The sequence below is a fragment of the Ursus americanus genome, chromosome 9, assembly GCF_024610735.1.
Source record: "Ursus americanus isolate L20-20 chromosome 9, mUrsAme1.1.p, whole genome shotgun sequence".
In the NCBI taxonomy this organism is placed as follows: domain Eukaryota; kingdom Metazoa; phylum Chordata; class Mammalia; order Carnivora; family Ursidae; genus Ursus; species Ursus americanus.
In genome coordinates, this window is record NC_142135.1 from 68,226,604 (window position 1) to 68,370,782 (window position 144,179).

The 144,179-nt window shown below is 39.9% G+C and overlaps 1 protein-coding gene and 1 pseudogene across 1 annotated transcript; one reads left to right on the forward strand and one right to left on the reverse strand.

Moving 5' to 3' along the window:
• Positions 1-1,842: 1,842 nt before the first annotated feature.
• Positions 1,843-89,611, reverse strand: RAB2A (RAB2A, member RAS oncogene family). The gene is made up of 8 exons (XM_045789043.2): positions 89,326-89,611; positions 57,353-57,424; positions 48,639-48,706; positions 39,131-39,213; positions 38,628-38,720; positions 29,335-29,446; positions 4,272-4,340; positions 1,843-2,238 (listed from the first exon to the last, which is right to left on the reverse strand). Exons 1-8 carry the CDS (start codon positions 89,369-89,371, stop codon positions 2,143-2,145), a joined length of 639 nt encoding a protein of 212 aa, XP_045644999.1. The 5' UTR covers positions 89,372-89,611; the 3' UTR covers positions 1,843-2,142.
• A 43,444-nt stretch (positions 89,612-133,055) lies between these two features.
• LOC123786794 (small ribosomal subunit protein uS15m pseudogene) lies at positions 133,056-133,836 on the forward strand (annotated as a pseudogene).
• Positions 133,837-144,179: the final 10,343 nt, after the last annotated feature.

The window sequence follows — 144,179 nt, forward strand, 5'->3', positions numbered from 1 at the left end:
ACTGACGTAAAGGATTCATCACACATATTTCTAAATCGTAGATGAGATCTGTGGAGAAAGTGGTAATGAATTATCGAGAAGTCTACTACTCACCCCTGCTGCCCAAGACGGAAGCAAATGAAGGTTGCTGTGGTAGGGGCTGTAGGAGCGCTCCATTTTTTCTTAGGGTATTAAAATACATGTGCTAGTCTGCTGTTGTTTGTTTTTACCATTTGTTTCTCCTCCTATACGTGATTTATAAGAGAATCAGGGGAGATGGCATGGAAGAGAGACACATTAAACTTCTGGAAAAGTTCGCAGTGGCTTATAACTACCAATTTCCAAAGACGCATCGCATCCCCTTCCCGGTAGAGAGCAGAACAAGTCGTAGCTGTCCAAGGCTTTCCTACTCATCATTAATGACAGCGAATGGTGAGATTCGTGAATTTTATATGACCACTTTAAGGAAAGACAAGTTTAGAATAACAATACTCAAGAAACTTGAATTCCTCTCACCTTTCCCTCTGGCCTCCAGGAGCGCGTTAAAACGAACCTAAGGTAACAACAGGTGTTTTCCCACAAGAGTAATGGCAGAGCTCTGACGGAGTATTGCTGACTCTTCGGGGAAGACCCGCAGAAGGCCGAAGTCAGTGAGTGAACTGAAAGTAGTTTCACACTTAGAACTTCTTTATAAACCCTGCTTATAGTTCGAATGCGCTTCTGTGCTGGTTTGAGAGGTAGGAAATACTTGCTTACATTGTCAGTAACGAAAAGAATTTCAATATTGTGAAGAGTTTGATCACATTTAAGCAAAATTTTTAAAAAGGGTGTTAAACATGCTGACCCTTTAAAAAATATGCTCAAATAAATACATGTGGACAGACTAAAAAAATACATTAAAAAAATGATCTGGTCATAATAAAAAAAAAGGAACACTTTTATACATAGGATTTTATTTTGCACTGCTGTAACAATTTCATTATAGACCAAGGGAGAGGAAAAAAAAAAAAAAGGGATAAAACCACCACACTGAGTAAATTACTAAAGCTTTTCTACTTTTGACAGGATTTTCCATCTGGTAGATTTATTGTCATATCCCCTTCAAAACAGACAAGATGCTTACCATATTTTAAAGATTATAGGTTGCCACTGAAAGAAAAATTTTACACAGTCACTGTACATCAAGGTTGAAAAACTGTCCTGCATGAAAAATATACTTAGAAATCATGTGAATAAAAGCAAAAGAAAACATTATTGTGTTTAAGGAAAGATTAAAGTCCTCATAATGTGCCATCTAAATGTGGACATTCATTCTTCTTGGAGTCGCTTAGGTGTAGGGAGTTCTTGCTTCTGCCCATTTCACTCATTATACTGTGTTTTTACCCAACAGTATTCATTAAGGCAAACAAATCCTTTTCTGAAGAGGTCTTAAAGAAACTGTGGACATATAGCAAACTTTTGGCATTAAAACAGGTTAACACATACAGAGCTTTTAGTAATGTACATTAAGCATATTTTCTTGGACTAGTGACAAGAAAAGATGAACATGCTCGTTAACAATGTCAAAAAGTTTAAAATTCAGTGTCCAAGCAATTCCTAACAATGCTTCTGTAGCTTTAAGCTCTAAACGGTATAGAATTTATGCAAATGCATTAAAGAATTCAAGCTTGGCAAATTACACCCAAGCAGGTTAAACTGTATATACAGAAAGTAAGTGATAAATACAGAATTAAAAGAGTCCTTCTGGTTTTCCTTATAGCCTTGAAAATTGACAAACTTTTTGAGGACAGTTCTAGAATATTAAACATTAGGTCACCACAGGTGTGAAACCTAACCACACAAACTGATTTAAAATACTCGAGATGACTTTGTAGTGTTTAATACAGTTCAGTTCGTAGGTAAGGGCACAAGACAACATTTAACAAAAATAATCACATCAATTGACCTAGAAATCAAATGCAAATAGATATGAATACAATCTGCAAAATCTGTCTTTTTAAGTGAACATTAACCATTTATTCAAAGTTATACAAGAATTTGAAGGATTAAAGTCTCCTGTGACATAAAGCCATGTCAAATAGTTTCATGTCTCAGCTGAGCAGGAGGAGAGAGTGAAAGAGGAAGTGAGTCGCCGCATTTGGGCAGCGAACAGTAAAAACGGACTCAACAGCAGCCTCCCCCGGCCTGCTGCCCTCCCTGATTGCCTGCGTGTGTGGCGTTAGTAGCAGCGTGCTGAGGGCCGATTTTAATGCCGTTTGCCTGGAAGGAAAGGGGGAAAGGACAAAAAAATGTTAATGGGCCCCAACCAGAGAGTACAGTTTAACTCAATTTCAAGAACTCCGGTGAATTCTTAATGACATGATTTTACCAAACAACTCGGAAAAAAATTCATTAAGCAGATTTTGGCAACAACTACAACAGTATCTCTGAGGGTATGTTCCTTCCTTTTAAAAATAATACTGTGGAATTCTTTCTGAAAATAACTCTTTATCCTACCAGGTACTTGTGAGTAAACAGAACCCGGGGAGTGCCACTTTCTAGGGCGTTCTCATGACGGAGAAACTGTTTCAAAACCATGACTGCAAGTACTCTTTTTGAAAGACAAAAACATGCACGGCCCTATGCTGCCCGAATACAACGTCAACTCTTTTCTCTAGACAGCACTTCTGCTCCATGTTGAATCAGCTGTGCGGGCTAAGGCCATATGAGTGTTCTGTGTCATCAATAATTTCTATGATCCCCAAAGACATGGCAGCTTGCCAAGAACCCACACACAGAGTAGTTCTTTCATTCATCAAACTCACACTTCTGTCTTAGCCCTCACTCCCTCAAGTGGATTTTACCTACAAATACAACACTTTGAGAAAAGTAATACAGTAGCTTCAGAAATTAAGCTCTTAAGGAAACTTTACGTCACAGTAAATCTCAGATTTATAGCGCTTGGCAGTTGCTCCGCAACAGTAGTAGCCCGGGGCTTTCTGGCACTAGCTCAGTATTGACAGCAGCTGATGTGGTTTCTTTTCGCTCTTTTGACTCCTCTTTAATAAAAAGCATGCCCTATGGCTCATTGGTTTTGCCCCCTCTGGGCTGGTAGCAACTTCTTGAGGAATCAAGGAGTCAGACTTGGCATCAGGCCAAATAAATCGCACGGCCTGTTGGCTCCTGACAGCACATTACAGTCAACGCCGCACCAGGCCAGTAAAGCAGTCAGCTACTATATGAAACCAGACAGAAACAATGAACGTGCCCTTTTAAACAGAGGCCCAATTACTGTTCAATCTACCTGGCATTAGTCTCTGAATGGTGTTGTCTTTAAAGGAACTCAAAATCTACTGCCATATAAGCCTACAAGATAGGATTTAGAAAATATATTACTCCAAATTAAAAGAAATGAGAAAATCAAGTACTTTTTGGAACCCTCAGGCAAACTGTTGTTTGTTTTAGCAAAGAATATTGAGGCAGATATGGAAGAGCCTTGTTTATGTACAGGCCAAGAGCCACACATGCAATAAAGGGTTCCTAACACCATCCTTCCCTAACTGTGACTCTGGGAAGCACAAAGTCTCAATACGGAATGGCAAAACTATTTATGTAAAAGTAATCTACCATACAGCCACATCAACATTCTGAAATAAGTAAGTGCATTGTGGGAGTCAGGTCAGAATGATAACCTTTGGTAAACACTCTGAATTACATGCTTCAAAGCTTTACGTTTTATCCTAATCATATTCATCAAGTTATTTTACAAAGAAGACAAAACCAAAAACAATGCCAATTGCCAATTATATATATTAGTCTCCTGAAAACATGCTATGCTATACTGGGAGTCATTTCCAAATTGGGTATTTCCCTCTTTCATACTAGACAAGAGAGCGAGCATCTTGCATTAGTAACATAGTATGTGCATTTACACACTAGAAAATTATTCCCCAAAGCAGATGACACCATATGGACGCGTGGATGAAAGTGGATTTTCTTCTCTCTTTGGAGGGTTATCTTTTTTTGCATTGCTTGCAATAAATGGTCACTTATTTTAATCCATTTTCACGGACAAAGCGATGCCCTACTAGAACATAAACATTTACCTATTATAGAACATAGAACAAAATCTTCCGTTAGAGGATTATAAACTAATAATGTGTTAACTGACATCATAGACCCATTTAAGGAATTTAAAAGAAATATAAACTCATGAATCCATGTAGTAATTAAAATTCAATTCTACATTAGTATGAGCCAATAGTATTTATTTATACATACACATATATAGATAGATAGAGACATAGATATACCTCGTTATTAATGTCAAAGACTCCTTCTTGGATTTTCTCATAAATTTCTTTTGCTGTATTAATAAATGCCTGAAATATAGAGAAATTGATTTGAATTATTTAAAATCACAAAGATAAAAGAACATTATGTAAAAACTCTGTAGAATGTCATAAAGTTCCACATAAGAAAACCAACCAATGTAATGCAGCATGTTAATTAATAAGGGACAAAAACCATATGATCACTTCAATAGAGGCAGGCAGAAGCAGCATTTAACAAAATCCAACAACCTTTCATGATAAAGGGACTTCCTCAACAGCATCTATGAAAAACTCACAGCTAACACCACACCAAGTGGTGAAGACTTAAAGCTTTCCTAAAGATCAAGAACGAGGCAAGGGTGTATACGAATGTTCGTCATCAGCAGCAATAGCCAAGAAGTGCAAACAACACGAATGTTAATCTACTGACGAATAAAAAACCCAAAAGGTGGTATAGCCTTTAATAACACAATATTACTCAGCCATAACAAAAAATGAAGTACTCCTTCCTACTACAATGTCCATAAACCTTGAAAACATTGTGCTAAGTAAAAGAAACTAGATGTAGAAGACCACACATAGCATGACTCCATTTACTGAAATGTCCAGAAGAGTTCAACCCATAGAGAGAAAAAGTAGATGAGTGGTTGCCAAGGACTAGGGAAACGGAGAGTGACTGCTAAGCGTATGCGGTTTCTTTTGGGGTGATAAAAATGTTCTGGAATCAGATAGTGGTGATGGTTGCACAACTTTGTGAGTACACTAAAACCTACTGACCTGTACTCTTTAAAAGGGTACCCTATGATCCAGCAATTGCACTACTGGGTATTTACCCCAAAGATACAGACATAGTGAAGAGAAGGGCCATATGCACCCCAATGTTCATAGCAGCATTGTCCACAATAGCTAAATTGTGGAAGGAGCCAAGATGCCCTTCAACAGACGAATGGATTAAGAAGATGTGGTCCATATATATACAACGGAATATTAGCCATCAGAAAGAACGATTACCCAACATTTGCAGCAACATGGACAGGACTGGAGGAGATTATGGTAAGTGAAATAAGTCAAGCAGAGAAAGACAATTATCATATGGTTTCACTCATTTATGGAACATAAGAAATAGCAGGAAGATCAGTAGGAGAAGGACGGGAAGAATGAAGGGGGGTAAACAGAAGGGGGAATGAACCATGAGGGACTGTGGACACTGGGAAACAAACTGAGGGCTTCAGAGGGGAGGGGGGTGGGGGTTTGGGATAGGCCGGTGATGGGTATTAAGGAGGGCACATATTGCATGGAGCACTGGGTGTTATACGCAAATAATGAATCATGGAACATTACAGCAAAAACTAAGGATGTACTGTATGGTGACTAACATAATAAAAAATTATAAAAAATAAATAGATAGCTAGAGAGGTGGGTAAATTTTATGGTATATAAACTATATCCCAAAAGAAAACTTCATCACTGGAGGGGGAAGGCAGGGATACCATCATGTGAGACTAGCACACAGAAGAAAAAGCTGTCAGTTCGGTAAACTGCATAAACTTTCTGTTGAAACCAGCTTACTTTCAGAGGCCACTGTTCCACACAGGATCCTCTTCACCAGGGCAATGTGTTACTTAATACACAGTTTAAGAGGGAAAGAATCAAAGGACGCTTATGATAAAGCAGCTCAGCTTCCATGCCATGCTGAATGAAGTTTCACCCTTTTCCCACATAGCACACTACTAAATTGACCAAAAAACCACAAAACACAAAAAAACAAAAATACCCCAAAAAACAAAACAGTGTTAAAACACTGACCAAATTACGCCTCTTATTTCCAAATGAATCCACAAGCACTCTACATGCATGTAAAATATCAAGCTACCAGGGGGCCCCTGGCTCAGTCAGTAGAGCATATGACTCTTGATCTTGGGTTTGTGAGTTCTGGCCCCATGCTGAGAGTAGAGATTACTAAACACACAAATAAAAAAAAATATTAGGATGTTTTATACGAATAGTGCCAATGCTACCAAAAGTGTTCAGAACCTCAAGTCTGAACTCTCCCATCTGAGAGCTCACAGATAGCAGGGCTCACATCCTAAGTCAGGGCCTCTTCGGTGAGCAGTCTATGAAAATTCATACAAGGCTATTCTCCACTAGCACTGCCACAGATTTAATTCCGAATTTACAAAGCAAACAGGTTCATGGAGAGGAACCAGTCCTACCTTTCGTCTTCTCCGCACTGGAAACATCTGACTGCTGAACTTGCCACCGGAGCTTTTGTTTCCTAATTAACAGGACTGATATGTTTTCACCTTTAAAGGCCTTACAGCTCCCCAGAGTCATCAATCTACGGCAGCTCAATTACTGCACCAAGAACACACCAGTCAGCGACGGAGACGCCAGTGACTGCGGCAGGAGCGCAGAGATATGAATATGCATAAACTCTAAGTGGCTGATCGAATCATCAGAGAGGGTCATGAGAATTTGCAGCAAAATAATGAGAAGAATTAATCACTGCAGATTCACGAGGCACTTAGGAAGCAAGTGCGCTTTTCCTGTGCGCTGGAGTTATAGGGAAGGAGAAATTGGCTTCCAGCCAACTCTGAATTGATTCACATTCCTCAAAATTGAAGTTACCCTTATAAATAAGGAAAAACTTAACTTTATTTCCAATAACATGTCAATTACGGTGATGGCCTTAGAAACCAGGCTAACTAAATATTGAAGTCAACAGATTCATAAATTCACAGGGCTCTAAATCCTTAAAGGGGCAGGCACCCGCATGTGTACATCTCCCTAGAACAGACAGAACTACAAGATCCCATAAATGAGTTATACCTTCATATAAACAAGCATTTGTATTATAAAAGATATATAAATGTGCCAATTTATGTAAAGAAATGCACATTTTTGCTAATCTGTTGATGAATCATTTTAAAAACTGGCCAAGAAAGCTATGCTATATGAAATTTTCTAAGTCACTACTAATTTTATGACCTGAATAGTATTTAATATTATTAAGCACCTTTAAGAACCACTGTACCCAATGGACTTAAGATGCATTTTATATCTGAAGAACATGCAATTAATTTCATTACAATTGAGATACATACAAATGGATATATTTCCTTTCGTAATTCTCATCATCAATGAAATAGTCTTTGGACAATGCTTCATTTACTTGCCATCCAACTCATGATTATATACTGAAAACACTGAAATAAAATATCTTTCCACTCCTCTGGGTGTATGATAAAGAGAATATTATATAAATGGGTTGCTTTGTTCACATGATGGCAAAATTAATTATATTTAATATGTATTATTAAATGATTAATTAATGATCAATTTTAATGAATCCTTAGTTTAAAACCCGATGTGACAAATGCAGACATTAGTTCACATGTTTTAAAAGCCGGTGGCTATCGATTGAAACTGTTGAATCCCCAAATATAATGAACATTAATCAAATACTGTTAAGGCTTATCAGAGATGAAATGAAACTTCTAAAAGCAGAGCCTTGGGTGTTACAGACAGTATCTGTCCCCTAGAGCTGCAAGCATTTCAAGAACTCGGAAAGACAAGAGACACCTCTTAAAGTAACTGGCTAGAATTTTAATTGCTCATTTTACTCTAGTCACTAAAAAGCAATGCCCACATATATCTTTCAATGTAGCAATGTGAAATACCTCTAGAACAGACAACAAAGAGGAAATGAGCAACAATTTAACTAGATACCACAAAGCCTTTACACTAAAGCTCTCATGTTTTCATGGGATAGTCTTAACTTGAAATTCCTTTCGGTTCTAAACATACCTTTAATCAGTTTCACTTCTTCTATTTCCCATGCTATAGAAACAAATTCTAAGGAGGGAGCAGGATAAAGAAAAGGGGAAGGGCGCCTGGATGGCTTAGTCAGTTAAGTGCCTGCCTTTGGCTCAGGTCATGATCCCATGGTCCTGGGATCGAGTCCCTCCTCGGGCTCCTTGCTCAGCGGGGAGCCTACTTCTCCCCCTCCCTGCTGCTCCCCCTGCTTGTGCTCACTCGCTCTCTGACAAATAAATAAATAAATAAAATCTTAAAAAAAAAAAAAAAGACAGAAAAGGGGAGCATGCATGAGGGCGTGTCTGTGAGTGGTAGGCCCGGTCCTATGTAGTATTAGGGGCAGAGGCAACAGGGGAGCCTGCATATGGCGGCAGCTGTGGGGACAGCAAACTGTGGACATCTCACAGCTCCTGACAGCGGAGTACACGCACTAATGATGATGCCATGGCATTAAGGAGAGAGGCTATAACCTGGTAAACTAATCTACCTGGAATACTTATTTCTTTATTATCAGAAAAATGAAGTTAATGACACAGCTACAGAAATTTTTAGCATTAGTTAGTGCAACACTTTCAAAGCATGACAACCTAAAGATCACTGTTTTGTAACATGTAAGTTAGAACTGTAAGCAAGAACATTATACACTTCTATACTCCACAAATACAATCAAATCTGAATATTAATAAATAGGTTACGGAACAGGAAAAAACATCTGCTAAGAAACCGATGTCAAAAGATTTCATTATTAGCACTGTGAAACAAACAATATCTAGGCAGAGCCACAATTATGTAGTAGAAACAGATTTCTGTGTAGCTAACTTAATTTGGTGAGCCTCTTGCTTTCCCATGCAAAATCAAAGGCCTGACCCTCTTCATTTTGCCATTAGCTCTCCCCCTTTGCCCTATTTGATTAATTGCCATGGTCAGTTCTTTACCTTCATTAGCCATTAATTGCCTTCCACCTCAGACACTAATCTTTCAGCCCCTGGCACTAGTTATCTGAATGGTTCTAATACCTACAGTTAAGTCAATTTTCACTGACTTCCCTAGCAAAAATTAAAATGAACATAACCACAAAGAACTATAAATGCATTATAATTCAAATAAATATTCAACATACAAGCTGATGCGTATCCTATCATTCATCATTCACCCAGGGATACCTACTGCTACCTGAGACCCAGCACTTCCCTAGGCACTATGGAAGATATAGGGAAGAGGATATAGTTCTTACTATTGTGAACGAACACAATTTAGTTGGGAGAACTGAAGCACAGGGACTTAAATCTCTGTTGAAGATGCAGGAAAAAGAAACTTTCTGCACGGACAGAGGGAGAATGCGTGCAGGGCAGGACTGAGGGAGGTCTACATGTGGGCCAAGGACAATGTGGTCAGGGCCTTTCTTTACAGCCGATGAGAGAGGACAGAGACAAAGGGGAACACAGAACAACGTTTCATTTTTATTATGGTTTAACAGTTTTTAACGCAAAATACTGAAAATAGATTGTCTACAACAGAGTAAAAGATTTAAATTCTTTCTTTATGTCACATGCTGCCACCTGGTGGCAAAAGGAAAAGTATACCATCTGATAGGTAAGAATTCAAAATAAATCAAAGTATCTTGGTTTCATTTAAACATCTTGAACAGGGGTGCACCTGGCTGGCTCAGTTGGTGGAGCATGTGACTCTTGATCAGAGGGTTGTGAGTTCAAGCCCCACGTTGGCTGTAGAGATTACATAAAAGTAAGTCTTTAAATAAATAAACATCTTGAACAGATACACGCTAGACAGCAAAGTACCCTGTGAAATCAGTGATTCTGTAGTTTTTTTCTTAGAACTGGGAAACGTGAGGTAACTAAAATGTTAATTTTCTCCTCAATTCCGAATCAATGCTATGAACACTACAGGTGTCCATGTGATGAAGCTAATAATAACCAATATTTACTAAGTACTCACTAATGGGCCGGTCACTATGCTAAGTAATTTGCACAGGTTTTCATTATTTCTGAAAGAAATTCAAAATACGTATAAAAATGAGGAAATTAATTTTAATTTTCTTTCATTTGCTCCCAAGAAGATCTGTGGGATGAAGTTATCCTTATGAGATTAGGAGGATGCTAAGGGGGGAGCTCTAGAACCAGACTGTCTAGGTTCTGACTCTAGCACCACGTCTTACTAGACGTGTTGCTTTGGACCCGCTGCTTACCCGCCCTGTAGCATGAGGATAATAATGGTGCCTACTTCACAGACTATCTGGGAGGATGAATGTGTAAAGCGCTGAGAACAGAGCTTGGCAAGCAGTAAGCACTCATGCCTTGTTAGCCTTCAGCATCATAAATGTGTGAGTGCAATGACGTGTGGGGAACAACAGGAGAGGGTAGAATGTGTCCTGAAACACGGCAGACAGAGTAAAGGAGAGAGACGGTGATCAAGGGGTGCCTGGGTGGCTCAGTCGGTTAAGCGTCTGCCTTCGGCTCAGGTCATGATCCCAGAGACCCGGGACAGAGCCCTGCACTGGGCTCCCTGCTCAGTGGGGAGTCTGCTTCTCCCTCTATCTCTCATCCTGCTAGTGCTGTCTCTCTCTCACTCTTTCTGTCTCTCTCTCAAATAAATAAAATCTTAAAAAAAAAAAGGTTAAAAAAAACAGTAATCAATACTCTTCAGTGAATTAAAGCATCTTGATTAAATAAAAACTAAACATTAAAAAAGTAAATTAGGAACATGCACCATGTACAGTGAGCTCTGAAAATAAAATATATTGAGGTAAGGCTTAAATATTATGCAAAGACAGGGAAGTCTTGTGGGAAGACCATCAGATCATAATTCAAGACTAGGCAGTTTAAATACAAACTCCTTCAAATCCTGTGGCTTTAAAATGTTCTGAGTCTATCTGATCTAGTTTCGGGAAGAGAGAATTCATACACATATCGTCCAATACAATGGCTTTCAAATTGTATTTCACAGACATCTTGCAGGGGCCACCTCTTGGGATGAGGTAGGAAGTAGGGAGGGCCCAGTGAAAGGAGAATGAAAACTCCTCTTTCCTCCTTTCCCGTGGCATCCCACTCTGCTTTTCTTTCATAGTTTCCTGCATTTCATTAGAAGGAAGAGGGCCACTGCTGAATCTACTGATCTATAGTAACTCTCACTTTATAGACAGGACTGAGCTACAAAAGGAGAAATGACTTGTCTAAGACCATGCACAACTGCAGCAGAAGCAAGATTAGCAGGACTGACATTCTGCCCACATTTACCTTCCCTTTATCAGGATGACTTAATCTTTTTTTTTTTTAAGATTTTTATTTTTATTTATTTATTTGACAGACAGAGAGAGAGAGAAAGCACAAGCAGGGGGAGCAGCAGGCAGAGGGAGAGGGAGAAGCAGGCTCACTGAGCAGGGAGCCCAACTCGGGGCTCGATCCCAGCATCCTGGGATCATGACCTGAGCTGAAGGCAGGCGCTTAACGACTGAAATACCCAGATGCCCCAGGATCACTTAATCTTTAACACAACTCAAAGGAATTTTCATTTATTTCATGTTTTCATTTTATTTTATGATGAATTTATAAAGAGGCAAGGTTGGCAACAGGGAGACCAGTACAGAGTCTAAAACAATAATCCAGATAAGAAACGACAGCCTGACAAATTAACTGTGGCAACCAGAATGGAAAGCAAAGATCAAACTTAGTATCTACTTTGGGGAAATTAACAGGACTTGGTAAATAACAGGGCAAGAATGGTAAGGTATTTAAGGGTGACTCCACTTTTGGCTGAAGTGAGTGACAGGGAAGGCTGTGCCATGAATTGAGATAAATAAAATAGGAGGGGCACCTGGGTGGCTCACTCAGTTAAGCGTTCAACTCTTTGATTTCGGCTCAGGTCATGATCTCAGGGTTGTAAGATTTAGCCCCGTGCTGGGCTCCGCGCTCAGCAGGGAGTCTGCCTCTTTCGCTCTCTTCCTCTGCCCCTCCTTCTGCTAGTGTTCTCTGTCTAAAACAAACAAATCTTTAAAAAAAATAAAATAAAAAGGAAAAATCGGGTTTCAAGGAGAGGATGAAGAGTTTATTTTAGACACATGGAATTCTAATGCTTATGTCAGATACAAGTGGAAAAGTCTTGGTAGCTGTGATCTAGATAATTGTGGGCTTATACATGAATATGCACTGTAAATGTGTGAGTACGTAAGTGTGTGATATGCACATATCAGCAGGACTTTCCCCAGTCACGTTTAGTTACCGTAGTTTCGTAGAGAAAGCAGATGTAACTTTCAAAGTTCGTTTGGCTTGGATGATCCAAGTTCTGTTGGGTGATGCCCAAGTAAGGGGTGGAGAAACTGAGGCTAGGCAGCAAAAATCTTCCCATTAGGGGAAGAGAATAAGTATTTATTAAACACTCCTCCACGGATGCTGGAAACCTGATAAGGTCAGGTCAAATTTCCAGTGAAGAAGTCGTGTGGTACCCTTGACACTGAGAACAGGGTTAAGGGGACAAGAAAGCCTTCAGTTTACGCCACATTCCAGCCTTATAGAAATACCTGTGCCAACACTTACAATACAGCCCAAGGCAGGTAAGATGTCCTCTCAATGCAAATTAGGTCTGGAGGTACTGGGACAGGAAACACGCATTAGCAAGGGGTCTTGAAATTGGTGTTCTTAGTTACACAAGTCATGTGTTTTCTCTAGACACAAAAATCCACCTATCCTGTCAGATGGCTTGGCAAGCTACTGCAATCTGTCTCAGGGCCAGTTAGCTGACTGTTTTCAGCTATTATCTTGGCTGTATCTTTTATTTATTTATCTTTGCTTAGATTTTATTTACTTGAGAGCATGAACACAAGAGAGAGAGACAGAGAGAGAGGGTGTGTAAGTGCACAAGCAAGGGAGAGGGGTAGAGGGAGAAACAGACTCCCCACCAAACAGGGAGCCTGATGCAGGACTTGATCCCATGACCCTGGAATCATGACCTGAGCTGAAGGCAGACACTTAACTGACTGAGCCACCCAGGCGCCCTTGGTTGTATCTTTTAGTACTTTAGCAGCTAAGCCAAGAATTGCCAGCCTTGATTTTTCAATAGCTCTATTTAAAGATTTTATTTTTTTAAGTTTATTTATTTAAGTCATCTCTACACCCAACACGGGGCTCAAACACATGACTCCAAGATGAAGAGTCAGTCAGTCGCATGCTCTTCCAATTGAGCCAGCCAGGTGTCCCTCAAGATTTTACGTACTCTCTACACTCAACGCGGAGCTCAAACTTACAAACCTGAGTTCAAGAGTCAAGTGCTCCACTGACTGAGCTAGCCAGGAATTCAAAGAGTTTAAGATTTTTAAAAAGATATTTCAAATTACTAGACTTCTGCCTCAACGTTGTTTGATGTTTATGTATTTTTCTGGCTTCCCATAAATAAAATGATGAACATAAGTAAAAATAACCCATCAAATGGCTAAGAGAGTGAGAATATCTGATACGGAGACAACTGTTAAGCAAACGGCAAGTTTAACCACAATACACACCACAATCATCTTTAGTTTCTATAGGGAATATAATACTATGAGTTTTGGTAGTGTACAACTCTTGAGAAAATGGAATTTTACTCTACAGAGAAAATACACAGAGAAAGACAGGGAAGGAGATATATATATACACACACACACACACACATATATGTATATATATATATATATATATATATATATATATATATATATATAAAACTACACACATACACAAACAGTTACATATATAACTATAATAATATATCACTTCTGGGGCATTTTAATCTTCATGAAGTCAGCATGAGGCATTTGGGAAGGGGTATTTTTCCTAGCCTCCTGTAATCTTTGTGACATTTATTCCTGGGTCTAAAAAAATCTTTTCAAACTACCAAGACCTTAGGTAGCTAGTGAAGGAAGCTCCTATCAAAGGAGGAGCCAATCTGTTCTTCTGGGTTTCAAAAATCTCATGGGTTTTAGAATGCTTAGAGCAAAGGTTTAGGACAGAATTCAGCCTACGTATTAACAAGTGGGACCAAAGCATAAAAGACTGAAGACTGAAGGAAAAAAGACAAGACTGAAGTAATTAAATAAATACTTAACCATCCAAACATTTATTATCTACTGTGCCGAGGAGAAATTGTGCCAGGTGCTGGGAATGCAGAGATGAAAAGAAAATCTGTGTTTTCAAGGAATGCTGCCCTTATGCTGAATCAACATGAAAAACAAGCATCACGACAGAGTGCTAAGATAAATTTACGCTCAGGAAGATATGGGCATGAACACAGAGAGAAGAGCATGTAACTGCTGACTATGTGTGCATGTGGATGGTGGCTGGTGGTGGAGGGGGCAGGGAGGGTGTGTTGTGTCACGGCATTCCAAGAGGAGGCCTGAGACTTCGTTATATCCTTGAAGGATCAGGTAGGCAGAAAGGGCATCTCAAGAGTACAGAATACTTTCTGTGGAGGCGGGCTGAAAGAGCACCACCCAGCCGATGGGCTCTAAGTATAATAGAGAGAGCACATTGTATGCAGTTGGCCAATAAGGGACTTGTCTTCCAAGCTAATGAGTTGATTCTGAAACTGTAGGGAGCCCACCACACATGGTTTTAATAAAACTGGGGAGTGACATTCAGTTTCCATTTTTAGGAAGATCTTAGAAGCAACATCGTAGAGGATTGAAAAATTAAGACAGGGAATCCAAAAGCAATGGTAGAAGAGAACAACTTGGGGAGATATTTAACAGGTAGAAATAACAAGACACAAGTGGAAAGCAACATATATTCACTGAATAAATGACTATAAAGGGGTAGAGAAAAAGAAACACTTTAGGACATATTTGAGGATTGAAGATATTTGAAGATTCAAATATCCTGAAGGAACTGTTTAAGGTAAAAACAGTCAAGTATTTGTTAGGACTGGCAATTAGGAAGCCCAGGGTAACCCTGGCCATGGTGGAGGAAGTTGACCTGTGAACTGAGGTGTGAAAAAGAATGAGGAAATGGAGATGGATCTTACTAGAAGATAGAAGAAGAGAATATATTCAGAACTGGGAATGACAGGTTTCTGTTTTTAAAATGGTTGAAACTTGATTATGTAATTATAAGCTGAGAGCCAAGAATCACTAGAGTAAGGGAGGATGAAATCGTTTGAAGGAATGTTTCTGAGGAACAGAAAAAGATAGTAGTCCTCCGGGTTCTTCTGTTAGGTGACAGAGCTGAAGGAACTTCACAGTCTCTACACTTCTCAGAGCCTGCCCAGGAGCAACAGCCATGACAACACTAGACAGCTGCTTCCAAATGAAGGCTTTCAGGCCATACCCCCAACCTACGGAATCAGAATCTGCATTTTAACAGGATTCCTAGGTGATCTAAGCATACATTAACGTTTGAGAAGCACAGCTCTAAATATAACTGATTTGGGGGGAGAATTGTTTATTTTTATTTATTCTTTTTAAAGTAAGCTCTATATCCAATGTCGGGCTTGAACTCACAACCCCAAGATCAAGAGTCATACTCTCCACTGACTAAGCCAGCCAGGCCCCCCTGGAAAAGAATGTTTTTACAAAATATTCTGAGCTAAGGAAAAAGCAGTCTCCACACCCCCAACTGCAACCCATATGTTACCATAAAGTAAGAGAATGAGCAAAATAAAAAAGACATTCATCTTTCAGATATCACATATCCCCTACCCCAATTCCATTTTTTGGGAGAATGGTTAAATCACATTGGGAAAACCCTGGGTTAAATAAAAGTGAACTAGTTTCTTAACAGGGGGTTCTCAGAAACTAATAAACTATCGTGAATTCTGGTTTTCTACAAGGGAGATATACAACAGCTCCTCCTAAGCACATCTGACCATGGAACCCTATGCAGAGGTGGCCATTTTATTATTAAAAAAGATTTTATTTATTTGAGAGAGAGAGAGAGAGAGAGTGCGAGAGCGCACAAGGAGGGGGAGCCACAAAGGGAGAGGAAGAAGCAGATTCCCCGCTGAGCAGGGAGTGGACCCTGTTATCATGACCTGAGCTGTAACCGACTGAGCCACCTAGCGGCCCCTAGAGGTGATCATTTTAATTAATACTCCTCAAAGGAGGACAGAATAGTCTTCAATACTGCTATTCTCTACTGTGTGGCACAGCAGAAAGGGGCTAACATATGAAAGAACTTTGACAACGTTCCACACAAATATACAACAGCATTATTTAAGGTACTTGGCATGTTTTAATCACCCGAGAATTTTTCTGAAATAGATTTTCCACTTATGAAACACTCTTCTGAATACCGATACCACATGTGTGCAACCAACACCACTGGGTTCCAGTGACAGAAGGAGCTTCTTGTAACCTTCATACAACTCCTCAGTTTGTCACAGGGCAGACCACAGAGGCCAGATTTTCCTGGGACACTGCAGAGTAGGACACTAAACAAAACTGTGGTTCTAGAATGAACCTCCAGAGAGCCACAGTTGAGGAGGTGAGGTGTTTCCATGAGGAGCCAGGACAGTTACCAGGTACACATGGTATCTTGGTGTCCTCAATGACCTTCAGGTCTTGGATGAAAACAGAAGTCAAAACCAATATTCAAAAATATTTACTGCTGGTCACATAGCTGATCCTTATTTTCCTATCAGCAAAACCGTTAGTAAAATGGAGGTCAAAGTAATTTTTTTCTTTTTTGTCAGAGATAGAAGAGCCTAAATCTCATTTTCCTAAAATGTAATGACACTATAAATGCTCTGTATATTCAGCATAAATATTAGTTGAATAAATGATAGGCAACTAAATGGGTTTTTCCCTCCATATGCTATGAACTCAAATACATGTATATAGCATCCAAATATCATGTTTAAAAAATCAGTACCAACAACTGAAAATGTAGAGTTAAGTTCTGGTCTCCTATTACTGTAGGAATACCATATAGACAAGCCTATTTTGGTTGAAATTGGCTTTTTGATTTCATTGACATTTAGGAGATGAACTCTGGGGTGTATTTCCTCAAAGTATAGCACATTTAGAGCTACCCCAAGTTGTACAAAAGTGACTAAAATCCACTTCATAGGAAGGATGAATTCCCTTATTATAACTTGTAACTCAAAAATTGTAACTTACAGTTTGGAGACCAATATACTTAACATAGTATTTGTATACTATAGTAGTTGGCTAATACACTGAGGTTTTACATGGAGAAAGCTTTCTATGTGTGTACATAATGTTTATATGTGTGTGGCATTAATGTTATATATGATTTTATAAATAGTAGATCTTGAGGAATTCTTATCTTTGTAAGTAATATCTAGTTTAGGTAGACTAAGGTATTTTATTTTTATGCTCTCTAGAAAATAATTTGAAAAATAATTTTTTTTGAGGGGCGGAGGGGGCAGAGGGAAAGGGAGAGACAGGATCCCAAGCAGGCTCATGCCCAGTATGGAGCCTGATGTGGGACTCAATCTCACGACCCCGAGATTATGACCAGAGCCAAAATCAAGAGTTGGACGCTTAACTGTCTGAGCCACCCAGGCGCCCCCCAAAAATAATATTTGGAAGTACAGTCTTGGCGTCATTTTAAATTTAAGATCCCAGCTGAAGATCAGAGCATAAATTTGGGTAAGAGCAAAACAATTGGTATATGAGAGGGTAGAGTTAAGGAAAATATAAAGTTCGAGGTATTGTAAGTAGAGCAGTGCTGAATAATGGTGTTAGTGGTGGTTGACATGGAAGGAGGTCAGCAGGGATCAGGGACAGAATGAACTTGGATCCAGGTGTCAACATCATCAGGAAGATGCTGAGAACAGCTGAGGATACTCACTGCAGAACTCACAGGTCAGAGAGAGCCCATCAAACAGAAGTAGAAGTGGTGTCACTTCCTAATAGCACTTTCCAGTCCTCACTCTCCCCCCCAGATTGTCATTGAAATAAAACACTTTTTAAAAAAAGATTTTATTTTAGAGTGAGGGGGAGAGAGAGAGAGAGCGAGAGTGAGCAAGCGTGCGTGTGCACAAGGCGGGGGAGCAGAGGGAAAGGGAGAGAGAGAATCTCAAGCAGACCCTGCAGTGAGCTTGGAGCCTGACCCAGGGGTGGCGGCGGCAGGGTGGGGGTGGATGGACACTTGATCTCACTACCCTGACATCACATCTGAGTTGAAATCAAAGAGTTGTATGCTTAATCAACTGAGCCACCCAAGCACCTCTGAAATAAAGCATTTTTAAAAAAGATTTTATTTGAGAGAGAGACTGCAAGCAAGGAAAGCATGAGTGTGGGGGAGAGGCAGAAGGACAAGCAGACTCCCCCAGGGAGCAGAGAGCCTGATGCGGGGCTCAATCCTAGGACCCTGGGATCATGTCCTGAGCCAAAGGCAGATGATTAACCAACTGGGCCACCCAGGCGCCCCTAGGTTTAAGTGTCTAAAAAGAACTTTCAGTGAAATGGCCCATGATCAGACACTGGCTCTGTGTAAATCATTCTATCTTTTAACATACAGTAGTCCCCCTTATCCGTGGTTCTGCTTTCCATGGTTTCTGTTACCCCCGGTCAACCATGCTCCAGAAGCAGATGATCCTCCTTCCGATGTAGTCAGGTCACTAGCAGCCTAACGCTACACCGCAATGCCTACGCCATGCACCTCACGTCATCTTATCACACAGGCACTGAACCATCTCACATCACAAAGGTGAGTACAGTGTAGGACAATGTCCTGAGAAACCACATTCACAGAACTTTTATTACGGTATATTGTTATAATTGTTCTATTTAATTAAGTTGTTGTCAATCTCTTACTGTGCCTAATTTATAAATTAGACTTTCACTGGTATGTATGTGCAGAAAAAAACAGTGCTATATAGGGTTTGGTGCTACCTGCAGTTTCAGGCAACCACTGGGGGTCTTGGAACATATCCCCCCTACCCCATCCTGCAGATAAGAAGGGGAAAAACTACTGTAATTCTCTTTTATATAAAAAAATGGCCTTTAAGAGAGTTGTCTTTCAATGCAGGGGTTCCCCAACTTCCTCTCTACATATTACAGTCCAAGACTGGCTAGGAATTAACTCTCAACAGATTACAAAAAGGGGATAACGGGGGTGCCTGGGTGGCTCAGTTCGTTGAGTGTCCAACTTTTGATTTCAGCTCAGGTCATGATCTCAGGGTTGTGGGATCGAGCCCTGTGCCAGGTGCTGTGCTCCACGTGGAGTCTGCTTGAGATTCCCTCTCCTCCTCCTTCTGCCCCTCCTACGTGCATGCATGAGGGTACACTCTCTCTCTCTCAAATAAATTAAAAATGCGGGTGGGGGATGAGCTGCCCAAACAGCAACTACCACTCTCACTGGGTGAGAAGGATGTGTCATTAGGATAGCTGTCTTAACTCTTTTAACTCCTAACATGATCCACTCTCCCCGAAATGGGTCCTCCAAGGTAAAGCAGTAAGCTGACCATAAATTCCTGTCTGAGCTCAGAGCCTGAGGTTCTACCCACTGTGCTAACTGCCTCTCCCACAGAGGATGGCATGATAAGACACAGTATTTAGAACTAACTTCCCTGAAATTCATTCCTATGTGCTCCAACGCCAAGTTTAAGCCACTACGAACCTACAGACCCTGTTAAACTAGCATACTTATCTCTTGGGTTTCATCATGATTCCTCTTTGGATTTAATTCTAGCAGGCTAATTCTTGCTTAAATCCTGGAGGTCGTACACTGCAATTTTATATGCTGTACACTTTCCCCCTGAGGTATTGGCTCTCCTGCCACAGGCACTGGTGCCGAGTGCCTATTACAAGGCAGATGCCTGATAAATGCTTAGCTCTCCTTCTTCCCTCTCCTCAAAGCAGAAACAACACCCGTTAGACTTCTCTGATCTCAAAGAAAGAAACTGGCACTTGTTTTCCAACATTAATTGCTGACTGAAATAAAAAGGATGCCATTCATACTTGATATCAGATATTATGAAGGAATTACTAAGTTTGCTATGTATAATAATGGTATCATGGTTATATGTTTTTAAAATTATTGCCATTGAAATATTTATAGGTAAAATATTTCTGGAATTTCCTTTAAAAAAAACCAGAGGACATAATAAAAAAAAAATCATCAAAATGTCAAAATGGTGATAACTTCTGAAGACAGATGATGGATATATGGGTTTACTTTTTTTTAAGTGGTGACAGCTATTTAAACTGATTTAAAATAGCAGCGCCACCAACCTTACTGAGTCAACCAAAATGCTTTAATATGGGTGATGTAGAAAAATAAACTAATGGATAAACATATACTGTCATATAAATGCTCTTTACTTAATGATGTACTTAATTGGGTTTTAAAGTCTGACATCCACAAAGGTCGTGAATGAACTCAGTTGTTTTAAAAAAAATACTAGATTATATACGAAAGTGCAAAACATCTAATGTTTAGCCCAATTTTGGAGTTCTTCCCTTAGTTACTTTGCTCTACATAAACCTCATTAGTATCTTCCAATCAGGTCTTTCTAAGCGGTCTCTTTTATGAATATTAGTATAATTTCTTCCTTAGTTACTTCTGAGCAATCTTACTAAGAGAGTCTATGCATGCATAATAAAAATCTCAATAGTAACTTTATTATTTGTTAGGCATAAGCTAAAACACATAATATTCAGCATGGAAGAACTTAGTTGTTGTAAAAAAAAAAAAAATTGCTCTGTGCAAAAATGTGACAGAGACTCACCAAAGAGCCATACTTTAAAAAAATGAGTAACTCAGGGGCGCCTGGGTGGCACAGCGGTTAAGCGCCTGCCTTCGGCTCAGGGCGTGATCCCGGCGTTATGGGCTCGAGCCCCACATCAGGCTCCTCCACTATGAGCCTGCTTCTTCCTCTCCCACTCCCCCTGCTTGTGTTCCCTCTCTCGCTGGCTGTCTCTATCTCTGTCGAATAAATAAATAAAATCTTAAAAAAACCACACACACAATTAAAAAAAATAATAAAAAATTAAAAAACGAGTAACTTAATAATTTGAAAAAGAAACTGTGTTCTTTGTAAATCTAAAAAATATCACTTATATAACTATGCTCCATATTCTCACATTGGTATTTTATTATAATACAACTGTGAGGCTTCTTAATCTTTAATTTCTTTAAAAAAATTGCCACTGTGATCTTTAAGAACAGGTTACTTTAATTAAAGTTGTTTGTATGTGGCTATTATTATGTTTTTATCAGACTTTCTGAGGTAATTGTAGATTCACATGAAGGTTTAAGAGACAATACAAAGAGATCTTATGTAACCTTTACCTGGTTTCCTCTTATGGTAGTATCTCCGGAACAAATAGTACATTGTTACAATCAAAATGTTGAAGAGATACAGAACACTTCCATTATTATAAGGATCCCCCCTGTTGGTCTCTTTATAAACATACCCACTTTCCTTCCACCCTGACACCCTCTCTTAAACCTGACCATAACTAATCTGTTCTCCGTTTCTCTAATTTTGTCATTTCAAGGAGGTCATATAAATAGAACCACATGGTGTGCAATCTTTTGGGATTGACTTTATTCACTAAGTAGAGTTCACGTAATAAAAAAAAAAAAATGTTAAAAGAAAGAAAGAAACTAGACATTCAACTACCATGCTACCTAGCCGTTACACCTCTGAGCATTTATCCCAGAGAAACAAAGATTTTCTGGAGACTCATCTAGGTTGCTGCATATATCAATAGTTCATCCCTTTTTGCTGTTGAGTAGTATTCTGTGGTGTGGATGTACTATATTCCTTTGTCTAACCATTCATCCGCTGAAGGATGTCTAGGTTGTTTCCAGTGTTTGGCCATATTGTGAATAAAGATACTATGAACATCTGTGTACTGGTTCTCTGGGTAAACAGAAATCTTTATTTTTTTATTATGTGAACTCTACCTCCAACATGGGGCTCAAACTCATGACCCTGAGGTCAAGAGTTGCATGCTCTACCGACTGAGCCATCCGGGTGTCTCTGAATGTATAATATTTAAAGAAACTGTCAAACTGTTTCTAGAGTGGCCTTATCATTTTACATTCCCACCAGCAATGTATGAGTGATCTAGTTTCTCCATATCCTTGCCAGCATTTGGTGGTGTCACTTTTTTCACTTTAGCCATTCGGATGGATGTATAGTGATATCTCATGGAGGTCTTAAGTTGCACTTCCTCAACATTTGGTTGATGCTGAGTATCTTTTCAAGTGCTTATTTGCCACTTATATATATTTTTTGATGAAATCTCTGGTCATGTCTTTTGCCCATTTTTTAATTGGACTGATTTTTTTTTAACTATTGAGTTTTGAGAGTTTTTAAATTCTAGATACTAGTCCTTTGTTGGTATTTGGCTTACAAGTATTTTCTTCCAGTCTGTAGCCTGCATTTTCATCTTTTTATCAGGATCATTCATAGAGCAAAAGTTTTAAAAGGCAAACTTATCAATTTTTCCTTTTACAGATCATACTTTTAGTGACAAGCATGTCTACCACTATGTCCTCAAGATTTTCTCCTTTTTCTCCCCCTAAAAGATAAATAGCTAAATGTTTCACATTTAACTCCATGATCTGTTTTGAGTCAGTTCTTGTGTAAGGTATGAGACTCAGGTTCATTTATTCTGTCTACGAATGTCCAATTGTTAGAGCACCATTTATTGAAATGGCTATCCTCTTCTGTGAATTGTTTTTGCACCTTTGTTAAATCATTTGGGTGTATTTGTGTGGGTCTATTTATTGTTTCTCTATTCTGTCCCACTGCTGTATGTATCTATTCCTTTATTAATATCACACAGTCTACGTTAAGGCTTGAAATCAAAGAGTGACTCCTCTACTTTATTCTTTTTCAAAACTGTTTTAGCTATTCCAGGTTCTTTGCCCCTCTATATTTTATAATAATACTGTCAAATCTACCAAAAAATCTTACTGGAACTTTGATAGGAATTGGGTTAAACCTCTGTATCAATCTGTGAAGAAGTGACATCTTTATTAGGTTGAGTACTCCAAACAATGAACATAGTATGTCTCTTCATTTATTTACATCTTTCTATCATCAGCATTTTGCAGTTTTTAGCATATATGTCCTGTCCTGTACATATTATTTTTAGATTTATACCTAGGTATTTCATTTTCTTTTTGTGTGATTATAAATGCTATTGTATTTTAAATTATGGTGTTCATTGCTATCTATTTATCTATATCTATCTATCTATATATATACACAATAAATTTTTTAAAAAGTAAACTCTATGCCCAACATGGGTCTTGAACTCACAACCCTGAGATCAAGAGTTGCATGCTCTACCGACTGAGCCAGCCAGGTGCCCCATAAATACAACAGATTTTTATTTATTTGTCTTTTATCCTGTAATTTTCTTCAACTCACTTATTAACTAGTTTGTGTTTGTGTGTGTGTGTGTGTGTGTGTGTGTGTGTGTAAATTCCTTGGGATTCCCTACAGAGACAATTGTCAGCCACAAATAAAAAGTTTTATTTCTTCCTTTCTGAGTTGTCTGCCTTTATGTCCCTTTCCTGCTTTATTGTACTAACTAGAACTTCCACCAATATCTTAAATAACGGTGAGAGCAAACATCTTGCTTTATTCCCGATCCAAGGGCTAAAGCATTTAGCCTTTTATCACAAGTATAATGTTAAATGTGGGTGTTTTTTGTAGATGCTTTTTAACAAGCTGAGGAAGTATTCTTCAATTCCTTTTTTTGTTTTTTTTTGAGTTTTAAAACATTTACGGGTGTTGAATTTTGTCAAATGCTTTTTCTGCACTGACTACTACAATGTGGTTTTATTTCTTCTCCTAATTAGAATGGTAGATTATATCGACTGGTTTTCAAATACTGAACCAGCCTTGCATCCCTGGAATAAATTCCTTTTGGCCGTGATACATACACTTTACATATGTACATGGTTATGATTTCATATATTACTGAAATTCTGTTTGTTGATACTTTGTTGAGGAATTCTGCTTATACATTAATAAGAGGTGTCAGTCTGCACTTTTCTTTTTTGATACTTTCTTCGGTTTCGGTTATCAGTGTAATAGGAGCTTTATAAAATAAATAGGGAAATGTTCCATTTCTTTTTTTGGGAAAGATGCTGTAGAATTGGTGTTCATTCTATGATGTTTAGAAAAAAAATGAATGAGTGATTGTATCTTTGGTAGAATTCTCCAGTGAAACCATCTGGACAGAGATTTCCTTTTAAGGAGTATCAGTTTCCTTAATAATTATACAGGACTATTCAAATAATCTATCTCAGGGAGACCTGGGTGGCTCAGTTGGTTAAGTGTCTGCCTTTGGCTCAGGTCATGAGCCCAAGGTCCTGGGATCAAGCCTGGCATCGGGCTCCTTGCTTGGAAGGGAGTCTGCTTCTCCCTCTGCCAGCGCTACCCCTACTTGTGCTCAGTCTCTCTCTCTCTGATAAATAAATAAATAAAAATTTTTTAAAAAGGTCAAATAAAAAAAAAATCTACCTCACATTAGGTGAGTTGTAGTTTGTGTTGTTTTTTTGTCCATTTTATATATGTCTGCAGGATCTGTAGTTTTATGTTCAGTTTTGTTCCTGATATTGGTAATCTCTGCCTTCTCTCTTCACTTCTTTGTCAATCTTGATAGAGGTTTGTCAGTTTTATTGACCTTGAAAAAACACAGTTTTCCATTCATTTTCTCTATCATTTTCCTGTTTTCAATTTCACTGATTTCTGCTCTTACCTTTATTATTTCCTTTCTTCTTTTTGCTATGGGTTCCTGAGGTGGGAGCTAAGATTCTTGATTTGAGACTTCTACTGAATTGTATGCATTTAACGTTATACATTTCCCTCTCAGTACTGAATTACCTGTTACCTACAAATTGGTATGTTATAGTTTCATTTTCATTCAATTCACTGTATTTTTAAGTTTCAAGTCCCCTAGACACAGATTATTTAGAAGTGTGTTGTTTACTTTCCAAGTCTTTAGAGATTTTTTTCCCCAGTTATCGCTTACTGATAACCAGACTAATAGAACTGAAAGGAGAAACAGACAAATCCATAATCATAACTGGAAACTATTTTTGATAGTTTAATTCCACTGTTTAGTTTATTTCCAGTTTCCTATTGGTTTTTGCTTCACATGTCCTGCAGCTCTATTGTTTGATATACACACATTTAGGATTGCTATGTCTTCGTGGCAGACTCTTGTTTTAGTCTATTTATATTATATTTTAGACTATATTTAGACTATATTTAGTCTATTTATATTATATATAGAGATATATGTATCTATATATATTATACACTATTATATAATGTCCCACTCTGTCTCTGGCAAATTTCTTTGCTCTTAAGTCTACTTTATTTGATATAAATAGAGCCACTCTTGCTTTCTTCTGATTAATGTTTATATCTTTTCCAATAATTTTATTTTCAACTTGCCTGTACCATTATATTTGAAGTGAGTTTCTTACAGACACCCGTATAGTTGGGTCATGTTCTTTAATCCCCTCTGCCAATTTCTTTTGATTTGTGTATTTAGATCATATACATTTCATGTCATTATTGCAATGTGAGGGCTTAAGTCTGCCATTTTGTTTTTTTGTGGGTGGTTTTGGCTTTCTTTTTCCTGCCTTTCTGAGGGTTAACTGAACCTTTTCAAAAATTCCATACTGATTTACCTATTGTTTATTAGTTTATCTCTTTGTATATTTTTTTAGTAGTTATTCCATAACTACTACTTCCATATTCCATTAATAAATATAAAACTTATAAAAAACTTTATATATATGTATATATATAAAACTTATCACAGTCTACTAGTGTTGTCATTTTACCAAGTCAGGTGAAATATAGTACCCTTACCTCCCCATGTCCCTTTCTCTACCATGGTTTATGGTATTTCCTGTACATACATCAAGAACACATTAGACATTATTGTTCTGCTTCATTTGTCAAACATAATTCGTAAGACTTGAAAGTTGTAAGAAAAGTCTATTGTAATTATCTGTACTTTTGGTTACCGGTGTTCCCTAAAAGATTCTTTCATCATTTCATTTCTGTTAGATAACTTCCATTAGCCACTGTTTTCTAGATCTGCTACTAATAAGTTCTTAGCTTTCTTTCATCCTGATTATGTCTTCATTTTTCTTCATTCTTAAAAGGTATTTTTGCTAGTTCTAGAATCCTGAAAATTACTCTTTCAGCTCTTGAAATTGCTGTGTATTTCTTTCTGACCACCACTGTTTCTGATGAGCAATCTGCTGTCATTTGAATGGGTAAGCTATTTCTTACTGCTCTTGTAATTTTTGTCTTTAGCTTTCAGAGATTTGACTGTAAACACAAGTTTGGCGTGGTGTGGATTTGGCTGGATTTATCCTGTGTGGAGTTAGTTCAGCCTCTTAAATCTAAGTTCACGTCTTCCGCCACACTTGGCAAGTTTTTGGTCATTATTTAAGTACTTTTAGAGCCATTTTCTTTCTTTTTCTTTCTTTTTTTTTTTTTTTAAGATTTTATTTATTTATTGACAGAGAGCAAGAGAGGGAACACAAGCGGGGGAGTGGGAGAGGGAGAAGCAGGCTTCCTGCAGAGCAGGGAGCCTGATGCGGGGCTTGATCCCAGGACCCTGGGATCATGACCTGAGCTGAAGGCAGATGCTGAACGACTGAACCATCCAGGAGCCCCAGAGCCATTTTCTTTCTGCTTTCTTCTAGGAATCTGATAACACAATGTTAGAGTTTGTGTTATAGTTCCACAGGTCCCTGAGGCACTGCTTGTTTTTTTTTCCAGTCTATTTTCTGTCTGTAGTATAGACTGAGTAATTGCCATTGTTCTACCATCCAGTTCACTATTTCTTTCCTTTGTTCCCTTCATTCTGCTGTGACCCCATCCACTGAGCCTTTTTTATGTTAATTATTATATTTTTCATTCTAAAATTTCTATCTGGCTCTTCTTTTAACTTTTGGCTTTTACTTATAACTTTTGCTGAGACTATTTTTCACTTGTTCCAAGCATGCTAATTGTTTATTGAGGCATTTTTATGATGGCTGCCTAAAAAATCTTTGTCAGTTCTAACATCTCTGTCATCTTGCTATTAGCATCTACGGAATTTTTTTTTTTTCATTCAGTTTGAGATCTTCCTGGTTCTGGGTATGAAGAGTGATTTTCTAATGATATCTGGACAATTTGGGTACTGTGCTATGATAGTCTGGATCTTATTTAAACCTATACTTTTGCTGGCTTCCTCTGGCACCAATACCACAGGAAAATGGTGAGTATGGGAAAACCTCATTAAAGCAAGCTAATGGTAGAAGGAGCACTGTAATTTTTTTCTGCCACGTTTGGCTATAGAAGAATGATTATTTTCTAAAAGTTTTCTGGCTAGGCTTTCTTGGTCCTTTGGCTAGAAAGTAGGCTTCTTTTTTTCCCCCTCCTCCTGCTGGCCTTTCTGGATTGTCAGTTTCTCTTGAACCCAATCTGACAAAAACCAAGGGAAATCATTGCTATGTCACCTTCCTCAGGTCTGTACATACAATATTCAGAGTTTTAGCTGTACTTGGCAGGTAGAAGAGGTGAAAGGAAGTCTACTCCATTTTTCTAGATGCTGAAGCCCTTTGGTTATTGCTTTCATGTTCAATCGGTTCCTAAGTCATATAGATATTCAGATTTGATTTTGCCCTTTATGGATCACAGAATGGTCCTCCCTCTCTCTACCTTCTCAAAATACTTGATCATGAAATATTTTTAGCTTTTAGGTAAAATCTCATGGATGATGATATTATGTAATGCTTGTCTTTGAATCTTTTAAAAATGGAATTAAAAAAAGATTATTTCTTAGTATCCTTAGTTTCTGAAAAGCAAATTAATTTACATAATTAAGTAAAGTTCTCTCATTGAGTATAGAAATTCCTGCCCAGATCAAATTTAAACAATTATTTTTATTACTAACACAGAATTTCTGTAATAAGTGCTGCCAAAACATTAACGGAATTTATTTAAGCGTTCAGCCAAATGACAATAGTAATTTGCTGCTTACAAATAAATACCTACTGTTACTAGTTAAGAATAAAGAAAATGAACACAAAGGCATCAGAAACAGAACTAGAAATCTAGGATTACTTTCTAGTATTTGATGCTTTGTCATCTGACTTCATAGTATGGTCTTTATTCTTTCCAAGTTTTATTTACTTAAGTAATCTCTACACCCAACATAGGGCTTGAACTCACAACCTGGAGATCAAGAGTTGTATGCTCTTCTGACTGAGCTGGCCAGGTGCCCCACAGTATGGGTTTTTTAAATAAAAATGTACTCAATTTTGGCCTTAGGGTTCTCAAAATCAGTAAGAAAATCAATTATAATCCATAAGGATATGTTTCAGAGGTCTTGAAACCCTCACAACTCATTAGCTATTATGGTTTCCAAATACAACACCTCTAATAAAGGACTGCCTCTCTGAAACAGGCAGCTTTACCTCTCTATTTTAAGTTGAACAAAGAGGCAGAACAAATTTCTCTCTTGGTTCACTGTGCAAAGTACAATATTACTCTTATATGTTATCAAGTTGTAATTATGGGCAACAAGTAAAGCATTAATTGGTGGCTGTAGGAAATGCATTAAAGGACAGTCACAGAACACCTCATCAAGTGTAGATAAGTAGAATATCATGCCTTAGAAAGAATTTTCCAGTGAAAATACCAATGCTCTTGAATTACTATAGTCAATTTCTGGTTTCAAAGTTAATTAAAAGAGCCCCAAGTACATTCTTAATAAAAATTTACTCACTGTTTACTATACTAAAGGCATAGTGTTAGCTGCTGCCTAGCATCTTACTCTCTGCTATCCTTAGAAAAATGACATTTTAAAATCATTTATTTTCTAGAATCCCTTTTTGTAGCTGCTGCTAAGATTCTTACCCAGAAGGTGCGAAGAACAGCATTACTCTAAGCAAACTACTTATTTTTTTAGCCTCTTTCCTGCCTTTTGTAAAATAGAGTGTAGCAATACTTTTACTTAGAATTAACTACTACTCATCTCTGTATGGTATATAAATACCATATCCAAATACAGAAAGCATAAAAAGAACATGATGTGTTCAGAAAACTTGTAGCAGTTCAGGCTGATCAATGGAAATAACTGAGATACAGCATTTCAAACAGAAGAATTTTCCTACTCTACGATATTCAAAGACTAAAAAGCTTATGGAAGATATACCAATAAATGAATATTAAAGTATACATTTCAATTAAATGAAAAGATGATGAACATTTAAAAGGGCCTCTTATTTACCTCTTCTACATTGGAAGCAGTCTTAGCAGAAGTTTCCATGAAGATAAGTCCATGTTCTCGCGCAAAAGCTTCGCCTTCTTCTTTTTTTACTTCTCTTCTAGATTCTAAATCACTAAATATAGGAAATAAAAAGGCCATATTATTAACCAATACAGTATAAATAGAGGTATCTGTGGAAAGTGTACCAAAAGATTAAAAATTGTGCTGACTATTCTTTCAATTAATTTTTAACACATAATAATCGACTGCATTATTCCAGGTATTATGAAGGTCAAATGGCTAGAACACAGTACCTAGTTTCAAGGAACAAATGATCCAACAGGAGAAGATTCTGAGTTAGAGTCCTGCAGCACTAGAAGTAAGAGAAACCTAAATGGAACATCTACCCAACACCCTGCTCTTGAGTACAGTGTGTTCCCAAAGAAGGGAACCGTTTTACTCAAAATAATTCAAGAGAGTAGAGCTACACCAGTCTAATCTTTCAGTCAGACTGAGTTTCTATGAATGTGATTTAAAATAAATCACATAATTTCTGGAAACTCTAGGAAATTGCTTAATAAAATCCAAAGTACTAAAGACACATTAATTAGATTATTGTTACTTGGTTTAACTCCTAGTAAAACTGTTCATAGAAAAAGGGAGAGAGAAACAAAAGTCTAAATTAGGGGCTCCTGGGTGGCACAGCGGTTAAGCGTCTGCCTTCGGCTCAGGGCGTGATCCCGGCGTTCTGGGATCGAGCCCCAGATCAGGCTCCTCCGCTATGAGCCTGCTTCTTCCTCTCCCACTCCCTCTGCTTGTGTCCCCTCTCTTGCTGGCTGTCTCTATCTCTGTCAAATAAATAAATAAAAATCTTAAAAAAAAAAAAAAGTCTAAATTAGAAGTTTTGGGGTAAAGCACAGTATTCATTTTTATTATACAGGAACTGTATTAATAAGATGGGGGAAAGAGTAGTGGTCTCTTTCAAGGGTATTTTACTGTAAAAATTTTAAAACTTTATTATAAAGTGTTTTTTTATTATAAAATATTTTAAGCATATAGAAAAGGATGGAGAATAGAATACCCACGTACTTTCATCAAGCCCTGACATTATTTTGACACATTTATATCAGATTTCTTCACTGTTGAGAAATAAAATCAAGTTACAGTTGATTCACTTCTTGTGTACCTTTCTGTTCCTGATCTCCTTTTTTCCTTTCACCTCCAAAAGTAACCACTTCTCTGTATTTGGTGTTTTCACTCTCATGCATGTTTTTTATATGTATACACGTTTATAGCCATACAGTAAAGGGTTTTTTGCACATTAAAAAAATTCAGATGTAGTGATCATTCTACAACTTGTTAATTTTGGTCAACATGATGTTTTTTGGATTCATTGACATAATATATGTAGATCTAGTTTCTTAATGTTTTATTGTTATACAGTCTACTGAATGAACACAATTTATTTTTAATTTTTCATTTGAAAAAGTTATTTATAATTTTTATTATAAACGACATTACCATAAAAATGTATACATTTTTTGGTGTACATGTGCCAAAACTTTTCCAACGTAGTGAAATGTTACAAAGTACTGTATTTTCCAAGTACAGTATTTGGTGTATATGCGCCATGACTCAGTAAACTTTTCTTCACTTAATATTAGAATCTGTATCATTGTATCTTTTCCACAAACACAATTTTTAGTGACTAATTAATAATATCCCATCACAATTCACTTTATCATTTCCTTGGATGATGAGTAACACAGTATAAACCCAGTACTGTGAGGTGTTTTACATGGATTATCTCATTTAATGCACTTGACAGATGAGGAAATGGAGGAACAAAGAGGGCAGGTAAAGCAACCAAGTTCACAGTCTAGGAAGAGTTGATGGAGGAGGTAGCATCACCACCCAGATCACCATGCTATATAAGGATTACTTTTTCTGATAATAATTGAGGACGTTTTTGTCAAATACGGAAAAATACAAAGAAAAAAATTACCCATAATTTCAATTTCCACAGGTAATTAACATCTTGAATACAATTCTATATTACTCCTTTATTACTGTCTATTTCTTCCTACTGGACGATGCTCATACCCACTACTGTATTTTGCCTTTTTTTTCACTTACTGTATTTTGTGGATCATTTTCCCATTTTGCAGTCTTTTACAATATTACTTTTACTGATTGTAAAGAATAGTGGTATTTTATGCAAACTTACATCATACATATTAGAGTAAACAAAACAAAGATGTTAAAGTCTCATCCACCTAATGTTAAGTCATATCACTGTTTTAACTTTACAAAATTCACCAGGAATTGGATAGCTTTTAAGCTGGCTGACCAGATAAGTTGTTAATTATGTTTACAAAGTTGTCACTTAGCTCAATCAGTAACCGCTGTTTACATAATTGAAACTTCTGAGTGATTTTAAAACTTTCACAGTTGTTGTACTTTAAAAATAATTCACAATTTATAAAATGTCTAAGCATTTAGTGGTGCAAGCACTCAAAAAACACTACTAAAAATCTGAAATGTTAGAAAGTTTGATATAAACTACTACAAAGGGAACTGCAAATATGTGACATGCTCTTTCGATGCCCATGCTATGAAATATTAGTGGTAAGATGAGAACAAAAAGGAAGGCAAACTAAGCTTACAAATATTATAGCATAGGCAGGGATAACACACCCAACTATAATCTGAGGGCCTCCTGTGTGCCAAGCCCTTTCCTACATCTGGGGACAGACCACTCAGCAAAACAGACAAAAATCCCAAACCCCCACAGGCCTCAAGGAGCTTATATTCTAGTAGGAATACAAAATGGGGGGGAAAACGCTAGCAACAGCGAGCGGTAACATGCTCCTGGAATTCAGCCCCCTTATCTGATAGTCATTCTTAAGGGAAAATTAGCTTTCAATTACACAAAATCTTCAAGGAAACACCTCTCCCTTTAAGTACCCTTTATCCTATTTTAAGCATATGCCATATCTTATTTAAACAATACCTTATTTGGGGATAAAATTACTCTGTTTTCCATACCATTATTTCTGATTACATTTGCATTTGCAAATGTTATCTTAGCAAAGAGGGTTAAAGACCTGTACCTTTGAGGGAGTGTTCAAAAACAAACAAAAAAAGGAAGTGGCAATTTAGGATGCATAATCTTTTTTTTTTTTTTTTATCATATCCTTCATTACTTTGGTTGTTTCCTCAGTTTTCCAGGCATAAAAATCATAAAACATTTGAACTGTTTTCATTACTTAATTATCCTTCTTTCCTAAACCTTCTCTTAATTCACACCCCCTTTTTGTTTAGGGTTTGTATAATAATCCTTGACTATTAAGAATTTTTCATCTTTGTAGACTCTGCATCTTCTTTCTTGTACAACCAATTTAAAATGCCATAGTAAGAAAAATCTGTGTCATCTGTCACTCTGACTAGGTCACTGCCCTTCTCAAATCCCTTCACTGGCTCCCTACTGCTTAATGCATCTAATTCAAAAATTGCCTATTCCCTGTTTCCATGTCTACCCCAATTCACCTCATCTAATAATAATCACACCTCATTTATCTCTGTTCATTCCCATTCACTCTTTGCATGTCATACATTCTTTGTTCCCTTATCCTAGTTTCTTCCTTAAAATGTCTTTCCATAGCTACTATACTCTTAATTATAAGGACCACCCACCTATAATCATTAGAAACACCTCTTGTATATCATATGCTTTTTCTTTTTACATGTAGACTATAAGCTCCTCATGGGCAGGAACAGAATTTAAGCCATCAGTAAGTTGCCACCCACCATGTTTGAGACACAAGGAAAACACTGGTAAGATTAAAAGTATGAAAATTCTCTTTATTCTCCAAATATTCTCTTATGATTTCACACATCACCACTGAATGGTAGCATGAATACTTCTATATCACAAAGGCTAAAGTTTCCCTACAATAGCCTTAATCTTAAAAGGTTTAGAGAGAGAATTTAAATGAGGAAAGAACAACCATGAAAGGCCTTGAGCAAAGGCCAAGACGATAGATATTTCCACTTACAAAGAAGTAATGAATAATTGGCCTTTTACAATTGAAACATCACTTAAGTAAATATTTTCTCTTAACAGCAAACTTAGATTTCTATTAAAACAACTTTCTAAAACTAAATCTATACAGTAAAACGCTATTTGCTATCTTACTATTTTTACAGCTTTATTGTAGTATAATTGACATAAAAGAAACTGCACATTTAATATAAAATGTTGAGTCTGACATGTTTACCTGTGAAGCCATTCTCCTCCCGTAGGTCTCCTCATACCCCGCTGTAATCCATCCTCTTTCCTCTCACTTTACCCCAGGCAACTAATGGTCTGCTTTCTGCATTTTCCAGGATTTTACATAAATGGAATCAAATGATATGTCTTCATTTCTGTCTGGGTTTTTTCACTCACCATAATTATTTTGAGATTCATCCACTTTGTTATACATATCAGTAGCTCATTCTAATTCTTTATTGCTGAGTGGTATTCCATTGTATGACTATATCACAATTCACCCATTCACTTATTATTTGAAATGTGTGTTGTTTCCCACTTTTGGGCTATTACAGATAAAGCTGGTAGAATATTTGTGTATAATTCTTTGGCCCTATGAGAACATGTTTATGTTGGATAAATACCTAGGAATGGAATGTAGTATGTTAGATGTATGTTTACTTTCTAAAGACACCACCAAATTGTTCTGCGATGTGGTTCTATCATTTTACATTCCCAAAAGCAGTATAAGGGTTTCAGTTCTACATCCTTGCCAACACTCAGTATGTTAATCTTTTTAATTTTACCTATTTTAGTGAGTATGTAATGGTATATATATCATTGAGGTTTTATTTTTTTTTAAAGATTTTATTTATTTATTTGAGTGAGAGAGAGAACACGAGTGGGGGGAGGGGCAGGAGAGGGAGAAGCAGGGAGCCCGATACAGGTGCTTGACCTGGGGACTCCAGGATCATGACCTGAGCCAATGTCAGATGCTTAACCAAGTGAGCCACCCAGGCACCCCATCACTGAGGTTTTAATGTGCGTCTCCCTCATGTTTGTGGTGTTAAATATTTTTTATGTGCTTACTTGCCAACAGTACACATCTTCTTTAGTAAAGTGCTGGTTCAGATCTTTTGCTCATTTAAAAAAACTGGGCTGTCTTTTTATTAATGAATTGTAACAATTCTTCATATATTCTAGATACAAACGTTTTGTTGGATACAGGTTTTATGTTATGATATTTTCTCCTAGTCTGTAGCTTCCCTTTCATCCTTGAAACTTTTTTTTTTGAAGAGCAAAAGTTTTCAATTTTGTTGAATTTGAACCTTCAACAACATGGGTTTGAACTGCAAGGGTCCATTTACGTGTGAATTTTTTTCAATAAATACAGTATGGTACAGGGGAGTGCCTGTGTGGCTCAGTTGGTTAAGTGTCTGACTCTTGACTTCGCCTCAAGTCATGATCTCTGGTTTGTAAGATTGAGCCCTGCATAAGGCTCCATGCTGGGTGTGGAACCTGCTTAAGATTCTCTCTCCTTCTGCCCCTCCTCCCCCCGCAATTTACAGTATAGTACTGCAAATGTATTTTTTCTCCCTTATGATGTTCTTAATAACATTTTCTTTTTCTCTAGCTTATTTTATTGTAAGAACACAATATATAAGACATATACAAATATGTGTTAATCGACTATTTGCTTCAAGTCAACTTAGGCTATTAGCATATACAAAAGTTAACTTGAAGTGGATTATGGACCTAAAGGTAAGAGATAAAAATATTTTTAAATTTTAGAAGAAAACAATTTTAGTGACTCTTGTTTTGCCAAACATTTTTTTTCTTTCAAGATTTTGTTTAAATTCAAGTTAGTTAACATACAGTGTAGTATTACTTTCAGTGGTAGAATTTAGGCTTAGGCTTCAAGTCAACAGTAGCCTATTAGCAGTTAAGTTTTTGGGGAATCAAAGTTACATGCAAATTTTCGACTGTGTGTTGTTCAAGGACCAAGTATACAGTTGTTGTTGTTGTTGTTTTCCCCTTTTACGCCTTTTTTCTGTCCCATTTAAAAAATGTTTGACGAATCAACAAGACTAAAAGGCAACCAATGGAATGGAAGAAGATATTTGCAAATGACATATCAGATAAAGGGTTAGTACCTAAAATCTATAAAGAACTTACCAAACTCAATACCCAAAAAATAAACAATCCGGTTACAAAATGGGCAGAAGACATGAACAGACATTTCTCAAAAGAAGACATACAAATGGTTAACAGACACATGAAAAAATGCTCAACATCACTCATCGTCAGGGCAATACAAATTAATACCACAATAAGGGGGTGCCTGGGTGGCTCAGTTGGTTAAGCATCTGCCTTCAGCTCAGGTCATGGTCTCAGGGTCCTGGGATCAAGCCCCATGTTGGGTTCCCTGCTCAGCAGGCGGTCTGCTTCTCCCTCTCTTTCTGCCCCTCCCCCTGCTCTCTCTCAAATAAATAAAGAAAATCTAGACAAAGAAAAACAAAAACCCCACAATGAAACACTACCTCACACCAGTCAGAATGGCTAAAATTAACAACTCAGGAAATAATGGATGTTGGCGAGGATGCAGAGAAAGCAGAAACCTCTCATACTGTTGGTGGGAATGCAAACTGGTACAGTCACTCTGGAAAAGAGTATAGAGGTTCCTCAAAAAGTTAAAAATAGAACTACCCTATGACCCAGCAATTATAGTACTAGGTACTTATCCAAAGGATACAGTGATTCGAAGGGGCATATGCACCCCAATGTTTACAGCGGCAATGTCCATAAGAGCCAAAATATGGAAAGAGCCCAGATGTCCACTGATGGACAAATGAATAAAGAAGATGTGGTACATATATATACAATGGAATATCACTCAGCCATCAAAAAGAACAAAATCTTGCCATTTGCAACGACATGAATGGAACTAGAAGGCATTATGCTAAGTGAAATAAGTCATTCAAAGACAAATACCATATGATTTCACTCATATGTGGAATTAAAGAAACCAAATAGATGAACATAGGGGAAGGAAAGGAAAAAAAAAGTAAGATAAAAACAGAGAGGAAGGCAAGCCATAAGGGACTCTTAACTACAGGGAACAAACTGAGGGTAGCTGGACCAGAGGCAGGTGGGGGGATGGGGTAAATGCGTGATGGGCAGTATGGAGGGCACTTGTAATGAGCACTGGGTGTTACATGCAAATGATGAATCACCAAATTCTACCACTGAAAGTAATACTACACTGTATGTTAACTAACTTGAATTTAAACAAAATCTTGAAAGAAAAAAAATGTTTGGCAAAACAAGAGTCACTAAAACTGTTTTCTTCTAAAATTTAAAAATATTTTTATCTCTTACCTTTAGGTCCATAATCCACTTCAAGTTAACTTTTGTATATGGTGTGAGGTAAGGGTCAAGGTTCATGTTTTGATACATGGCTATTCAATTGTTCCAGCATCATTTGATGAAAAGATCATCCTTTTCCCACTGAACTGCCCTGGCACCTTTGTCAAAAAATTAACTATGTATATAAATGTATGAATCTACTTCTGGACTTCTTACTCTGTTCCACTGATCTATGTCTATCTATGCTAAAACCAGACTAAACTGATTACAGTACCTTGTAATAAATCTTGAAATCAGTATAGTGAAACCAGTAAATCCCCCAACTTTGCTATGACCTTTGCATTTTCATACAAATTTTAAAAAACAGCTTGTTAATTTTTACCTCCTTAAAAAAAACCTAAAGAATTTTGATTGGGATTTTAATGAATCTTTAGGTCAATCTGGGAATACCTGCCATCTTAAAAATATTTAGTTTTCCAGTCAATGAATACAGTATATCCCTCCATTAATTTAGGGTATTGTTTTGTTTTATTTTTTTTGACTGAAGGACTCTACAGTTAAGAAAGCAGTCATCTCACACAGGAAGTTTAGGAAGACCATGGTAACTATAACTTAGAGCTGGGGGATCAAATAGCTGTGAAAAAAATAGCTTCTTAAAAATTATTTAGGGATTATTGATTTATTTTTAAAGATTTTATTTATTTGTTTGAGAGAGATTGGGGGGGGGCACAAGCTGGGGGGAGGGGCAGAAGGAGAGGGAGAAGCACTGAGTAGGGAGCCCGATGCGGGACCTGATCCCACAACCCTGGGATCACAACCTGAACCGAAGGCAGACACTTAACTGACTGAGTCATCCAAGCATCCCAGGGATTGTTTTTTTTTTTTTATTGAGATACAACTGACATATAACACTGTGTTAAATTTAAGGTATACAATGTGTTGATTTGATACATTTATATAACACAATATGATTACTGCCACAGGCCTTAGCTAGCACCTCGATCACATCACGTAATTATCATTTCATTTTGTAGTAAGAAAAACCTTTGTACATATTATGCCTTTCTTTTTCATACTGGGACTATAAGGTCCTCATGGGCAACAACCAATTTTGAGTCATCACTAAGATGCTACCCACCATGTTTCAGACACAAGGAAAACACCGGTAAGATAAAAGTATGAACACTTAAAAGTGTGAATTTTATTTGCTGCCACTGTAATTTTACACTAAAATTAGCGAAAACTTTCCTACACTCTTTAAAATCTGGAGAAACGATGGCCAAAAAACTGTTTTCTCGTGTACTATTATTTTAAATGCAGAGCACAAGGACATTCATTGCAAATAATTTTCCCTAGAGTTATAAAATGAAGATAAAAAAACCAACATTAGGATGACATGAAAATAAAGCCTTAGACAAAAGCTTAAAAGTACTACTAAACAATATTAAAAATGTGTAAGTGGAAATAAACCTGATTAAGAGATGTATTGCACGAACTCGTAATGCACATTAAGTCATAAAAAAAGTGAAAAAATATTTGAGTTCTGCACACATATTTCTACTGTGAAGTATTTAAAATAATTTGGATAATATTTAACAGTAACCTATCCCCCTAATAAATCAGTGGGTTTTCTTTCAATTACTAATCAGATGAACTTCCTTCAGATTATTCTTTCAAGTTTGCCTTCCAAGAAAAACTATTTCTTACAATAATCATGATGATGATGATAACGATTTCCAACCATGCTTATTATCTGTATTTTAAAAACTAAAAGAAACATCTTAGAATTTTCAAAATCTTGTAATTTAAGAAATCAATAACTCACATTTGGACAAACACATAAGATAAGCAGTTATTGCATAAACAGCTATCCACAGCCTTCATCATTAATGCAAAAAAGCTTTAGTCTTTTTACCTTTTATTTCCAATAAGCATAATGACCATGTTGGAATTGGAATGCTGGCGGGCATCCTCTAACCAGGTTGTCAAGTGGTTGAATGTATCTCTCCTAAATATAAAAGAAAATTTGATTACTATTTTCAAAGTGTTTCCCCTAGTAGTGTACAATGAACAATATACGTTCCATTAAAGATAACTATTTTTAGCCATATCCACTTACGTAATGAGAAACAGATCTCAAGTAGAGTATCTGGAAATTAAATGTAACCTTACTTTGGAAAATTCCAATGTATAAATAGTATTACCAAATTGATTAACTTGGGGGTACTTATTTATATAAGAAAATAATTTCGGTGCAGGTCTCTGTAGTAAATTTAAATTTAATTAAAGACACACAAGTTTTAAAGTCAAATAGCCAGGGAATAAAGGCAAAACCATACTTTCATAACTGGCAATCATGTTTACTTAGGGAAAGTCTCTGCATTGACCAAAAGAATGGATACATTTCCAAGTTCTCACCTTGTAATATCATACACTAGTAAAGCCCCTGCTGCACCTCTGTAATATGACCTTGTGATGGAACGAAAGGACTCTTGCCCTGCCTGTGAGGAAAGAAAAGGTTGAGAGTTTTCTTTAATAAATTGTCATCTACATTTTCTTTTTATTCATATATAGAATACGGGCAAATAGGGAATGAGCACGTAAAGAGAAAGAAAACTTCACCAGTCTTAGGAAAAAGTCACAAAATACCACTATCGCTCAAGTCAACCAGACGCACATGCACCCCCCCACCCCAAACAAGACCTCTAAACCTTTTTTGGCAATCCCTGACAACCCAATTTACTGAATGGCTTCACAATACATGAATCATTATTAGAACACAGAATGGACTCCTAGCAACTAAGCTCTGAAGACAAATTTGAAAGGAAGCAAATAACCCAGAGCCTCACATTTGAATTCAATAACCCACTCCCTGGGGCAGCTGTTGACACTAGAATAAATAAAGTCCATTGTAAATAAATGATGAATGACATCTTTACGCCCACCATCTGCTGGTGTAAAGGTTGTTGGAAGGCCAAGGATGCAGATTTTATCAGTTATATCATAAACTGCAGTGAGCTTTCAACAGTCATCAGATGGAATTCTTTGAGCAATCATTTTATTATGAAAAACAGAAAATGGTTCTGAATTTAATTTATATAATTTTTTCTCCACACTTAATCAATTTCCTCTGTATGTGATATATAATGCTTGTCAAATGGCAACAGGATGTAGAAGTCATCTTTATATCCACTTGTGAAAACAGACTTCAGAGATTATGCAAAATTAGTTAATTTCTCTCTTTTACTGGTGGCACTAATGTTCTGGTTTTTAAGAAGGCTAGTGAGGATGAGAGACTGTGGACTCTGGGAAACAAACTGAGGGCTTCAGAGGGGATGGGAGTGAGGGATTGGGATAGGCCGGTGATGGGTATTAAGGAGGGCACGTATTGCATGGAGCACTGGGTGTTACACGCAAATAATGAACCAAAAACTGGGGATGTACTGTACGGTGACTAATATAACAAAATAAAAATTATTTAAAAAAAGGCTGGTGAGGGATATACGTATTGCCTCTGAGTTTAAAATTGAGACGGTTCTTATTAAAAATACTTTTGCATTTTTAATCACTTCTCTACTTTTGAGAAAAAGTAAGGATGTAAATTAAGTAAACGCTACGTCAGTTTTCACAATCTTTGTATTCAATATCTACTAACCTGGAAAATATTCATGTTTGTATGCTGAGTTTTAATCTTTCAGTGTAACTACAAAGCCCTTCCAGCCCTCAGAATTCACACAGACAGCTCAAGTTCTGCCTTGTTCTAACACCCCACACTGTAATTCCTTGTTCTTCTCAGCCCTCGCAATATACTCCCTCCCTCCCATGGCCCCCACCCCCAGTGCCTAGCACTGGGTCTGGCACACAGCAGGCATGCAGACAAAGCCTTACCAATGAAAGAATGAACGTAATATCTTAATCAAGTGCACGAAATAGTCATTTTGTTTTTTAGGACATCAGTAAATCTTAACATGCTAAGATTCAGTAAAAATAACTTCTCTTATGTGGAAACTAAAGATTAGGCTCTCTCTTGGTAACTTGCAAGCAATTCTGGCACTTCGAATAATGTCTTATGCTAAACTGAATACTGAGAAAGCCACCACACAAAAGAACTGTACAAATAACCAACTCATTTCACATAGTTTGAGGTTAAAACATTAGACGATACTAGCTGGAAGCATGAAGTTTCATTAAAATTATTTTTATATAATTCATTGAGATGTATCTTTCCAAAAAAGTTTTTTTAATAAGTCCAAGTTCAAAATGTAAGCATTATGGGAATTTCTTTTTTAACTGCTTAGCACGGTTGAAAACTAAGGACTACATTTTTAGATTTATTTCACTGTGAATTATATATACCAATGAAGGAGTCTTCGTAATAATACAAAAAAGATAATGTTTTCTTTAGTTAGTAATTAGGTTTAGAGCTCTAAATATTGAGAAAAGGCAAAAGTCCTTTAAAACAATCTTGCAAGGACATTCTGTGGGATGAGTTAAATTAATATACTGTCGAGAGGAACATCACTGTACAATTTAAAAGCTCAGATTAAAAAAAAACAGTAAAAGGGAAAACAGATTATTATTTATTTTTAAGATTTTATTTATTTGTCAGAGAGAGTGAGAGCACAAGTGGTGGGGGGGCAGCAGACAGAGGGAGAAGCAGGCTCCCCACTGAGCAGGGAGCCCAATACGGGACTTGGTCCTGGGATCATGACCTGAGCCGAAGGCAGACGCTTAACCGACTGAGCCACCCAGGCGTCCCAGGAAAACAGATTTTTTTAAAAAAAGATTTTATTTATTTATTTGACAGAGAGAGAGACAGCCAGCGAGAGAGGGAACACAAGCAGGGGGAGTGGGAGAGGAAGAAGCAGGCTCCCAGCGGAGGAGCCTGACGTGGGGCTCGATCCCAGAACACCGGGATCATGCCCTGAGCCGAAGGCAGACGCTTAACGACTGAGCCACCCAGGCGCCCCCAGATTTTTAAAAAGGAGAACAGCACATGTCTATACACCATTCTCATTCCTCCTGTATTATTTTACCAAGAACATGTTATAATATGGATATACTGTATAATGGATCACTTTAAACTGAATCCATTCAATCTGGTTTTGCCTACCATTACAAATTAAACAAAAACTCGAGCAAACAAAAATCCAAACTTTCCAAGTGAAGTCTATGAACATAACCACACATCTTAAAATCTATGATTACTTTATAGTAAGCAAAGATCAGTATTCAAAATAGTTTCTGAGTTCTTGAGTTCTGCCTGGTGAGAATGACACCCCACACATTGGCTTAGTCTCTCTGTTAACGGTATTGATAGCCATGAAACAAATCTTGCCCAATTAAGTTTTTTACTATGGCTTCTTTAACCATACAGGAACTGTTAAGCAACAACTGCATAAAGCTAGTCCAATGTTAATTATCTTGAGCATGTTAAAGCAATCTAGTTTTTTTTAAAAAAAGGTTAATATAAGTATGTCCAAATGCTGGTTAACCTATAACGTTTTACATGAAAAAGAAAGTTAACTTAGGAAATACAGATGTTATTTTTGACTCTCTTCATTATAAGGTGTTGGCTTAAAGAGATTTTAGAAGCTTGAAACTGAACAGTATATAGAATTATTTGCAGTAAGGGATTTCAGATAGTAGCTAAGGGTATTAAAGAAAAACGCATTTAAAGAACCGAGAATAACTGGCTAAGGGAACAGCACCAGAAAAACCTCGTCAGGAGTGACCACAGTGGATCGTGAGCTTACCAGCTCACAAAATAACTCTTTGAGTCCTGTAAAAAATCAGCAAGATACCCAGATATCAGCCTTGCCAGATAACGGAACATGCTCATTTTCAGTAAATCAGAATCACAAAATCTCTGTGAAAAAGCTTTACAGACCTTCGTTTTCCATGTGAGGACTGCTAAATCAAATAAACTTGATTATTTAACCCATCATTTTCTTGCTTGCTTATTTATTTAGTACAATCTACCCCTAACTTGGGACTTGAACTCATGACCCCAAGATCAAGAGTACCATGCTTTACTGGCTGAGTCAGCCAGGCACCCCTAGCCTATACCTTTAAAAGTGATTTCCAACTGCCAGATAAAGATCCCCCAATTTCGATTCCCCATGTGCCTGAGTCTTTCCGTCGCCAACAATTTTTCTGGTAAACTGGCTGGGAATTTAACTCCTCTTCCTCTCCTGTTACTTTCATAACATACAACTTTTCGCACAGTAAGATACTGCTGAAATATTTCTAAATACCCTGGTTTTAAGTCTTAAGCTCTTGGGAATCTGATCTCTATTTGTTTCTCTAGAACTTTATCTTCTTATTCAATAAAGTCTTGTTCATACAGCCAATTTGTTTTCCTACCGATAGCCTGCCCGTACTCTGAATATTCCTGCTTTTGTATTCCTGTGTAACTCTGCCTGAAGAACTATTTTCCTCCATCTACCCCAGTTCCCTTTTCCTTGAGGACCTGTTCAAATGCCCTGATTCTCTCACAAAGCTAGGAAACTTGTCTACCACAGCCCATAGTTACCCATTTCTCCTCACATACCTAAGAGCACTTCCATGTGATCATTTGGTTCCAGTACTACTGATTATATAAAAGGTACACACTGCTCAAATGCTGGTCTTGTTCCCTCTTTTAGTTCTCTTTGAGGGATAGCCTAACTCAGAATACTGAAGTACATACAGCAGGCACTCACATTATGTTATCCTGACTGATTCCAAAGGGCCAATAAAGTTAGAAAATTAAGATTTGTGAGAATCAATATTATAGTAATACCTCTCTTTTCATTGTTAATGATTTATCTAACAATTCCAGCTATACAGAACCCAGCCAAGAACCAAAAAGAAGAAAAGGATTTCTAAGTAGCCAAATAAGTGGTCCAGTGCCCAAGAATGAAATCTCAGGTACTTTACTAAAGATTCAACTTAAACATCTAGCTCTGTGATCAAGGAACTGCTATCACTCAGGAAAAATGATTTTGAAATCTACACACATGAACAAGACTTGTTTTGGATGACAGTAACATTAGTAAAAATCAAAGTGACTTTTAGGCTGCCTGTGGTTCACAGTAAGGCCAGAGAAAAAGTCAACCTGGTACTATTTAAGTCTAGGCTTTCTAAGGGAGACTCCCGCAGAAACAAAAGTAGTTCACCCTGAGAAGAGAAACAGGATTGTAAATATCTAGAAAAGAAGAGGGAAGTTAAATTCTTTAAAAAATTAAGCATATTTACTTTGAAAAAGAGAGGATTTCAGATTCTTTTAACACTGCCATATAAAAGAAACTGGAGACCATAGGTGGGAAGTAAACATTAACGTAGAATGGAATGTCTAACAGAGTTCCCTGTCCCTGTAGTTGTTCAAGAGAAGGCTGGTGAACAGCAGCCACAGGAGACAAAAGCCTCTCCACTCCCGGGCTTGTGGGCATGGGGGCGGAGAGGAGTGCCAGAGGCAGAACTGTGTCCTGGTGCTTGGTTCCAGGCCCCTTCCCTGGTCCTACTGAATTCTGGTCATCTCCTTACCACTCCACTGATATATAAAAACGCCCATTGTTTGGTGTAAGAAGTTGGGTATAAATGGACACATTTTACAAAGGAGAAAAATGCCTGTGATTTGCTGAAAAAGGTACTTTCAGCATGTAGGCTGCTCATGAGTGTTTTTTTTACACAGTTTCAATGTCTTATTTGAGGGGAAAATATTAGTCAATCTAAAATATTTTGAGGGAAGTTGAACAGAAACATGGACTTTCAAAACATCCATACTATAAATCGGGGGGGAGAGAATAAAATTTATTTGGATATACTGGGAAGGCACCTGAAAATCTGACAAAAAACAAAAAGAGGAATAAGAATTAAAAAAAGGTGGGTAAAGGCTAGATGAGAGTCTAAGAGTGAGAATGGACTTCTTATGCCCTCCTTCCATCAGTCAAGGAATAAGAACTGGGAGCAACTTGTTTTCTTCTTTGACTCACCCCGACAGAGACTAAGAATATCACACATCTGACTTCTGACAAAAGAAAAAAAGTCACACAGGGCCAAAGGAAAGTGCTTTAGGGGAGGCACCGATAAACTGTTACCACTGCTTGCCGCAAGGCCTCCCGGGAGTTATCTGATGGCAACTATACTTACCATATTCAAAACAAAGAAAACATGCTGGATGTTGGATGTGGAAATTTTGCAAGGAAAACTCCTTATTTTTATTTTCTGTGAATGCAAATGGATATACAATGGATGATAAACATCCTAAGATACTGGGACTTAGTCACTGGGGAGAAAAATCATTTCTTTAAGGCTGATGAAACAAATAACTGTATTTGGCAAATTTTTGCCTGAAGGAGCCTAGGATGGTTTTGTAAATGTCCTGGGCCAGGAAAAGACATGATCCTTGCTACTAAAAATGTAGTTTCCTATCCAAATGTATAGACACACAGCAAAACATCAATGATATGGGAAACCATGTTCCACTCGGATATAAAACGAAGTGTGGAACCAACCTTAACGTGTGTCAGAGAATGTCTATTAGAGTTTTGCAAGTTAGGTGAAAGCAAGAAGAAAACCAATAACAGGCAAACCTCTAAGGCAGAGACTCAAGAAGTAGCTTTTAAAAGTAATAAGTTAACAGACTTGTTTTGAACATTCCTTAAAATCTGAAACAGGCTACTGTGTTCCCAGTACCGTCCATGTGGAAGCCTTAGAATTCTTTTTTGGGAGTCATGATGTCTTCAAAGGTACCAGTCTCTCTCTTTAAGATACAGAGGAGAGAAGACTATTCCTCTGCCTTTATAGAGGAAGTGTGAACAAGGTTTTTGTTTGTTTCTATTTCCCTTTCATACTGGTCCAAAATAAGTAATTACTACAGATTTCTTCTGAAAGATCACTGCAGTATAAAATAATCAACTCATAAGCTAAGGGGGAAAAAAGGCAGGACTAGTTAACCTACAAAAGAAACAACTGGGGAATGAATGATTTGTTCAAGTTTCAAAAACTGGAGGGCAGGGGACTATTTAAGAGAATACCTTAAGGACAGAAGAACAATTGAATACACCAGAATAAACTACAGTGAAGTGGTTTGTTCCTCTAATGTCACATAATTCTCATTACAATATCAGTCTCCCCTTTGGAACTATGTACTTCAGTAATGATATCTCTTGAACATATCCAGTGATCCTACAAGCTGCTTAGAATGAGAGGTTTACACTCATTTATTCAACAAAATTTACCAAATATTGCATCAGTCAATCATCTATGAATCTAAGACACAAAGTTGAGTATAGTACAGATGGTCCTTTCCCTCATAATTATTCTGAGGAGGGTAAACAAACAACTATAGTAACAACAGGATCAGAGCTCTAACAGAAACATGCATAAAATACTATGGGGAGAATCACCTATCCCATGGGTGTCAGAAAGGCTCCACAACAGTTGACATCTGAGCTGGTCTTAAATGGGAAAAGGGGGTAAAGTACTTTAAGCAAAGCAAGTATTCATGCACAGTACAAGGTATGAAAAACGTGTTTATTATAGAACAGCAAGTAGGCTGGTTCACACTTACACTGTGCTGCATGAGTTTATTAGCTAAGAAAGCAACGTAGCTAATGCAAAAAATTCAGTTCTGAAAAAGAAGAGTAAACTATTTTAATATAGAAGTAGAAAATACTTCCTTTTAGCTGGAGAGCGTTAATTTTAAATCTCTAGGAAGGAAGGGACTTTGCATGTTTCATTTTTCTCTTTTCCATGCAGTTTTGAAATAATATTGCCTGAGAGAATATAAATCAAAAAGGTTATGACACTACAGGCTCTGGGTGGGGGGGCCCCTAAGAAACAGTAAAAGCATAAACCTTCACTTAAAAAGAAGAGCTAAGAAACCACAAGAACCTAGAGTCCAATGTATAACTGGGACAGAGCAAGACAGAGATTTAGGGTTTTCCATTTCAGGACGATTATGTGATACGTAGGAAGTGTCAGGAAACCTAGGTCTCACAACAGCCTGCAGCAACTTGCTTCGTCTTCTTGGGAATCCAGTCTGTGAGACTGTCTAAGGTTGCTTCCTTCAATAATTGTTATAGGTGACAGGTAAGAAACCAAAACTGAGTGACAAGAGAAAAAAACAAAACAAAACTGGGGTATATAATGATAAAATTCCCCATATTTTATATTTCATTTACTAGTTCACAGAATATGCTGTCATAACAGGTGATCTTTTTTGATCTTTCTCAACTGGGGATCTGTGAAGAATTAAGACTTAATTGCCCTACAGCAGTGGTTCTCAAAGTGTGATCCCAGGACCCCTCGGAGTCCCCAGTTCTTTAATAGTCCATGAGGTCGTCTGTTTCCCAGCTACCTATTTGTGTGAGGTTGTGGCTTCTTTATACACTCCAACTAAACAACACACATAAGACTCAAGGCATAAGCAAATATGAGAATCCAAGCTGTTTTCTATTAAGCAGACAGTGAGGAGATTTTTCAAGATGTAACAAAACGACATTTCTCACTAGAAAAATAAAGTTTTGTTTTGGAAAAACAGTCAATTTTTTGTTTTGGAAAAACATAGTCAATTCTCATAAAAACTGCTTTGCTTATCCTAACATATACTGAGTTTCTTATGCTTATTTTTTTAAAAGATTTTATTTGAGAGAGAGAGAGAGAAAATGTGCATCAGTGCACGGCAGGGGGGAGGGGCAGAGTGGGAGGGGTAGCAGACTCCCCAAAGAGCAGGGAGCCCTACAAGGGACCTGATCCCAGAACCCCGGGGTCATGATCGGAGCTGAAGGCAGATGCTTAACTGACTGAGCCACCCAGGTGCACCATTATGGTTACTTTTTAAATGTCTGCACTGGGCAGGGAGCCTGCTTGAGATTCTCTCTCCCTCCTCCTCTGCCCCTCTCCCAGCCTTTCTCCCTCCCCCTCTCTAAAAAAAAGTTTTTTTCCCCTCAGTTTTGATTTCTAATATGGTAAATATTGATAGCTATAATAAGGCACATAAGCAAAGGCTCTCTGGGGTCCTCATTACTTTTTAGAAGTATAAAGAAAGGGATTCTGAGACTAAAAAGTTTGAGAAACAGTACCTTAAGGCATTCACTGTATGTAATAAAGTAACTTCTCTTTTATGCATTTAAGCTGGGAGAACCGAGAAAACAAGTCACTCAAGTACTATTCTGTGGTTCAGATGACAAACTGCTATTAAAAGCCATACAAGATGGCACGGAATAGCACTCAATGAATTTGAATGAGAGAAGCAAGGTGGCTTCAAGTGGTTGAGACTAAATCAAACATATTTTTATTTTTAATTTAAAAAAATTTTATTTGACAAAGAGAGAGAGAAGAGAGCTCGTGTGAGTGTGCACAGGCAGGGGGAGCGTGCACAGGCAGATTGAGAGGAAGAAAGAGGCTCCTGGCTGAGCTGAGAGTCCGACGTGGGGCTCGATCCCAGAATCCCAAGATCATGACCTGAGCGGAAGGCAGACACTAAACCAACTGAGCCACCCAGGCACCCCTCAAACTTTTATTTTTAAATCAAACTTTTAAAATTAACAAACTGTCTGATCAAGTGACTCCATGGTGTTTACATTCATATTTTATCTTGTACATGTACTTTAAATAAGCTGCTTTATTTTCTTAAAAACATAGTTTCTAAAGCATTTCCATTTAGACCACAAAGCCTGAGCATTTGTTCAGGTATGTTCGCTAACGCCCAACACCTGCGGTACACCTGCCGAAAAACACTGCAAAAGAAACCTAATCTTTTCTGGCACTACATTTCACCTCATGGCTGCAGGGGTGTTGGTATCCAACAAACCATAACAGGCATAAAATGACATTAAACCATAACAGGCATAAAATGACATTAAACCAAAACAAAACATATACTGTACTTTCATAAAACAACTTTATTGAGGGCATACAATGTATTTACTATACTTACCGTATCCCATATCTGAAGTTTTATCTGTTTCCCATCAATAGTTATCATTCGAGCACCAAACTCTACACCTGAACAGACAAAAAATGATTTGTTACACAAACTAGAGGGACTATATTTCATATTTAAGGATTTTTTAAAAAAGTATGTCTATTTCCAGGACATACTATGCCAGGTGATACACAGATGAACTTCAACAAGTATCGCTCCTACCCTTAGAAAAAACATAATCTAAGGCAAAGGTGCTAAAAGGCATAAGCTAAAGACACAATTAAAATACTAAGATATTCAAGTCTAGTACAGTTAGAAAACAAACTGTGGTCTTCCTGTTTCATAGACTCAATAACATAAAAACAACTAGAAGTGAGATTCAAGAACAATAATTATTAGTAACAAATACTAAAATTTCCTAAAAACTATTAATGTGGTATAAAAATCACTGAAAGGGATAAATGCACTTCAACGTCACAGTTTTGGTTCCCAGTGTGGGTTGTCAACTAGAAAAGAAATCTCCAAATCTACCCAGTAGAAATAACCACTGTTTAAACATACTTCTAGACACTGCTCCATGGGTAGCATATTCTGTATATACACACAGAAATATACAATTTATATAAATGGGAACATATAAATGCTGCTCTGCAATTTGCTTTTCAGTCAATAACAGAAACATTATTCCACATCACAAATCTCATTACAAATCAATAAATATATAAAACTATGCCATTATTTTTGATGGCTGCATATTAAGCCAGCTTTACTAAGTTGCTACAAATTCAGGTCATTCCCAAATTTTCACTAAGTAGTTAAAACTGAAATGAACTCTCTGCATACATTTTTCAGCCAATGATTACAATTTTAGGCAAATTACAGGAAAGAGAATTGCAGGTCAAAGGGAGTACATACTTTACACTTATAAGTTAACTGCTTTGGCTTTTTTCCTTCATTTATCATCTTTTTTGAAAGCACTCAGCAATCATCAAAACAGGAGGAGAAGAAAAAAAGGGGATAATTTCAGAACAGCACACAGCTGTGAAGGAGATTCTGAAAGAAGTCTATCACTTATATTACACCAAGTCATTACTGCTTGGAGTGTGCTCTATCAGTATTTAGATCAGACTCAGGGTGAAGGGAAGACACACATGGTCCTCAGAAACCAGATGTCACCCTGGCAGAAAAACTGCTTCTAGTTGCCCAGGGAAGGGCATACTGCCCAGTGTCAGAATTCCATTTCAGCATCTCCTATAATTCCCCCAACCATGATCAGGAGGATGGGATAGACAGGTAATTTGTCCTTTCATGATATGTAACTTGAAGATTTTAGTCTACATTTTAATACTGATTTCATCCTAGGGACGTAGTCAATACCAAAAAAGTAATGGTACGTTTCTCAGACTCAGAAATAAAGAAAAGGTAGAGAGGCCCAGGAGTCATGATGTACTAGAATGAAAAATGCAAAATTCCAAAATTATGCCATATAAAACCATTTTTTCTATCTACCTATGTATACATTCATTACAAATACATAAAAGTATATACATACATGTATTTACATGTATTCTGTGGCACAGGGTGGGAGACAAACCACCATTCACCAGCTTACCATTGATGATATGAAAATGAGACTAGCTGAGGGGAGAAACCAGTGGCTAAATATTATACAAATGTTCTTTGAGGTGTCAGTATTTAAAAGGAATGTACTAATGTACAAAATCCTACATAGGTAGGTATTTAACTCACTGGCTAGAGCCTTTTCATGACTCTATTGTTTCTAGCCACAAACTACAGAGAGAGAAATCCTGTTTTTCCTTTCATTGTCATAGGTGAGCTTTTAATCACAACCCAAAACTGCATTATTCACTGGGACTAAAGATTTCAACCCAATGCATAATGTCAAATCTGACAAACAACAACAACAAACAACAACGAAAAACTAGAAACAGACCCTTGGACTGATACCAAGCTTGGACAGGCAAGGCCAGCAAAGGCAAGCAGATGCTCCTTCTTGGGAACTGACATCTTGAGTGGAGGGACGCAGATACAACAAGTGACCGGCATGCATTCTGTCCCAGCAGATGAAAGGCCAAGAATAGCTCTGCTGCTGTAGGATGGCAGCTATGGCTCCCGCTTCCTGGCCCCTCAGATGCTTTATTCCTGCCCACTCCGAAGTCCAAGGTTTCCTCTTCTGCAGGTTCTATATAAGACTCCAGGCATTCTAATATATCCCCTTTTGCTTAACTTCAGCACAATTGCGTTTTGGTATGTTTATCTCTTTATTCAAAGTAATAAAGATTGTTTGAAACGTCTGATTTCAGCTTCAGAACCATAACACTTTCTCATTTACCTACTTGTAACTGGGCTCAATGCGGGTTTTACCTTCGTAGTCTATGTGGCAAAAGAAAATACTAAAACCTAAATGTCCTGTTAAGACTCGGTAACACACAAAAAACCGAAAACCTTATTTCTCTTCTGCATTATTAAAAATTTTTAATCTTTTTCCTTAAGTATATACATATGCTTGAGAATTCCATTTTCCCTATCTTTTTTTCATGGGATAAACCATCATCCCCTATGCCCTTGAGGCTCTCTTCCCAGATACATTTTCAATTAACAGCCAATTTGGCTGCCAGAGAAACTGTCTGTGGAGCCAAATGCAAAGAAGGCCTCATTTACCTGACATTGTTAGGGAGCGATTCTGATTTCTTCAGATATGTTATTCACTTGCAACCTTCCAGAACAAAATACTCCGAGTGTAAATACATATACTTTTTAACTCTCTCTAGATGATTATCATCCCTCATAGTAAGGACTTGAAACCTTGCAGAGTAACCATTTATTGAGTACTCAATGATCAATACCTACTAACTGTGGGACCTTGGGCAAATTGTTAAATCTCTTCTGTGTCATAGTTTTCTTATCTGTAAAATGGTATTAAAGATACCCATCTCCTAAGATTAACAGTTTTCTACTTTAAAGGGTTACTACACACAAGATACAACAGTGTTTGGCATACAGTAAGTACTCAGTATGTGTGAGCTATTATTATTATTATTTCATACTGTACACCAAAATTTCTAAACCACCACTCACATAAACTAATGATGACAGCCTGTTTGAGAAAGGGCCCCGTATCAGAGCCAGGTGATCGTGGGGGCTGCCAAAGCACAGAGCAGAGGTAGGCCAGCAGGAGAACATACAGACTTGTTCCGGGACCTAGCCATTACAGAGGTTCAAAACAGAGACTTGTGGGAAGAAGGCTTTATTCCCCTAATTCTAGAAACACGGGGAAAACTAAATATTAAAGAGTAATATCCTTAATTTTCTATGAAAAATGAACAGCACAGGCCATACTTAAAGGTAAACTACTAGAGGAATTCAAATTACAGAGAAAATGATTATAATGCCCTCAACTTGTAAATTATTCTAGAGATTTTGGTCACAAATTACAAAAATAAAACTAAAAGGTACAAATGTTAGCTAAAGAAAAAATTATGACTTACAGATAAGACCAGTCTTCCCAGAGTGCGCAAACTAAGTAAACAAAAATAATGAAAAAAAACCCCATTCACAATAGTAACAAAATCTATAAAATACGAAAATAAACTTAAAAAAAGCACAAGGCCTGTATGAAGAAATTTGTAAAACTTTACTGAAGGGCATTTAAAAAGTTGTAAAAAATGAAAACACATGTGTACATAAACAGGTGATCTTAATATACTAAAAACATAAATGGTCTCCCATAAATTCAATAACATTCTTCTCAAACTTTAAAAGCCTCACTAAAAATTTTGCCATTTGGCAAACTGGGACTAAATTTTAACTGGAAGAACAAATTCACAAGAATGATCAAGAAAACTCAGAAAAGGAAAAATGCCAATCACATATTAAGTATACTACAATTACTATAAATACCAGCGTGGTATTTTCTCATGAAATAGAAGGGGAAAAAACCCCAAGCAAAAAATCCCCCAAAACATAAATGGAATTAGATTAGAGAGTCCCCAAATAGGCTCGCTTATATACAGAGATTTAGCATATGATAAAGGTAATAGTTCAAACAGGAAAGAAAGATGGCTTATTTAATTAATGGTGTGGGGCCACATCTTATACACAGATTAAGGAAAATCATTTACATGGCTATATACTAGATAGGGTACAAATTTATAGTATTCGAAGAATAATTAAGAGAATATTATGTAAATTTTGTATTGGGGAGTCTTCCTTAGTAAGGCCTGAAAGCTATAAAGAAAACCATCAAAGGATCTGACTAACAAAACAAAAACCAAACTAGTACTAAGAAGGGGCAAAGATAAAAACAAGTAATTCAAAGAGAAAAGACACAGAAGTAGTTCTAAAACATATAAAAAATGCTCAGCCTCACTAAAAATTCAGGAACTGGAAAGTAAAAAAACCACTTTTCTCTCTCTATTTCACGAAGAGTTAAAAACCTATAAGCAGCAGTGAAGGGCAAGAATGAGCAGAAACAGGTATTCTGTTCAGCACTCTGGTGGAGGGAGTGCAAATCAGAACACCTCTGTGTGTTTACGAATATATTTGAAACTCTAGAAGGCGACATACACACCACTGGATGATGGAGGGCCAAAGGCAAGTCATACGGGGAATTTAACTTTCTCTGGATTTTTAACAATGTTTTCAAAATAACCACACCCTGTCAAGAAAATACATTTACATTTAATTATTCAGATAACATAGACTTTCTGAGATCTAAATTAGATGTTCACAGGTCCTCTAAGCTACCTTCCTAGTTCTTGGCAATGTTATTTTAGCTAACTCGAGTTAGCTCAGAAAACTGAATCCCAAATAAATGAGGTGTGTTTTTAACTGATTTGTGGGAAACCAGGTACAAGAAATAATGCTTTGACTCTACCACTTTTTCCCCCAATGACTCCTCGCAGTCACTTTTTATAGGATGGCTCGTTTAAGGACTAGGGGGAGATAGGTAGGAAGGTATTAACATATAAATGGCCTGGCCTCTAGATCAGTGTCTGTCAAATTGTCCATTAGTAGGTAGCCAAATAAATGTAGTGGGAATTAGTGGGCTGTAACTAGAGTGATTTCTACACAATGTAATTAAACAGCATTAAACAAATGCACACATCAAGCACTGTGATGTTAAATGTTATTTTCCGAAGCTTTCTCCCCAGATAGTATATTCTAAATTTAGAAAACATTTATAGGGCCTTTATATGTACCGGCCCTGGAGATACAGCAATGAACAGAACAGATAACGCTGCTATCTTGAACTTTACTTTTATACTGGTGGGAACCAATATTCACTTACAATCACTGGTATAAAAAGTTAAGGAGAAAAATAAGTCTAGGTGAGAGGATGGGTATGAGGGTGTGTGTGCGTATAGATACACTTGTGAAGATCTAGCAGGAAAATAATCAGGAGCTATTTGGATCACGTTAAGTTTGAGATGCCTAATAGGCATCTAAGAGAAAGGAGATGTTGAGGAAGCAGCTGGATATGCACACATGGGGAGGAGAGAGCTTACTAGAGTGAATTCAAAAATGAAGGGAGGAGAAAAACTAGAGAAAGAAAATACGAACAATTCTTTCTGAGGACTTTTGCTAAAAGAAAACAAAAGGATTGAAAGCTGGAAAAGATAACAGTCACAAAAAATAACAATCAAAAAGGGAAAAACGAATTGACACCTGGGAGAAAAAAGAACTGCTGAAGCAGTGTTCTTGAGCAGGCCTCGGCTAGCAACTCCTAGTTCATCCCCGTAGCAAGGAAAAGGCGGAGTTTATGGGTGCAACACAGGTTGGTGGGTCTATGTGGTGCTGGAAACCTGTGAAAATGGCTCTTCTGCTTGCCTCTATTTTCTGAAATAGAGACCGAGGTTATTATACGAGAGTGAAGATAGGAAAGGTGGTGCATGCTTAAAGAGCAAGAAGGTATAACACAGTTGTACAGGACAGCAGAAAATGAATGGACTGGAAATAAAGTGTAATTGTGAAGCAGTTAGAAGTCAGCGTCTAAGAAATTAATATGAGATTAGTTAGCATGGCTCTGTGTTTTTCTCCAAGCAGGACGGAGTGGGTAGTCAGATTTAACTTATGGGTTAGCCACAAGAATGTGATGGAGCAAAGGGGATTGAGGGTGCATGCAGCAGTGATTATAATGACATAATTACAGTGGCTAGAATTAAAGCTGGGTAAGGAGAGAAGCAGGACCACCAGAGGGGTGAGAGTAGAAAGACAGCAGGATCAATGGATTACAAATAAATGCTCCATCAATGGATGGAGCAAATAAATCATTAGTGTTAGCAACTAGAGGGTGTGAGTTGGAAGGATGGGAAAACAGTCAAAAGGCCAGATACATGAAACTAAGATTCTGGAATGCTTCCAGATACTGGTAATGACCAGGTCCTGGGTGTGACAATGGGAGTAAGTAGCTGAGGGAGAGGAGAAGCAAGATCAGAGGAGAGGTAGTAAAGCAAATGAGAGGCCAGGATGTGTGTGTGGGGGGTACGCTCACATGTATGCAAAAGTCAACAATACAAAACAAATTCCTAGCTGGGTAATCAATATTTAAAAGCCACTGCTCCAATGCTTCTCAAAACTTTTCATATGAATCACTGGGAGATCCTGTTTAAATGCAGAATCTGACTCCGTAGACTCTTTAACAAGCTCCCACAGAACACTCATGTTGCTGGGTCAGTGCAATAGGCTTGAACACACCTTCTGAGTAGGAAGGTTCTAGTCTAGACCTTCAGCGTAACTGGATCCAGGAAGCTATTCGTAAACTGCTTCTTTGATTCCTACATTAACAATTCTCACTGAGACAGTAGTCAAAGGGTAAGGTGTATTTCATAGACTCATCCTTGTCTTTTACTTCCTCTGTTCCCTGTTTAATACTTTTTAGTCGTGACCTGACCTTAGCTTTTTCACCTTCTTCTATTCATCAGGCAAAGGAAAGTATGCAGCAGAACAAGATAATGTCTTACACCCATTTCAGCAACCATTCCAATGTTCTTTTAAAACAAATACACGCTAATAACCTGAAAAATAAATTGCCGTGATGGCAGTCAGGGTCCAATCAGAAAGACAGAAACCACATTTAAATATCTAAAACAGAGGGAATTTAATGTAGGGAGTTAGTTACAGGAAAGAAATAGCTACGAAGCTCAAAGAAGGGACGGTGAAGAAGCCAAAAGATCAGCACCGGCAGGAAAGTGCTACCATCCCAAGGCTGGGGGAACAAAGAGAGAAACTGGTGTTGGCAGACCTTAAGAGCCAGACCATCAGTGGGCCTGTCATCACCAGAGGCTGGGGGTAGAGCTCGGAGGAAATAGTTAATTAAGCCAGGCAGACAGAGAAAAGAAGATGCTTGGCTTCCCTTTGCTTTTAGCCTCCAACCTCCCAGCGTTGCCCACCAGCAAACCCAGAGGGAAGCCAGCTGGTACAGCTGCATGAGTTACAGTTCCAAACAATCCCCTTTGGTCCATCTCCTTCTCTCTCTCCACAGGTATAGGCCTTGCTGATTTCTGACAGCAGGCTTGGGCCCGTCCTCTCCATCAGGTGTGCCATAACACATTAGAAATGTATATGAAAGCTTCACGAAAAGGGAGACACTTTTGTTTAGTTCCCTATACTAAAACCAACTGTGTGGCTAGTTGCATCAGGACTGAGTCAGGCCTACGAGAGAGCTACCCAGGTTTAGACCCTCTGGGCAAAGAGCAGATCCTACACAAAACTCAGCTCACCAAAGTCAAACTATGAAGTAAGGACCAGCATGAAACAGCAGTACCTGTTTTACCCTTCATTACTGTATATGCTTAAAACTAGCAAAATTAAAATGGAATCTGAATATTCCCATTGACAGTAGACACTTGGGAGAAGATTTCAATATATCCACAAAGTACATGTGGTTTGGCTGAAAACTATTAATTCATCTAAAATTTGATTGGCAAACTCTATGTTTGATTTGGTATTCTAAAAATATACAGGACACAAGAATCAACTTTCTTTTAAGGATGATTTAAAGATATCTGTAGAAAATAAGCAGTCACCGGCTGAGAAGATACACCAAGCTATCAGTTATAAGATCAATTCAGTCTTAACAGGTACTGGTAATGGTAACTGTCTCATTTATTCTTTGCAACTTAGGACACTAAAAATGCCCGCTGGCAGTTTCTCTCAATTAATAATTACAAGTAACCTAGAGCATCTACCATGTTGCCAGGCACTCTTCTAATGCTTCACATTTCTTAACACTCATTTATTGCTCACAGTAACTTTGTGAGACTGGTACCACTATTACTCTCATTTTACAGATAAAGGAAACTGAGGCATGGAGTGGTAACATAGCTTATCCAGCTAGTTAGTGGCAAAAGAGACTACTCTGATTTGCCTTGATTTGAACTCTGGCAAGCTGATCCAGTCTCTGATCATACCCCTATGCTATACTGTTTTGCAATCATTTGTTTCATCGTTAAATACAATCAAAATATTAAATATTTATGTCTTCTTGTTTTCCAACCACTTTTACAAAGTTGCATAATATTTTTACCATACTCATATACTTGTATTTTTAAAAAGTGATGAGCTTAAACTCTGTATAGCAACAAACAACTCTAGTTTCACAGATTCTTTTTGACTCATCACTAATAGAATGGACCCCTGTTAGCACATTCCATTTCAACTACCCAAAATTTCTGAATGTTTCTCATCTCTTGTATAAAACTTACCGATAGTCAGGTCATGCACTGGCTGAAACCTCTTGTCTGTAAACTGTAGCAATAAGCATGATTTACCAACACCTGAAAGTTAAAAAAAAAAATTATGAGACAAAACTCACAAAAATTAAGAAACACTTTACAAAAGCACATCGAAAAGAGGCAGCTAGGGTTTCTGGTGCTCCATGAACAATCTACCAGAAATTCTTGGTGCTCTGATTTCCTGGGAAATCATGGGATTGATGATTTAGGTGGAAGGTGTTAATCAATCCCAAACACCTTTTCATCCTTTGTTATTCACTGGACATTTTAATCTGAAAGATAAAACTGACAGGAACTCTTAGGAGACAACCAAGCAGGTCCCCCCAGTAGCCCCTACCACAGTACTCTAGCAAGAGTTCATGCACTTTGTATTTTGTGTAGTAGTGAAAAAAAAAATTTTTTTTTTTAAGATTTTATTTATTTATTTGACAGAGATAGAGACAGCCAGCGAGAGAGGGAACACAAGCAGGGGGAGTGGGAGAGGAAGAAGCAGGCTCATAGCGGAGGAGCCTGATGTGGGGCTCGATCCCAGAACGCCGGGATCACGCCCTGAGCCGAAGGTAGACGCTTTAACCGCTGTGCCACCCAGGCGCCCCAGTAGTGAAAATATTTTAAAAACAAAGTAACCTCTTTTTGTAGTTTATCTTACTTTCCTACAAACAAACTGACGGTTAAATGTATGGAATCTATTTTGCTCTATCTTCTGGCTAACACATTCAGGATCAACTCTAATTTTTTTTTTAAAGATTTATGTATTTATTTGAGAGAGAGAGAGAGAGAGAGCCTGAGCAGAAGGAGGGGAAAAGGGAGGGGCAGAGGGAGAAGCCGACTTCCCGCTGAGCAGAGAGGCAGATCCCAGGACTCTGGGATCATGACCTGAGCTGAAGGCGGACGCTTCCCCGCTTCCCCGACTGAGCCCCCCAGGCGCCCCCAGGATCAACTCTAATCTGAACTGCATCCCGTCCCTCTACCACCAAATTCACTTCATTAAGGTCATGAATAACTTCCACAGTCCTAATTCAAGACAAATTTTCTGTATTCATCCTACTCATCCTCTGAGAACCGGTTACTGACCACCACAGCAGCTTCCTACTCATTTTCAGGCCTGTATCTTCACAGTTGAGCAAGTCCGCTTCCTTGAGAGCACCCTGTGCTTCGTTTGTTCTTTCACTCAAAAGCCTTCACTGAAATGCTAACTGTGCTCTGCACTTGGGCCTTCAAGATACAATCATGTGGAATGCTTTCTTCCTTACAGTCGAATACAGGTAGAAATATTAAACACTACCAATGACAAATAATCTATATGAACTGTAATTTGAAGTAATTATAGTAACTGCCATTTGAATGGAGAGAGTACTATGGAGGAAGAGTAACAAGATTAATTTAGAATGAAGCGCTGGAGAAGGTCTTTCTGAAGAAGTGACACTTAAATTAAGCTGTTCAAGGTCTTCTAGATTAGAAACTCAACGGTGAGAAGGATGAATATCTTGCTGTCTTATGGCAGATATAAGGCAATTAATGATTTCGCTGAATGATTGGCCCTAGTGTCAAATGTTACAAAGACTCTCAAAATGCCCAGCAAACAAATGAAAGAAATGTGTGCATATATGGTTATGCTTTGGGAAATACTTTAGTTGTTCAAAGTTTTCTAAATGTTTTAACTAAAAACAAACTGGAATTTTAAAACATTTGACCTTAGTTTTCTTCTTTTTTCTTTTATCCAGGATTTGTTTTTTACATTGCAAAAGGTGTAAAGCCAAACTCATTTTATCAGATTTCTAGCTCTGAATAGCCTTTCAGATCTAGGAGAGAAAGGAAATTATTTTTTAAGTGTGATAGTACAAAATAAGTGAACATTTGAGATCTGAATCTTCAGGGTTTTTTTTTTTAAGGTTAAAAAAAATTTTTTTTACATATAATCCACCCCTCAACGTGGGGTTAGAACTCACAACCCCAAGACCAAGAGCCACAGGCTCTACCAACTGAGCCAGTCAGGTGCCAAGAATTTGTTGTTATTGTTGTTGTTGGGTTTTTTTCCCCAGATTTGCGGGGGGGGGGGGGGAGCAGAAGGAGAGGGAGGGACAGAATCTTCAGCAGGCTCCACAACCCTGAGATCATGACCTAAGCTGAAATCAAGATCTGGACACTTAACTGACTGAGCCACCTAGGCAGCCCCCCATTAAAATAGACTTTTAATTTTTATTTATTTTTCATTTTTATTTTTTTTAGGCTTTTTATTTTTAAGAGCAGTTTTAGGTTTACTAAAACTAAGAACTGGGCAGAAAGTACAAGTTCCCATATACTCCCTGAAGCACAGCCTCTTCCACCACCACAATCTACACCAGAGCCATTAACACTTGCTATAATCCGTGAACCTACACTGACACAGGATTATCAAAGTCCACCGTTTACATTAGGGTTCACTCTTGGTGTTGTCTATTCTACGGGTTTCGACAAATGTATAATGCATTTACCACTATGGTATCATACAGAATAGTTTCACTGACCTAAAAATCTCCTATGCTCTGCTTATTAGTCCCTCTCCCACCCACAATTCCTGGCAAATGGTCATCTTTTTACTGTCTCCATAGTTTTGCCTTTTCTAGAATGTCATATAGCTGGAATCAACAGTATGTAGCCTTTTCAGATTGGCTTCTTTCACTCAGTAGCATGCATTTGAGATTCCTCTGTGTCTTTTCATTTCTATTTTTAACATCCCAGATTTTCCATATATAGAAAAAAATTATAATTAATTATAAATCACGTATTTTATTACCGAGAAACCTCAAGAATCATCTAACAGACTGGCAATCATTTAACTGATACAAGAGCCTAAAACCCTTTCTTAACTCACAACAGAGTATGTATTGCTTTAGTGATACTTATACCACTTATTGTGACCAAGTGCTAGTTAAATATAGAAAAGGCTTGCTGTTTGGTTTTTCACTTTAAACACTCCATATGCTTTCTTCAGGTAATCAAAGGATCTTTCAAGTTAGAGGATTTGGGTAATTTGCATCCTTTGCAGGACATGTTTTATTTAATACTTGTTCTTTTTATAATATAAAATTGGCAAAAATCTCCAAAGTTTCTTTCACTAATTTTCCTACGATCCTCTCTTAATCCTTGATATTCAGAGAGTTCTTTAAAAGTGTCCTCCATATCTTTCCTCTTGTCAGCTATTTATTAGTCTAAATATCAGATCCCCATTCATCAATGGCATTATACGGAATTCAAGCAGTGCTCCAACATTTTTCTGTACTTGATGAAATCCTATATATTTTGCGGGACTTGTAACTGTTTCATCCTTCATATTCATAGAAAATGATAGTCAAATATGTTGATTTTCCTGAGGGGAGACACTTAGAAAAGATAACAGAATGAAGCATACTTTAAGTGGCCAATGAATATTTTCATGTTATTGTAACTGTATTGTCAAAAACTTTGAAATACTTAAAATTTATGATTATCAACAGATAAACTTATATAAAGCTTCTCTCATGCCAGATATTGTTTTTAAGCAATTTACGTATATCAGCTCATTTAATGCTTAAGAACAGCATAACATAGTGGTCATGATTTCTGACTCCAAAGCCACACCAATGCCTTGGGTTCCAACCCCAGCCTTGCCAATCACTATCAACAGAACCTCAAATTAGTTATCTTCTCAGGGCCTCACTTTCCTAAATCTGTAAAAAGTAGGCTAATAATAGCTATCTCAGATGTTTATTGGGATTATTAAATGAGCTCGTGCATTAAGTGCTTAAAACAGTTATCTGGCACATAATACAATTCAATAAAGAATTCAACAAATGTTTGTTACTACTATTAATGCTATCACTTATTACTATGTCTATGTATACCTCAAGCTCCCTAAAAGTTGGAAGCACATTTTATTCATTTTCAGTTTCACCACATGTACTTCTAATGCATGCCAAAATTCAAACTTTCTAGAAATATTTGAGAATGTACTATGTTCTAAGGCTAAGCAACTAGAATATCAGTAAAGAATAAGATAAAGGCTCTGCCCTTCTGGAGTGAGAAGAGACTATGAAAAAAAAATTTTTTTAAAATGTGTATATGTTTGTATGTATGTGTGGATGGATGGATGGATGGATGGATGGATGGATGGATGGATGAACAGGATGTGGTAGCACAGAGCATTATGTGTTAAGGTACAGAGAAAAAGCTGAGCAAATACATAGGAACTGGAATACTGGGGGGAAGGAAAAAGTGTGGTGTTTAAATGAGGTGTCTCTCACTGGGAAGGTGAGGTTTAAGTCAAGACTTGAGGAGGTGAGGAAACAGGCAGGTGGATTACTGAGAGAAGAGCATTTTAGGCTAAGGAAAGGGCTAAAGGGGGCACCTGGGTGGCTCAGTCGGTTAAGCGTCGGCCTTCGGCTCGGGTCATGATCCCAGGGTCCTGGGATCAAGTCCCACATTGGGCTCCTTGCTCAGGGAGGGAGCCTGTTTCTCCCTCTGCCTCTGCCCCTCCCTTTGTGTTCTCACTCTCTCTCTCTCACTCTCTCTCTCTCTCGGACATGTGCTCTCTCAAATAAATAAAACCTGAAGAAAAAAAGAAAAAAAGAAAAGGGCTAGAGGAAAAGCTGTAAGTGGGACGTGTCGGAGAAACTGCGATGAAGCCAAATATGGCTACATCTCAGAAGGCAAGGGAGAGCCCCGTCCCTAAGAGCTGAGGCTGCAGGCATCATAGGGCCTGATCACGCAGACTTCATAGGAATTTTAAAATTTACTTGCATTAAAACGGGCAATTCACTGGAGGGTTTTGCACAGAAGAGTAATATAATTTGACCTAAATTCTAAAACAATCATTGTGGCTGCTACATTGAGAATGACCTGTTAAGTATAAGCAGATGAGAGAAGCAGAGATTGGTTAAGGAGGCTTTCTCAATGAGGCAAAAAATGGTGTCTTGGACAAGGCTGGTAGCAATGGAGGGGTTTGAAGTGACTGAATTCGATATACATTCTGAAGCAGAGCCAAGAGAATATGTTGATAGTGTGGACATGGGCTTCGAGAGAAGGAGAACTGCATTAAGAATGGCTCCAATATTTTTGCCTGATCAAATGGAAGACTCAATGAAGATGGGGAAAACTGTTAAGTGAAGCAGGAAGGACTATCAATTCCAGTTTAGTTATTTTGAGTTGAGCTGTTTATTAGACATCCCAGTGGTAGAGCTGGGTAGGTAACAGAATATATCGGTTTAGACTTAAGATGCTGAGGTTGGAGATATAAATTAGAACTGTCAGCATAAGATGGTATTTAAAGCCACAGAAAGAGAGGAACCAGCAAAAAGACATGTTTGTTTTATAAAAACACACGTTTGTTTTCTATAATTGCAGAATTAAACAGAAAGAAAACAAATACTCCTTCTACCACTGGTTTTCACTCTATATCTGGAACCTGCAAGCCTTTCAAACATCCTCTTCTCTCTCTTTCCATGCAAACAGACTCCCATGGCTGGTTTCTCACCACCACAGATGCCTTCCTTCCCCAACCATTCTATGTAAAGTAGCTCCCACTCTCTACCCATTAGAAGTTTTAGATGAAAAAAATCACCAAATCCGTATCAGGTCTCAACCCCAGAGGTTCTGACTGAATTGTCAGCACTATGTAGTGGTTAAAAGCACTACCTGGGTGGCCCTGGATGAACCACTGACCTTTGTGGGGTTTTTGCTATGTAGAAGTTTTTGAGTTTGATGTAGTCCCACTTGTTTATTTTTGCTTTCATTGCTTTGCTTTTGGTGTCAGATCCAAAAATCATCACCAAGACCAATGTCCAGAAGCTTATTGCCCATGTTTCCTTCTATAAGTTTTATGGTTTCAGGTCTTACATTGAGGTCTTTAATCCGTTTTGAGTGAATTTTTGTGTATGATGTTAGTGGTCCAGTTTCATGCTTTTGTATGTGGCTGTCCAGTTTTCCTAACACCATTTACTAAAGAGACTGCCGTTTCCTCATTGTATATGCTTGGCTCCTTTGTCATAAGTGAGTTTACCGTATACGTGTGGTTTATCTGGGCTCTCTATTCTATTGATCCTTGTCTCTGTTTTTATGCCAATACTATACTGTTTTGATTACTACGGCTTTGTAATACAGTTTGAAATCAGGAAGCATGGTGAAGCTTCCAGCTTTGTTCTTTCTCAAGATTGCTTTGGCTATTCATTCTTTGATTAATACAATTTAGTATACTTAATAATGCCACTGTTAGAGTTCCTACCATGAAGTCACCTTAACTTTTTCTTTTACTTTGGGTCCACATTGCCATCCACTCAGTAGGACAGTACTGTGGTGAGAACTGAGTACCTAAGTACCACGTGAATGCCAAACAATTACAAGTGATACTCATTAAACTACATTCCTAAAGCCCCACCCCAGAGCTTCTGATTCAGGAACTCTTTGCTTGGACCCAAAAATCAAATTAATAAGCCCTCCAGTGATTTTTTTAGGCAATGTGTCCTTCCCCATAAGAAACAATGGTGTAAGTGCCAGGTATTCTACTAAGGTTCATTTGCTTAGTCCTAATTTGACTTCCACCAATTTCAAGGTCATTTTTAAAGAACTGATAATGGCTCTGTTTCTAAAAAATCATAACACAGAGAGATTTAATTTAAAATAAAAATTTTTAATAAAAAAAGCAAAGGTATGAAAAGTACCAGAGCTAATTTCTAACCCACTGAAAAAAAGTTTTGTCCAACTATCATTCTGAAATCATAGCTGCATATTTTCATCTACCACACTTGGCTCTCAAAAACAAAATGTAACAAAAGTTCTATGAATGAATGACCTATCTCATGACTAAAAGTAACCCACTGAAGAACTGTATATTTTATTTTCCTGATTTTATTTGAGGCCTTTCTTTTGATGAGTCTGGCTAAAGGTTTATTAATTTTGCTGATCTTTTCGAAGAACCAGCTTGAATTTCACTCATCTGTCCTACAGTTTTGTTGTTGTTGTTGTGGTTTTAGAACTGTATGTTTTAAAGTCATACCCAAAAAACTGATAGACCTCCAACACAGATCATTCAGAGATGTGGTGAGCTGGCTGAGATATTAGTAGCTTATTTTGCAAACATAAAAAATTTTCTTCTTCTTTGCACTAACATTCCAAATTGAGAAACATGTAATGAAAAAACAATAAAGTCTTCTCTTTTTAAAAAGAACATTAATAAACTCAGAAGGAACACAAGCTTTACAGTTGAAACACCAGTGTTCAAGGCCATATGTAACATTTCATAACCTGTGAACTCCAACAAATTAGATACAGAAACTATGTTCCATTTCCACATCTGTAAAGTGGGGGGGGGGAATATAGTATTCCTACTTCAAAGGAATATCATAAAGCTCAAATGTGATAATTTCAAACTTTGCAAATTCAAAAGTTTTAATAAAAATGTTAAGTTGAGGATTCTTCAAGATGAATACAGCCAAGGAGCAAATCTCCCACCAAACCCATCTGATCTTGAGTTCAAAGTTTTAAATACATATTTTCTAAAATTAACTGAAGAAAATATTCACAAATCTATAATTTTCTTTTAAATAAAATGATTTCAGAGTTGTTCTTATGCTATTGGTTCTCCATACACTGTCCTCCCTCACATCTAAGATAGCAATCCTCTCAACTAATTCAATTAGATACTGATCTGGTTCCTTACTGTAGGCTGAAGGGTGGCCCCTGAAGAGATATGTCCAAGTACTAACCCCGAGAACCCGTGAATGTGATCTTATTTAGGAAAAGGATCTTTGCAGATATAATTAAGGATTCTGAGATAATTTCAGTCTGGATTTTGGCTGGGGCCTAAATCCAAAGACAAATGTACTCGTAAGAGAAAGGCAGGGGGAGACAAAGATACCTATAAAGACAGGTAGAGACTGAGTTAGGCAGCCACAAGCCAAGGAACACCCGGAGCCACCAGAAGCTACAAGAGGCAAGGAAGGATTTTCCCTGGTGCCTTCAGGGGGACAGCAGCCCTGTAGATACCTGAATTCTGGACTTCTGGCCTCCAGAACTACAAGAGAAGAGGTTTTTGTTGTTTTAAGCCCTAAAACAAGTTTGTGATAATCTGCTACAGCAGCCCTATCAAGAGTCATCTTTTATTCCTCCTCCTCCTGGGACTGTTATGTTGTTAGTCTTCCAGGCTTGTTGACGTCAGCTGTAATAATTCCTACTGTCATCAGTAAAGTGCCTCAAACACCAGAAATACTAAGAGCAGTGAGGGAAGAGGAAATGGGGAATACAGAACATTTATTTGAGAAATCTGTCAGTGAAGGCTAGGAGGAAAGGTTAGAGATAGTCACTCAAAAAATATTTATGGAGTACTTACTATATTCCAGGCACGAGTAAAAATAAATTACTAATAAAAATAAAGAAATTAAAGAAAATTTCCAAGAGGATGTAGCTTTCAAAACACAAGACACCTTCTCCCTGAAAATGGAAGGTATGGAAACAAGTATGCTGACAAAGCTGAAAGAGTTGCTAAAGAATCAATAAAGTGAGGGGCACCTGGACGGCTCAGTCAGTTCAGTGTTGGATTCTTGATTTCAACTCAGGTCATGATTTCAGGGTGGAGGGATCAAGCCCTGCCTAGGGCTCCATGCTCAGCAGGGAGTCTGCTTCTCTCCTCCTCCCTCTGCCTCTGTCCCTCCCTCCACTAGCGTGCACACACAAATGCACACACGCTCTTGCTCTCTCTCTCAAATATAATAAAGCTTTAAAGAAAGAAAAGCATTATAAAGCAAAAAGGAAATAGGAAGTTGTCAGGATACAGCCCTCGTGCCTTGAAGCAAATCATCTACTTCCATTTCTCTATCTTTGGTTTTATAATATTAAAGTACCCTAGGTATACTAAGTACACTTCTGGGATGAGACCAAAACCATGAAAACGATTCAAGCAGACGATACCAGTATTTCTTAAACATCTGGCTGTTTGCACATATTTATTTAGCATACTTTAAGTGTTCTTTCCCCAAAACTCAGTGACTTTGTTCTACTTAGCTAATAGCTACTTACCTTTACAACTTAACTCAAGTGGCACAACCCCTGGGAACACATACCTACCTTCACAAAGTGAGCTAGGTAATTCTTCTTTTTTTTTTTTTTTAAAGATTTTATTTATTTATTCAACAGAGATAGAGACAGCCAGCGAGAGAGGGAACACAAGCAGGGGGAGTGGGAGAGGAAGAAGCAGGCTCATAGCAGAGGAGCCTGATGTGGGGCTCGATCCCAGAACGCTGGGATCACGCCCTGAGCCGAAGGCAGACGCTTAACCGCTGTGCCACCCAGGCGCCCCGAGCTAGGTAATTCTTAATACGGAGACTTCCTGTGTGTATAAAATAAACAATATAACTGTCTGTTTTCAGGGGAAAAAACAATATCCTCTGCTGTTGATGCTGGGGAGGAAGAACACTGATGGCCTTCTATGATGCTCTCACTTGCCCTGGGTGTGGCATGGACTCCAGGAAACCAAATCTAGACCTGAGCTCAAGACCAAAAGATGAACTCAGGCCTCACTGAGGAGCACAATTCATTTTAAAAAACAGGCTTAAGAAGAGCTCCAACCCAACTATTTATTCAGGCACTATTTGCTGAGGACCTATGACAGCTACATAACAGTGAGTGAAGAAGCCTTATCTTCATAGCTTATTCCGTACCCTGCATTATTTATGAGACCTCTTTGCTTTTACCTCTTCCCAAGTTTTGATTTTTTTTCCCTTGCTTTTCACCCACTGTCCTTTTTCAGTCCCAGGATCCCATAGAGGACACCATATTACATTTGGTGATGATGTTTCCTTAGGCTTCCCTTGGCTTTCTCAGACTTTGCTTGTTTTTGATGACCGTAACATTTTGAGAAGTACTGGTCAAGGCATTGTAGAGTGTCCCTCAATTGGGATCTGTCAGACTTCTCCCCCATGACTGACTGGACTTACTGATGTTTGGGAGGAAGACCATAGAGATAAGCAGATTTTCTCACCTCTGTAAAAGTACCCACTATCATAACAAGGGTACGTATCACTGACATGACTGATCACTGCTGACCTGAATCTTGGTCACCTGCCTGAGGTAGTTTGACAGGTTTCTCCATTGTAAAGTAACTGTTTCCTTCTCTTTCCAAGGGATATCACTATACTCTTCCAAAGGACATCACTACGCATAGCCCTCTCCTTTGGGGAGTGGACCTTACCAAAGTTTTAACCACTGACCTGTTCCTCTATGTTGTCATCTTTCACCACCATGTCCCGCTGCCCCTAGCCAATCTTCTACCCTTTCACAGTGCTTTAACATTATCATGTGGACTTATTACTTTATATTTAAAAATAAATGAAAAATAGCCTGTATTTGAAGTACTCTTCTGAAATGGAAAAATGGCTGAAAATTACCTTCATCTTTAATTTTCTCACTCCCTACAATGTCCTTCCCTAAACCCTGTTAATTCCAACTCTCACCAGTAACCACTTCTTCATTTTCACTACCACTGCCTTGGATAAGACCTTTATCACCTGCTACGGGGACCACTGTAATAACCACCTAACTATACATGCTCCTGCTTCCTCATATGTCCTACACTGACCGCCCCAGGGATGGATCAGAAAAGAAGACAGGAGGAAAGGATTGCATTTAACATCTAGAATGTCTCTGACACTGTACTATAATCTGAATATATACACATGTGTATTTAGTTTCTAATGTTCATAACTCCAGCCTAGTACTCTTTTCATTTAAAAAACACCTACCTTTTCTACTGTCTACAGAATAAAGTTCAAATTCAACCACACTCTAAGTTCAATATGTTTAATGAATTTATCTTTCCAGTCTTATTTCCAGTAATTGTCTGATATGAGACTATACCATAGTTAAACTGGATGGTTTTTACTGAGGAAGGTACAAGGTGTGGCACTTTACAGACGCATGATAAATGACAATTTTTTCCCCTATTTTTACATTTTGTTTATTTACCATTTCTACCTGTCTAAACTCGACGCATTTTTCAAGAACCAGCTCAAATGCCATCTTCTTTATTTTCTCTTTTCTTTCAATGCTCAATTTTTTTTCTTTCAAATGTCATCTTACCCTAAGGTTTCCAAGAAGGAGGACAGGCATTCTGAATTCTGGAATTTCTCATGAAATTCCAAGCTTTCTCCAGTACCTCCATCAGAGTCCTTATCACATTCAATCAGCACTGCTAAACTATACACCCCTTAAAGGCAGGGGCACATGTAATTCACTTTTAAAACCTTCACAGTAGTAGTCGTCCGGTGCTTTACATTTGGAAACTTTTACTGTAAAGCCTTCTGCATTTCAAAGTACACCACTAATTTAAGAGATAACAAAACTACTGGACTAGATTAGGATTCTGTGTGTGACACTGGAAGGAACCAGTTTCCTTCCTTTCCAGACCTTGTTTCCTTCTTTGTATAATGGTAATCATACCACCTACTGATTCATAAGGCTATTTTGAGGAATACAAGAGATAGCATGCAGATCACATGCTTCTTTTTCCTTCCCCAGTGCTGAAAGGCAGACTGACACTTTATCTCATGCTAAGGCCATAGTACTCTATACATACTTTATTAAGCACTTATCGCATTATAGTTTTATTATCAGTTTCCACATCTACCTTCCTCCTTCAGGAGCAGTAACATTCACTTTTTGTATTTTTGAAAACCACCTTGCACTGTGGCCCAGTTTAAAAGGTAGATGCTCAGTGAATACTGGATTAATGTAACGCATGCTCACTGAAAAGGTCACAAAGTGAGACTAGCCTTTTCTATGTAATGACAAACTCTAGTCTACATTAAAAAAAATCAATTTCTCAAAAAATAATAAATAAAATTTTTTTCTCAATAGTGAATTTTTCAGAGATGAAAATGACGCTAGAGAATGAAAACCTTACTGTGCTGAATTCAAATTCCATCTCTGATTATCATCGGCCTCTAACTTAAGTGTAATTTTCCTTTGAAAAGTTCAGCTTTTTAATGTGTACATGAGTTATCAATCAAGAGCCTCCTAGCTCCAAACCTTCATTGCCCTGCTGGAGAGACTAGAACATTTCTCCCTTGCCAGCTGGCGTGACAGCAAGTGTCATCAGCAGAAGGCAGCACTCCGCACCTCTCTGCAGCCAACTTCCCCCCAGCACTCCTTCAGGCTGCTTCCCACGAAGGTCCTCCCCATGGAAGGCTTCCCACAGCACACAGACGGCAGCTTTCCAATCCATTACATACAGCCCCTCAGTGAAATTCTCTGCCACCAGCGGGCCTCAGCCGTGCCCCTCCAAAAAGGTCTAGATGCCAGATTGGCTTTTTCCTTCTACGCTCTGCCTGGGTCTTGGGGTAATGACTGAGCCCTCTATCTGCTGTTACTGGACTCTTTGGAGTACTCTTCACCTCTGAGCCAATTCCCTGTTACTCTAATCCCATGGTATAGGTAATGATTCTTTACATTGGACTTTCCCTATGCAAATTCCTGTGTGGTTTCAGTCTTCTAGCTGGACTCTGACTGATCCAACCAGTATGGTTAATAGATCCTTCATTAAGACAAACCAAATTTAATTTGGTGAAGTGGAGGGTTTTTGAATATAAGCCAAGTTTAGATTTTCTTAGGGAAGGCCTAGGTGTTTTGTTTTGTTTGGTTTTGTTTTTTAGTGCAATATTTTAAAAAACTACAAAGCCAAATATAATTTAAATTTTTAAAAACTAAAATAAAATGGAGCATTTGCTAATTTCCATAGGGAATAAATGATAAAATATTAAATCTAATAGCAAGTAAGATAGCACAATGTGGTAAAAATAACATACGTTTCCTTTCTTCTTCCCAACTCCGGGGACTTTCCTCCCACTTGTTTTAATGGTGGAAAATGGCTGGAGTGTTTGAGAAGAATCAGAATGAAGAAAGCTGAAGTACAACTACCTCTCAGAATCTTAAGTGTCACAATTTGCTGGAACCATAGAGGTCCTCTGTGCTGTGTTTTTTAAACAGTAGACTGTAACCAGTTAGGTCATGAAATCAATTTAGATCACAACCAGCATAAAAAAAGACCTAGAAAATAGCAAATATCAGACTGTATGTATTATACAAGGATAAGTACTATTTGAAAACTTCTATTTTAAAGAGATATATGCACTTACACACCTATCTGGACCTTGGGCTGCAATCATGTATGTACCTATTACCATGACCTACAGAAACAAACTTGGAAATTACTTTCTAGTGTCTAATCCAACCACACACCCAATGAAAGAATTCATCTACAATACTTTTGCTAGCATTCATAGCAAAATAAATCTGCTGAAGAATCCAGAATACCTGTATTCTCTTAATTAACATTTAAAAGGACAGAGATCATGGGAAAAAAATCTGACTGTATCGTCTGCTGGCAATTTAATGTACATACTACATAAATAAATAAACTTAGGTATCATGAGTCACCCACCAGGTGATAATTCTATTAGAGACACCTCTTTGTAAAAAGATTTTTCCATTAGGTGAAATTAGGATGACCCTATACCCTGGTTTGCCAGGGAAGGCTCAGTAACTCCAGTTTCCCTAATAAATTATGGATCAGCTTATTTGAGAAGTTATATGGTTTCCCTAAAGCACTGATTCTCAAAATATGGTTGTCACACCAGAAGCTTAAGCATTACCTGGAAACTTAGAATGCAAAATGATCAGCCCCACCCCAGACTTACTGAATCGGAAACTGGGGTGAAGCCCTGCAATCTGTTTTACCAAGGTGTCCAGGTGCTGCTCATGGGTGAAGTTTGAGAACCAGTGTCCTAGATGGAGCGAACAAAAATGCTGGTTTCCATGGCCAATCCTCTTCAGTTTAGGTTTTTTAGCTATAACTAATATGAAGCCCCTACATGGTTGGTACAACATAAGTAACTGAAAATGCTGGAGATATGTTTTCCCACAGTATGGGGTAAAGTTCAAAACACAGTTATCCTGGTTTCCACTTAGTATCTCTGACAAATACCTGGCTTAGAATAGCTGGGCTACACGCTACCTGCCAAATACCCAAAGGACTCACTTCAATACAGATAGTCTACCTTTCTTTTTTATTGCATCTAAGCAGTCCTGCAATCAAGTTATGCTAATATACTTTTGTCTTATTTAAAATATCTGCATGGCTTTTGGCAGGTCTAAATATGCTCCTTCCTCACACACAATCTTTTTTTTTTTTTTTTAAAGATTTTATTTATTTATTTGACAGAGATAGAGACAGCCAGCGAGAGAGGGAACACAAGCAGGGGGAGTGGGAGGGGAAGAAGCAGGCTCATAGCAGAAGAGCCTGATGTGGGGCTCGATCCCACAACGCCGGGATCACGCCCTGAGCCAAAGGCAGACGCTTAACCGCTGTGCCACCCAGGCGCCCCCACACACAATCTTATTTGACCATACTAGTGAGCCTATGAGGTTAGTAAAGCAGAAATGATAATCTCCTTTTAAAGACGAAGAAACTGAGGCTTAAATGATAAGCCTCAAGTAAGAGACAGAGTTGAAACTCCAAACCGGGTTTTCTTTTATTATTATTATTTATTTTAGAGAGAGACAGACAGAGACAGTAAGAGAGAGACAGAGATTGTGAGTGGGGGGAAGCGCTGAGGGAAAGACTCTGAGCTAAGCACAGAACCCAATGTGGGGCTTGATCTCACAACCCTCAGATCACAACCTGAGCCGAAATAGAGTCTGGTGCCCAACTGACTAAGCCACCCAGGCGCCCCTTAAATCATATTTTTCCACTCTACCATCCGACCTCCTCAATTTATTCTTTTCAGATACACTGCAACCAATACCTTTTCTAACTAAAAATAATAAGAATAAGAGAAAGAAGGGAATACTCTGCAACTAAACAACTGACAGGGCAGAAATGTAATAAAGGAAGAAGTTTTAAAAAAAATAAATACGATTTCCTTGACACTAACTCTATCCCAACAAGGTTTCAGTTAATACATCAGGTATATTACACTTGTATCTGACCATTTTCTTAATCCTTTCATAAGCAGAGATTCCAAGTAAGAACTGCAGCATCTCAAAATCACATTTCAATGAAGTACCTTGCAGAGGATACTTTTCCATGATGTTATGGAAGAAGTGTTTTGTGATGTAAATGTACACTATAATTATTACACAATAAATTTACTGTACATGATCTCTAAGTAGTATGCTATGATATAAATAATATCAAAGTTAGAGACTGTAAGCAAAAAGAACTATTTCATGCAGTTGCTAGATGAAACTGGCAAGAACCCAAAGAAGCACATAATAGTTAACTAAATCAAACTGCTAAATTCCTAAACATAGACTAGGCATCAGTCAACACAGACTATGTTGAGATTAGCCTGTTGAATTAAGTACACAAAATATATACCCTGCTCAAAATTAGATATTCTTTCTAAGTCCATTATTTTTAATGAAAGGTGATTTGGCAGTATCTACCAAAATACAAATATAAATCCTAGCTGGCCACAGATTTTACTTCTTACACAAACCCACAAGAATTGTGTTACACACTGTGTGTAACAATATTCATCGACAGGTCATAGGTGAACATTTGTTATTTCTGGCAACCTAGCATCAGAGTACTTTTCTTTGAACTCCCTGGCAGCTAGCATATAAACATGTGACCTAAACTCAGCCAATCAGATGCTCTTGTCCAGAACCTGGAATCTTGAAGGAATGCTCCAATAACAGGGACCATAAAGAGAGAATCCATGGTGGCTACAGTAGAGATGAGACACCACTGACACGTTCCTAGCATCTTCTTCAGCAGGCTGTCAGTACAGCCTTGACTATGCCTTGCCTTCCTTGGTTCTGCCATTTTCAAGCTGGATTATACTGATTTCCTATCAATCTATGAACATTCAATCTTTCTAATAAAATCTTCTGCTTAAATTAACCACAGTAGGTTTCTGCTGTTTGCTACCACAGACCAGGAATAATAGAATCAGGAACTGAATAATTATGGTTGAGTTATGCAGGTGTTTAGAAAGCATGAGATAAATTTATATATGGGATATGTTAAGACACCTAAGATGTACCCTCCTCAAGAGAAAAAAAAATAAAGGTGTAGAACAGTACTAAGTGTATAATCCTATTGGTAAAATTGGGACACACCCATACACACAAGCTTACGGATGGGTGGAAAATTTCTGGAAGGATACCCAGAACCATTGTTTACCATACTTACACAAGGTGGTAGAGTATTTTCATTTTTCATCATGAGCATTTATCACTTACACCATTAAAAAATAAATATAAGTTTTTCAAAGGCTCTATTTTAGCATCAAACACTATATAAGCAATACTTTTATGGGCCTCAACTAACAACCTCCATATTGATGTGGCTTTTAAATAATTAGCAAAACTTCTTGTGTGATCAAAAATAGTTACATTAAATGTTGGTCTGCGGAGAAAATTATGAGAGCCTGTGAGTAAAATAATGTGCTATGAAAAGATTTTGATTTCCTTTTTTTTTAACTCCTAAAAGCTGCTAAAGAATACTAATCAGTAGTACTTTTTAACAAGATTTACTGACAGCTAAGCTGAAAATTCACATATTCATGCTCAAATCCAACATGGTTTTTCCATTTCTAAGGTAAATTCTCCAAGAAAGGAAACCTGAAGCCAGACAGAATGGGGGAAAGAAAGGCCAAAAAAGAAAAAAAGAGATTAAAAGGTGGAAAGGGATCACTAATTCCTGCCATAAATCTGAGTGAAGGGTAGAAATTTATACCATTTAGAGATGAGGAATCAGGCTTCTGTGCAGTACCCAGAGGATGAACAAAGCAACTCGCTGAACCATGCCACACAATGCTCTTCACAGTATGGTCCCCAGACTTCCTTTAGTCTTAAGTCCCCACAAAATCCTGACAAAAACCCTATCCTGCCACACTCTGTATAACCTGACTGCGAGGTGCTCAGCTCAATTCTCTGTTCTCCACATAACAAATATAAAAGTAGAAGCAAAAGTACAAACTGATTCCACAGGACTGTTAGGTGGGGGAATTATTCAAACAAATGAGACCATGTCTGATGGTATCATACCTGATACATAATTTGTAAAATGGAGTCCATAGGTACCTAGGGTTCCTGTGAGAACATAGATGAAAGCCAAAGCACAGCACTCTGCACACAGCTGGTGCTCAATAAATGTTTGCTGAAAATCTGAGTATGTTATGAGCCATTCATTGCAGTTAGAATTAATCCTCTCCATGCTCCTTCAGTACTTTGTGCCCAGTGCTATTACATTATCTTGTAATTACTGTGGCAAATTGGTCTTCCCAGTTAAGATGAGATAGTCCTGTTCATTTTTCTAACTATAGCACAAGGACTACCCACACAGTACCTTAAATTTCTTTAAAAACAAAAATGAGGTGGGGGGGCCTTGGTGGCACAGTTGGTTAAGTGTCTGACTCTTGGGTTTTGGCTCAGGTTGTGATCTCAGGGTCATGGGATCAAGCCCCAAGTGGGGCTCTATGTTCAGCGTGGAGTTTGCTTGGGATTCTCTCTCCCTCTCCTTCTGCCCCTCCCACTCGTGCTCTCTCTTTCTCAAATAAATCTTTAAAGAAATAAATAAAAAAAATAGAAACAAAATGAGGGGTGTCTAGGTGGCTCAGCTGGCTGAGTGTCTGACTCTTGATTTCAGCTCAGGTTGTGATCTTAGGGTTATGGCACTGAGCCCCACATCATGCTCCACAGTGGGAACGGAGCCTGCTTGGGATTTTCTCTCTCCCTCTGCTCCTCCCCATCCCCTACCACTCGTGTGTGCACCCACACTCTCTCTAAAAAAACCCAAAAAACAAAACCAAAAATGAATCCAATGCTATAATCTTTGCATAAATTTCATCCTCCAAGCCCTAATATGTGTCAATCAAACCTCTATCTGAACAACTCCAGTGACAAACCAACTTACCACTTAAAAAAAAAAAAAAGATGGAAAGAGCTTGTTAAGTTTTTTTCTTTGTTTTTAAGTCATCTCTATACCCAGTGTGGGGCCTGAACTCACAACCTTGAGATCAAGAGTTGCATGCTCTTCCAGCTGAGCCAGTCAGGCACCCCCTCCCCCTTTCCATTTCATAGGGAATCCAAATCTACCTCTTTTACTCATGGTCCTGGTTCTGCCCATGAAAAGCCACAAAGGGTAGGTTTAAGTCTCTTTTATTTGAATACCTAAGTATTAAGTCATTATTATATACTCCTTTAAATCTCTTCTTTTTAGGTTAAATGTTTTCATTATTTCAGAGTACGGGGAGGGAAAATTAAAAACAAAAATGTTTCCCGTGCCTGGGTGGCTCAGTTAAACTGTCTGTCTTTGGCTCAGGTCATGATCCCACGGTCCTGGGAAAGAGTCTCGCATGGGGCACCCTGCTCAGTGGGGAGTCTGCTTCTCCCTCTCCCTCTGCCCCTCCCTCCTGCTCAAGTGTGCTTTCTCCTCCTCACAAACCCCCGCTCTCTCTCAAATAAAATATACATCCAAAAAAAAAATGTTTCCGTTAGTTGTTCCTACAATGTCATAGTTGATACAGCCTTCATACAACCCTGATTGGTCTCTTGAGCATAGACTCCAATGTGTAGATACTCCTCTGAAACAAGCTTCCGTAACTGAATTGTAGAGTAGAAGTATTACCTGCCTTGTCTGTACATTATACTTATACTAACCTGCATCACATTTATTCCTTTGTTGGCTTTATTACTCATCTGACTCATACTGAACCAAGTCATATAAAACTTCAAGTGTTTAGACATGTGCTATTTACCAGCAGACTTCCATCTTGTATTTGTATGGTTGTTTTTACTTTTTTTAAAAAATATTTTTATATATTTATTTATTTCAGAGAGAGAGAGCATGCATCCCAAGCAGACTTCACGCTGAGCCCAATACAGGCCTTGATCCCATGACCCTGAGATCATGACCTGAGTCAAAATCAAGAGTCGCATGCTCAACTGATTGAGACATTTAGGTGCCCCTGGATTGTTGTTTTTTTAAAGTAAATACAAGGCTTTAATTTCATTAATTTCCATTTTGCTAAATTTAGCCAATCACTCTGCCTGTCAAGGTCATTTTGGATTCTATCTAGTATAATCTACATGTTAGCTCTTTCAACCAAACTGGATTTTATCCAAGTTGTTACTAATATAAAATGTAAAAAAACCAGGACTGAATGCAGGAGCATGCTCCCTCCAGCTTGCCTACAGGGGCAGCCCTTTATGGATACAGTTATTCAACCACTTAAAAATCCACCTAGCTGTGAAACCAGTAGAATTTCTTCACCTTATACCAAAGGTTATATTGAATTAAGTGTAACACATATTTTTACTTTAAAGACAGGTGAATCAATTCACCAAGTATACAATTATTGCTTTAATTTATAATTAATAACTCATTTTTCTATTTATTAATTTTTATATCAAATTAAGTAAAGCTTTGAGCATAAGTGATTTTGGAAACGTGTACTTTTACTTTGACCTTTGAAATGGTTAAGACTAAACTGAACTAACAATACTTTGTCCAAGCTGACAAAAAGATAACCTTTGATCAACAGATTCATTATACTGAAGACTTCTGTAGACCTAAAAAAAAGTGATTCTTTCCAAAGGGGTTCAAAATCGAGAGAACTCATCCAAGAGGTATCTTAAGTTACCAAGAGTGGGTGCAGAAGAAATCAAGGAAACAACTATTGATCTTAACATCTCTTTCCTGAAGACTAGTGAAAAAGAGCACCTTCTACTTGGTATTATTCTCAATCTCAAGTGGCTGTGAGGATATCTGAGATAGGAAATGACTTTCTTTTACGGAGTCCAAAGAAAATTTCAGGATCAAAGAATCGCCATTTTGCGTATTAACATGTGATCTTATTTCCTTCAACTCAAGTAATTAGTTTGAAGTCAGCACAATGAATAGCTTTTTCTATAGACAAGACCTCCCCCACTAACTTAATTTTAGGATGCTCAACAGGTTAGAAAAATTATCTCTAAGATATTACTATTAATAAAGCACTGTGCAGCTTACAAGGCACCTGCACACATTTTTTACTTCAAATATAAAAATCCTGTGGGGTAGATACAAGCCAGGCATTCCTGCTGTCTTTTTCTAGATGAGAAAACTGAAGTTGAAGAGGTCTGAACTTCACCAAGGTAACAAGCAGAGGAGCCTGTGAACTAATCAAGATATTGTAATTACAAATACTACACTCTTGGAAAATTTTCAAGAGTGCTGTCTAAGCTAAAATAACCAGAGAGGACTTAGAATAACATATTACAGTCGACCTTTGAACAACATGGGTTTGAAGTGCACGAGCCCACTTATGTGTGGATTTTTTTCAATAAATAGAGTACTGTAAATATATTTTCTCTTTCTTATGGTTTTCTTCATAACATTTTATCTTTAGCTTACTTTATCTTAAGAATACAGTATATAATACATATAACATACAAAATATTTGTTAATTGGCTGTTTGTTATTGGTAAAGCTTCTGATCAACAGTACACAATTAGTAATTAAATTTTTGAGGAGTCAAAGTCATATGTGGATTTGACTGTGTGGGGGCTGGTGTCCCTAATCTCCATGTTATTCAAGGGTCAACTGTATCTGCCTCCTAGATGAACAGTAATTATTGCTAAGGTGGACAAATGATAAGGAGTCATTCATCAACATTAATAATCCTGGGGTCAACGGAACAAGAGTGAATACACCATTTACACTGACATATCAACTGTAAATAAATGAAGGGAAACAAATTAATGACACCTGAATTTCAAAGACAGCCATAAAGTTTGAAAAAAACCAAAAGATGAAAATCACAGCATCGGTGAACAAGCCTATAGAGGGTGCACTTAGCAGGTACCATATTCATTTCACAAACAGGAAACTCAGGAATTTTAGTTAATTGTTCTTTTGCACAAATAAGAATTAGTGACAGGTATCCTCTTTCCATTAGACTCTTTCTACATTGTTCTATAAGGAATAGGCGACATTATACATGCTTGGGAAATCTGACCACCATATTGCTTTCTATGTGGGACATAGTAGGACATAACAGGACATCGTGCCTGCCTTATTTAAAAGCCCATGGCAAATGCGCATGCTTGAGAACCATGCCTTGATCCCTGCCCATGTGACTGAACAAGGGTGGGACCTGATATTATAAATTAACTCAAATTAATCAATGATTGCGGCACCTCGGTGGCTCAGGAGGTTAAGTGTCCAACTCCTGATCTCAGCTCAGGTCTTGATCTCAGGATCCTGAGTTCAAGTCCTGCGATGGGCTCCACTTAAATAAATAAATTCACCAATGATTAAATTCTCCCAGTAAAAGTCTCTCAGACTGAATCTTTGAATAAAATAGCAATGGGCTTTATAAAAAACACAGGCCTTAGGAAAAAAAAAAAAAGACGACAGTAGAGCTGAAAGAACAAGAATGAGAGTTAACTGATAACTAAAGAATGATTTAGATTCACAGATAGAGCAGAAGATATGCACACCTCACACCCACAATTCCACTACAAGGTAAATCTCCAGAACTCTAGCATACATGGTTCAAGGAGGCACACGCAAAAATAATCCATGTAGCATACTGCCTCTTTTTTTAAGATTTTATTTATTTGATAGAGCACAAGCAGGGCGAACAGCAGAGGGAGAAGCAGGCTCCCCACTTAGCAGGGAGCTGACGTGGGGTAGATCCCAGGATCCTGGGATCATGACCTGAGCTGAAGGCAGATGTATGACTGAGCCACCCAGGTGCCCCTATACTGTCTTTTATACCATGACAGACAACCCAGCCTAAAATTTCCTTAGATGAAAAGAATGGGAAAACTGTGGTACAAACAACAGGATATAATTAAAATTAAACCAATCCAGCAATACCGATAAAATAGAACAATTAATACCGATAAATCTCCCAAAATAATGTTAAACAAAAAAGTTTGAGAGCAAATACAATAAAATTCCATTAATATGAAGTTGAAAAAAATACATAAACAATTGTGCACTATTTACAAATACACACATGCATATGCAGTAATCATTTGGAAACTTCCACAGAAATAATAAACACCAAATTCAGGAGAGTGGTTACCTCTAGGGACAAAGGGCAGTGAAGAGTATATAAGGGGCTTCAACTATATCTGTAATATTTGTTTCCTAAACAAAGCACAACAAAATAAACCCTTCCTTCTTTTCCAAAGAAAAAAGGAGAAATGATGAAAAAGCACATACTAGGCAAATATGAACCAAAAAATAAGATTCAAAATTAATATCAAACACTTGAGTACCCAAAACTACACTACAAATGAACAATATACAAAAAACAAACAAAAAACCCCACAGTATGTAAAAAGTGGAGGGTAACTTAATGACAAAGAATAACTCTTCAGTGAGCTATAAAGAACTGAGCCCCACATACACCTTACAAATTAGCCCTCAAATTTACTGGGAGGAAAAAAAAACCACTCTGACAAAATCAAAAACAAAACAAAACTGTTGTCATAATAGATGCTAACATCTTACTCAAGAGACTATCAAGAATATATAGATACCAAGTCTGATCTCATGAACATGTATGGAACCCTGAACCAACCATGTACACAATATACTTTTCAAGCATGCACAGAATATGTACACACACTGACCAAGTAGCTGGCTACAAAATTAGCTTCCAAAGCTGAAGAATCAATAAACACAGTCTATATGCTCTTACCTATGTGAAATAAAGTCAGAAATCAGTAATAAAAACATCATTAAAAAGAAAAAAATACATGTTCAAAATAAAAAACACACATGGTGCCTGCCTGGCTCAGTCGGTAGAGCATGTGACTTTTGATCTCAGGGTTGAGAGTTTGAGCCCCACACTGGGTATAAAGATTACTTAAAATAAAATCTTAAAAAAACCCAAACCCCCAAAACGAAAAACACATGGGGTACCAGGGTGGCTCAGTTAAGCGTCTGCCTTCAGCTCTGGTCATGATCCCAGGACCATGGGATGAGCCCCACGTGGTCGGGCTAGCCACTCAGCAGGGAGTCTGCTTCTCCCTCACCCTCTGCCCCTTCCAGCCCACCCTGCTCACTCTCTCTCTCTCAAATAAATAAAATCTATGAAAACAAAAACAAACAAAAAAACGAAAAACACATCCATAATTATCTCAAGGGTCAAAAAAGAGGCCATGAGAGGAAAACATTTCAGAGTGGCTAGTTTCCTAACATTTGTTTACCATTTTTCTTCGTTTCCTATGGGCACTCTTTAAATTACTATCAAAACTTCTTTTCTTGAGCTAGTTGGAGTAGGTTTTCGATCTTTATAATCAAACAGGTCCTTCTAGAACAAAACCCTATAGTCTTTCTAAATCATTAGTGGACTTGTATGGTCATGTAGACTAAATTAGGCAAAGGTGCTAAATACATATATACCTGGAATAGAATGAATCTTGATAAACAATTTTGGATCTTGTTAAATCAATGTTGATAAAGTAAGGAACTTTCATAAAAACTTTCTGCTACATGCCAACAAATATAGTAAAAATACAGTAAGTGCAAGAAAATACCAATAATGTTAGAAAAGAAACAATTAAGAGTCAAGGAGAGTAGACTCCTCAAAGTATCAGCTGGCCACAACTAGCTAGCTAAGCAGGGGTGTGGGGGGAAAAAGATCAACATCTTAGGATACACAGAGGACAAAAGAAATTATTTTTGCTGTGAACAGCATTACTCAAACCTATACAACACTGGTTTGTGTTACTTTTTCAATGCACCTGAGGGAAATTATGGTAACATTCAAAGAAGCAGGATATAAAATTAAGATGAAACAGTAACCATTTCTCATTCAAGTCACTATTACATATCTTATCTCATTTATTCATTCCATTTCATAGATGAGGACACCAAAGCAGATTAAAGATGTTGCCCAAGCTCATATTGCTGGTAAGGAGCAGAGAAAGGACTTTATTCTTGTATATATACAAGTCCTATATAAAATATAGGACTTCATTGTTGTTTTATCCTTTATCCCCATTTTGCATGAATGGATATGGTGTCTGTTTTAGTAAAGGGGACTGAGGAACTATGTACTCCCACAACAACTCAACAAACTATGCAGCAGTTGGTGAGCCAACAAGAGGTCTGAACAGAATTTGTGGGAATCAAGAAAAATGTACGATGTGGGAGAGTATGGACAGTCAGAAAGACCTGGGTTCAAATTCTATATTCCATATTCCAGCTTAGTCAGTTACCAGCTCTGTGATGTGACAGCAGCCTCCCTTTCCTTCTCTGTAAAATGGAGCCTTCATCGTAGATATTACTGCTCAGATTCAATGAGCTGTACCAGTAGAAAAGGCCCTATAAATATATAAATATACTGGTTGTATATTTACATTCTTCACTCACTACACTGTAGTCTTTTAAAGAGCAATCAGAGGAAAAATGCCTTTCAAGACCCATGATCAGGAATAATTAAGTATACGCATACATGCTTTTAAAAAAATAATGCATACTATAATTAAAGTAAACGAGCAGGGTTCTCTCTTTGCATAGCTTAATACAGTGCCCACTTCAAAAAGGTGTACACAAAAAGTCAAGTATTAATGTTGCTTCTGACTAATTTGCTGTTTCTACTTACTGTTTCTCCTCTGTCCTCAGTGGTAGGCAGAATAATGCCACTCTCTACACACAAAGAAATGTACACCCTAATCCCTGGAACCTGTGAGTATGTTACTCTACATGGCAAAAGGCAATTTGCAGATGTGATTAAATTATAGACTTTGAGATGAGATTATCCTGGGTTATCCAGATAAATCCAATCTAATCACACAAGTCCTTACATACAGAGAACCTTTCTCAACTTCGGTCAGAGAGATGGGATGACCCAGGAAGAGTCAGAAAGATGCAACACTGGAAGGGACTTGGCCAGCTGTTGCTGTGCTTGAAGATAGAGGAAGGGGACCGACCACAGGCCAAGGGAAGCCTTCAGATGACAGACAGCAATAAAATGGAGATCTTAGCCCCACAGCTGCAAGAAAGTACATTCTACCAACAACCTGAAAGAGCAACCTGAATCCCTCAAAAAGGGAACCCAGCTCTGCTGAAACCTTGATGTTAGCCTGCTGAGAAACATGTCAGACTTCCCACATATGCTGATGTGTACATGGACTTATACAGAACTTTAGTACTGTTAAGATAATAGATTTGTGTCCTCTGAGCTGCTTCAGTGTATGGTGGTTTGTTATGGTAGCAACACAAAACGAATGTACCTTCTTTTTCCCATTTGAATTAATAAAACCATCACAAATTTTTATATAAATGTCCTTAAATCTTTTTTGAAACAAAAAGAAACAAATTGGCCAATGCACGTAGCCTACCCAGTAGAGGCTACCTAGCACACATTCATGATTTTCTGAAGTGCCAACTCTGCGCCAGGCACCATCTTGCTCTGAAAGCTTCACTGCAGCGTGCATCCATCAACAGTCATTTTCTTCCTGTCTCCCTCAGGTTTGACCAGAAACACACTACCTATCAGCTACACCTGAAAATAGGAACATTCTGAAGAGCAAACTGGGAGAAACTTAAAGGACTACACCATAGCTGTGAAGAGTAAAAACTTACAAGGCAAGAAATACGTAAACAACTTGCCCCAAACGACACTCAGTTTCTTCATCTATAAAATGCTAACCTCGTAGATCTTTTGAAGCAGTAAAAAATGAAAAGCTTTTGATAATGTGTACAAACTGTAAGAAGTGTGAAGAATGGCTCATAAGAATCTACTACATAGTACCAAAAACTAATGTGATGAAGAATTCCATATAAACGCAGCTGGATATACTTTAGGGATTAACTTAAAAATCCAGAAAGCAGAAAATCCGACAACAGGAAAAAAAAGATAAACTCCAGAAAAATATACACTAAGGCCCACGACAGACCTGCAGAGGAATGTCATAATACTACCACTAAAAAACAGTGCTTTTACGGGCACCTGGTGGCTCAGTTGGTTAAGCATCTGCCTTCAGCTCAGGTCATGATCTCAGGGTCCTGGCATCGAGTCCCGAGTCAGGCTCCCTGCTCAGCGGGGACCCTGCTTCTCCCTCTCCCTCACTTGTGTTCTCTCTCGCTCTCAAATAAATAAATAAATAAATAAAATCTTTTAAAATAAATAAATAAATAAATAATAAAAAACAGTGCTTTTAAAAAATACAGATGTCCAGAACTCACTGCAGGTTTTCTTAAACATTATTTCCAAGGATAAGACCCAAGTTGTTTGCATTGAGAAATTCTGTAGGAATTAAAAGGGAGGTGACTACATGTGAATGATAGCAGAGGGAATCTAGCATCTTTTTGCCAGGAGTCTTTTATTTTCAAGTGAAGAACAGCAGCTAGAATGTATTCTAAAACTTGCAAATAAATGAGGCTGATGAACCAAATGGGAAAGTTTCACATAGAAAGCAAAGTTAGAAAATGGGACAAGGGAAGTCAGTATGCGCCTGCATCCTTTGTAGCAAAGGACACAGACTCACAGATCAGGATGAGCAAAGAATAACAAAATGGAGCATGCACAGCTGGGCCAGAGTGAGAGGGAAAAACAGCTGAGCAGGCAAAATTAGGATCTGTTCAAAAATACGGCAAAATTACTGGCTACTGCAAGAGGCAGTGAGCTGTCAAGATAAAAGTGGGGAGAGGGATCAGAGGGGCAGATAGAAAATTCATTTCATGGTGGAGCAGAAGCAGGAACAGAATGAGAACAAAAGGGACAAGAGCACTGAGGAAGAAGAGAGGGGCATTATTTGAGATGAGGAGGAGGCAGGTTCACTAGTAGAGATGAAGGGAAAAATGACGAGAACAACAGGAGCATGCGTCTATGATTCAACAGAAGCGTCAGCAGCAATGTAAATGTTATGGGGAGCAAGCAGCAAACAAACTGGTTAGGGGAGAGAAAGAGAAAAGGGAAGGGCTAGTCAAAAATCTTAAAAGACTACAAATAACATGCATAAAGCAACCATTTAAATAGACCAGAATATACTGTCAAGGGGAGCCTGGGTGACGCAGTTGGTTAAGCGTCTGACTCTTGATTTTTGGCTCAGGTCATGATCTCAGGGTCCTGCGACTGAGCCCCATGTCAGGCTCCATGCTCAGCATGGAGTCTGCATTAGATTCTCTTTCTCTCTCTCTCTCTGCCCCTCCCATTTGTGCTCTCTCTCTAAAATAAATAAAAATCTTAAAAAAATATATACTGTCTAAATTCTACATAATGTTAAAAGGTATGTTTCAGACATGTTTTAGCTCTCTCACTGAACAAAATTAACACACCTAATAACAGACAAAATGAAACAATATGGAGATGCAAAAGTTCCACAACTATGAAGAAAAGTAAGGGAAGGATTAATACAGAATTCAAGATGGTGGAAGCCTGGGAAAGAAAGATGTAGGTGATGAGGATCTGTGTTTCTTTAGCATGGGTGTGTAGTAATTCATTACTGCTCTTTAAAACTATTAAACTATACATACATAATATACATATATATGCTTTTTATATGCATGCTATATTTCATCATAAAATAAGTGGAATTTTTCTACCTTCAAATTTCTTAGTTTTTCCCGTTTGTTTTCTGAACATAGTCTAACAAATTTGTTCATATAATTAAATAAAACGGCTGGTGTTTCTCGGTCTCAGGTTTTGCAACAAGGAGCCTCACCTCAGACCTAGTGAACCAAAATCTCTGGGGTTTGGGCCACTGAATCTTTATTTTAAAAAAAGAAAAAAACACCGTTAAGTGATAAGAACCTAAAGAGACTCAAGTTTAAGTCTCCCACAGGACAGGTCTTCCTTCTGTCACAGCTCTAAGCTCTAGAGAAGCTGACGCCAAGTCCTCTAGGATTTTGCCTCTATGTTGCATTTTTTTGACCTTTCAACTTTAAGTCTCCCCTATCTTCACACACATACACTCAACACGCCCTCACATTCCTGCCGTTTTTTTTTTTTTTTTAAGATTTTATTTATTTATTTGACAGAGATAGAGACAGCCAGCGAGAGAGGGAACACAAGCAGGGGGAGTGGGAGAGGAAGAAGCAGGCTCATAGTGGAGGAGCCTGATGTGGGGCTCGATCCCATAATGCCGGGATCACGCCCTGAGCCGAAGGCAGGCGCTTAACCGCTGTGCCACCCAGGCGTCCCCCTGCCAACCTGATCTTGCACTGAACTCTTCACTTCTCACTTTCCCTCTCGTTCACAGTCTTCAATAAAATGGCTTACACTATACCTCTATTTTTAATTTTATAAAATCACCAGTAAGTAGTATATGTGAGATTGACTGATCAAGCAGTAAACATATACTTCCAACTACCTACCAGCCATTTCCCCCATGCCCACCTGGCAAATCCCCTACGCATCCTAATTTCAGCTCAAGTATCACCTTCCAAATAAAGCTTTGTAGCATGTCCTCCAAGGGCCCAGCTACTTATCTATTAAAAATTTTATTTATTTTCTTATACAGCACTTGTCCTCAAAAGATTTTAAGAAAAAGAAGAAAAAAGCATGTGGGAGTGGGGAGAAGGGGGGACAAAGAATGAAGGAAGAGTGGAGGGGATGAGTATGACACAATAGGGAGTAGTGGGGTTTGTCAACAATCTTAAAAGAATGGATGCACGAGACTTGGTCAGGTGAAAAAGTTTTGACATAACCTTTCTTTTCATCTTTTTGGGTGGGGGGGGCAAGGCAAGAGGGTCATTTCAGATAGAATACAACTGGGTTAGAGCTTTTGTGTGCCTAGTTGAGTGGCATGGAAAGGCAGGGACGGTTAGTGATCAGGTTAAAATGGTAGGCAGTTGCCGGAATTTTAGGAGCAACAATTACAAGTTTATTACAATTTTTCTCTTTCCATATTTGATAATTATCTGGTTATGCTATTAGGCCAGGCTTGCTAAAAAACAATTTCCACTTTATATCTAGATTTAAATGACACATTTACCTAAATGATTTTTCAGGAACAAGACACTACCAATGAAAAATTTTAAAGCTACATTTTAACAGCACTTGGCTCCAGAGTTAAGAGAACAAATATTTCAAAAGTATCATCATGATCATGGAAAAAGTTTTAAAATGTCTCTTTTATGAAGTGGGAACTCTGAAAAAATGTGCATGGTACTTTCATATTTGTCCTCATTTTATCTCACTAAGAGAAAAGGAAAAGTTAAAAATGAGAGTTTATTACAAACTAGGGAAAGTGAGAAACAGGAAAAGTAGCAATTTCCTTCATTCTAAGATACATATTTTTCATACTATGACTTTTGAAGACATCAGGATGGATATCACACTACTGATTTAATATCCTCTTTCTGTGGGGAGGACCACATTAAGTGTCCCTTACAACTGTGCAAATATTTTGAATTAAGGAAACACGGTAAAGGATTTTGGCCAAAGTCAGTTAAAAAAGTGACAGAATCGGGCTAAAAAAATCCTACAGTCAAGTCATTAATGTATATTAACATGAACATAGTGGCCTGTTTGGCTATTCTTTCATTAATTTAACTAAATGTACAGGGCCTTCTCCTAGGCTCTTCCTGAAAAGCAAAGCTATACTAAACATCTTTTCTGCCCTCCAGAGGTACATAATCAAATACAGATGTCTACGCAAGTATCTATAAAACAGTCTGGCATTAATATCAGAAAAATACAAAGTGTGATACATCCAGATAAAGGAGTAGTAGTCACTGCCAGCCAGGATACCAGAAAAAAAAGCCTGACACATCAAAAGAGCTTAATATATGTTGACTCTGAAAGCATTATGGAAGACCTGGGTTAGACTTTGAAGGACTGAAAGAATTTCCACGGAGAAGGTACTCCAGGCAGAGGGAGCAGTAGGAACCAGGAAAAAGCACAGCAATCAGCCACCTGGCCTCACGGGCACAAGGCAGGCAATAGTGGGAAAGAAGGCTAGCAAAGAAAACAGAGGCTAAAATAATGGAGTTCCTGGAAGGTCAAACTAAAGAATGTGAGCAGAGGAAGAGTCTCCTAACAGCCAGGTTTCACAAAGATTAATCTGACAGTAAACTAGACTGGCTAGAGTGGAGAGAAAGTATTACTAGACTGGCTGGAATGGGGAGAAAGTACTGCTGTCAAGTATTCCGTGCCTGAAGAGCAATGGCAAGAAAGGAGTAGTCTTTCCTGTAAACTGCCTGGGGGTTGTTTTTGAATGAGCGCAAATTCCAAGAGCACAGAGCACCAGCTTGCTACGGGTTTGTAGCTCCACTGCTCCCAGAACAATACTCTACCCGCAGTAGATGCTCAATTAGTAAGCTGAAAGAAGGCAACCTGCAAAGGCTAATTTGCATCTTCACCACTGCTAAATGTCTATATTCACTCTTCTACTTCTCAAACACATTCATTTCATAATTAACAAAATTCCCTCTCCAACTCGGGTTTACAGCCTAAATAAAAATTTTCTAATAGGCTTTGAACCCAATTCCTTCTCCTTCAAAACATGCCACAGCTTTAAAAAAAAAAAGTACATAAATTTCCTACTAAACATTTGCAAAACATTCCTCTACCCAAGACATTACATAGAAAACCATCCAGCCTCTGTACAGACACACATCAAAAAAATCTTGCTAAAAAGCCATGTTTATAGCAGGAAGTTTTCCTGGGGTGCTTGGGTGGCTCAGTCAGTTAAGCGTCTGCTTTGGGCTCAGGTCACGATCTCATGGCCCTGGGATCAAGCCCTGCATGGGGCTCCCTACTCAGCAGGGAGCTGCTTCTCTCTCCCCCTCTGTGATCTCTCTCACTCTCAAATAAATAAATAAATAAATAGGAATATATAGCAGCAAGTTTTCCTTTTAGGCTGTAATCAACATGTGTTCTTGTGTTATTTATTGAATTTGCTACATCACTAGTGCAACCACAAGCGGCTGCTTACATTTCCAAAGTTGTGCAAAAGGCCCAAAGTTGTGCAAGAGTCCTCAGTGAAATCAGACTCTGGTATATAAATAGTTGTAACACCTGAACAAGCCTTAGTTATATTATTAGATTCAAAATAATGTCAAAATTACAGGTATTAAAAAATATTTTACAAGGAGTTTGTTTACTTATCTGTGAAATATACTCAGATGTTATTTCAAGTGAGAACAGCTGAATTTCTTTCTGCTTCAAATGTACATCAGGTCACCTGAAAATCGGCAGTTGCGACCCTGAATCTGACATATCCAAGAAATCACAGTGCCCCCAACACACACACAGGCACACACACGCAAGCACACACCCAGAGTACTGAACGGCCTTGCATTACTACCAAATAACCCCAGTTTACACGTGGCAAAATCGACAGAACTTTCATGCTTTAATGACCTCGAAAGGTACTCCCCAGCAGCCAACCGATGGGACATGACTTATTCTGACTTGGGATTTGAGGGTGTTAAAAAACAATTTTTTTAAAAGGTTCCCTTCTCTCCTTCTCAGCTGGCTGTCCCACACCAGGAGCACTCTGCCCAGCCCCTGACAGATGCGTACAGGATGGAAAACGTGGGACTGATCAGGAAACCCAAGACCCTCCTCCCATCACCTTCTGCTCTCCTTTGCCTGCCTTTTTCTTTCTCGAGGGCGGCGAAGAGGCCCAAGGTGAGGGGCCCTGGCGAGGGAGTGCAATCATCTAAGTCAGGCCCTGACGGCCCTCGGCTGGGCCGCCCCTCCTGTCACACAGTTCCTAGATCTTAAGTCGCAAACGGCTGCCGCGGCCCCCAACTGCAGGGCTGCCCGGGGCGGGGGCCGCGGACAGGGCCTGGCCAGGCCGCGGCCGCTCGCAGTGCCCACGTCACCAGCTCCAGCACTGCGGAAATGGAGCGGCGCGGCCGGGAGGGAGGCGCCGGGCGGCGTTGGCGCCTGTGCCGCTGCCAGGCGCCGTTTGCCCCTCAGCCCAGGCCAGGAGGCTGCCGACGCCCGCCTGGCTGCACCCCGGGCCCTCACCTGTGTCGCCGATGATGATGTACTTGAAGAGATAGGCGTACGCCATGGCCGCGGCCGCTCGGTGCCAGGGCACACGGCTCCTCCTCCTGCTACTGCTCCTCCTCCGCGCCCCTCACCCCGGCGCCGCTCGGCCTCGAAACGCCAGGCCCCGCCCGCCGCAGCCGTCGCCGTCAGCCGCCGGGAGTGAGGGGCCGAGAGGAAGCCGGACAAACTGACACCCGCAGAGCCGATGGAGACAGCTCCCGGCCGAGCCCAGTCGAACAATAACAGCCGCCGCGGCGCCTCCGCCCCGCCTCCGCGTCGACCCGGAAGTGCTGCGGCCGCCGGCGCCGCCGGAGGAAAGGGGAGGAGCCCCGCACGCCGGCCGGAGCCCCGCCCAGCCAGAGCCCCGCCCCGCCCTGCCGGAGCCCCGCCCAGCGCCGAGCCGGCCGCGCCCCGGCCGCCCTACGTCCACCCAGAGCCGGGCTAGGCCCGGCGCCGGTCGTTCCGGCACGTTTGAGCGGGCGACGCCGGCGGCCGGGAGACGCTGGGGGAGGGGAGGGAAGTGGAGGGTTCGGTTCCGTCGCCGCGACGCGCATGGGCGCCGCGTCTTTCCGCCTTGCAGTGGGGGCGCGGGGCACGTGTGGGAAGGCGGAGGTCGCGTTCGGTGCGGGCGGGCCCCGCCCTGGGCTTATGAAAAGGTGTTTGAGAGTGCGGGAGCAGCTCGGGGGTGGGTTGGAGGGCGATGATATTTCTGTGTTTGGGGGCCGGGGCTTGACAGGGAAAATGGAATTATTTGTAAATTGCAAACCGTAAATCAGAGAATATGAAGGAGATTGTGGTATGCCCTACCGTGGAATATTACACGGCTCTTAAAGCCTGACAAAGAAAAAGAAGGCACAGAAATTGGTGCATACATATGTTTATATTATATGTATCACTTATGTATAAGATATATAACGATTATATGCTTAATATGTTCATATATTGGTAAATTATATTTTATTGTTATATAGAAAACATGTATATTTATCGTTAAAAAAAATGACAAGGGTGCACTGAAAAGTACCCATTTATGTGTAGTCAAGCTGAAAGGAAACACAACTGGCACCAAGGAGAGGGTGGATGGGAATGGAGGAAAGATCTACTTTTCCCTGAATTTTCCATGCGCGTTTTGAGCTTTTTTTGCAGTGTTCATGAATTACCTATTGAAAATATACGTTTAAGGGAAAAAACAAAGTAACTTTTTTGTTCATTCAACTAACATTTATTAAGTACATACTATGTTTCTGCTTGCTAGGCATTGCAACTGAAGGCCTTTCTAAAGGAGCACAGTTTTGGAAGAGGAGGTAGTAGAGTTCATTTAAGTGGTAGGATAGGTTACCTCGAGAAGATGATGTTTGAATCAGGAATAAGAATGATGAGTAAAATTTGTCGAAAGGACAAAAGTTTGGGAATGGGAAATGAAGTTCGGGCAAAGGCGCAGAGTCTGCAAAGTTCATGGCTCCGTTGACGGAATTTAAAGTTGCATGAGGAAGCTCATTTACTAACCCATATCCTCTAAAGTTGGCAATGGAAGGACAATCTTTGCTGGGGAAAAGTCACTAGGATTTAGTGACCCTGGTTCCTCTGGCCTAATATCCTCTCCCTTTTGGGATCTCTCATTATGTATCTACTGACACTTTCGTGCTGAGCTGGCTACTGTTGGTTAGTTTGAATGGCCTTGCCAAGTATGAACTCATTGATTGTTTCTGGAGTATTTGGAGGGGATTTTACTAAGGTTTCAGGGATAGCACACAAGAATTTGACATGAGAAGTTACCTGGAATTGCGTAAACTGGTTCCTTCATCTTTATTTGGGGGGAGGGGAGGTCCCTGGCCAAGGCCTCCAGGTTCCAGAGGCCATTTGGTCCCTCCCATCCGAGTGCCTTCCCTCAGGTCTTTTATGAGTGATAGACATCCAGAATGTCCTCTCAGTTGTCTTCTACTCTCAGAGGTATGGCCTTTACTCACAGCCTCTGCAGCGGAGCTCTGGCAGGATGACACACAAAAACTGAGCATCCTTTAGAATCATACTGTTAGAGGGGGAGAGTCGCTGGCGAAGTCACTAGTGCTGGGTCGTGCATGGTCTTGTAGCCATGTCAGTATGCATATAGTACTTTACCAGGAGGACGCAGGGGAAACCGAAGAGAAAGATCAGAATTTGGCATGTAAAAAAAAAAAAAAAATCATAGAAATGGGTGTAGAACTATAGAGTAAAACAAAACAAAAAAACTTAGGAGGCTTGGCTTCTGGTTGTGGCACTACCATGAACGGATCGGATGATTGTGACAGATCATTTGGCCTCTCAGAGCTTCAGCATACTCATCTGTAAAGTGAAGGAGTGAAGTTTTATCTTAAAGGGCTATTCCAAAGTCTAATTTTATGTATCTCCAACTCCAGATCTGAAGCTACCTGTATCAGTAATCCTCTCATGACAATGCCAGGGCCCCAGGAGTCAAATATATATCGTTCTTGCACAGAACTTGGTAGCACCTCTTCGTTCCTGTGATGCATGGGAGTTGTAGTGATTGCTTGCTGCCTGGCAGTGTAATCTTTTTTTTTTTTTTTTTGATGTTATGTTAGTCACCATACGTACATAATTAGTTTTTGATGTAGTGTTCCATGATTCTGTGTTTGCATATAACACCCAGTGCTCCATGCAATACCCTTAATACCCATCACTGGGCTAACCCATCCCCCCACCCCCATCCCCTCTAAAACCCTCAGTTTCTTTTCCAGAGTCCATGGCCTCTCATGGTTCATCTCCCCTTCTGATTCCCCCCTCCACCATCCCTCCGTCCCCCACCAGTGTAATCCAACGAAAAGAAGAAAGACTCGACACTCAAGTCCTTTGAGTCTCATTTTCCCTATCTGGAAAATGTAGATAATAACTGCCTCACAAAGGCAATTTAGGATCCAATACAATATTGTATGTGGAGATATTTTATAAGATATGAAAAATATATACTTAATACATAACTCTTAGTACTGAATAATTATTTAAAATTACCTTGAGTTCATATTTTATTTTATTTTTTAAGATTTTATTTACTTACTTGAGAGAGAGAGAGCACAAGCAGGGGAGGGGCAGAGGGAGAAGCAGACTCCCCACTGAGCAGGGAGCCTGACATGGGGCTCCATCACAGAACCCTGGGATCATGACCAGAAGGTGGATGCTTAACCCACTGAGCCACCCAGGCACCCCAAGAGTTCATGTTTTAAAATCAGCTCCATTCCTGGCTTTATTTTATGTCTCTATCTTTATTTTCTTTCTACATTTAATTCATAATATTTTGTTATATTTTCTCTATGTCTATATGCTGTCTTAAATCCTCTTTGAAACAATATAGGGCATAAATAAAAACCATACAAACTTCATTTGAAACATTTGATTTAGGGGCGCCTGGGTGGCACAGCGGTTAAGCGTCTGCCTTCGGCTCAGGGCGTGATCCCGGCGTTATGGGATCGAGCCCCACATCAGGCTCTTCTGCTATGAGCCTGCTTCTTCCTCTCCCACTCCCCCTGCTGTGTTCCCTCTCTCGCTGGCTGTCTCTATCTCTGTCAAATAAATAAATAAAAAATCTTTAAAAAAAAAAAGAAAGAAACATTTGATTTAGCCCCCAAAATCCAAAAACATTTTTCAAGAAAAATTCCTCAGGCAAAATGACAGAAATAAACCTCTTTTCCCCTAAGTGGTAGAATACTTCCTGAGATTTTTCCATTCAGTTTGATTTTCAGCTATTTCACTCCCTTGGGGATGAATTCTGATGACCTCATCTCTCAGTCTTACATCATATTTGGTCTGAAGGTCAAAACTGTGAAGTTTAAAGATTGTTAGACTACATTCTCTAAGGTCTCCTCATTGAAGTTCTTCACGACATTTTAAAATACAGTATTATATTGGAATTTTGCATTTACCATTCCCGATCAGATTCTTCCTTTGTTTACATTTTCTGTTTTTTTTTTTTAAGGTTTTATGTATTTTATTTAACAGAGAGAGACAGCAAGAGAGGGAACACAAGCAAGGGGAGAATGAGAGGGAGAAGCAGGCTCCCAGCAGAGCAGGGAGCCCAATGCGGGGCTCAATCCAAGGACCCTGGGATCATGACCTGAGCCGAAGGCAGACTCTTAACAGCTAAGCCACCCAGGCGCCCCCATTTTCTCTGGTTTTGATTGCTCTCAGACTGTGGAAAGAGGGAAGCAGTGGGGTGGATGGAATGGGAGAGGGGTGGTTTGCAATACTCTAATCCACATTCTCACTTTAGTTTCCATGGCTCCTTAACTAGTTCTTGAATGCTCTCTGAGGGCTCTGGGGCCCTCCAGAAATAGTATGCAAAATGCTGTATGTGTTTGCATCTGTGTAATTTTATGGGAGAGATTCTTGCATGGGGCTGTGACCCAGAAATCATTAAGAACTACTGCAAAATGTTTTCTCTCAGCCATTTGTAAATGCCATGATGGAACTAATTTTCCAGTAAATACTTAATCAGCTCAGTACCAGTGTTAGAGAAAGAAAGAACTAGGTTCAAATCCTGACTTTACTACTTATCAGTTGATAAATTGATGGATAAATTACTAAACACTCTAAGCCTTCGTCATCTCAGGAGATGACACGAAGTGTCTAGCATGATGTCAAGCTCATAGTAGACATTAAATAAACATTAAAATTATTTCCTCCTTCCTTTCATCCTTTTCCTGTTCTCCACCCCCAACCTGTTACCAGGGGTGGTTAGGAATTCAATGAGCCTGAGAGAGGCCCTGCCTTAAAGTAGATTACAGTCTCTTTGTGCTAAGTCATGGGTAGCTTTGGTCAGATGAAGTCCACAGGAGAGGTAATGTGTCATTTTAGAGGACAGAATTTTTTCTGGGAAATGAGAGAAGATTTTTACAGAGGGAGAGCCATTTAAGTTGGGCCTTAAAGGGTTTCATCTTTCATAGTTATTATGCCTTGAACTGGTTCTTTTCAGATGCTCCAACAGCCCTCCCTTTTCTTCTTTGCTTGTCTTATCCACCTCATCTGCCATATATATTCTAGTTGGGTAACACACTTAATATTCCCTGTTCTATTTTCTATTTGTGGCCTATTTCTGACCACTTGTCAAAGTCAGAAATGACTGTTCTCTCTCCCACTTCATTCTGCTTATCCTTCAAAAGTTTACTTGAAGAGTATAAATTTAATGATCACAAATTCATACCCTTAGTCCATGTGTGTGTAGGTGTTTGAAGAAACTTTCTTTTATATGTCGGCTACTCTTTTTACTAATGGACAGATCATTTGTAATAAGAGACCTACATAAGTGCACAGATGAAAGAAACAGTGAATATTGGAATAATAAGCTCATGTTATAAAATAGTAGATTAAAAAGTATAACTACATAAACGACTTTAAATTAATAAGAATTTTTAAAAACTTTAAAGCGAGTTGAAACCCAGGATAGTGGTCTTAATTAACTACTTTTTTTTTTTTTTAAGATTTTATTTGAGAGAGAGAGGGAGAGAGCCCAAGTAGGGGGAAGGGCAGGAGGAGAGAGAAGCCGACTCCCGGCTGAGCAGGGAGCCCCCTGCAGGGCTCCATCCCGAGACCACAGATAGGATCATGACCTGAGCCAAATCAGATGCTTAACCAACTGAGCCACCCATGTGCTCTCATTAACTACTTTTCTAAGTCCTTTACATTTGCCTAGTGTTTTCAGCAGAGAAAGTGGTCTAGAGAAAGGCCTGATGTTGAATTCCAGGAGGCCTGAATTACAGTCTTCCCTGCTGCTAACTAGATGATTTCGAGAAAGTCCTCTTCAAACTTTTGTCATCTGTTCAATAGAGATAATAATTCTGGTTGCTTACATAATAAAACTGCTGAGAGATAGAAGTGAGAGCGCTCTGAAAAGCATGTCATTCTCGAGAGCAAGCATAGATGTCAAATTGCAGGTGAATGATTTTTTGCAAATGTATATAAGTAAATAAATAAAAGACCAACTCCTACAGAACAGTGAAACATCAGCAATATTTTATTATCTGCCGTGTTAGTCCTTTTCATCAGCAGAAACTAGAGCGTGGGGGCGCCTGGGTGGCGCAGTCCTTAGCGTCTGCCTTCGGCTCAGGGCGTGATCCCGGCGTTATGGGATCGAGCCCCACATCAGGCTCCTCTGCTAGGAGCCTGCTTCTTCCACTCTCACTCCCCCTGAATGTGTTCCCTCTCTCGCTGGCCGTCTCTGTCTGTCAAATAAATAAATAAAATCTTAAAAAAAAAAGGAAACTAGAGCGTGCAATTGCTTCAGACCCTACTCTCCATTTATTTCTAATGTGTTGTAGGTCTTGTGTTAACTGGTAGGCATTCCTTGTTTTGGAAAAGTTGGGGTTGGAATAAGAATGGGGGTGCACGAGGCATATATCTCACACCGGCTGAAGACAGAACCACTTCCTGTCCCATGAGTGCCTCAATTTGTTTTAATCTCTATCCCTAAAGGTCTTCAAATTTTGATAAAGAGAAATCCATTTTCTCTCCATTTTTGAGGAAGTGATAAGCAGGCTGTGTCCCAGTGGGAGATGTAGACACAGAAAACCTTCTGTCACTGATATCTTTCGAGTGAGAAGGGATCTTAGAAAATAAGTGGTACAGGGCCTTGTGAGATCATGTTTCAGCCCTTGGCTATCCCCCCTCTCCCCTCTGCACTCTTTATCTCTGCTTCGAACAATCTCACTGTCAGAATTTATTTATTTATTATTTGTTTTAATGTTTTTTTTATTACATTATGTTAGTCACCATACAGTACATCCCTGGTTTCTGATGCAAGGTTCGATGATTCATTAGTTGCGTATAACACCCAGTGCACCATGCAATACGTGCCCCCCTTACTACCCATCACCAGTCTATCCCATTTCACTGTCAGAATTTTTAACATATATAGTGAAAGAGGGGAAACTGATCACCACAGAATCATTATTTCACTTGTAATCTGGAGAACACAGAGTATATTTTCCCACACTTTCTTATTTTTAAAAATAAAAATGATTCAAAGCATAAATATGTTCTTCAAAATTGAGATCTTATGTAAAGGCTCTCACATTCAAAAATCCACAAGGCTAATTTACGTTTGTGCCAAGAATTACTGCTGCGCTTCTGCCCTTTAAAATTCTCGATCTGAGGGGCGCCGGGTGCTCAGTCAGTGAAGCATCGGCCTTTGGCTCAGGTGATGATCCCAGAGTCCTGGGATCGAGCTCCACGTGGAGCTCCCTGCTCAGCGCGGAGCCTGCTTCTCTCTCTCCCTCTGTCCCTACTCCCTTTTCCTCCCCCTCTTCCTATTCATGTTCTCTCTCTTTAAAATAAATAAACAAAATACTTTAAAAAAAATAAATTCTCAATTTGAGCAATCTAGGGATCAATTCTCAGGAATAAAAAAAAATAAATTCTCAATTCGAGCAATCTAGGGATCAATTCTCAGGAACCTCTTCAAACGGGGAGCCTGGATGGCTCAGTCAGTTAAGCCTCTGACTCTTGGTTTCGGCTCATGTCATGATCTCAGGGCCACGAGACTGAGCCCCACGTCAGGTTCCATGCTCAGCATGGAAGGCTGCTTGAGATTCTCTCTCCCTCTACCCCTCCTCCTGCTTGCATGCTCTCTCTCTCAAAATAAATAAAAACTTAAAAAAAAAGAACCTCTTCAAATAAACATTATAAAAAAGTACAAGACGACCTTAAAGCAGCAATAAACATCGATTCTCATACAATTTTTGTGCATTAGAAGTTGGGAGCAGCTTAGCTGGTTCGTAATGGTGTGGGCTCTCTCATGGGGTTGTGCTTAATCTTTCAGCCGGGGCTGTAGTCCTCTGAAGGATTGACTGGGGCTTCAGGATCCACTTCCAAGCTGGCTCTCTCCCTGCTGGCTGTTGGCAGAGACCTTAGCGCTTTACTACATGGACCTCTCCGTAGGACTCCTTGAGTATCCTCATGACAGAGCAGCAGATCACAGGCCAGAACTTCAATGTCTTTTGTCATCTAGCCTCAGAAGTCACATGCCATCACTTCTGCTGTATTCTTTTGGTCCCACAGACGCACTATGATAAAGATATAGGAGGGGACTACACGGGGCATTAACGCCAGAGGCAAGGACCACTGAGAGTTATCTTAGATGTCACCCTAGAAGCATCACAGCCTGAAGAGATCAAGAAGTGAAAAGAGGAATCTAGTAAATGTCTCACCATCTGAAATCAGATACATTTGGGGTCAAACCAGGTCCATTTAACTTGTCTACAATAACATTTGCTACCGGGCTGCCTGCCTTTGGCTCAGGTCATGATCCCAGGGTCCTGGGATGGAGAATGACAAGAGGCTCTCTGCTCAGCAGGGACCCTGTTTCTCCCTCTGACCCTCCCTCCTCTTGTGCTCTCTCTCTCTCCCTCTCTCTCAAATAAATAAATAAAATCTTAAAAAAAATAAAAAATCGTATTTCTGAGCAATTGTTTTGAAGACACAATATAATGACAAAATAGCACTCAAATAGGATTTTTTTTTTAGTTGCTGTTTTCTCCTATCCCAAGTCTTTAATGACTCATGTGTTTCAACAGAATAAGCAAGTTATTTTCAACTTCTCATTAACTTCTTTGAATAATTTTATGGGAACTCAATATTTTTCTACCTACAAAAACTCTTGTATCCAAATATTACAGTGGTTGATTATGCATTTTAAGTTTCAAGTTAAAAGAAAATCTAGATTAAGCAAAGGTAGGGGAAGCCTTTAGTTAAGAGAGTTTAAGATACAAACAGGTAGAAATTTGACTATCATCTTATTCCCCGAAAGTAGTCTTTTCTGATACTGTAGGTTAGTAATCTTCATTAGGAGAACTGCAAATTCACATCAATTTTGGAATCATATTTTGAAGTTTTCATTACTAGACAATGCAGAACATTTTTTACTCTTAGTAAGTAGGTATTTACATTTTCTTGAAACCTCATCTGACACAAATTACACAGAAGTGTCTGTTAGCAAGAGCAGATTATTTGGCATTGATATACTCTACTTTCTGTTAATTTTTCCTTTTGAAAAATTGATTACGGGCAGAACTCTCTTTGGAACTAGAGGGGTCCTCTCTTTGAATCAAGTGAATGCATTTCTGGAAGGTTATCCTTTCACTTTACCCCAAAAGACATTAAATCTGGACGTGAAATATGAGATTGTCTCATCTGAACCTAGAGATAAACCATTTTGCTTATCTATAGAACAGACTGAAAGCTAATTACTAATTATTAATTGAAATTCCCAAACTGAATTACTTACCTTTTCTTTCTTGGAAACAAGCAGAGATGAGGAAGTCAATATATATAATATGATTTATTATGAGTGACCCAGGATACAAGGAATAGAAAGTGAACTCCATAGACAGGCATTCCTCAATTAACATTTAGTCACTTAAAATTTTGAAGTCACTGAAGTAAGCAAATATTTAATGATTGATTTAATATAGCTACACAAAGGAGAATTATTTGAGACCAGCCATTCATATGCCAGGTACTAAGAATACAGAAAGAGAAAGAGATTTACCATGCAGCTAATAAAGCTGAAATTCAGGCTCCCTTACTTGTGTGAAACCCTTCCAAGGTGAATATATTCACACGGATAAATTTCTTTTGGGGGGGAGGGGTAAACTTGGCAAAGTAAGACATTTAAACCTTAATCAGTAAATTCGGTTGTCACTCTCCACTCAGACTTCCTATTTATCACATTTGCCTTTGTGTTGGGGATACTAGAGTATCTCCAATTACTTTATTATTTGGTACTGGTTAAGGGAGAGTTGAGTTGGGGCACATTTGGCCTCATAGGATACACTTATTCAATCACTTGTGGGTATAGCCAAATTATTGCAAATTATCCGTTGTAGAAACGGTTTCCAGGAATATTGAAATCCCTGTTGTGCTGATTCATACCACATCATATGGTGTAGAGGTCATATCTCAATATAAACAAGTTCTACTGGATTCATTTTCTATCACTGAGTGATAAGCAAACAAACAAATAAATCTTTTTTTTTTTTTTAAGAATTATTTATTTGTCAGAGAGAGAGAGCACAAGCAGGCAGAGGGAGAAGCAGGCCCCCTTCTGAGCAAGGAGCCCAATGCAGGACTCGATTTCAGGACCCCCGGATCATGACCTGAGCCAAAGGCAGCCACTTAACCTACTGAGCCACCCAGGCGTCCCAAACAAATAAATCTTAATGGCAAAAAATATACCTATTAACTATGTTACAATTCTGCAGGGCAGCAGTCTGAGCATGGTGCAGATGCATTCCCTACTCAAGGTCTCATAAGGCTAAAGTGAAGGTATCAACTTAGTTGTATTCTCACCTGGCGTCCTTTTCCAAGCTTACACAGTATTGCAGAATTAAGTTTCTTGCTGTTGTAGGACTGACATCCCTATTTCTCACTATTATCCAGGCACCGCTCTTAACAACTGGAGGCTGCCTGTGGCCCTTGCCACAAGCCTGACTCCATCTTCAAGGCCAACAATAGAAAATCTGCTTTTCATTTTTTTTTCTTTTAAAAGGTTATTTATCTATTTGTTTATTTGACAGAGAGAAAGAGCACAAGCAGGGGGAGGAGCAGAGGAAGAGGGAGAAGCAGACTCCCCACTGAGCAGGGAGCCCCATGCAGGGCTCGATAGGGGGCTCAATATGGGGCTCAATCCCAGGACTCTGGGATCATGACCTGAGCTGAAGGCAGACGCTTAACAGACTGAGCCACCCAAGCACCTCTTGCTTTTCATTTTTAAGCCCTCATGTTTTGAACCAATTTTTGTCAGAAAGGGCTGGTTCCATTTAAGGGTTCAACTGATTGGGTCTGGCCCACCCAGGATAATTGTCCTATCTTGAAGTCAACTGACTTGAGACATTAATTACATCTGTAAAATCCCTTCACTGCAGCATCTAAGTTAGTATTCAGTTGAACAACTGGAAGAAGGTTTGTATGTAGAATGGAGTGGAGGGCTTGGGAGCCATCTTAGATTTCTGCCTACCACACTTACTATGCCCGGCACTGGACATATGTGGGTTAGTGGAAGGTATACCTCTTATAAAGTTTTTTTTTTATTAATTAATTAAAGTAGGCTCCACACCCAGTGTGGAGCCCAAGGCAGGGCTTGAATTCACGCCCCTGAGATCAAGAATCCAGGGGTCCCAAAGCTTTTCAGCTCAGAATATGTATCTTCAAAGACTTGGAAGAAAAATTCCAGCATAAATAAAATGAAAATTTATTAAAAAAATTGACACAGCTCTAATATACCATTTTAACTGCAGTGTTTTGGTTAAAACCAATACAAAATTATAGACTCCTAATTTATTTATTAGAAACCTTGAGTTTTTTATTTATTAAAAACAAAGCATTCATAAAAAATTAACAGATTGTACAATAAAAGTAATAAAGATGAGTGATAAAATTAATAAAAAGTATCCTGTCATGGAGAATTAAATTGTAACAAAGGGTTCTACGGAACACGCAGTTGTATATTACAAGGAAGAAGTAAATTTTGAAAAGAGGTAATGAGTAGTCTCAGTGTCTGTCTTGGACTTAGAGGAGAGGGGCTCTGCTCTGATCCCTGTACTTGAGAGCACCTTGCACATTACAAATCCTGAAGCACAGGGGAGCCTTGGTGGCTCAGTCCGTTAAACATTTGCCTTCACCTCAGGTCATGATCTCAGGTGATCTTACGGATGGAGTCCCGCATCACATTGGGCTCCCTGCTCAGTGGGGAGTCTGCTTCTCCCTCTGCCTCTCACCCCACTCATGCTCTCCCTCTCTCTCTCAGATAAATAAATAAAATCTTTAAAAAAAAAACAAAAACCAAAAAACAAATACTGAAGTACAGAGATCATGAATGTTCTTTTTGACCTCATAGGAAAATTTGGTGACCAGCAGAGGACCAGACACTATGAGAGGAGGATGTGTAAGGAGGCTGTCCCCAAGGCCGGAGGAGAGCGACTGAGAGCAGAAGACAGTGTTTGGGTTAGGAAGAAAGCTGTGACCTAGCCCATGGAAGCCAGGGAATTGGGGGCTGCTTATAGTTGGTCACCCCAAGTCACCTAAGTTGGCATCCAGGCATATTAGTGTCCCTCCACATTTGCTCTTTTTTCCCTCTCTTCTGCTCAGCTGGTGTAGCTTTGAAAGGAGAACTTCCAGAAGGGAATGGATTTTTGTGAGGACAGGAAGAAGGCAGGTGCCCATCCTGGCTCGCTGAGGAACTTAACCAGGTCAGTCTTTTCTGGCTTCTGGGTAGGTCCAGGTATCACCCAGGAGTCCAAGTCTAGCTAGCTCCAGCTCACTGACACAGTGTATTTGGAAGGAATGGGAAGGAGAAAAAATTAAGCACAGTTCCTAGGTATCTTGCCTGATGAACAGGGTAATACAATTAATTGAGGTAGAAGACCAGGTGTGTGGGAAAGAAGGGAGAGAATCAGACTTCTGTTTTGGGCATATAGAATTGAAATGCCAACAGGCATCCAAGTGGACATGTCCAATGATCAACTGGACATCTGAGTCTGGAGCTTGTGGGGAGTGATCTGAGCCAGAGAGAGAACTACCAAATAGCTGGTACTATTGTTGGGGACAAATGTTTTTTCAAGGGCTTGATAGATATTTGGAGTTTCTCCATTGCAGGTTATATATTTGTATCATCTACTTATTTATCTATCAAGTCTCTGACAATTATTGTTAAAAATTCCCTATCAGCTTAATACCATTGAAAATGTGTGACAAACCATGCCAAATCACCTAATCCTCATGACAAATCTGATTCAGTTTTTTTAAATCTTTATTTTATAGAGAAAGAGATGGAGGCTTAAAGAGATTAAATAATTTCTCATGTCATGACAGCTAGTAAGTGGTAGAGCTGGAAGCTAGTTATATGGGCCTAATGAGAGTTCTGACCTCCACACACAAATTTAGAATCATCAGCACGTAACACCTAAGAAAAACGTGTTTGTCCTCCACAAGGAGGTGATGGACGCTTTCTGCTTACGAAGAGGAATATATTGGGTCTCCCAAGAGAACTCACAGGATGGTATACATAGTAAATCAGGATTAGAAGCCTGATTTCTCTGCATATCAAGAGTGAATCCATCTTTCAGGAATGGACTCCCATTAACCTAGTTTATGGGTCTGGGTTTTAAATGGAGAAAGTCAAATTGCAATGAGAAATCACTGTCCCAGAAACAGGAATATGTAAAATCTATGCAACTAGTTTTTGCTTATCCTGGACGATGAATAAAGTGTATGGAAATATTTAATAACTTTAAGAGAACGTGAGACACCCATCTCACTTTTGGGATCATCTTTCCAGGGAAGAACATCTGGCTTATCAGTTCATTCGCTCTCTCATTTCATTGTCTGATTTTCTCGCTCTGACCTGCATGACGTATCCATTTGGCCTCTGATGGCATTTGTAACCTGGCCCAATGGCCTTAACCAAGTACCAACCACTTTGATGAGTGAAAACCTCCCCCGAGGAGTATTTCCATAGAGAATGCCAATTTTTATCTCTAAGATCTTCCTTTTTCGAGCTTCGAAGGCTGACCAACCTTCCTTCTGATATATAGTCACTTCAGACACTAACAAATTCAATCAAATTACCATCAGGCCGTGGCCCTGGGATCCAGTCTGGATCTTTAGGTCACTCCCATAACTTTATTTTGCAGGATATTAAGCCCTCAGTCTCATTAATTACCGACTACATGACGTAGCCAAGTCTTTGATTCTGTCTGTGCTTCAGTTTCTTAATCAGCAAAGTGGGGAAGTCATAAGGTTACTGTGCAGTGCCCAGGATGTGGCAAGCTTTCAGGATGTTTTCTGTTATTATCATCATTATGTGCTGAATTTTAGCATTAACTCTCAAGGTACAAATGTATTTCCAAGTTCTTACGTGAACCCTTGCCGTAAAACCCAGTGACTATGATGGCAGTCACAGGTGGTTTTGAGGCTAAAAAATGGGACAGTGGCTTTGTAACATGAGCTTCAAAATTGAATAGAGGGGCGCCTGGGTGGCTCAGTTGTTAAGTGTGTGCCTTCCGCTCAGGGCGTGATCCCAGAGTCCTGGGATCGGGCCCCATATCAGACTCCTCTGCTGGGAGTCTGCCTCTTCCTCTCCCACTCCCCGTGCTTGTGTTCCCCCTCTCTCTGGCTGTCTCTCTCTCTGTCAAATAAATAAATAAAATCTTAAAAAAAAACAAAGTTGAATAGAGAAGCAGTTAGAGGCATTTTTAAAAATTAGGCAGGAAACATTGCGCAGGGTTTTCTTTTCTCCTTCTCCTGCTTCTTCTCCATCTTCGTCTTTGTCTTCATCTTCTTCTTTTATAATTGCCCCCTTTTAGCAGTTTGGTAAATCTCATGGACGCCTTCTCAAAATAATGATTTTAAAAGTACAAAATAGGGGCACCTGGGTGGTGCCCAGGAGGTTGAGCATCTGACTCTTGATGTCAGCTTGGGTCGTGGTCTCAGGGCTGTGAGAATGAACTCTGCATCGGGCTCTGTGTGCAGTGGGGATCCTGCTTCTCTCTCTCTCTGTCTCCCCCTCACTCTGCCCCTCCCCCACTCATGCTCGCTCTCTCTCTCTCTCTCTCTCTCTCTAAAATAAAGAAATAAATCTTAAAAAAAATAAACGTACAAAATAAAATACAGTGCATTATAAAAAATTAAATTATATTGGAATTATTACCCAAATATTCCCCAAATTTGTGTTAGAGTAATATTTGAGCTTCTTTATTAATATAGTAATTAAAAAGATCTAACATGCGGTCTAATAATGACATAGTTTAGCATTTGGGATGAGAGTAAATAATATAACAAGATATTTGTACCAATTATATTGTATAATGAAAACATCTGTATTTCTATTGGTGAAAAGCCGTAAAAGCTACTAACACCAGCGTGGTTTGTTCACAACAGTCATAATTGAAGAAAGTTACATTTCAGCTAGAGTTAATACAAATAAAGATGCAGTTTCTCCATATCTATGTGGTTCACGGACCCCGCATTAGGAAACTATGTATCAGAGAGTGGTAGTACGGTCACCAAAAGAAGAATTTTTGAAGGAGAAACTGATTAATGCCCTTCATGGGAAGATGAGAAATTATAAAGATGAAAATGCTTATTGGGTTTATTGTTTAGGAGATCATCAGAGAACAGTGCGGTTTCATTAGAGCAGTTGGGGGCATAAATCAGGTAACAGTAGTTTAAGGATGAGTAGGGGAGGGGAGTGCAAACACGAGCCAGCGAGAAATAAACGTAGACGTCACTTTGAAGGGGCTTGGCTGTGAAGGGCTTGAGAGGGACGTTCCATAGATAAAAAGTGCATTAGTCTGATGGAGGGCTGGGTTACTAGGAAAGAGGTCTGGGCATAAAGTGTGTGCTTTGCGCAAAGAGCAGTAGAAAAGGAGAAGTTGGGACAGTCAAGAAAGAGGGGAAAATACATGATGGAGAGACACTTGTGTGTGGCGGCAGGAGGCATGGGGATCCAGAGGGCAAGCAGAGGAATCCACCCTGGACTGAAACTGGAACACTGCTTCTACTGAGAATGGAGTGACTTGGAAGCCAGTGCAGAAAGCAAGCTGCAGTAGCGACCAGAAAGGAAGGTTTCCAGATTGAAATCTACGCCTTTGCCCTGCCCTTTGCTGCCACTAGCCTAAAGGGGCATGTTCTCTAGGTAGAGGCAGTAGGACCTAAAAGCCTACAAAAGATCTATCAGGTGGGATGTTGACCTCTGCAAACAACAGAAAGCCCAACATTTGGGATTTATTATTTAACTTCCTTAGATTCCGGAATCAAGGTGATTTATTGGTTCGCTCAACTGAGAAAGTCCAGAGATGACTGGGCGGTCAGTTGTAGCCTTGCTGCCTTTCTAAGAGCTTTTCAGCTCCCTTGCCTCCAGGATTTGGCCCCGTGTTCAGGCTGGGGAGCCCCACAGCTGAGGAGTTCCGGGGAGCACCACCATGCATGAAAGGATCCAGGGCAAACAAGCTCTTTCATCCAGGTGGGCCCTTTTCCGAGAACTCTCTAGCAAACCTCCTCCTGCATGCCATTGGCCCAAATTGCATTCCCGTTCCTGGACCGGTCCCTGTGGTGGGGAAATTCCGTTCTGTGCTTGGCTTACCAACCACGGGCTAAGTTCCTGAACCATCACGGGCAGAAGGCACCGCACCCCCGTGACACAGCCATTCTCAAGCAGAGCACTGCCATGCTGGTGTGTGTTGGATATGTTGAGTTGTTAGAATGATTGCCCGTGGAAGCCAAGATGGAAAACATGCGAAGATGGATGGCACAGTCCTGCAGAGTGAAAAACTGGCCAGTTGCGGCCGGGGCTAAGAAATACTGCGGTAGACAAATGGGCCCACCTTTGAATTTCATTGGCTTCGTAAGGAGGCACGGTACAATAAAACATATGCATGGTCTTTATCCCTGATTCCTGGCGCAGAGCTCCTAAAAGCATTGGAATTTCCTGAGCAATAGGAGTATCTTTTGTTTTTTATAAGGAACCCCTTTTTATTACACTTGATAATGCTAATTGATGTGAAATGTTGGGATCCAGGAGCTAATGGTCCAGAAAGAACTCTTGAGATGTCTTTGATGCAAAAAAGGTGTTTTTATTAAAGCATGGAGCGGGACCTGTGGGCAGAAAGAGCAGCACTGGGGTTGTGATGAGCGACTGATTATATACTTTCTAGTTGGGAGGGGCTTAGGGATAGCATAAGTCTCTAAGGAATTTGAAAGCAAGCTTTCCAGGACCTTGAGGGGTCATTTACTACTTTACTACTACTAAAACCTTAGGGTCCCTTCAGATTATATCAGTGGGCCATATGTTTGGAGGACGATTGCTAACATATATCTTGGTTGGGCAGGGTAGAGATAAAGGAAGTTTCCAAAGGGATTTTTATATGTTAAAGAAGACTTACAGGATCCTGATGTCGGGCTAATGTCAGGCTAAGGTTGCCTTTTGCCTCTAGCAACGTATTAACCTGGAGGCAGTTGAGTTCCTGGAGGAAGGTCACCCTGCCTGTCCCAAGTACCTGTCAATGGGCTGTAAGTTGTAAGGAAACTTAATTTTTTCTGTATTTCTTTTGCCTTTGTTCTCCACATCACTAATGAGGTGACTTAAGGTGGGGTTCCTACATGGCCTCAGGGTGGGGCTGGTCACCAGGAAAACCAAGTGATTAGAGGGTGGGGATTTCAAGGCCCACCCACCCACCTCTAGGAAGGGAGGTGGTACTGCAGATTAGGTCCTAGGAAAACCATGATCAAGGAGAGATATGTTGCGTGGCTGTGTTGGTGAACCCCTGGAGGTGCTGGGAGCCTGCTGCATCCTGACAATGCGTCCTGTTCAGCTGGGTTTTCCCGAGTAGTATCCCTTTATAATAAACAGGTCAATGCAAGTGAATGTTTCCCCGAGCTTTGTCAGCCATTCTAGCAAACTATCAGACCTGAGGAGGGGGTCATGGCCAGTCAGCAATACAGGTGGCCCCTGAGTCTTGCAACTGGCGTATAAAGTGGGGGCAGTCAGGTGGGTCTCGGCCCTCAAACTGTGAGATCTGATGGTATCTCCGAGTAGTTAGTGTCAGAATTGAGTTAAATTTGTAGGACACCCAGCTGACGTCTGCTGAGCATTGCAGAACTGCTTGGTGGGGCTGGAAAACATCCCAGGAGAATATGGATATATCTGAACAAGAATCTGAAAGGAAAGAGTAAGCAGGTGCAAGGGAGGCAACCAAGTATCACAGATCTCAGAAGCAGAGGGCCTGGGGTTCAAAGCCTGGCTCTACCTCTTTGCAGCCGTATAATCTCGGGCAAGTTAATGAAGTTTTGAAAGCCTTATTTTCCTGAATAAGAAGAAATAGAATAATAGCTATCTCCTAGATTACTGAGTGGATTAGTAAGAAATGGATGCAAAGCGTCTTAAATGTCCTGGGCCACAGAAGGGACTCAATGCATGTTTCTTTTCTTCCTGTACTTCCGTGCATTAGGTTACAGTATAGCCACTTGATCGTATCTGGAGGGATCAGCACTTTGCTGTTTCCAACAAATGTTTTTTGAGGCGCTAATATCTGCTAATGAGAGCAGGAGCCATCATTGAAACCATTAGATCAGGAACATTACAGATGGTCCCTGTACAGTGTGTTCATGTCACAGATGGTTCGTAATAGCAAATCTGTATTAATAAGCAAGAATAGACATATCAGTTTTAGCTTTGGGCTTTCATTTCCTTCTTAAATATACTATTGCTATATAAAATACATGAAATATGTATGCGGACATATGTTTGCCTTTCTATATGTTTCATAATTAGGTAAAGGTGCATAATACCCCTCATTCTAGTGCATCTTCCTGCCTTTCAAACACAGGTCTTCGTACATTCTGTTCTCTCTGTCTGGCAGGTAACACTCACTTCTCTTTCTGAGTCCATGGAAAACATCAATTCTCTGGAAGGGCTCCCAATTTTGCAAACTAGATAGGACCTTGTGTTTTTGTTTTCATGGCCTTGTGTTTTTGTTATCGATTGCTGGGTTAGCGACCACCCCGAAATTCAATGGTTTAAATACTAATGGTATTATTTCCCATGATTCTTAGGATCAGGGTGTTCTTCTGCTTCACGTGCTCTCAACTGAGGTGCTGAGATAGCTGAATGGTCACAAGGCTGGTGTATCGTTCTGGCCACCGACCGGGAGTTCAGCTGGGGCTGTCTGCCGGGGCCTTTGGGTATCCCCCACGTGGAGCATGCAGCCACTTAGCGAGCTTCTTCACAGAGTGGCAACCGGCTTCTAAGACGTGCATTCCAAGGGGTCTAGTCCCATTGGGCAGGTGCACATCAGACCTCCACTAGCACAGTGCTTGTAATGTCCCAAGAGTCAAAGCTAGTCACGTGGCCAAACCCGTGTCAACATGGAAGGGGAGGTTGCACACGGGAAAAATACCAGGAGGCATGATTCCTTGGGGGCCTCCAAGTCTACCCCATCCAGTGAACCTTTCCTTCAGAGTACTCACCATTGTTTACGATGATATATTTACATGTGTTACTGTTTTCTCTCTCTCAACAAGCTCCAAGACCCAGGAAAACAGGGATCTTTTTGTGTTTTTGCTAACTGTTGTGACGTAGACCCTTAAAGATACTTTAAGGGTCTTTTAATCTTTTAATTTAATTTAGTTGAGTTTTTTATCTTTTAATTTAATTTAATTTAGTTTAGTTTTCTGTGCCTGAAAGGTTTGGAAGAAGCTCAGGTGACTGAGAACTTAACCATAGATGTCACCGTGCAGGACTTGCCAAAGAGATTGGTCCAAAAGTGACCTGACCATTACTAGTTGATCACCCACCTGCACACCATTCAGGAGAGGGATACAGGTGTTCTTGTCCTCTCTCCCCATCATGGCTGAGGGGAGGGGTGGGGCATTCCTCTCTCACCTCTAGTCCAGTGAGAGGGATTTTAAAAACTATTTGGAGACCTTAACACTGGATCCTTGGATTCTGATGCGCCATCCCTGCTAACATCTCATCATATGTGGGCACCAGCCTTGTTCACAGGCATCAGATCCTGCCAGGGGATTATCTCAGGAACCTCTTGCCGGGTTTTCCCTCTGAAGGGAGGCATGGCTGCCAGAGAAATCTCTCCATGTCCTGGACAGACCCCCAATGATGTTTTCTGCTAAACAACATGAGCTCCATTTGCTGACTTCCATCCACGTACCACAGACGTCACATATGTTATATCTAATCTGTATGACAACCCTGCAAGGTGGGTTGGTTTCATTCATATTTTTCAGATGAGAACACAGGTTGAATTTCCTTTCTAAGATCACACAGCTAATAAGGGGAGAGCTGCATTTTGAACCCAGGTGGGTCTGTCATCAAAATTCATGTGCTTTCAGGGGCGCCTGGATGGCTCAGTCAGTGAAGGTTCTGCCTTCGGCTCAGGTCATGATCCCGGAGTCCTGGGATCAAGCCCCGATTCGGGCTTCCTGCTCAGCAAGGAGTCTGCTTCTCCTTCTCCCTCTGCCCCTCCCCCCGTTTGTGTGCTTTCTCTGTCATATAAATAAATAAATAAATACAATCTTTAAAGAAAAATTCATGTGCTTTCACTAGTTCCCCACTGCCTCAGGTCAGGCAGACATGGAGAAGATATGTCCTTGGGGGAAGACACAGAGACCCAGTTTGGGGTACAAGATATTTACTAGGGATCAACACTCATGAAAGGAAGAGGGAAGCAGGATTAGGCAGATGAAGAGGCTGTGCTGGAATGTGGGCCTCTGTGGTCCCTCTCAAGAGCCCTGGAACAAATGTCCATAAGGGATCCCCTTCAGGCGGAAGGCAGGGCCTTACACCTCTGCCTCACCCAGGCACAGGAAGCAGCCGGTCCTGGAATGATGGGTAATTTTGTGTTAACTTGACTGGGACATGGCATGCCCAGGTGTTTGGCTAAACATGATTTCGGGGTGTATATGTGGGAGTGTTTCGGGATGAGATTAGTATATGAATTGGTAGAGTGAGTGAAGCACACTGCCCTCCTCAGCATGAGTGGGCATCGTCCCATCAGAACAGAAAAGAAAGATATATATCTCTCCTCTTGGTTGTGTTTCTCTGGAGAATAATATTCCCAGGAAGTACATGTCCTCGGACAGAACAGCTCTCTGCAGCTGAGACCAGCCCCAAAGTGGCTGCCAGCTGGAGGCCATCTGATGACTCCACACCCCACAGCTGGGCAGCACATCCTTTCTTGAAGGGCTCTTGGCAATATACCTCCCCACGTCTACCACACACCTCTGAGCTGTTCATTTTAAGTTTCCTTCGGTGTTTTTATTAAAAAATTGTACTATATTATTATTTGTTTTGATAATATTATTATCTTGAGATCCATTTAATAGCTTACCAGATTTGAGTATGTGACTATTATGTTTAAAATCTGACGCCAGGTTAAAATGGGAAATGTTATGGTATGTACATTTTATCACAGTGAAAAAAGTCTACGACTGCTACTTATTACTTATGTGAGAGTCTAAATCCCTTATCATGGTCCACTAAACCTAGCAGAATCAGGTCTTAAACTGCATTTACAAGCTTCTGCTATTGGTCACTCCTCCCCCACTCTCCCTCCCGTCTCTGACTCCCTTGCTTCTGGACAATGCTTCGGCAACACTGAACTTCTACTGATTCCAGAATGTTCTGTCTCCTATAACTACTCAGTATTTTTGCACTTCCCAGATTATCTGCATCATGCTTCCCTGACTTCTCTGTCTGATAAAATCCTACTGACCCTTCAAGATAAAGTGTAAATATTCTTTGACTCTCCTGGCAATTTTTTTGTTGTATCCCTGTGTTTTCCCATTACGTAGCTTCTAAAGTATTCTTGGTTTATATATACACGTATGTGTATGATTTGGTTATACATACAGGTTTCATCCCTGCATTGCGTTAGGACGGTTTGGGCTGCAGGTAACAAAAAGATAGGTCTTGCCTCTCTATTGGCTCCATTCCCGTTAGCCTGTAATTCTGTTTAATGTGAGTAGACATTGCAAAAGCCAGTGGATAGGTTTCAGTTCTTAACTTACTTGACTTCAGCTCTTGTGATCTATGGCTGTGTGTGGTATAATAACAAATGTGGGTCTTGTCTCAGGTTCCAGGCATAGGGCTTCACAAATCCTTGGAATTTCCTGTGTGACAGGAGTGTCTTTGTTCTGCTAATGAAATGAGTCATGGTGGGTGCCCTAGAGAGCTTCTGGATGGGGGCTTGTCACCAGAAAGAGCAACCACAGGATTAGAGGGTTAGTCCATTCAGCCACCTCTAGGGAGGGGGGCTGGAGATTGAGTTCAGCCATGAAGCCAATGATTTAATCAATCATGCCTACGTAATGAAACCCCAATAAAACCTCTGGATACAGAGGTTTGGAGGAGTTTATTGGTTGGTAGACATATTAATGTACCAGGAGGGCCATGGGCCCTCATCCCATGGGGCCAGGGCATAGAAGCTGTGCATTTGGGACCCTCCCAGACCTTGTCCTATGTGTATCCATTATAATAAAACTGTAATAATATGTAGAGCACTTTCCTGAGTGAATTTCACTAGAGTGAATCACTCTAGTGAATTATTGAACCTGAGAGGGTTGTGAGAACCTGTGAATTTGTATTCAGTTAGTCAGAAGTGACAATGGCCTGGGGACCTCTTAAGATTTGCAGCTAGCTTCTGAAGTGAGGGCCATCTTGTGGGGGACTTTGCCCTCAACCTGTGGGGTCTGTGCTACCTCTAGAGAGACCATGTTGGAATTGAATTGCAGTACACCCAGATGGAGTTGAAATGAAATACTGTATAACTAACCATCCGAATACCTTGTTATTTAAAATAATTTAAAAATTGGGGCACCTGAGTGGCTCAGTCGGTTAAGCGTCTGCCTTCGGCTCTGGTCATGATCCCAGGGTCTTGGGATCGAGTCTCGCATGGGGCTCCCTACTCAGCGGGGAGTCTGCTTCTCCCTCTTCCTCTGTGTGCTCTCTCTTTCTCTCAAATAAATAAATAAATCTTAAAATAAAATAATTTAAAAATCATGATCTTTCACAGTTTTGCAAGTTGACTGAGCTCAGCTGATTGGTCCTCACTCGAGGTCTCCATGGGGGTGCAGGGAGAAGGCAGCTGCGGCCTGGGCAGATGGTGTTTGGGGTGGGCTCGCTGGAGCAGCCACGGCCAGCTACACATTTCTCTCTGCTGGCTTGGGCTTTCTCAGGGTGTGGTGATTCCAGGGAAGTCAGACCTCTTGCATGTTGGTTATGTTACAGGATTTCTTTTCCTTGGGTGGTTCTTGGTCACACCACTTCAAAGAATGAAGAGGCAGACCAGACGAAGAGTGGTGGGCAGCAAAGCAAAGCTTATTGAGCCATAGTATAAAGGTCCCAAAGAGTGAGGGGACCTTAGAAGGTTGCCACAAGAGTTTCTAAGTCTAGGGGTTTTATGGGCTTGTTGGAGGGCTGTTTTAAGATTAACCCTCCATGTACCTGTCATCCAATCAGGTTTTTGTCATCTACTTACCACATGGGAAAGGGTCGGGGTGGGGGGCTCCTTCCAGGGTGGTGTAAAATCCTTTTAAGGGTGGTTTCTTCTTTGGGCAGGGGCCCCTTTCCCCTGCCTACCTTTCTTCCAACTATCCTTCATGGGTTTACAAAGATATGACATGTCCCCTGATTTTTCTTTGATCTCTGACTAGTTTTCTCTGACCTCTTCCAGTGCTATCTTCTTTCCCCTACTATCACTTGAACATCCTGTTCCCCTTTCTCTCTCTCTAGTCATTTACTCTTGACAACCATATCTACTCTTATGACTTCAAAACCACCTTCAGTTCTGGTCATCCCCCAAATCTCTAAATACTCTGACTCATATAGCTTAGAAACCTTTACAACACCTGTGATCTGAACAGGCTTTGTGACCTTAGTAGGGCTCCTGCCCACCCATGACCAGAGCCACGGGTTTTATCCTAAAGCTAGTTGGGTCTTCCTTGTTTTGCTTTCCTGAGAGTCTCCTGCTTCTAGCCAACTGTAACAGCTTCTACATTTCCAGAATGACCCAGGTAGTAGAACCCCAAAATGTCCAAAAGATAGGGGAAGGCCGACTAGCTGTATGAGCAAGAATGATTTACATGAGGCTTTACAATACTTCACTGCAGAACATGTGTTCAGTGACTTCCAGGTCACTCACTCAGCTACAAGAAGTATAGATATGGTTTGCATGTTTCTATTAACAGCATTTTGCCATAATTACACTTTTATAGTTAAAAAGTGAACAACCCGGGGCGCCTGGGTGGCGCAGTCGTTAAGCGTCTGCCTTCGGCTCAGGGCGTGATCCCAGCGTTCTGGGATCGAGCCCCACATCAGGCTCCTCTGCTAGGAGCCTGCTTCTTCCTCTCCCACTCCCCCTGCTTGTGTTCCCTGCTTCTTCCTCTCCCACTCCCCCTGCTTGTGTTCCCTGCTTCTTCCTCTCCCACTCCCCCTGCTTGTGTTCCCTCTCTCGCTGGCGGTCTCTCTCTCTGTCAAATAAATAAATAAAATTAAAAAAAAAAAGTGAACAACCCAATTGACCAATTCATGATCCATAGCACCCATTCCTATAAAAACAATGTCTAGCTGGACCTTTTCTTGCAGAGCATGTGGACATGACTCCATCATAAAAATAAGCTGGAAGCTGTCCCTGAAAACATACTTGAAAACGGATAAAGATCTAAGAGATCTGATAGCTTGAAAAAAGAAAAAGAAATTGACTATATACATTGTTTCAATAAACCCTAATTTTATTTTATTTACATAACAATTTTGCTAACTTTGTTATATTTATGCTTGAGTTTTGTGTTAGAAGACCATTTCTGTATCATATCACTTATCAGATTCAAGGTGTAAGGCCTTGTGCACTGGTATGGGCCATCAGTGTGGTTTCTTCCCTATAACTGGTCCGAATCTGGGACTGATCTTAGTAATCAGTCCACTATACAAGTACCCTCAATCTGATGCCATCTTAACAACATTTAGCAAATATTTATAAGGCATTGGGGTGGCTCAGTTGGTTAAGTGTCTGCCTTTGGCTCAGGTCATGATCCCAGGTTCCTGGGATCAACTCCTGCATCAGGCTCCCTACTCAGCAGGGAGCCCACTTCTCCCTCTGCTCCTCCCCCCTGCTCATGATCTCTCTCTCTAATAAATAAATAAAATATTTTTAAAAAATATGTAAGGCACTGTGTTCCATGCTGTGGAGGATATAGAAACTGAGGAGTTAAGATCAATGAGGGAGACAGGAGTGACAGACAACTGACAAGACAGTATACCTAGGTGAGAGTGTTAACGAGGAACAGACTTGTTATAGCGTGCAGGAAATTAACTGTTGCTTTCCACTGGAGGGAAGAAAGGGATAAGCATTCCAGACAGAAGGAAGAGAGCAGAAGCATGGATCAGGAAAGTTCAGGCTGTGGTTGGGAATGGCGAGTAAGCCCTTTGCTAGGGCACAGAGTATGTGCAGATGGGTACCAGGGGAAAAGGCTGAATGAGAAACCAGGGTGGCTTTATTCAGAGAGAGGTGAGTCATCAAGGCTTTTGAGCATATTCGAGACTTGCTCCCACAACTGTTCCATGACCATGTCTCTCAGGGAGAATCATGTCTGTAATTGATGACACCCGTGTCTTGTCTTGTTCTCACGCTTCCCTGACAGGAAGAAACTCAACTTAAAAGAAAAAGCAAAACAAAACAAAATATCCTATCCTTGAACTAAGCTCCTTCCTGATAACTTTCTCCCTAAATAGCAAAGCCTGTCAGAACAGGCTAGAATCTGTGTCTGAATGCCCCCTCCTATTATGATTTTTCTTAAAAACCTTCAACCTATCACCATCAACAAAAATCCACTTTTTTAAAAAAAATATTTTATTTATTTATTTGACAGAGAGAGAGACCGCGAGAGGGGGAACACAAGCAGGGGGAGTATGAGAGGGAGAAGCAGGCTTCCCGCCTAGCAGGGAGCCTGATGCAGGACTCCAACCCAGGACCCTGGGATCATGACCTGAGCTGAAGACAGAAGCTTAACGACTGAGCCACCCAGGTGCCCCAAAAATCCACTTTTAAAAAAAATTACATGAGATATGCACTAAAAAGGAAATTTATAAAATACATGTGCCTAAAAATATAAAATTAAAATTCACCCAGTAATCAATGCCTCAAAAACAACTGTAGCTGAAATGTTGATACATGTTCTTCTGTTCAATGTATTATGTATTATCTCTCGATGCATCAAATGTTTGATTTATAAATATGTATATGCTTATTTTATAATATGCTTTCTTCGCTTATTAATGTTACATGATGACCATTCCATGTCATTAAATAATTTTCTACAACTTCAATTTTTTAGGTAATATTTATTGCAGTATGGTTTACATGCAGTAGAACTTACCCTTTTTAAGTGCTTAGTTTGATGATTTTGAAAACTATATACAGCATGTAAGCCCCACAAAACCAAGATTCAGAACATTTCTGTCATCCCCAAGTTTCCTTTCCCAACCCCAGTCCCTGGCAACTACAGATCTGATTTCTATTCCTATAGTTTGATCTTTTCCAGAATGTCATCAGGAATGGAATCATACAGTACTTAGCCTTTTATGTATGTGGCTTCTTTCCCTTACAATAAGGCCTTTGAGATTCATTTATGCTATTGAATGCATCACTAGTTTCTATTTATTGTTGAGTAGTATTGCATTGTGTGGTTATAGGACAGATTATTTATCCATTCCCCAGTTGATGGACATTTGAGTTGTTTCTAGTTCTTGGCGATCATTCATAAAGCTTCTATAAACATTCTTGTACAGGTCTTTGTGTGAACCCACATCTTCATTCATCTTAGATAAATTCCGAGGAGTGAGGTTACAGAGTCATAACAGTAAGTATATGTTTAATTGTATCAGAAGTTGCCAAATTGTTTTACAAAGTAGGGCTACTATTTCGCATTCCCACCAGTAAGGTGGGAGAGCTCTATTTGCTCGGCATCCTCACCAGCATAAAAAAAAAATTCTTTAGCCATTCTAGTAGGTAAGAAGTGGTATCTTATTGCGGTTGTATTTTGCATTTCCTTGACCGTCAATATCTCTTCTGTGATGAAATGCCCATTCAAATCATTTGCCCATTTGGGGGGTAATTGTTTGTCTTATTGAACACAGGTTTATTTTTATAATTATATGAATACACCCAGAGGAGATCTGCGTTTTGGAGGAGCTTAAAGTATACAATTTGGAGAGCCCTATTTAAAGACTATAAAATTATTCAAATATTCATTATTTGAGGGTCCTAAAGCTTCACTTTCATTATCTTCACTGTAAATCTGACCTAGATAGGACATACTGCTTTACTCAATACCCTATTATTATATATTTAAATTCTTTAAAAAAAAAACATTGAAAACCATATTCAGATGAATACCTTACAGCTGAATCTTGGCATTCATACATTTTCATTTCTTTCATATAATTCAAAATCTTTTTTATTTGAATTCAATTTAGTTAACATATACTGTATTATTAGTTTCAGGGATAGAATTTATTCATCAGTTGCATATAATGTCCAGTGCTCATTACAAGTGCCCTCCTTAATGCCCATCACCCAATAACCCCATCCCCCCACCCACCTCCCCTCCAGAAACCCTCAGTTTGTTTCCTAGAGTTAAGAGTCTCTTACAGTTTGCCTCCTTCTCTGTTTTCATCTTGTCTTTCCTTCCCTTCCCCTATGTTCATCTGTTTCGTTTCTTAAATTCCACATATGAGTGAAATCATGTATTTGTCTTTTTCTGACTGACTTATTTTGCTTAACATAATACCCTTAGTTCCACCCACGTCGTTGCAAATGGCAGGATTTCATTCTTTTTGATGGCTGAGTAATATTTCATGATATATATCATATATACCACATCTTCTTTATCCATTCATCTGTCAGTGGACGTCGGGGCTCTTTCCACAGTTTGGCTATTGTGGACATTGCTGCTATAAACATTGGGGTGCATATGCCCCTTTGAATCCCTATGTTTGTATCCTTTGGACAAATACCTAGTAGTGTAATTACTGGGTTGTAGGGTAGTTCTATTTTTAACTTTTTGAGGAACCTCCGTACTGTTTTCCAGAGTGGCTGCACCCTGATGCCGAGTGATGTGGAGCAGTTTTTCATGTGTCTGTTGGCCATTTGTGTGTTTTCTTTGGAGAAATGTCTGTTCATGTCTTCTGCCCATTTCTTGACCTTATTTTTTGTTTTTTGAGTGTTGAGTTTGAGAAGTTCCTTATGGATTTTTGGATACTAGCCCTTTGTCTGATATGTCATTTGCGAATATCTTCTTCCATTCCATAGGTTACCTCCTCCATATAATTTTTAAAAAGTAGAATAGCTTGATGAAATAGTGTGATCACACTGAAAACTTTTGATACAAAAATTTATACAATTTATTTATACATTTAACTATGTGGACATCCCCACCACCATCACCAATTCTGGTTGGAATCTTTGCTTTTGTTTTTTAATGATTCCTTCCCCATTTAACTTCGATCAAGTTTCTGCCTCCTCTGTGTCACTAAAGTTTGTTATGTCAGCAGCAATCTTGTTTCTTAAATCCAACGAGTTCTTTTCACTTTTCATTTTCTTGCATCTTCTTGATTTCTCTGTGTCATTTAACATTGTTGGCCATTTCAGCCTTTTTTTTTTTAGTCTTCTGTGGCACCATTCTTACAGTTCTCCTGGCATCTCTGTGGCCAACTGTATCGTCCTTCTCTGCCTCTCACTTTGCCCAGCTCTTTGTTGTTGTTGCCTGTTAGGGTTCTTTCCCTGACTCCCTTCCCTGCCCTCTCCCTCCCTTCCCATGGTTAATGGTGATGGCTAATGAGAAACATTTCACCTGCTTCTTCCTTAGGCAACTGATCTCACCATTTCCCCTCTAACATCTTCGGTTCTTGCTTCAGTGAATGATACTGACATCTATCCATTCCCTCAAAGGAGAGAGCTGGGTGTCTTACTGATCCCCTTCCTTCCACTTCTCCACTACCTTACTATCTTTCATATCTTCACCTTTCCGTCCCACCACCAGCTCCATGATCGGAACCACCGCCTCTTCTGGAGCTTGGGTAGTTGGAATCAACTCCACCCCTTGTCTCTTGCCCCCCACCCTCCTGATCCAACCTCCACTGCTTTCCAGATCCATTTCTGAACTGCAAATCTGATCATGCTTAATCCCTGTAATTGCTCCTACCACCCACAGGATAAAATGATATTAAAGCCCTCCCTGTGTCCTGCTCTACTGTAATGCAATACCTCCCTTTAGTGCTACCCAGCTGTTTGTAGCCACTTAGGTACATCGGGCTGGGTTTGGGGTTTTTTGTTTGTTTGTTTTTTGCATGGTACTGTTAACTAACTGTGGTACTGTTTACCTAATCTATCTGCCTAGAATGTGCTCTCTGCCATCTTTACCCAGAGCATCCAGCTAGTGACCACTTACTCATTTTTCAAGACAAGAATCGCCTCTACTGCTAAGCCCTTTGTGATACTCCAGGTAAAAGACATTTTTCCCAGTCTTACTTTGATCATAGCACCTGAAATACTTTATTGCATTTATTTACACGTGCAAGACATGTAAATAAATGGCAAATAATTTCCTACTAGATTGGGAATTAATTTTCACTTTTATATTCTGGGTACCCAGCCTAGAACCCAGAGTATAGTGTAGGTGTAGGTTTGTGTCTGTTGAGTAAATAAATGCATTAATTATGGTGGAAAGAACATTGCTCTAAATAGGGTCTGAGGGTCTGTTGTACAACGTGCTGGCTACAGTCGATAGCACTGTATTGTATAATTGGAATTTGCGAAGTAAGTAGAACTTAAATATTGTCACACACACAAATATATATATATATATATATGTATATATATATATGTATTCATATATACGGTGATGGATGTACTAATTAACTAGACGGGCAGAATCCTTTCGCAATGGATACTATATCAAGTCATCACGATGTACACTTTATTTTTTTAAGATTCTATTTATTTATTTGACAGAGATGGAGACAGCCAGCGAGAGAGGGAACACAAGCAGGGGGAGTGGGAGAGGAAGAAGCAGGCTCCCAGCGGAGGAGCCTGATGTGGGGCTCGATCCCAGAACGCCGGACACGCCCTGAGCCGAAGGCAGAAGCTTAACCGCTGTGCCACCCAGGCGCCCCCACGATGTACACTTTAAATATCTTACAATTTTATTTGTCAATTATGCCTCAGTAAAGCTCGAGGAAAAAAAGAACATTGAGGAGTTCAATTATATGAGTCTACTGGCTCAACCACTTACTTTTTAATTTACCTTGGACAAGTCACATTAACCGTCTCACAGTACAGGCAGCTTTGGGATTTGCTGGAAAAGAAATGGTAAAAACAGTAAATGATGACAGAATGCCATGCAGATCATACTGTGACTGTCATGAGTCCCTCTAAAAATTATTTGCTACCAACACTTATTTTATTTATTTATTTGCTCAGGCCCTATGATGCCTGCAGCCTCAGCTCTTAGGGGCAGGGCTCTCCCTTGCCTTCTGAGCTGTAGCCATATTTGGCTTCATGGCAGTTTCTCCAACACGTCCCACTTACAGCTTCGTCTAGCCCTTTCCTTTTGTTCTTTTTTTAAGATTTTATTTATTTGAGAGAGTGCATGTGCAAGAGAGAGAGAGAGAGAGAGCGAGCGAGCGCACAAAGGGAGGGGCAGAGGCAGAGGGAGAAGCAGGCTCCCCGCTGGGCGGGGAGCCCGATGCAGGGCTCCATCCCAGCACCCTGGGATCATGACCTGAGCTGAAGGCAGATGCTTAACCAACTAAGCCACCCAGGAGTCCCCCAATATTAATTTTAGTACCAGTACTCATTCTAGTACTAATAATCCATGTTGTGCTGATGTCAAAAGGTTTGAAGTCCTAAAAGAATTGAGAGGAAGAGTATCTCATGCTGCAAAAGTAACACAGATCTCCTTCCTGCCAGTCGGGACCGTGTGAAAGGAGAAACCCTGGGTAAAAAAACAGGAGTCAGAGGTGGTGTCCAGCCAGTGGTGACACTGCCTTGCGCCTCCATACCACACGATTTGGCAGCTGGTATAGGACTGAGAAGGGACTCCCCTTGCCTCCCCCACATGCTACAGACTGCCCCATTCCTGATGTTTAATCAGAAACCCCAGGTGGCAGTCGGATTTTCTAAATCTCTCCTGGGCTTTAGGGAAGAGCCCTGCACTCAAGTTGCCTTTCACTCAACCACTGTAAAAAAGTCAATAAAAGAAAAAGTAGGGTTCTTTTTAATTTTTAGAGATTGATTGATTGATTTGAGAGAGAGAGAGCGAGCACGAGCACACATGGGAGGGGCAGAGAGGGGGGAGAGAATCTCAAGCAGGCTCCATGCTGAGCACAGGGCCTGAGGCAGGGCTCCATCTCACAATCCTGAGATCAGGACCTGAGCTGGAACCACGAGTTCGGTTCTTAATCAACTGTGCCACCCAGGCGCCCCAGAAAAAGTAGGATTCTTAACTAATCTTGTTTTAATTCCTCTTCCTTGATGGCACAATTTCTCTGAAAGGTTAAAAAACATATTCTTGAAGCATGGGTCAGAATGTTCCCTTTCTTCCAGAGGTACCCCATTTTCAGCTTAGATAGTTCCAGAATAACACCAAGACAACAACAATGATGACAGCAGAATGGTAGCAGCAGCTACTGTTTGGTGGACAGATCCTGGCTTTTGGGCTCTGTGTTAGCCACTTGGCCCGCATTGCCTCATTGAATATCCGTGATAACCCTATGTGATCAGTACTCTTGTTATGTCCACTTTACAGATGGGTAAATAAGCTCAGATAGATTCAGGAAACATCTAAAGCCACATAGCTGGTAAGTGAGAGAGCTGAGAAATGAAGCCAGGTCTGCCTGACTCCAAATTCCTCTGAACTAGAGTCTTCTCTACTTATGATAAACTATCCTGATTCTATAGCATATGCTCAAAAATTGATATTAATGATTTTCTATTCCTTGAATTGAAACCTTTGAATTGATTGCTATATGCATAGTAATGTACAATTAGAAGAGAGCTTCTGACAACTTGAAAATATAGATCCTAGGATTTTTCTGATTAAAAAACAAAACAAAACCAAACCAACCAATTAACCAACAAACCTCTGATGTTAGGAACCTTGTCCTAAACAGAAACGCATTCTGAATATTGGTGAAGCCACAGGTCTACAGATGTGTAAGCCATGTAGTGAATCATTTTTCACCTCTAATGTACAGTCCACTCCCAAACACCTCATCAGTTAGAGATTCTTGCATGAACTCCGAAAGTCTTAATAATTATTCACTCTATGTCTTTCCCTGCTCATCAGCTGAAAACTTTCCTCACCTACGGTTCTGACCATTCACTGCTTCAAATATGTCATAGTTCCAGTGATAATGTTGTTCATTCCCTCCTCATACAAGTTCACTTCTTCTGAGTCCTGTCTCCTACCAATGGCTTCTATTAAAATTTTTTCTTGCGGTTAATAATCTTACACTGCTAACTGTTGTGATTCATAGGTAACGACAAGTCTGGAAGGTGAAGGAAAGACCTTCTTGTTTTTACCTTGGTGTGGCTGTTCCGGCACTGACTTAGGGTATCATCCTTCCCACCTTCACTCCCATACGTGAGGATATCTGATGGTTTTCTAATGAAATCAGAAGATCTGTGAGTTACAGAAAGAGATTAAGCTCACTCTCTGTGGAACTACTCTATCGGTTGAGGTAGAGACATATCAGCTGAAAGGACTGGCTGTACGCATACACCCTAAGGGCCAGTTCTTCCTCCCCATTTTGGGAGTCAGAGCTCAATACCTCCAGGTTGCAGACCCGGTTGAGTCATCTTTATCTCCTTGAAATTGGAAGCCACGTTCCAGACTGCTGCCATCCCTGACTCACTCGGAATTCCAGAATATAACCACAAAAATTGCCCCCAAGCAGAGCCCTGGCTAGCACTTTGGATACTTGGAGCCAAAAGGATACAGCTTTCTTCAATCAGCTTTGTAATTTTAACTAGTCATTCTTACTGATTAGGTGCTAACATTTATGAAATCATTATTCAATTCGTGGGGCCTGAGACAAAGCTTTGTCACCCCCCATGGCTTGTGTGTCCCTGTGCTTGCTGCTCCAGTCCCCTTTCAGGAAGAAGGGATTTGTGTCCCCGCTGCTGGGAGTGCTGTCTTCAGCCAGCCGTCCACTGTCAGCCCCTTCAGGAACCTCCTCAGCTGAAGAGAGCTGCCTTGCCCAAGATCTTGCTCCATCCTGGCGCGGTATGTCCTGGTGACTAACGGATGGCAGGGTATGAGGGCAGGCTCTCAGCCCTCGTTGAGACTCCTCTGAAGGGCTCGCTTTGGTTCCAGAGCTCCCCATGGCTGGTGGTGGTCAGCTTGGGCTGTGGGCTGCCACTGGAGTGGACTGCAGTCCACCAGCTCCCAGACAGTTCCAGGTGAGAAGGCGCCTGCTAGTTAGGAGCAATTTTCTGGAGGAGGGTTTTGACAAGCACAGCAGCTGGGGATGGAATGCATCGGCGGCCGCAGCAGGCTGGTGAAGGCTCTGGGTGGGGTGCCAACACTGTCTCCAAGAGCAAACAACAGCCCACTAGGGTCCCTAATCAACACACAGGGACTTTCTGAATAGCTCTTTCTTCAAGGGTCTCTGTAGGCAAGGTGGGAACATAGGACAAGCAGAATTCAGTAGAAACAATTCTATTAAATGCCAAGACGTGTGACAAAGTATAAATCTCAGTGGAAGCTGAATCTGGCTCAGAGACATCATTTAGACTATCGAAGATAGGGATGGACCTCTTACTCTTTAGACAAGCTTCCTTGGACATGAAATCTTGACATCTGAGCTTTTACGCAAAGCGAGCTGCCAAGAGTTTGTCCAGAACTTCAGTTACACGTATTTAACAATGCGGGCTAGAGTAAATCCGCAGGATTCAACAATAAAGCCAAAGTTCTTATTTATTCACGACTTCTACATCATCTCCTTCGTGCCAGGCACGAGTCTAAGTGCTGTACAAATATTAATTCATTCAATGATCTTCACAACTCTGTGGTGGATTTGATTACTATTCCTATTCTATAAATGAGGAAGTTGAGGCACAGAGTTTAATGGCTTAAAGCACAGAGTTAAGAAACGGTTTAGGCCGTTGACTAAGTAAGGTAGAATCTAATTATGACTGTTAAGATGCTTAATTAGGAGTAAAGCCAATTAAACTTGGCATTGCCGGCTCCATTTCAAGCTGAGCCACCAAGACTATGTGGAGGCACTGGGAGACTTCACGGAGTACTGAAGCCACAGTCTGCAACCGACGGGACTGTGTCGGCAGGCTAACGCAGTTTGCTCATCTTCGTAATTTCAACAATTTTTACCTTTAATGTTACGGCCAACTCTCAATTAAGTCAGTAACGGGAGGTCAGAGATAAACTGAAATTATAATTAGAGCAAATTTGGAGGAAATCTGTTTTAAGTCCCAAAGCCATATGACAGTCAAATAAAAGTTCTAGATTTCCTTCCCTTCAAAAAATGCACCTAAAGATATAAACATTTTTTTTTTCCATACAGCTTCAGGGAGCTTATAGATTCTTTGAATCCTCTGGGATTTTTGAAAGGATCTTTAGAAATTGCACTGTTAGGGGCGCCTGGGTGGCTCAGTTGTTAAGTGTCTGCCTTTGGCTCAGGGCGTGATCCCAGGGTCCTGGGATCGAGCCCCACATCAGGCTCCTCCGCTGGGAGCCTGCTTCTTCCTCTTCCACTCTCCCTGCTTGTGTTCCCTCTCTCGCTGGCTGTCTCTCTCTGTGTCAAATAAATAAATAAATAAAATCTTAAAAAAAAAAACAACTTAAAAAAAAAAAAGAAATTGCACTGTTAGCCCTTTTGGTGACATCGAGGCTTTCTGAGACAAGACAGGACAGTGACATTCCCCTCTACAGTGGCCCCAGGAAACTTGCATGTGTGCATGGTGAACTTGAACTATTGAGCTGATGGGGCTCTCTGGGGTCATATGTGGTAATTGGTCCTCTGAGTTTCATTCTCATGGAGAATAGTTAATTATGTATCTGCCTATACATATTTAAGCCTCTTGGTGGAGGGGGCTAAGCTTGCTTATCTTTATAGAATCCGTAAGAGCTTATCAGCACCTCACAGAGTAGGTGATCGGAATGAAAACGTGAGGTTTTCATGCGGAGGTTTTGAAATGGGGGAACATCTGTATGTATTAAAATGTGAATATGACTTTTTTATTTAAACAAGTAACATTTGGAGCAAACATCACTGACTTTCACGCTCTCATTCCACTCCCAAGCCTTGCAGCATCCTCCAGGGAGCAGGTACCTGTTATGCACAGTTCTTGGCAGATAAAGACACTAAAAGTGAAATGCTTGATATCTACCAAAACAACCACATCAGAATGAACAGAAGACTGTGTATTCTACATTGAATTGACTCGTTGGCCTTCAGCACAACATGGATTCTATTTATCTAGATGATCCAGTTTCCCTAATCATCTACCCAAGCTCAGGTAGGCTTAGTACCTCCAATTTCCCACTCTGCAGGTATAACCTATCTCCGGTGGTCAAGAAGTAGTTAAATAGCCACGAATCGCCAAGGAACTGTTGAAAAGGAAAAACGAAGCTGGGGGCATCACAATGCCGGATTTCGAGCTGTACTACAAAGCTGTGATCACAAAGACAGCATGGTACTGGCACAAAAACAGACACATAGACCAAGGGAACAGAATAGAGAACCCAGAAATGGACCCTCGGCTCTTTGGGAAACTAATCTTTGATAAAGCAGGAAAAAACATCTGGTGGAAAAAAGACAGTCTCTTCAATACATGGTGCTGGGAAAATTGGACAGCTACATGCAAAAGAATGAAACTTGACCACTCTCTTACACCATACACAAAGATAAACTCCAAATGGATGAAAGACCTTGATGTGAGATAGGAATCCATCAAAATCCTAGAGGAGAACATCGGCTGCAACCTCTTTGACATCGGCCACAGTAACCTTTTTCATGACACATCTCCAAAGGCAAGAGAAACAAAAGATAAAATGAACTTGTGGGACTTCATCAAGATAAAATCTTCTGCACAGCCAAGGAAACAGTCAAAAAAACTAAGAGGCAGCCCACGGAATGGGAGAATATATTTGCAAATGACACTACAGATAAAAGACTGGTATCCAAAATCTACAAAGAACTTCTTAAACTCAAAACACAAGAAACAAATAAACAAATCATAAAATGGGCAGAAGATATGAATAGACACTTTTCCAAAGAAGACATACAAATGGCTAACAGACACATGAAAAAGTGTTCAAAATCATTAGCCATCAGGGAAATTCAAATCAAAACCACACTGAGATACCACCTTACACCAGTTAGAATGGCAAAAATTGACAAGGCAAGAAACAACGATTGTTGGAGAGGATGTGGAGAAAGGGGAACCCTCCTACATTGTTGGTGGGAATGCAAGTTGGTACAGCCACTCTGGAAAACAGTGTGGAGGTCCCTTAAAAACTTAAAAACTGAGCTACCCTATGATCCAGCCATTGCACCACTGGGTATCTACCCCAAAGATACAGACATAGTGAAGAGAAGGGCCATATGCACCCCAATGTTCATAACAGCTCTGTCCACAATAGCTAAATCATGGAAGGAGCCGAGATGCCCTTCAACAGATGACTGGATTAAGATGTGGTCCATATATACAATGGAATATTACTCAGCTATCAAAAAGAACGATTTCTCAACATTTGCTGCAACATGGACGGCACTGGAGGAGATAATGCTAAGTGAAATAAGTCAAGCAGAGAAAGACAATTATCATATGATTTCTCTCATCTATGGAACATAAGAACTAGGAAGATCGGTAGGAGAAGAAAGGGATAAAGAAAGGAGGGATAATCAGAAGGGGGAATGAAGCATGAGAGACTATGGACTATGAGAAACAAACTGAGGGCCTCAGAGGGGAGGGGGGTGGGGGAATGGGATAGGCCGGTGATGGGTAGTAAGGAGGGCACGTATTGCATGGTGCACTGGGTGTTATACGCAACTAATGAATCATGGAACTTTACATCGAAAACCGGGGATGTACTGTATGGTGACTAACATAATATAATTAAAAAATTATAAAAGAAAAGAAGTAGTTAAACAGCAACACTGTGGGCAGTCAGTTCAGTTTCAGTTGTAATTGAAGGAGATATTTACAAGTGTAAGATAGTATCACTTCCACCGTAAATGTGTATTGAAAATGTACTATGGACCAAATGTTTACATCATCATCTCACTTAAAAGCTTTGCCAATAAGCCCCTGAGATAGGATATTGGCTTTCTGACTTTATTCATAACTTCCAATATTCCAAAGTGGTCATATGATTTCATACTCTCATCAACAATGTGTGAGAAGTCCATTTCCTCTACACCCTAGCTGACCCTTGGCATTAACAATCTTTTAAATTTTAGCCTTTCTGGTAAGTGTATAATAGTATCTCATGGCAGCTTTAATTTGCATTTCCCTGTTGATTAATGTTGAGCACCTTTGTCTATGTTTATTCGTCATTCAGATATCTTCTTTTGGCAATGTATATAGGAGGTTTTTGTACATAATCTTTCTGGTTGTTTTCTTTTTACGGATTCGCAGGAGTTCTTTATATATCTTATCTTCTGGATATGAGTCTCTATATATGTGTATATATAAAATATTTTTTCCCTATGTGGCTTATCATTTCATTTTCCTAATGGTGTCTTTTGATAAGATGTTTTAAATTTTGTTGAAATCCAATGTGGTACTTCATCCTTTTTTATGGCTGAATCTAAGTCCATCGTATGGATGTACCACATTTGTTCATTGATTCACCAGTTGATGGAGATTTGGATCGCTTCTGTTTTTGGGGCTACAATGGATAATACTGCTATGAACACTCTTGTGTTAGCTTTTGCGCGAACGTAAGTTTTCAGTTCTCTTGGGCATGTATCTAGGAATGGAACTGCTGGGTCATATTGTTAACTTTATGTTTAACTTTTTGAGAAACTGCCAAACTAGCTGCACCATTTTAAATTCTTACCAGTAATTTCTCCACACGCTTTGCAACACTTGTAATTATCTAATTATCTGTCATTTTGATGAATAGACAGCGTAATGGGAGTTAAGTAGTATCTCATTGTGGTTTTGATGTACATTTCCCTAATAAGTAATGATGTTGGACATCTTTTAGTATGTTTATTAACCTCTGTATATCTTCTCTGGAGAAATGTCTATTCAGATCATTTGCCCATGTTTTAGGCAGATTATTTGTCTATTTTATTATTGAGATGTAAGAGTTCTTTATGCAAACCTGGTACTAGTCTCTGATGAGATATATAACTTGCAAATATTTTCTCCCATGCTGGGGGCTGACTTTTCACATTGATGAGAAGTGAAGAAGACTATCTTAGTTTGAGATTCTTCCAGATTCGAATCCATCACAGCATCACGTGTGATCATTAAAGTTTAGCTAAGGTCTCCCCGTCCCAGCAGCAGCCCTCCACTGTCCCTCCCAGGTTCACCTGCATGTGGACCGGACGAACACCCCCAAGAATGAAAGCAGCTCATCTCTGCTTACCTAGAAATGGTCGCCCAACTCTGGAATAAAGTTATTTTATACTTCACTGCATGCACAGCTCTTCAGTAGTTTTAATGAAAAAAATTTGTAAGGTTTTTTTGCTTAAAAAAAATATTCTCATTGTTTTAGTGGGGGTGGTAGCCTTTCCCCATTTTTCTTCTAGTCTTAACTGGAGGCAGAATGCAAGCCTAAGATAGATACTATATTATTTCATATGTTTATTTGTTTGTTTTAACTCACAACATTCTTATTTTAGTGGCAGATTTAAGACTTGGACCAAATCTGTCTGATTGCAAATCCCCTATACCTCAATGTTAAAGTATGTTGCTCCCAGAGAAGAAAGGATTTCTGCATATTCAGAGATGTTCTTTGGGCTATATGCAATCTGAAAAAATCCTTTACTTCCTTCCCTTAAGAAGTAGGGTATCTTCGAGCATCTCTCACATCAGCTACATAAAGTGTTTGCAAACAAGATTCGTAGATAGAAGGGCTTTATTCAGAACGCTCTTATTCAAGTGAAGTTCCGTGTTCAGCATCTGTTGCCGGGTACAAACTAGTGTGATGATAATAGAGCCAAAATAGACTCGTGTGGAACTCAGTTGTAAATTAGAGGGTGAAAAATCAGCTGGGAAGGAGGAAGATCTGGCCCCACATCAGAACAGAGTCTTATGTAACCCTTCCTGGTAAGGAAACCATACCTCTTTGTCACTTGTATTTTCAATATGTGTATATATTTAAGTTAGTTGTTTAATAATATTTCACTCGTTCATTTAGTCACTTAACAAATGGCATATTTCACGCCTGGTATGTGCCAGTTGTTGCTAGGAGCCGGCTCTATGGTAGTGGTTAAAATAGTCTTGGGAATGTCTTCCTGAACTTTATCATATGTATGCCCCATTCATAGTGAGTTTTTCCTCTTTTTGTACTTAGACCTGGCGCTTTCTTTAGAAACCCCAAGTTATTTATGTGCTATCTTCCTAACCAGATTGTGAACTATTTGAGGGTAGGTATCCCATAATTTTCATCGTTGTAAGCAGAGTCTAGCACATGTGCTACTCTTCGTAGGTTCTCGAGCCTTGCTTGTTGATATGACTCAATCTCTGTCGGTATGGTTTAGGAGAGTCGCCTAAATTGGATACACCTGACAGTTACAGTAGACAAACCGTAAATCATGTTTCTATGAAATAGGTGCACTTACGGAACAGGAACGCTATGGATTGGGTGGCTTCCTGTTATAGGAGCCACTTAGAGACACCAGCGCTGCTGTGTCTTCATGGGATGTCACTTATGTCATAGTTGATGCAAATGCAATGCACAACCTGTTGGCTGTATTCTGAGAAGTACCTAGTCTGAACATGATCACGTCAGTCCTCCTTCCTGCCCAAGCCAGATGATCTCTGCTGGCTGCCATTCCATTGTTATTCGGTAATCTTTGCCTTTGACCCTCTTTTTATTCCCTATGCCAACTATTCACAACTTTACTTGGCTTAAGCCCCTGCCCTTTTTATTCCACACTTTATCAGCATAGTACCTTGTGTATCGTGAAGAATTAACTTTACCCAAAGAGAGGTTTGGCCTTTACCCTCTGCTCCTGGAAGATGATCTGTAGGCCCTAAGAATGTCATACCTGATCAGAGTGTCTTTGTTTTCCTGGGGGCTTAGGCCACCAGAGAGTCTAACAGTATGGTTTATGTTGGGGTGTTGGGCCATGGCATATCAGTTTTGTGTCTAGAGGGGACTGGTGACTAACGGTAATAGCTTGACCGCTATTGAAGCGCGGACTAAAGGTCAACCCCATAGGCAGTATGTGAGGGATCCCCAATAAAACTGAACACCAATGGTTGGCTGAGCTTCCCTGGTTGGTGGTACTCTGTGCATACTGTCTCACGTGTGTGCTGGTAGTGTAAGTTGTCCATGCCTCAATGGAAGAAGACAGCTCAAGTTCCATGTTTGCCATGTACCGTGAACACAGCATGTGAAGAGTTCTGTACAGGAAACACAGGGGACAATAGCGACTTCCTGGGCCTCTCTCTGTAGCATTTGATGCTATGGACCAGGCCCTGGTTCTTTTTTTTCTCCTGTTTTTCTATTTCTTTTCATTGCTTTTGCCTGCTCCTTTCCCTTTGCCCACACCTTAAACCTTGGTGTTTTCTAGCATCTGAGCTCCGAACTCTTCTCTCCTCTTTCTCTGCCCTGTTGGAATAGGTCTCCTTTACTGTTGCAGCTGCAATATACCACCTGTGTACCAGCGAGTCCACATCTGCATCTCTCAATTAGGCCATACTCCTGAGCTCTGGATGGAGATCATCTACTCCCTTCTGGACATACTTCACGTGACTGAAATGGAGCTTCACACCTTTTCCCTCAAAACTCTTTTCCGTTCTGTGTTTCTTACCTTGATGAATAAATAATGCAATAGTTTACCTAGCTCCTGATGCCAGAGCCCTGGCTGTCCCCCTATGCTTCCTCTCTCCTGCCCCATCTCCTCACCAAGACCTTTGAGTCTACTGTGTTATGGACACTAATCATTCCAGCATCTGACTCCCATTCCTGTTTGCAGGGGATTCTGCCAACATATGAGATTTGGTAGAGTCAAGACTTTGCCTGCCATTTTGGAAGCCAGGTTCTTGCTCTCCCCATCCCTGGAAGTTGTGGCACAGGCACGTGACGTGCATTCTGCTAACCGGATGTTCTTTGACATTTCAAATCTGGCTTCTCATTCCATTCTTGTGCCTCAGTTTCTGTTCCATAAACTAATCATTTAAAAATATAAGTCAGGTCATGTCATTCTCAGCTCAAAGTCTTTTAATGCCTTTTCATCAAATTTAATATAAAATTCAAGGTCTTTATTGTGACCTACAAGGTCCCACGTCATCAACCACGGGCTAACGTTCCACATTCACTGACTATCTCTCTTCTCCTTGCACATCCTGTTCCAACCTCCTCCTTGTTCCTACAAGTTGACAAGCACACTCCAGACTCAGACATTTGCACCTGTTGTTCCCTTTGCCTGAAAGGCTCCTTGCACTGTTTCATACATGGTTCACTCACTTACTTAATTAAAGTCTTTATTCAAGTGTTTCCAGAGAGGCTTCCTCTGAGGATCCCATCTAAAATAGTCACCCCCTCCCTACCGTATTTTTTTTATGGCGCTTCCCACCATCTGATGTTATATTGTTTACCTGTTTGTTTACTGGTCTGTTTTCTACCCCCTCCACCAGAGCATAACACTACAGATCTCCCTTGCCCCTCTCACCATTTGGGGATGCAGGGAGAAGTCTGCAACCAAGAGAGGGCCCAACCACGCTGACACCCTGACCCTGGACTTCCCGTTTCCAGAACGGTGAGAGAAGAATTTCCATTGCTAGCATTTCCTATCACCCAACCTGTGGCATCTTGTTACAGCAGCCCTAATAGGCTAAGACATCTGACAACTAAAATTATGCAACACATTTCTAAATGTCGCTTGAGGGAAGGTGCAGCATGGCCGCTGATTGAGAGCCGGCGTTAGAGGAAGTGAGGGGGAAATATAGGAGGAGGTAAGGAGAGAGTCAGAGGCTCCTATTGCCATCATGGCCTGCCAGATGCTGTGCTTCAGCTGTTCATTCCACCCCGGTCTCCCTCTAGTCTGTGGAGCTCTCTAGGGTAGGAACTATGACTCGTACGAATGTATTAGCCCATCTGAATACACGAATATTTTGTATATGTATGTATGTCTTTATATTTATATCCTTTCCCTGTTGGATTGCCCAGCCTCCACAGCCATATTCTTTTGTGACCCCCTACCTCTGACCCACCTGGTGTCACTCAGGCAGGCGGAGTGAGACAAAGTTGGGACTTTCGACATCACGCAAGCTGCCCCTTGTGTGGCTGCCTGGCCCAGCCCTGAGCAGGAATCTGTTGCTGTTACTACAGCTAGGATCACCCCTGGTGTATAGATGGAGGAAAGTGAAGCTCGTACTCTTCATCTGTAACTCACTGACTGCTAACCAATCAACAACCATCTCAAAAAGCTCTATGTTCAGACTTAGGTCACGGTTTTATTTATTTATTTATTTATTTATTTATTTATTTATTTATTAAAGATTTTATTTATTCGACAGAGAGAGAGACAGCCAGCGAGAGAGGGAACACAAGCAGGGGGAGTGGGAGAGGGAAGAAGCAGGCTCCCAGCAGAGCAGGGAGCCTGATGCGGGACTCGATCCCAGGACCCTGGGATCACGCCCTGGGCTGAAGGCAGATGCTTACCGACAGAGCCACCCAGGCGCCCCTATTTATTTTTTTAAAGATTTTATTTGTTCATTTGAGATAGAGAGTGAGTGAGAGAGCACGAGCAGGGGGAGGGGCAGAGGGAGAGGGAGACGAGGACTCTCCCACGGAGCAGAGACCCCGACTTGGGGCTCGATTCCAGGACCCTGGGATCATGACCTGAGCTGAAGGCAGATGCGTAACCCACTGAGCCACCCAGGTGGGTCATGATTTTAAAGTGAAGTCTCCCAAGGTAGTAGGACAGTGTCGTTGCTGCAGGTCAGGTGACCACTAGACCGCAGTGGCCCCCTCCCTCCGTTCTGAGGGAGAATGTCCCTTGAGGAGCAGCAGCCTGCAGGGCTGACACTGCCTGCAGATATTACCATGGACCCTGCTGCTTTGCCTCATGAGACATGAAGTGACCTGCTTGGACCAACTGAACTGATGATTAGAGGCCTAGCTGGGACTGGAACCGAATATTCCCTTCTCCTGGTCACTAGGGTTCCACTATGCTAGGTGTCTTCTTGACTTCGAATATCCTTATTTGTAGGACCCCAAATCTTCATAACCTTCATAACCAAGCCCCCAAAAGGATCCATGGAGTCCAGAGGACAATCCCAGCAAACCTTATCCCAGCGTGTTTTACCACCCACTGGGACTTTTGTCCCCACACTCTCCTATCTTGGTGATTTGGGCTGGAACACACATGAACTCTTTTTGTTTAAGGTTTAGAGAAACTTCAGAGACCCTTGGCCTATTCCTCCGAGCGTAGACCCACACCCTTTTTTTTGGCCTCTGACTGAAGCATAAAAATATGAATTCTTATCTCTCGGCACTGGAGCAAAGCTACCCTGTTTCCCCACAGCAGTGTTTTTCAAACTTTGGGTCATGACCAGTTAGAACGTTGTAAAATCAATTTGTTGGAGTTGACTGATATATTTTAAAAATGAATAGGATAGAAGAGATAAGAAGTAGTAAATTACTGTTCTACGAAATCCTCTGTCAGTGATGTGCATGTGTATGAATACGTGTGTGAGTGTGTGTGCATGTAAGTGTACACTGGATCAGTTTCAAATGTATTTCCTTATGAAAACACTAATTTGAAGGGATGCATATATCCTGTTTATAGCAGCATTAGTTACAATAGACCAAGGAAACAGCCCAAGTGTTCATCAATAGATGGATGGATAAATGTGAAAATGTGGCATAGGGTGCCCATGTAACCTGGTCCGTGCTGCGATAGGGATGGTGGCCATGGCACCGGCTCTGTGGGGTCACAAGTCACCATGCTGAGGACGGTGTGGAGGGTGCTGAGGTCACTTCGGACCCAGGCCCCAGTCCTTGGGCTGCCGGGCAGCGCGTGTGCCAGGCCTCCCTCCCGCCAGTGGGGCCTTCCCTCTCCTCAAGGTGTCATCCTCCCGGCCGTTCATGCATATGCCGCCCAGAAACCAGTCCAGCCCAGCCAAGAAGATGACCCGCCCCCTTCCATGCTGCTCAAAGTCTACCAGAACGTTCCTGGAATGGAGAGGTTTGACGATGTCTTGAGAAGACTCTTGTCTTTAGAAATGGCCAACCAGAAGGAGAAGCTAAAAATCAACCAAGAACAGCTGATGAACAAGATTTTGGCAAACCCTGAGGACACCAGCTCCCTGGAGGCTTGAATTGTTGCCTTAACTGTCAAGATCCGCAATTACGAAGAACACATGCAGAAACATCAAAAGGACAAAGCCCACCAGCGCTATCTGCTAATGAGCATCGACCAGAGGAAAAAGATGCTCAAAAACCTCTGGAAGACCAACTACAGTGTCTTCGAGAAGACGTGCAAGGAGCTGGGGACTGAGTGCACCTTTCCCCCGCTGTAGCACCGGAAAGGCCACCAACGCTGGGCAGCCAAGAAGGCCCTGTGCATTCGGGTCTTCCAGGAGGTACAAAAGCTCAAGAAGCAAAGAAGGGCCATAAAAACTAACGCAGCAGCCCAGAAACAAGGCCGGAAGAACCTTCAGAGCCCTTCCGAAGCTGGACCAGAGGCAATCAAAGAAAACCAATAAATTTTATTAGAGTTATGTCTTTCTGCAAAAAAAAAAAAGAAAGAAAAGAAAAGAAAATATGGCATATATACACAATGGAATATTACTCAGCCATAGAAAAGAAGGAAATCTTGCCACTTGCAAAACCATGGATTGATCCAGAAAATATAATGTTAAGCGAAGTAAGTTAGAGAAAGACAAACACCATATGATTTCACTCATATGTGAAATTTAAGAACCAAAACGAATAAAGAAAAAAGGAGAGACAACTAAAAAACCAGACTCTTAACTATAGAGAACAAACTGGTGGTTACCAGAGGGGAGGTGGGGGTGGTGGTGACATAGGTGAAGGGGATTAAGATTACACTTATGATGAGTGACCACTGAGTAATGTATAAAACTGCCGAATCACTATATTGTACATCTGAAACTAACATAACCCTGTATGTTAACGATACCGGATTTAAAATTTAAAATAGAAAAAGAAACTGTATTTCTTATTACATTTTGAGGTAAAAAATAGGGGTTCTTAACTTGCTAGTGATGATTATGATTTGGCAGGATATGTCAGAATGATACACCACTAAAGACATATCAGAGTCTCATGAGGGAGGGAAGGACTTGGTGTGTGTGTGTTTTTAAGTTCCTCAACTGATTATGACACACCACCCTTGCTGCTTCCCCAACACACTCACGCGCGGTCTCCCCTGTCGCCGAGAACAACCGTGTTGTATTCATCTGGATATTCCTCCGAGGTCTGAGACAGTGCCTGGCAATCAGATGGTTCTCAATAAATACTTATACTTGTCAAATGGCAAAGAAAGGTTTGAAGGCGACAAAGTGGAAATGATGTCGTTTTCTTCCACCATGCCTGGCAAACACTCGGCACTTGATGAATGTCGCTGGATGTGATCATAATGATGTCTGGAAAAGCATCAAGACAGCCGTGAGAAGCCATATGAATAGAGCGTACAGGTGCAACGAACAGCCATTGAACGGGGCTGGCCCTCAGCAGCACAGAAGAAAGCTCTCCTTCCCCCTCAGTGCACTGCAACAAACCAATCCAACCCGGGAAACCTCAGAGAAGGAGTGGCTGTCATCTCCCTAAGTAATAGAGCCTATCTCCTCTTAACCTCTGTGACCCTCGAAAACCAGTAAATTCCTTCTTTTATCTATCCTAAATCCTTTATATTACCCTCTAAGCCAATTTTCTGTTGTACTGTATTCAATGGGAATTGAAAACAGCTGGTCACCATCTGCTGTAGATTAATTCTTCATGTACTTGAAGCCTATAATTAGGTCATTCCTCAGCCTTCTCTTCTCCAGGCTAAATATCTTATTTCCTTTAGCCCTTCCCAAAAGGTTTTATTTTCCAATTATTTAATTGTCTTCCTAGTGTTACTCTCAACATCAGGCTCTCTGTTCCTCACACACCTCGAGTTGAGCAGGCTGATATGTGTGAAGGGTTGTGGGTGCTAAGGTCACCCCTGCCACTTTGGAGGAGTCTTTTTTTTCTCCGAGTTGTTTATTTTCAGAGGGTCATTTAGAAATGAACAGCAGCCCCAGCTGAACAGGACTCTGCCAGGCTGAAATTGGAAGCAGGGGAATCAGCATGTTACGCTTTGTTTCTAGCCTCACTCCAGATATACTGGGCCATAGCCTTGACTTTTGCACCCCGAATCTTTGGGAGGGCCAGTGCAAATCTCCAGGGAGTGTCATTCTTGATTATGGATGCATCATTTCAATAGCATTTGAAGGTGTCTTGGAAACCTGGAAGGTCTGTGACAGCTGGAGAAAGATTCTATCTTGACTCGGCTCAGGCAACAAGAGTCTGGTAGAGAGAAGTGTTCTTCCTCTCAGGTCCAAGAAACATTCTGCTGGTGGGGTGACCCAGAGAGGAAGAAAAGTTGTCCAAGCACCTTTCTCCAAAGCAGAAGTTCTCTACCTTTCTCCCTTCTGGGATTGTGTAAGTGCAACATACTCTCCAGCATCCGGATTTTCATGAAATACAGAAATACTTTGTGGGTCAATAGATTCTTGAAATAATTGAAATTATATTTTCACTTCCGTGGCTCTCTGTGTTGTCTCTGTCTCTGGAACTGCGTTGGAATTTTGCAGCGTGACTTTTGGTTGGAAGAACAAACCCCTGGTTGTCCCTTCATGAGGTAGATACTATCACCCTCATTTTTACAGATGAAACAGACACAGAGACGTTCTTTAAAAATGTGCTTATGGTTACTTCCGGGGCGGAGCTGGGATTTGGGTCCAGGTCTGGCTGGTCTCTCTAAGGTCATTACAATTGCCTTGGCATGTTTGGCATACAGATGTCTGGATTCCACGTTCAGATTCTGATTTAGGAGTGGGACCCAGGAATCTGATTTTTCAAATATCCCAGCAATGCTGATGTAGGTAACCCAAGTCCTGTGCATCCAAAAACGATAACTAGCTGATCCTGGGGCGCCTGCATAAGAAAATGTAGGTCATTGTTTCTCCAACTCTGTTGTACATCTACCCAGGGGGCTTGTGGGAAAGAAGCCTAGATTCTACTCCACAGTTATCGAATCAGAGCCAAGGAAGGGTGGAGTCCAGTCATGGTATTGTTTGCACTCAGCCCAGGATATTCTGAGTCACGGTGAAGTTTGGAAACCACCGGTATGAGTCCTTCTGCCAGTGGTTTCCTATCCCCAGCAATTCTAGATGCTTCTGTGAGAGACTGAGTCAGCCAGGGTGAAAGATGGGATAGGACTGGCTTAGAGCTATGGGTCTCCTAACTATGGAAGGAAGCTCGTGGCTAAGAAAACTATGGGAAGATGACTCTTGGGATGCCTGCTGTCCCACCGGGCAGGTATCCCCTGAAGAAGAAACCTTAACCCTATGCATAAGAAACCATGGTTTTGAGAGCCAAGTGTTGCATTTGATATCTGAAGTCTAGTGAAGGGATAACCATTTGTTATGATTGATGTCATAGCAGGTAGTGTTGCCTTGGCAACATAGCAGGGGACTTACAGAGGAGCTAGACAGAAGAACAGATGGGCAGGGTGTCATTCCAGTGAGAACTTAGGAGACATAAAAAGGTTTCCTAAAATGAGCAATATAAAAAAATCCCTGGCACATTGCGAAATCCAGTCACAGAAGACGAAAACTCAGAAGACTTGGTTCCATGAATACATTTTAGATCTACAAAATATGTTTTAGCAGCAGGAGCAGAAGAGATTTTCATTCTACAGACCTCCTTTGCGAGCAGCTTTCTAGTAAATCATGCAGTGTACCATATGCTAGGAGTAGTAGACCGGGTACGGGAGAAGGACTCTAATGTTTGCACTTAAAAGCCAAAGCCACACAAGGATAATTAAACTGTCACTAGATGACCTAAAGATAATTGATTGAATTCAGCACAGCAATTTCTTGAGTCAGTATTTATCAAGTAAATAGATGGAAATAATTTTGAAGGTTCGTGCACATTTGTATTTAAATTTCCGCATCATAATATTTATAGGCAATGTTTAAAAATATCTCATTTTAATTCCCTAGATTAATTTGGACTCATATTTATTTAACTCATTTCTACTTTGGACCAAGGGAAGTCATTACTCAACACGTCAACATTGATACTCCATCAGTTCCTCGAATTCATGATAACGAAATCAAAATGACTGAAAGAAGTCCTCTCTTCTTCAGCAGTTAAACTTCATTGATTCCTTAAGTGCACAATTACTAAAGTAAGATGATTTTTATTTTTATTTATTTTTAAAGATTTTATTTATTTGAGAGAGAATGAGCGGGGTGGGGCAGGGGCAGAGGGGGAGAGAGAGAGAAGCTGACTCCCCACTGAGCAGGGTTTCCCCCACCATGTGGGGCTCGGTCCCAGGACTTGGAGATTACGACCTGAGCCGAAGGCAGACGCTCCATTGGCTGAGCCATGCAGGCGCCCCTTAAGATGATTTTTAAAAGAAACAAATAGATTCGGGACAAACGTTCATCCCATCATTTGAGGAAGGTCAAGCAGATTTTCTGCCATGCCAAGCAATAAACGGATGCTGACCTCATCAGACAAGGCACACGAATCCCGCACATTTTTCTTGTTTGAACTGGTCTCTGAACTCTAAGGATGGGGGGAAAACAGAATCACATGTTACACTCGTGAATGTATTTCCCTCCAAATACTACTTGGGATAAGCTTCTGAGACACTGAATCCTCCCTGCGGACCTGAGTTTTCCTGCTTTGCCTTGGGCTGCTTCCGGGCCCAAGTGCAGCTCCTGCGATCTGACTCGGAAGCAGGTACACCTGGACTCTCTCGGGACACTGACCAAGAGCTGAATTAAGCGCAGGGCTGTGTGGGACTGACGCGGCCTACTCCTGGCCACTAAAATCCCACCCTCTCCTGACGTGAGTCCTAAGGTAGACGGTTTGGGGGAAAACTGAGACCTGCTTTTACAGGGGGTGACTATGTGAGGAAATTATAATTGCATGATGGAAATAGATTGGGATAAAGATGGTTGGAATGGGATGATCTAATTAATGGTTCACTCGGTCTCTTCACGTAGACGGTGTTTACAATCACCGGATCGCTCCTGTACACAGAGAAGTCTCGAAACAAAGGTTTTCTATACAAAAAAAAAGAGAATGTCTCAAATCCTGGGATGACTCTCTTTATTCCTTAAGACTCCACTGGTTGCAAATTGCAGAAACTGGTCTGAGCTAGCTTCAGCCAAGAGGGGGGCTTTGTTTTAAAGGTAAGGGAATGTCTCCTGAAATCCTAGTGTAGGGATGTAACCAGTGGCTTGAACTGGAGCCAAGGCTTGGAAGTCCATCCCATGTCTCTCTGTGCTGGCTCCTGCTCGTCTTTCACGCTGGAACATTCCTCTCTCTGTAGGTGGGTTTCCACCGTTTCTCATTCTTCACATTGGAAATCATGGTCATAGTCAAATCCCGGGGCTTTGTTTTGTCCATTCAAAAGTGACCCACACTGAAGTGGAGACCTTTCAAGTGCATTTCCAACGTCCTTGGCTCAGTTTGGAGCGGGTGTATACTCGGTCCCACCACGTATGGTTTGAGGGAGTGGTCATCTTGTCCAAATAGGGCTTTCAGGAGCCCTGCTGCTCTGGCCACATGGATAGCAATGGGGTTAGGGTGCAGATAGGGCATTCCCAGAGCTAGGGAAATGGGTTTGTGCTGGGCAAACTGTAAGACCCTCTCCCTGCCATACATAGACACCCTTTTCCCCCTCTCATACATTCAAAGATACCCCACCTAAGATTATCTACCTGAACCATGTAGGTATCATTTCTATACAGTATGGGCCCCTTTCCTACACAGGGTACCCTAAAGTCATGTTCCGCCACTGCATCCAAAAGAGTTTTTATGGGGATTATTATTCAGGATCAGAGCACATGATTTCAGGGCGAATTCCATGCCTCTTCCAATTCAGTCTTGCTCTTGTCAACATTTGCTATCTCACCATCTTGCAACCTGTGGACTATTTAAAGATGAACACTTCTTACACATCTGGTACAAAATGGTGGTGGGAAAATTGGAATGGCCACAGTGAAAACCTCCCACTCAGAAAATAAAAAAAGAAGAGCCATCATTGGTGATCTGTCCAGAGCTCATGCCTTCTGTTGTTGATAAATTATAGGATCCCAGATTCTCACGTGCATCCATTAGTCATGTCCTTGGTGGCAGTGGAGCAAGTTCCTTGGTTAGCCGATCTGGCTGCCTCCGACTCTCACTGGTGGATTCCCCTTGTCCAGTCCCTTATTTAGGGCAATCTGAGAGGGACAGTGAATGATGTGCGGTGCGTTCAAAGCAGTTCACTTTCTGTTAGTACAAATACTTGGGCTTTGGGACTGTTTTAGGAACTGAGAAGTTGTTGGGGCCTTCTTCACTAAGCTTGTTTTTTGTTTTTTGTCTTTTTCCTTGTCTTTTTCTGGCCATGCAGCTGTCTTAAATCATTAGTTTAATTTCTGGGACTCCATTGGCTAATAACCATTGCCAGAAATTCCATGTATCTGTTTCTTAGTACTAGGGCTGGGCTCCCTCTCCCTTGCCCCTGGCTTTCAACTGGAGAGGTGAGTTTTCTTCTTAATCCGCCCTGGAATGTTGTTCCCTCCTCCACAGCAAGCATCATCACTTTTGTCTGCCATGAGACACTTCAGTGAGAATCCCTCAGACTGGCTGTCTTCAGGAGAGCCTATCCAGGTCTCAGAAATTAAGAGTTGAACAAAAAGCAGTGATTACTCACTCCACTCCCCGGTGCTTGAAACTAGGCAGACTTGCCCACACACCACACTTGGACTGGCTCTCAAAAGCAAGCCGCATATCCTATTGGTTGAAGAAGCTGCATATTTTAAACAACATCCACTATTAAATATTGTTCAATAATATTTATATAATGTATTTCTTTCCTCTCCTCGAAAGCCTGCTTGCACTCACTTTCTAACTCTTCTGGACTGAGCTCTTAGCCTCATATTCTGGATATATAACTGTCCCCCTGCAACGCTTGGGGTCCGTTCTTGGCAATTTGAACTGTGGCAATTTGAACTGACACTACTGTGTTTTTCCTATTTGTCCCTGCTCCAATCTTGGGACTCCCTCCCCCGCCCCCCCCAGTGACCTCTGAGCTTACTCTAGCCTTGCTGCCCAAAAGACTCTAACCATCGCCAGGCCAGGTAAGCCTTTACAAGGAGAGGGAATACACAGATGGGGGAGAAATTTCTTTGCCTTCTTCGTCTCTCAATTTTCTAGTGTCTTTGTTCTCTAAACAATTGAATAATCTGGAGAGTAATGTTGGATAGCAGTACATTCCTTAGAAACAGTGGAAAGCCCTCTGCAACTTTTCATCCCGGTAGTCATGACTCTGAAAGATCAGTCCCGGATGGGAAATGAGTGTCTTGAAAAAACTTTGCTTTGAGTCAGTGTTTGGATTTCAGTTTCTCCCCTACCATGGCCCACCAAACAGGACTGTTCTTTTGGAAAAGGGGGAGTATGTCATGCTTTGGCATAGTCTCCTTCCTTTTCGTTCTTCCCTCCCCTCTTTAATTTGCTTTCTCTTTTATCTTTTTATTTTATTTTTTAAAGTAAGCTCTATGCCCAATGTGGGGCTCGAACTCACAACCCTGAGATCAAGAATCACACATTCAATTGACTGAGCCAGCCGGGTGCCCCTGCTTTCTCTTTTAAAGAATGCTTACTGAGTTCCTATTATGTGTTGAGTGTGTTAGAAATAGAAGAGTAGACACACTGTTCTTGTCTTCATAAAGTTTAGAATCTAGTGAGGGGAAAGTCTGTGAATCATGTTATTAGAATTGTGAGAAGTGTGGGAAATGTATAGGGTGTTATCAGACAGCAGAGTAGGAATAACTAACTTGGACCTAGGAGGACAGGAAACAACTTCAGGAATTTTGAAATCAAGATCTGAACAGTGAATAGGAATTAACCAGGGAAATTTGTATTTGGGGGAGACGGTGATGAATGGGAAGTAAAAAATATTCAGGTAGGTAATTGCCTAACAGATATCAGCTGTGTCTCCCTTCTGCTAAGACCCAGTTAGGATGGACTTCGATGTCCATCCCACATTCTGCAGAGGTTCAAAGTCTACCTCAAGATCTCTGTGGCTCATTCCTGGGTTTGTGCCTGTTATCCCTGTAAAGCTCCGTCCTCTTCCTAATTGCTACAAAAATCTAACCAAAGATGGAATAAACAGAGAATTAAACACTAATGTCTCCAATGATTTGATATGCATCAGACATAAAAATCCAGAAGTTTAATATAAAATGAAAGTAAAAATTATATTTATCATTTTTTAAACTTGCTATGACACTCATTTAGTATTCTGAAAACTGATAAAGAGAAAGAAGGATTTCAGCATTTACATTGTTTTTCTTGTTTGCATGGGTTTCGGAATAAGTACACGGTTGAGGGAGAACTTTCTATGGAAGAACTCTAACTAATCAGTGTGGGGAAAATGATATAATTTTAAAAGCATTGCTATGTGACCTCTAATGAAACAACGAATCTAGGCACTTGTCATCAATGCTATTCACACTATGCTGCGCACAGTTGCTTGGAAAATTTACATAGGACATATTAGGCTGATATCACCTGAACCAACTGGTCACCCTTCACTTCTTCGAAACTAGGAGATATGGCCTTAAGTGCTTTTCATGAGATGAAAGAGGAAGTACACTGTATCACCTACAAAACATCCTTGGATGAAAAAGAAAAAAAAAAAAGAAAGGAAAACAGATAATGAAAACATTTAATCTAAATCTAATTCAATCTTTAGATCTAACTAGAGTTTCCGGGAGATTCCGGAGGCAGAGGACCGTGTTAGTTCATGCTCCGTACTACATTCATCCGACATGAATGCAGCCATCTGACTCCAGAAAATGAGGAATTCGGCAGGTTTCTCCAACAAATTTTAAATAGCAATTAAAATAGAAATAACAAAAAGAGGGGAGAAACTGATGGGTATACAGAGATACGGAAGACATCAATTGAATGCAATGGGCACACCTTTTATTGGGTCCTGATTTGAACACATCAAGTCGATGAAAAAAGTTTGAGACGTTTAGGGAAAATTGAACACGAATTTCATATTAAATGATATTGAGGCAATAATGTTTATTTTGTTATTTGAGATAATGATATTGTCGTTCACGTTTTTAAAAGTCCTTGTCTGTTAGCGTTTTTGGTGTTACATTCTGGAGCATGGAGAGATTTTTGTGGTTTTTTGTTTTTGTTTTTTAAAGATTTTGTGTTTTTATTTGACAGAGAGATAGAGAGCCAGAAAGCACAAGTGGGTGGGGAAGGGTGGAGGGTGGGGCGGGGAGGGGATGGCAGAGCAGGGAGGGGATGGCAGAGCGGGAAGGAGAAGCAGGCTCCCCGCTGAGCAGGGAGTCCAATGCTGGACTGGATCCCAGGACCCTGGGATCCTGACCTGAGCTGAAATTGAGAGTCGGATGCTTAGCTGACTGAGCCAGCCAGGTGCCTCTCAACCTATTTTTATAACTCTTATTATTCTTTTCTATCAGTGTATGAGACGGTGTTTGTTTTAGATTTACCTACATGTTTATTAATCTCTTTACTGGTGATTTCTTTTTTACTTTTAATTTATTTTGCTTCCAATTTCCTGCTTTCCTGAACGTATCTGTTATTAGTGTTTTCTTCAATGATCTAGTAGTGGTAAACTTCTTGTCTTCATGTTAGGGACTGAATGTGTTTCCCCAAAATTCATTATTTTGAAGTCCTCACCCCCAATGTGATAGTGTTTGAAGTGGGGGGGTGGGGGAGGCGGATCTTGGGAAGTGATATGGTTTAGCCGAGATCATGATGGATTGGTATCCTTATAAGAAGAAGAGAGAACAGAACTCTTTCTGTCTATGTGCATAACACAGGGGGAAGGCAGACTTCTGCAAACCAAGCAGAGGGCCCTCACCAGGAACTGAATTGTCTGGCACCTTGATCTTGGACTTTCCAGTCTCCAGACTGTGAGAAATAAATGTGTGTTTTTAAGGCCCCCAGTCTGTGGTGTTTTGTGATAGCAGCCAGAGCTAAGAAACTTACTTTTCTATTCCAAAAATGTCTTTACTTCCACCCTAATCCTTGAATGAAAATTGGGTACATAATTGTTTGTTTTTTTTTTCCTCAGCCTTTTGGGGCTAGTTTTCAACAGTCTTCTATCTTCTGTTATTGTTGAAGAGAAATCTGTTGTTGGTTAAATTGTTATTCCTTTTTTGGTAAGCTGTATTTACTTACTGTTTGCTTTCAAATTTTCTTTTTCTTTTTTTTTTTTTTACGATTTTATTGTATTTATTTTGAGAAAGGGGGGCAGGAGCAGAGAGAGAGAGAGAGAGAATCCCAAGCAGACTCCCCATTGAGTGTGGAGCCGGACAGGAGGCTCGATCTCATGACCCTGAGATCATGACCTGAGCCGAAATCAAGAGTTGGATGCCCAACTGACTGAGGCACCCAGGTTCCCCTGCTTTTAAAATTTCTAATTTCTGTTCTGCAGCTTGACTCAGATGTGTGTGGATATGGGTTTATTTTTACTTATCTTGCTTAGTTTAGAATTGTATCTTAAAATCTGAATCATTTTCTTTCATTAATTTTGGACAATTATCAACCATTATCTATTTGAATATGTTTCTCTTCCCCAGGTTTTCTATTCTCTCCTTTTAAAATTTTCCTACTTCTACTCTTTGTTACTCTATGTTCCACAGTGGATTATTTCTCAGAATTTTCCAGAGTATCTGGAAAGAAGGACAGATCTGCTGTTTAACAATTCATTGAGGGTTTGAAATTTCAATAAACTTCAATATTTTCCATTCTAGAAGTTTTAATTTTTAACCTTAAAAATTTTTTTGTTTTATTTTCTTTTTATG

Coding starts and splice junctions, on each gene's coding strand:
- RAB2A (XM_045789043.2), bottom strand. CDS start 89,371: ATGGCGTACGCCTATCTCTTCAAGTACATCATCATCGGCGACACAG. Junction 48,707..57,352: donor AGTGCATGACCTGACTATCG/GTAAGTTTTATA, acceptor TTGTCTGTTCAG/GTGTAGAGTTTGGTGCTCGA. Junction 39,214..48,638: donor AACTTCAGATATGGGATACG/GTAAGTATAGTA, acceptor CTTTCCTCACAG/GCAGGGCAAGAGTCCTTTCG.